The sequence below is a fragment of the Gigantopelta aegis genome, chromosome 15 (genome assembly GCF_016097555.1).
Source record: "Gigantopelta aegis isolate Gae_Host chromosome 15, Gae_host_genome, whole genome shotgun sequence".
NCBI classification, from domain to species: domain Eukaryota; kingdom Metazoa; phylum Mollusca; class Gastropoda; order Neomphalida; family Peltospiridae; genus Gigantopelta; species Gigantopelta aegis.
The window spans coordinates 26,858,524-26,996,264 of NC_054713.1; the positions used below are offsets into that span (position 1 = coordinate 26,858,524).

A 137,741-nucleotide genomic window follows, 5' to 3' on the forward strand; every position below is an offset into this window, starting at 1 on the left:
TCTCATCTTTAAATTCATTCATTCTCTCTTCCTTCTATATTTCTTTCTGTCTTTCCTTCCTTCTTTCTTTCTTTCTCTCCTTTAACTGTGCTAAATGTGCTACCGGGAACATGCCAAAACAATTAGGTATGGTAGATCAGCCCTTTGTTCTTTTTCACTACATTCACCCCACCAGGTACATATACCTGTACACTGTTATGTATATACTCTTTTCACCTACATATTAATTTCTTTTCTTTTTGTAAACGAAACAAAAGAATACATCGAAAACAAAGTTGAGTTGACCCCCTTTTTAGGTAGGGTCGTGTTTCTGAAAACACATACGTTCTGTTTTAGGTCTTATTTGTGTTATATACTGCGTATATTCATATAGCATTCACTTCTGTACAATATTCAGCCTGTAGCATGACTTTAGGGTGGCAATATCAGGGCCCAACCCTGACAATATAGGAACGGTGGAAGCAACTAGACATTGAGGAGCTAAGAACGAGGGCGCAAAGCAATGTTTCTAGGGGGTTCGGGAGGGGAGATAATTGTGAAACTAGATGTCCTGAAATGCAAGTAAAATTAATCTCTGCCTTCCGATTTACTACCAATAATATTTTTTATTCAGAATTATGATTCGATTCGTACAATCCCAGCGATCCTGCTCCGCTGTGCATGCAATACCACCCTTGTTTCTAGGGTCAATAAACTTTATTTTAAACAAAAAATAACAGAGAATATGAGGTTTTAAATAATGTTAAACAATTTTGCTTTTTAATGTCTAGTAAGAATCTAGTTTTTAATACTGCCGAAACCCTAGTTTTAATGTTAACACGTCGTCGAACACTTTTATTGTCTTAGCTTACTTGTGGTTATGCGTCCTTTGATTTTTTGGGTAATTTATTAATATTATTTATAATATAAATTTGATGATAAAAGTCTGAAACTCTTATGTATGTGTATCTTTACTTGTTATATATATATATATATATATATATATATATATATATATATATATATATACTGAACAAACAAAAAGAAACTTCCGATTTGTACATATAGTATTCGTTGTGTTAAATAATTCATTGTGTAATGAAATTATATAGGTAGTATTAGCCTTGAGCTGTATTATTAGGATTCATGAATTTTATCGATTATTTTTGCACTGTTAATCGTCGACAACGTGAAATTCAATTTGCACGTGCATACATGGTTCGACATGTCCCGTGTAGTATTCGGTCAATTTGTTTTACATTGTTGTCAAGTGAACGAAAACGCTTCAAAATTTGTAAAAACAATTAACGTTTTTTACATTGTAGCATTTTTAGTATGCCAAGAATACCCAATAATTTACGCGAACGGGCGATTGGCATGCTTGATGCTGGCATGTCGACAGAAGACATTGCAAAGCATGTTGGGAGTTCTAGTCGAGCGATACGAAATCTTCGCTTAAGATTTCGAACGACAGGAAGAACCAACGACTTGCCACGTCGTGGACGTCCGCGTGTTACAAAGCGTGGTCAAGACCGCTATATCATGAACACGCATTTGCGCAATCGATTCCAAACTGCCACTGCTACTGCTGCTAACACACCTGGGCTTCATAATAACCGAATCAGTGGGCAAACTGTTCGTAATCGTCTGCGGGAGAACGGTTTACATGCACGACGTCCTTACGTAGGATGCGTTTTAACGCAACGTCATCGTCTAAATCGTCTTAATTGGGCACGTGTACACACTCGTTGGATACGGCGACGTTGGAATACCGTTCTTTTTTCGGATGAATCCAGATTTTCTTTACAACGTGCTGATGGCAGGGTGCGCGTCTACCGTAGGAGAAATGAACGCTATGCTGGCTGTTGTGTTCTTGAACGAGATCCTTTCGGGGGTGGGGGATCTGTCATGGTCTGGGCAGCCATTGCCCATGGTTATCGTTCACCACTAGTCGTCATTGATGGCAATTTAAATGCTCAACGTTACCGCGATGACATTCTCGCTCATCACGTCATTCCTCTGTTCCATAACAACGCCAACATCTCGATTTTTCAGCATGATAATGCCACCTCTCATACAGCTAGAGACACTGTAAATTTTCTTAGGACAAATAACATTGATTTCATTGATGACTGGCCCGCTAAAAGTCCTGATCTCAACCCCATCGATCATGTCTGGGATAGTCTGGACAGACGATTGAGGCGTCGTCCCAACCCACCCGCTAACGTCAACGAACTTCGTCAAGCGCTCATTCAGGAATGGAACAATATTCCACAGGCAGAAATCAATACTTTAGTCAATTCTATGCGCTTGCGATGCATTGCAGTGGTCAATTCAAGAGGTGGTCATACCCGTTATTAAGTGGGTGGGGTTTTTTTTTAACCCCTACCACACTTGGTCAATATTTCTCCCAGTTTCTGTTAACCTATGGCCATGATTTTTGCACCAAACGATGCATCATGGAACATTCTTTAAACGCATATATAACAATTATTCCCCCGGTTTGTTTTCATCAAGTTATGTTCAAGCAAAGTTAGCGGAAGTTTCTTATTTCGTTCATTATATATATGAGAGATGGGGTGATTACTTGACAAAAGTAATCGATTACCATTACGATTACTTTAGAATGTCACAATTACGAGTACGATTACGATTACAAGATAATTGAAAGTAATCGATTACGATTGCGAATACATTGCCTAGCGGTCATGATTGCAATCATGATTACATTTCCACAAATCTACACAAATAATGAAATGATGTTACCACCATGAAGTTATGCACTTTATTTTACAACCACACCGATTTCATTCATTGAAAGACATAATGGATAATTTTGGATTATTTATTAAATTATTTCAAACATTTATAATTGTATGTATACTGCAGGGAGGGATTCAGTTTCCAAAACCAGATTTATTATTCTTAAATTTGGATTATTGACGAAAAGGTACCAATAACCATAGGTATAATTATTGTATCAATGTACAACATATATATTTTGTTATATTATTGAAATAAGCCATAATTAGTAATTGCAAACTGTCTGATCATTATTACTTGTTTTGTTTTTTTATTGTTTGTAGAACGTATACCATTTAATACACTCCACAAATTAAAATGAATAATTATTTTTTTAAATCTATAAATGAAGAAATAAAGAACGAAAGAAAAGAACAAACAAGTAAATAAATAATTAAATTGATATCTGCATACATATATATGTGCACAAGTTGCTCATTGCATTTAATTGTTGACATTCTAAAAATGACGATTATTAATGAATCGATTTGCAGTAATGCTTGCTTTGTGCCATATTATAAGGACCCAATTGTATCGGTGAAAATTACAAGTATCTTGGTCTGGGTGTGTTTATTTTGGTATCATTAGAAGCGCCGCGTATCGTAGAACATCTATTAAAATCAGCTTTCGGGAATATCTATCAGACGTATTAATATTTTAAGCTATTTTAAAGGAAAATAAACCAAGGTTTATCGTGATAGACTACTTTCAACTGGGTGTTTGCTTAATTAGTTACGTTATTTGTGGTTGTGTCTGCGACAGGGTGAGGATGACTGGCCATGGAATCAAGCTTGATACGACTGGCTGGCTGCCCGTCTGCAGTCGTAACCAGTAACAAAAGAAAAGAACGTTTGCCACGGTACCATTGGTGGACTTTCACACCTGTGACAAAACGAGATATTGTCAAGCGTTTCTTAGTTGAATTCAGACCCGTGATAACGCTGTATATACATTCAGAGGAACGCAAGTGTTTTATTATAAAAACAAATATATATATAAACTGACGATCAAAAGAAAGTATACCAATTATTTTTTCAAAGTATTAAAAACAACACAAAACACAAGTTGATGCAAATGTTATATTTTGAAAGTATAATAATTTGGCGATAAATAAACACGAGTATACTCAATAAAACCCATAAAATTATAATATCACAGTTCACAACAGTACTAGGGTGAAATGTGCGATTTCATACAAGACCACTCATAACGAAGGTGAATAAATTTGACCACAAAGAACATGTTTCAATAGCGTGTATGTCCACCATGTGCAAGTATGCAAGCATGGACCCAACATCGGACAGTTTTTCGTCAATGACAATAAGGTCTGTCCGCTGTTGGCCACAGATACCGCCCCAAACCATCACAGATTCACCACCAAACGGTTCAGTCTCCTAAACACAGCACGGAGCTGTTCTCTCTCCTGCACGTCGGTATATCCGAGTCCTGCCATCAGCTCTGAATAACTGGAACCTGCTTTCATCAGAAAAGAGTACACGTTGCCACTTCCGATGTTGCCAACGTTGAAACTGACGTGCCCAACGTAAACGTCGAAGTCGATGTTGCCTCGTCAATGTCATCCCTCTGAATGGTCGATAGGCCCTGATACCATGCTGTCGTAGTCGGCGACGTACAGTGTGACGACTGATGACATGTCCAAGGCCAGTCGCTGCAGATGACGTCATAGTGAGGAATCTGTTACGTAAGTGTAAGATGCGGAGATGGCGGTCCTCGTTGGCTGTTGTGACGCGGGGTCTTCCACTTCGTGGTCTGTCTGCAGTCCTGCCAGTCACCCTGTAACGCTGTATCAATCTGGTGATCGTCAGTTTTGTGCAATTCAGGATTCTTGCCACAAGGGCATAATTCGCACCCAACTGCACCATACCAATAGCTCTCTCTCTCTTTCTTCATCAGTTAGCCTTGCCATGTTCTCTGGTGTTTTACTGTTGACTGAGGCATGTGCTAAGCAATGACACCCTTTTTTATCCCCTTATGTGCATGAGTATCATGTTTCTCGTGCAGTATAAATTTGATGAATAAACTCATTTTGCATGTGCGGCATCGCCCAAATTCAGCAATGTACGACTATTCGTCATTGATTGCATTATAACGAACAATACTGGAAGCTATCTAACCTTCCATGAACGTGTATTGTGTTTATTTATAATAAAAATAATTGGTATACTTTCTTTTGATCGTCAGTTTATATATATATTATTCATTTTTTTACGGCAATGAATTAGGACAGAAAACTGGGGCATGGTGCAGCGCCCTTTTATATATTGCTAGCTAGAACACTGTATTCATTCAAGTGGTTTTATAGTAAACGTAAACACGATAGATACCATTATGTGAATGTGTGTAACATTCATTTGATAATCCAGACGTTATGATCCCCTGTTTCTCAAGGCAAATAATAGCTCTACTATGAGAGTAGTAGACAATGGGAGTTCAGTTCTACTGACTGACCAGTACTGCTTCTAACTATAGGCACTGTTACATGAAATTCTCAAACAATTACAATCGATTACGATTACTGATTACGATTACCCCATCTCTGATATATATATATATATATATTATATATATATATATATATATATATATATATATATATATATATATATATATATATATATATATATATGTGTGTATGTATGTATGTGTGTGTGTGTGTGTGTGTGTGTGTGTGTGTGTGTGTGTGTGCGTGTGTATACGTTCAATTTTATAGTTTTATCTATTGGTAGTCTCTCATAGTTATTGTAAAGAATGGCGTATGTACTTTTATACTGTATTTTAATTTGCATTTTACTATTGTGTAAATAAGGTGAGGCTTTAATAAAATATCTGTCTGTCTGTCTAAATAAACGTTTTCCATTCTGTATCAGAACAGCTGGCTTTTCATACAAATGCGGATAAGATACTTGGTAAGCCAGTAATTTGGTTTCATTTACTTCATTTATGGTAAGATCTTTATATATACATTTAATCTCTAATCCGTCCCAAAGGAAACGCCTTTTTCATGCTATCGAATTTACTATAAGTTATTTATTTCTGAGCCGATTGTTTTCTAAATTGGACACAAAAATACTATTTGTTGTTCTTTCCAAAACACTTTTACTTTTCTTCTTACGTCAAACAAAACTGAAATTATTTTATAAACACACAAAAAAAACCCACAACACACACACATTTTTGTAGGAGGATAGGACGTACTATAGTTTGTCAACTGTGGTTTGATTTACAGAAATGTTATTAATTATATTTGCAAAATGAACATAAGTTTGGTAAACAATATTTTCAACCTAGAATGATTCACTTCTCTGACAACACGCGATGAAGCTGGACGTATGTTCATGTGCTCTCGACTTGCCCCCCTCTGGGGGGCTGCTTGTTAGTTACGGGAAGCTGTTAGAGTACCGCGTCGCTTACACCGGATCACGGGCAACTTTGTCTTTGGTGTATGGCGATGAGATCACTCAGAAGAGGAAGGGAAGAGGGACGAGAAGGAGGAAACGTGCGCCAGGGGCGGCACAGGGGGGAACAAAGCTGTCGGCTCAACCGCCAGCGGCGGTCCCGTCTGCGTCGCCGCCCCCACCCCCACGACCCGACAGAACAGAACAGAACTTTATTTACTCTCAGGCCGTAAACCACGGCATATGAGGTACATAATACAATTATATATATATTTTGACAAGATGGCAAACGTATAAGTATTTCACATAAATAAATAAATAAATAAACAAATATATATATTTATATATACATACATACATACATACATACATAAAATACATATCCATATAGGTATTTCAGCCGGGGGACTTAAAGGTATTCATAATAAATTTACAGAAAATTGACAATTTACGAAAGACACCGGTTTTCTTGCTGTTGAAGATATTATAAAATTTATATGTATTAGGTTTTGATTGACAGTATTGTGGTAAGTAAATAAATCTGGGTTCTTTAAAAAATGGACATTTAAGTATATAATGGAACTCGTCTCCGATGTCGTTACTGTTGCAGAGGGGACATATTCTATCATGTAGTGGTATTCGTGTCCATCTACCTGTTTCAATGGGGAGATTATGGTTTGAGAGTCTAAAACGTAATAATGGACACCAATGTTTTTTCTCAAGTGATGTTAAATATGTCTTAAATGTAACACAATATTTTAACAATTTGTAATTTGAAGCTTTTCCGGAATTATCGATATGACTGTACCATGTTTGTAGGAATTGATCTTTAAGTCTTAAAGAAATAAATTCTTTAAAAAGTGTAGCACTTGCAATTCTACTACATTGTGACATCCATATATATGTACAACCAATGTTATCCAATATTGATTTTACAAAGTCTATCCATTTATGTTTGTAAATATTATTATTGTAGTCATTCAACAACAATCTATAAACAAATAATGATAACTTGGACTGCTTCCCTGTAATTAGTCTGAACCAAAAAGTAATCATCCTTAGCTTTACAGTTATAGTTACCGGGAAACGTCCAAGTTCTCCATACAACATGTACAACGGTGTAGAATTCCACACTGGTAACAGTAGTTTTAAAAATTTATTATACAGTTTATCTATGGAAGCTAAACTTTCGAAACCCCATGTTTCGCATACGTATAAAAGGACTGGTATAACCATGCAATCAAATAATTTAAGCTGACAGTGAATAGATGTATTACAGCGTTTTCCTTGTTTGAGAACGAAGTACATAGCTTTATGTGCTTGTTTGTACAAAAAAAATTTTGCATTAGTAAATTTATTTAATTTATGGAATACAACACCAAGGTATTTATAAGTATCTACTTTATCAAGTCTAGACTTTCCCAAATAAAACATTTTGTTGTAGTCCTTCTTGTTGCCACTAAAAATTAACGCAGACTGACCAGCTTGACGAGTCGACGCCAGTGTTGGACACCGCCATGTGCGAGACTCCACGGCCGGCGTCTTCCGTTCCAACCCCTCCGCTTGTGTCCGCGTCGGGACCCCCACCCCCAGGGGATTCCGCAGCGACCAAGCCAGATGTTGGTGTTGCGAAACGGAAGGCCGTCATTCCTCCGAGTGACCAGCCAGCCAAGGCCCGGCCTTCCGCCTCCGCCCGAGGTAGGGACTTCGCCGCCTGGAGTCTCGCAGTGTCGAAGATAAAGGGCCAGTACTCGAAGTACTTAGTCGGGGACACACCACACACGGCCTCACTGCCGGGAGGCGTCATCGAAGGATCCTTCAAGCGCTTCCTAGACGGCACTTAGGTCGGGATCCACGACATGGAGCTAGGGGACGGTCCGTTTGGACTTGTGGTGACGTCGCGCCGGGATGGACTCTACAGACAAGGAGTTCTCTTCAGAGAAATGGACAACAACACCGTCCATAGAGTCCTGGAGATCATCGCCGGCGCCCATTACGTCCAGCTAGCCAAGGCCTTGCTAGCCCACCGGTGGAGGAAACTGGTGCCGCAGTTCGACGCGAAGCACTTCATCTCGTCCCCGTAGTTGCCAACCGTTCCAAGGGCTTAGTCGGACTTTAAAATTTTTGGCCGGCATTAAAAATATTATTTCATTTTATTTTTTAATTTAATTTAATTTATTTATTTATTTATTTGTAAACAGTCCGACGCACTTTATTTTGGCAGCCCGTCTAAAATGCTCAAATCACCTTAAAACCCTTGAGGTCGAGCACTCGGATTTTATTATTATCTTTTTGTCCAAACATGAGTAGTATGAAAATTAGCTCATTTTGGCTTTAGGTCTTTGACCTAACAACTAAATTCATATTCCAAATTCTGCCCACCTTAAATTCACACACACACACACACACACACACACACACACACACACACACACACACACACACACACACCTGGCCTGGACCATATAGATTGGACTTTAAACTTTTAGACCTCCGTTCAAAATTTTGTCGAAATTACTTTCTTTTTCTTAATATTATTAAATAGTCCGATCCTCTCTTCTTTCTCTTATTTATTTTTGGACTGTCCTTCTAAAATGCTCCAAATTATATAAATATTCGGCCGAGCAGTCGATTCTTTTTATTTTTGGCTTGTAATTTTTTGTTTGTTTTTGTATTAACTTTTTTACTAATTATTATTTTCAAAATTCTGCCCATTTTCAACTCTATCCCCCCCCCCCCCCCCCCCCCCCCATCCCGAGTCAGGCCACCGATCTTATCGGAGGTCGGACCCTGGATGGGCGTGTTCGAAACCCTAGTGGTATATGGGCACGTTAAACGAGTTATCTATCTATCTAGAATGATCTTTTTGCTTTCTATACCGTTAGAAACCTTTCCGCAACTGATTGCTCTCGGTTCATTATACCGTGCATTATGTGGGTTTATATGACAATCAATCAGGCTCGACGTTGCCGATACTTCCAGTGACTTTGGTAAGCTCTTCTCTCAACACTAGTAAGTCACACTGTTGTGTTTGTTTTGTTTCGCCCACTATATAAAGGGAGCGGTAGTACCCCAGCAACGTTCCATAATGACCCGCCCCGGAAGTGGTCACTGGCGAAGTCAGAGGCTAGATCCGGGGCGGGCGTGCCTGAACCCTTGTGGATAGGGGCACGTTAACAGAGTTGCCCGTTGCCCGTTCCATAATGATGCAACGGAACCGCCCACTGGCGAAGTCGGAGGCCGAATCCGTGGTAGGCGTGCCTGAACCTTTTTGGATAGGGGCACGTAAATAGAGTTCCCATTCCCATTCCAAAATGCGCCTTTTATTTTACACTAGCCCGCTAGAAAACTACGCGCCTGCTAATTATTCTAAAATTCCATAATTTATAATTTAATTATAATTTATATAATTGGCGCTCCAAAATATTTTTAAATCCCTTTATTAATTATTTTATATATTTTTATTTATTTTTAGGATCATTCATTTCTAAATTTCTAAATTGTCCTCCTCATACTATTACCTCCCCTTCCCCTACCCCTTCCTGTCCCAGGCCCGTCCAATGCGCAATCAGAGCCTGGACCTGGGATAGGCGTGCCTGAAACTCTGTGGATATTGACACGTAAATAGAGTTCCCGCTTCCCGTTCCAAAATGCGCCCAATTCCTCCATAGAAACTGCGCAACCTTTACCTTTTGATTTAATTCTACGAGGCATTCAAAATTCCATAGCACCAAAACTAACACACACACACACACACACACACACACACACACACACGCCCGCTACCGACTCCGGTCGGGCTGCTGGTGCTCCCTTGCACCTGCCGAGGCCGTCACCTGTGTCCATGACAGGCGTGCGTTACAGCAGGTTGCTCTGAATGTGCACGTAAATGAAACCCTATGACCTGACCTGACCTCAGCAACACCCCGGCCTGCAACCGACTCTGGTCGGGCTGTTTATATTCTTTTCACATCCCCTCTCCCACCCACCCCAACCCCTTTCCTGTTATGGACTGAGGAGCCGGCGTAAATTGACACATACCGTGACATACGCCATCACAGGCGTGTGCTACAACAGCTTGCTCTGACCTGACCTGACCTGACCTGACCTCAGCACATGGGTGGTCGTTTGCCTCAGTGGTCTCGAGTTTGTCTCATTTCAGCTATTGCCCCACGACTCTCAGTTATATACTGAACAAAAAAAGAAACTTCCGATTTGTACATATAGTATTTGTTGTGTTAAAGAATTCATTGTGTAATGAAATTATATAGGTAGTATTAGCCTTGAACTGTATTATCAGGATTCATGAATATTATCGATTATTTTTGCACTGTTAATCGTCGACAACGTGAAATTCAATTTGCACGTGCATACATGGTTCGACATGTCCCGTGTAGTATTCGGTCAACTTGTTTTACTTGTCTTACTGACATTGTTGTCAAGTGAATGAAAACGCTTCAAAATTAAAAAAAAAAAAAAACGTTTTTTTACATTGTAGCAATTTTAGTATGCCAAGAATACCCAACAATTTACGCGAACGGGCGATTGGCATGCTTGATGCTGGCATGTCGACAGAAGACGTTGCAAGGCATGTCAGGAGTTCTAGTCGAGCGATACGAAATCTTCGTGTAAGATTTCGAACGACAGGAAGCACCAACGACTTGCCACGTCGTGGACGTCCGCGTGTTACAACGGGTGGTCAAGACCGCTATATCATGAATACGCATTTGCGCAATCGATTCCAAACTGCCACTGCTACTGCTGCTAACACACCTGGGCTTCATAATAACCGAATCAATGGGCAAACTGTTCGTGATCGTCTGCGGGAGAACGGTTTACATGCACGGCGTCCTTACGTCGGATGCGTTTTAGCGCAACGTCATCGTCTAAATTGTCTTAATTGGGCACGTGTACACACTCGTTGGATACGGCGACGCTGGAATACCGTTCTTTTTTCGGATGAATCCAGATTTTCTTTACAACGTAGTGATGGCAGGGTGCCCGTCTACCGTAGGAGAAATGAACGCTATGCTGACTGTTTTGTTCTTGAACGAGATAGTTTCGGGGGTGGGGGTTGTGTCATGGTCTGAGCAGCCATTGCCCATGGTTATTGTTCACCACTAGTCGTCATTGATGGCAATTTAAATGCTCAACGTTACCGCGATGACATTCTCGCTCATCACGTCATTCCTCTGTTCCATAACAACGCCAACATCTCGATTTTTCAGCATGATAATGCCACCTCTCATACAGCTAGAGACACTGTAAATTTTCCTAGGACAAATAACATTGATTTCATTGATGACTGACCCGCTAAAAGTCCTGATCTCAACCCCATCGTGCATGTCTGGGATAGTCTGGACAGACGATTGAGGCGTCGTCCCAACCCACCCGCTAACGTCAACGAACTTCGTCAAGCGCTCATTCAGGAATGGAACAATATTCCACAGGCAGAAATCAACGCTCAATTCTAGCTCAACGCTCGAAGGCGCAAAACAAAGTTTTTAGAAGGGTTCAGGGATATGCTTTCCGGTAATTTTTTGAAAACTAGATGTCCTGAAATGCAATTTCCTGCATTCTACAAATAAAGGGGGCAGGATTTAGCTCTGTTGGTTGAGTGCTCGCTTGAGGTGCTTGTGTCGCAGGATCGAACCGCCTCGGTGTATCCATTCAACTGATTGTTTTTTCTCGTTCCAACCAGTGTTCCACAACTGAACAAAGGCCGTGGTATGTTTTTCCTGCCTGTGGGAAAGTGCATATAAAATATCCCTTGCTACTTTAAGAAAAATGTAGCGGGTTTCCTCTGATGATTATTTGTTAGAATTACCAAATGTTTGACATCCTATAGCCGGTGGTTAATCAATCAATGTGCTCTTAACTGGTGCCGTTATACAAAACAAACTGTTTTCCTCTGATCACTTTGTGTCAAAATTACCAAATGTTTGACATCCAATAGCCGGTAATTAATTAATCAATGTGCTCCAGTGGTGTCGTTAAACTAAACAAACAAAATCTACAAGTAAAAATCTCTGCCTTAAGATTTACTATCAATAATATTTTTGATTCAGAATTATTGGGGGTGGGGGACTAGAGCTCCGAAGTGCCTGTAAATATGTGTTCAAAGTCGTTTGCGGGTACATATGATATGTGGAGATTCTCTGAAAACTAAATTAGTAAAAAGAAAACAATAACACGTACCCCGCCTCGATATTTCATCAGAAACTATCAGAAAGAAATGTTTTATTTAACGACGCACTCAACACATTTTATTTACGGTTACATGGCGTCAGACATATGGTTAAGCACCACACATATTTTGAAAGGAAACCCGCTGTCGCCACTATATGGGTTACTCTTCCGATTAGCAGCAAGGGATCTTTTATTTGCGCTTCCCACAGGCAGGATAGCACAAACCATGGCCTTTGTTGAACTAGCTATGGATCACTAGTCGGTGCAAAAAAAAAAAAAAAAATAAAAAAAAAAAAAAATAGTCGGTGCAAGTGGTTTACACCTACCCATTGAGCCTTGCGGAGCACTCACTCGGGGTTTGGAGTCGGTATCTGGATTAAAAATCCCATGTCTCGACTGGGATCCGAACCCAGTACCTACCAGCCTGTAGACCGATGGTCTACCACGACGCCAACGAGGCCGGTCCAGAAACTATCAGATATCTAATATGACACGAAACCTGCGCTGGCTCCATATTCCTTTTTTATTCTCTATCTTATTACAGGTTTTAATGAGTGTTTGGAAACCAGTTCCACTAAATATCACGTTTTTGACAATATTAAAATAAATGTCATTTTACTCTGTGTGGCGGAAAACGCCAATTAATTCCTGATGGACGTGGTGGATCGCTGATTCAGTAATCTCGTTAACGTGTACGTCTATCAAGACAATAATATCTCGTTAACGTGGACGTCTATCGAGACAATAATATAACAGGTTTTACAAACATGCGCCGATTTCGACTGCAGACTTCCAATAAATGTATTGATTAAAACAACTAATTATTTTAGGATCACAACTTATGGTTTGTTCTTTTCTTTCCCTATCATTAGACTACAATAAGAATTGTCTATATAAAACATCAAACAGATCCATTTTCACAATGCGATCTTTAAAAAATTACGTTTGTCTGTTGTCTCAATAATCGTTAGGTTTTGTGTTTGCTTCTAAAGTGATATTCCTGTAGAATGATCTGTTTAAAGGTCAGAGAAACACGACTCTTTGATATTTTGCTGTTTGTACCTTTTTGTGATTTTTTTAATGTAATAATGATTCATTAATCAAAGAAAGCAAACAGCAGCTAAATACGGCTTGACATTAATTTATTTCCCCATTACCTGACATTTTTAGCTGCTGTCAAAAGCGTGGGAGTAGAGAATGCGTCATTCATAGAAATGGAAACAGTTTGTTTTGTTTAAAGGCATCATTAGAGCACATTGATTTATTAATCATCGGCTATTGGATGTCAGATATTTGGTAATTTTAACATATAGTCTTAGAGAAGAAACCCGCTACATTTTTCAATTAGTAGCGATGGATCTTTTATATGCACCATCCAACAGACAGGACAACACATACTACGGCCTTTGATATAGCAGTCGTGGTGCACTTGCTGGAACGAGAAATAGCCCAATGGGTCAACCGACAGGAATCGATCCTAGACCGACCGCGCATCAGGCGGATCGCGTGATGTGCGGTCGGTATGAAATCGATCTCCGTTCCCGGTTGGTCTGGGATTGATCCTTGTCGGTTGGCCCATTGAGTGCACCACGACTGGTATATCAAAGGCCGTGGTATGTGCTATCCTATCTATAGGATGGTGCATATAAAAGATCCCTTGCTACTAATGAAAAATGGTAGTGTGGATTTTTTTTTCTATAAGACTTTTACCAAATGTTTGACATCCAATAGCCGATGATTAATAAATCAGTGTGCTCTAGACGTTAACTTGATTCTTTTCAACTCGTGAGGTGACTTAGTTAAGTTGTCTAAGCCAGTACAAACATATCTCTTCGTATTCGTGTGCCTTCTTCTTCAACATCATATGCGGCGGGACGTAGCTTAGTGGTACTGCGCGATCGATCTAGGATCGATCCCCGTCGGTGGGCCCACTGGGATATTTCTCGTTCCAGTCAGTGCTCCACAACTGGTGTAACAAAGGTCGTGGTATGTACTATCCTGTCTGTGGGATGGTGCATGTAAAAAATCCCTTGCTGTTAATCGGAAAGAGTAGCCCATGAAGTGGCGACAGCGGGTTTCCTATCTTAATATCTGTGTGGTCCTTAACCATATGTCTGACGCCATATAACCGTAAATAAAATGTTTTGAGTGCGTCGTTAAATAAAACATGTCCTTCCTTCTTCAACATCACTGTACAGTGGATCTGGAATTCACACTTTCTGTAAGACAGCGTTTTTAAAGACTTCAGCCAGACCGATCACACAACCGTTCATTAGACGGGGGCGAGACGTAGTCCAGTGGTACAGCGTTCGCTCGATGCGTGGTCGGTCTGGGATCGATCCTCGTCGGTGGGCCCATTGGACTATTTCTTGTTTCAGTCAGTGCACCACGACTGGCATATCAAAGACAGCGGGTTTTCTCTCTCAATATCTGTGTGGTCTGACACCATATAACCGTAAATAAAATGTGTTGAGTGCGTCGTTAAATAAAACATGTCCTTCCTTTCCTTCGTACATTAGACTGAACTCGGCTCTTCACGTTAAACCAAATGACCACACCACGTCGTCGCTCGCTGGTTCAACACCAGACAGGTGTGATACTGATTGGGTGGCATCTTAAAATATGCTAGACTCTATGGGAATTAACTCTTGGTTATAAACTGGAACTGTTTAGAGCAAGAGTTGCTGCTCTTTGTTAAAATAATTTTACTTCGAAATGAAACCATCAACAATTAAAATAAAGGAAGGAAGGAAATGTTTTATTTAACGATGCACTCAACACATTTTATTTATGGTTATATGGCGTCGGACATATGATTACGGATATTGAGAGAGAAAACCCGCTGTCGCCACTTCATGGGCTATACTCTTTTTCGATTAGCAGCAAGGGATCTTTTATATGCACCATCCCATAGACAGGATAGCACATACCACGGCCTTTGATGTACCAGTCGTGGTGCACTGGCTGGAGCGAGAAATAGCCCAATGGGCCCACCGACGGGGATCGATCCCAAACCGATCGCGCATCAAACGAGCGTTTTACTACTGGGCTACGTCTCGCCCCCCAATTAAAATAATGTCAACAATTTTAACAAATATGATTTGTTTTCTTATACACCCGTTGGTGAGAACGTTATTTTTGATAACACATAGTGTTAACACACATACGTGCGATAACATTTTAAAGACATAGGACAGGCTGCTCCTTCCTAGGTGATGATCAGATCACCAAAGCCATACTATCCAATGGATGTCCAAGTTAACCTGAAATTGACTTATTTGTGACGCACAAATTAACTATCAAGCTGTATCCTAACCGGCCGCGAGTGACGCGAACAATGCGAGCGATTATTTTAGAAATCATTGATTTCAATTGCAGTATCCTAACCGGAAGCGTGCGACGCGACTTCTGTCGCGTCGCACGCGTCCATTTATCATGCGGCAGTTGAAATCAATGATTTCTAAAATAATCGCTCGCATCCCTCGTGTCGCTCGCAACCGGTTAGGATACACCTTAAGTGCTAGGGTCGTACATAGGTTTTAGTTGAAAAGGGCGTTTAAATTTATTTTAAAACTGTCTTCTGAAGGTATGTAATAAATAGAATACTACATTCGTGTCCGTTAGAGGGGCGGGGCGTAGCCCAGTGGTTAAGCTCTCGATTCATGCACGGTCGGTTTGGGTTTGTTTCTCACAAACCACTAACAACTAACCAAACAGTTTATTTTGTTTAACGACACCACCAGAGCATATTGATTTATTAAGCAACGGCTATTGGATGTCAAACATTTTGTAATTCTGACATGTAGTCTTAGAGAGGAAACCCGCTACATTTTTCCATTAGTAGCAAGGGATCTTTTATGTCACCATCCCACAGACAGGCCACGGCCTTTGATATACCAGTCGTGATGCACTAGCTGGAATGAGAAATAACCCAATGGGCCCACTGACGGGGATCGATCCCAAACCGACCGCGCATCAAACGAGCGCTTTACCACGTGTCCGAGCCATTGAACCTCCGTGGAACCGCCACTGGTTTGGGACATATTCTTGTTGGCTTTACCGGCCTTGGTGGCGTCGTGTTTAGGCCATCGGTCTACAGGCTGGTAGGTACTAGGTTCGGATCCCAGTCGAGGCATGGTATTTTTAATCCAAACTCCAAACCCTGAGTGAGTGCTCCGCAAGGCTCAATGGGTAGGTGTAAACCACTTGCACCAACCAGTGATCCATAACTGGTTTAACAAAGGCCATGGTTTGTGATATCCTGTCTGTGGGAAGCGCAAATAAAAGATCCCTTTCTGCCTGTCGTAAAAGAGTAGCCTATGTGGCGACAGCGGAGTTCCTCTAAAAACCAGTGTCAGAATGACCATATGTTTAACGTCCAATAGCCGATGATACGATAAAAAAAAAATCAATGTGCTCTAGTGGCGTCGTTAAATAAAAAACAAAACTTTGTTGGCTTTCTTGTTCGAAAGCTTTGGGTTATATATATATATATACATATATAGATATAGATAGATAGATAGATAGATAGATAGATAGATAGATAGATTTTTTGTTTTTACATATAGGCCTATTATCCGAGGGATCATGGTTTTACCCCTCTAAAAAATTCGCATGCCCCAATCTGGACACGCCCCTGTTAAACAGCAATATACTAGTACCTGTCAGCAATAAATATGTAAACAAGTAACATTTATAATATATTCATTCAAAAGTATAAATAACAATAATATAACATGTAATATATTAAAGTTACATTATCTGGTTACCATATTATAACACCATGTACAAATGTGAAATACAAGCTCAAATGCACTTTTAAAAAAGTCGTGTGTGTTCGCTATGAACGGATATCGTCAAACGTATACGCTTGATTCGTCATCCTGTGCCGCCATAGCTCGGCAAAGCATAAACGACAGCCTGTTGTCAGTTTCAGTTAACACGTGCGTTTGCCGATTTCAAATTGTAGGGTTCGTCTCAAAAAATTAAAAGAGAAATCTTGCGCTGTACGAAGAACGTTCGGTTGAAGATACGGTACTAGTCTTTAGTTAAAACCGGTTTGATCTTGACAACGTATTATCGACAGTCGTACCTTCCTATTTCAGAATTGATATTTTATAATGTGTTAGTAGAACTTTCAAAGTTTAGTTTGTATACTAGTAACACATTAATCATGTATATATTTTTAAAATAAAATATATTAAAGTAGACAATGAACATTTTCACTTCTTAATTTTACGTGTTAAAAATTATCGACAAATTCAAATAAATATTATTTCGTTTGGAAAGGGTAAAGTTGGGGGTGGGGGGAGGGGTGTTTAACGACATCCAAGATAAAGCATATTGATTTAATAATCATCCGACCCAAACAACCGTAAATAAAATGTGTTGAGTGCGTCGTTAAATAAAACATATCCTATCCTTCCTTCCATCTGCTGTTGGATGTCTAACATTTGGTAATTTCGACATATAATCTTAGAGAGGAATCGGGTGCATGTGCAGGGGGAGGGTATTGGAGGTCGAAACCCTTATTTGCCCAAGCTTAAAAAAATTTAAATGTATTTTCTGGGGGAGCATGGCCCCATATAATCTTCGCTCAACACAGTCTATAACCCCAACCCACATGAAATCCCTGCACACGCGCCTTGGAAACCCGCTACATTTTTTTTTTTTAGCAAGGGATCGTTTATATGTACCATCCCACAGACAGGATATCACATACCATGGCCTTTTTGTATACCCGCCGATGAGGATCGATCCTAGACTGACCGCACATTTCCAAAAAACACCTTTTTAGGTCTAAGTAAGGATTAAAAAAACATATAATCTTGAAAAAAGTTACGTAAATCGAACACAGTACCCTCTTCCTCTACCCCTTGAGAGTTACGTAATTAGTAACACCCCCTTACATGTAACGCGTATGCCAACAGCTGGCCACTGTCAAAATTTCACGGCAAATCCCCCACTCACCGACCCCTGGAAATGCGTTGTACCATACCTCTATGGATATAAATATGTTTTGGAGATATGAGACGACCCCTCAATCAAGACAGTTAAATTTGTTCAAAAATTGCGAAATCTCACGTGATCTCTTGTTAAGGAATTCTATACTTGTGATAAGCCAATGAAAACCGAGATCGGTAGGAGCCCGTCAAAAGTGTCCCACTTTCGAAATACTGGCTTTGTTTTTCACCTGGATAAGCTAGCGTGGTGAAACCAATGCGGAGTGCGGCGTCATATATGCACCAAACGTAATTGGATTTTCTGTTCTATATGCTTAAATAATAAAAATATTCCAGGGAACGTAGTTTTAGGTTTGGTACAAAAAGGTTTGATACAAGAAGATATGTCTTCCAGAAATGACCTGTTTTGCACTCTCTGCTTCATGTATTCTCGAGTTTTATCTTCGAATAACATAATTATTAGTTTACTGCTAATGTATTTAAACTTCTTAGTGTTCGGTGTCGAATTTTCTGAGTATCCATAAGGTATTTTCAGAGTATTCTAAGTCTTGTTTTCATGGGATGACTTGTGCTGTCTTCAAGTGAAGTTATTCTGTGGACGATGTTTATGAGAAATGTTATCATTTTCTGAGTATCCACAAAGAAAAGTCATATATTCTAAGCCTTGTTTTCTTGGGACGACTGGTGCTGTCTTCAGGTAAAGTGGATAATGATGATGATGATGATGACGTTTGTGAGGTAATGTCTTGTGGTGTGTGTCCTGCTCACGTCACTGTTGTTTGAAATTCAGCGGCGGTTCGTAGCAGAAGCTGTCGAGGGGCTGCACCCCCGCGTCCACTAGCCACTGACAGTAGGCTCGGAGCAGGATGAGCATCAAAGAGGAGCACATTCGTTTTCGTCTCCCCACACCAGCCCAGTCTTGCCAGTTCAATGAGCAGCTCACTGCTCCCGTGTAGCGCAGCACTTCTGCAATTAAAATGAAAATTGTTTTATTTTATTTTCATTTTATTTTCTACATGATTTCTATATGATTTCTATATGATTTCTATTTTATTTTTGTATTTGTTTTTGTTTTTGAATTTGTATTTTATTTGAATTATGTTATATTATATTATATTATATTATATTATATTATATATTATATTATATTATATTATATTATGTTATGTTATATTATATTATATTATATTATAATATAATATATTAATTTTATTTTATTTTTGTATTTTATTTTATTTCGTTTCGTTTGATTTTGTTTTGTGTTGTTTTGGTTTCCTTCTTAACGGCGTCACTGGAGATCATTAGTTAATTAATCATCGGCTATTGAATGTGATAATAATTCTTGTTTTGTTTAACGCACATTGATTTATTAATCATCGGCTATTGGATGTCAAACATTTGGTAATATAGTCTAAGAAAGGAAACCCGCTACATTTTTTTAAATTACTAGCAAGGGATCTTTTATTATGCACCATCCCATAGACATAATAGCACATACCACGGTCTTTGATATACTAGTCGTGGCGCACTGGGATCGATCCCAGACCGATTATCTTCAAAGGAAACCTGTTACATTTTGTGTTTTACATTTAGCCACACGGGCTCTTTTACCTGCCTTTTCAATAGACAGAACAGCACACACCTTGGTCTTTCATATACCAGTCGTAGGACACTGGTTGGGGCGAGAGAAGCCTAAAGGTTCGGCTGAGGAGGTATTAGTCATATGGTCTAAGCACTTCAGGCGACCGTGGCCCAGTGGTCTACCGACTTAGTTCAATCTCGCCTTAGTTCTTTAATTAATCATCACTAAACAATCGAAACTTGAATGTTGACATAATACAGTCTGGGATGTTCTAATATTGTTCGACTATTAGTCAAAATTACCAAATGTTTGACATCCAATAGCCGATGATTAATAAATCAATGTGCTCTAGTGGTGTCGTTAAACAAAACAAAAAATAATATTGTTTAATCAGTGCAAGCAAGATCGTATCTACCCAACGTAGCATATCTCGCTAGGACGGTGCAGAAAGCGTGATACTGATCAGGGAACGGGCTTCTTTCCCAGCTCGACATAAAGGGCAACGCCCTCCTTGCTACCCCACGCTAGTTACGGTCCCGGCAAATATTGCGTCGATCTAGGTTAAATACTAGTAACAGACCCGTCGATCTATACGCTTGGTGTAAACCGTATTTTGGCAGGTCAGGAAGGGAATCTATTATAATGTTGTATATATTCGGGCGCATGTTGCAACAAAGTATTGTCCCTTAACCATCACAGACAAAAACGGAAAGGGATGTTTGAGAGAGAGAGAGAGAGAGAGAGAGAGAGAGAGAGAGAGAGAGAGAGAGAGAGAGAGAGAGAGAGAGGGGGGGGAGGGAGGGAGGGAGAGGGGGGGGACCTGCCGTCGCCACAATACACCCCAAACCACTTACGTAGGGGGGGGGGGGGGGGGCGTGTAAACTCCCAGATTGTCTTTTGTCTGGACAGTATGCCATTAACAAGATTTGAAAAATTAAAAATAGTCTGGCTGTTTTTTCTTGCTTTTTTTTTTGTCTGTAAAATTTTACAAAGTGAAGACACGGCATGTTGTCTTTCGGCGGGCGATAAATCATCTGCTGGTTGAAGACGACACAGAGTGCAGACAGCCATGCTAAGCTTATGAATAAAGACTTTGAAAATAAAACATCTATGGTTTATACAATCGAGTATTTCTGAATTCACAGGTCTTGCATGCAAATACGTCTGTGGTAAATTGAAAAGCCAGATTCTGACTGAAATGGTTGTTGTTGTTTTGTTGTTCTTCTTTTCTTGTTTGTTTGTGTTGTTTTTAGTGGGGTTGTGTGTGTGTGGGGGGGGGGGGGGGGGGGGGGGCGGGTTGGGGGGGATTTTTGCAGGGGAGTGTTTTGTTTTGTTTTTCTTTTTTCCTAACTATTTTCTGAGCTCTCCTTACTATTTTCCAATATCTATTACAATTTTAAAGATTTTCTTACTATTTTCTAATATCTATTTTCTATTTGATGTACAGACTATTACGCACCTGCCTGAAATCGTAATGTCCACTGGCGTTAACGGTCGCCATTAGTAAACCTGCCACGAGACAACGCCAGTTCGTGTCCAGTGAACTTTCGTCGCCAGAATACTTTCCAAATTGCGTTACAGTTTGTTTTGTTTAACGACACCACTAGAGAACATTGATTTATTAATCATCGGCTATTGCATGTCAAACATTTGTAATTTTTACATCTAGTCTTAGAGAGGAAACCCGCTACATTTTTCCATTTGTAGCAAGGGATCTTTTATATGCAATATCCCGCAGACAGGATAGCACATACCACATCCTTTGATATACCAGTCACGTTGCACTGGCTGGAACAAGAAATGGCCCAATGGTCCAAATGCGTTATGCTTATTGGTTGACTAAAAAATCATCTCGACACAGGATGTGTTCAAATCCATTAAAGAACACTACATCAAGATGAAGTTGCCAGTAATATATGTTCTTAATAAGCTTTTTACGGTTTCCCAAGATACTGGGGTTTGTGTTTTTTTAAAGATGCATCCACTATTTTCTAAGACATTCTGTTTTCGATATAATGCTTGCTAATTTCTAAGGTATGATACCTGTAATCTTATTGTTCAAGATGTACTTCCTATAGACACCACCACGACTGGTACATCAAAGGCCGTGGTATGTGCTATCCAGTCTATGGGATGGTGCATATAAAAGATCCCTTGCTGCTAATCGAAAAGAGTAGTCCATAAAGTGGGGACAGCGGGTTTCCTCCCTCAATATCTGTGTGGTCCTTAACCATATGTCCGACGCCATATAACCGTAAATAAAATGTGTTGAGTGCGTCGTTAAATAAAACATTTCCTTCCTTCCTATAGACACATTATTTTGTAAGACGTTAAAGTTTCTACGAAATACTATATTCTAGCATGCTGTTTTCTAACATGTACTGAATATTTTCTATACGAGATTGTATTATCAGAAAAATAAACTTTAAGATATATGTACTACTTTCTAAGATTTATCGTGGAACTTGAATAAACCGGATTCCTGTCAAAACCCGACCACATATGTCTTCCATGTATTGAACTGAATCTGTCAAGTTCGATTACTGGATTTATTTAATGCGCTGAACTCCTCTACTATTAAAGGGACCCCGGCCTCGGTGGCGTCGTGGTTAGGCCATCGGTCTACAGGCTGGTAGGTACTGGGTTCGGATCCCAGCCGAGGCATGGGATTTTTAATCCAGATACCCACTCCAAACCCTGAGTGAGTGCTCCGCAAGGCTCAATGGGTAGGTGTAAACCACTTGCACCGACCAGTGATCCATAACTGGTTCAACAAAGGCCATGGTTTGTGCTATCCTGCCTGTGGGAAGCGCAAATAAAAGATCCCTTGCTGCCTGTCGTAAAAAAGAGTAGCCTATGTGGCGACAGCGGGTTTCCTCTAAAAACAGTGTCAGAATGACCATATGTTTGACGTCCAATAGCCGATGATAAGATTAAAAATCAATGTGCTCTAGTGGCGTCGTTAAATAAAACAAACTTTTACTATTAAAGGGACATTCCTGAGTTTGCTACAATTTTTAAGATATTGTCGACTAACATTGACTTTTTAGCGATTGTAATTACATATCAAATATATTTTTCTCCATAAAATATTAGTGGCTGTATATTAAACGTGTTTCTGATCGTTCTAATATTTTTACTAGATTAAATTTAATTTTATTTTTCTAAAATATGTTTTTTCGTACATACGAAATTATTTGAAGACAGAATCCAGTTTGGGCTTCTCTTACAAATATTAAGACGACCAGAAACACGTTGAATATGTAGACACTGATATTCTAAACAAGAAAATAGATTTAATATGTAAGTTTAATCGTAGAACTATTTTATTAGTCGGAAACATCTTACAATGTAGCAAAGCAGCGTACTTACTGTTTGTGAACTTGAGGAATCCAATTCGTCGTTCTTGTTTCACTGCTTTGATATACATCGTCGGGTAGACTGCGCTGGGTACCTTCACAAGAGTGTTGACAGACACCGTCTTCCCATAAGACAACGTTGTCATGGTAACGAGGAGTACGATTACTGCAACTTTCAGCATGATGTTCTTTAGATTCCAAAGCCACCGCTAACTCGTGAGCTTCAAGAGATGTTATATGTTATATTCCTGGCTGGCTTTGATTACTTTTATATATACGACGACTGCAACAAAGCGGAACAAATCACCAGTTTCAATTGGGCTTCTCTCCACTTAGCGAATATCCCAATATAGAAAGGAGGGTAATATTTTGGAACCGTTGCCGGCGACGCTGGCTGTTGTCAAGGGAATGATCACGTCTGAACATCAATTCTGATAAATATTTTGAAGCAAACATTGGAATATTATTATGTGCCTTTCCGTAAAGTTCACACAAGTTATCAGCATGTAATGTTTATCCTCTATATAGTTTTTTGAGGCAAGACGTAGCCCAGTGGTACATGCTCGATGCGCGGTCGCTGTGGGATCGATCCCCGTCGGTGGGCCCATTGAGCTATTTCTCGTTCCAGCCAGTGCACCACGACTGGTATAGCAAAGGCCGTGGTATGTACTACCCTGTCTGTGGGATGGTGCATATAAAAGATCCCTTGCTGCTAATCGAAAAGAGTAGCCCATGAAGTGGTGACAGCGGGTTTCCTCTCTCAATATCTGTGTGGTTCTGTCTGACGCCATATAACCGTAAATACAATGTGTTGAGTGCGTCATTAAATAAAACATTTCTTTCTATAGTCGTTTTGGACTGGATTTTGCTCATTTGGTGGAGTGCTCGCTTGAGGTGATTGCGTCGCAGGTTCGAACTGCCACGGTGGATCCATTCAACTGATTGGTTTTTCTCTCGTTCCAACCAGAACCGGTTTAAGGATCCGCGGGGACTGTAGCACAAATAACGGCAGGGCCCTCTTCCCAGGATATATATTTTGCAACCCCCTCGGGAAGAGGGGGGAAAGGACCTGGGGAAAATAAATCACCACGGGGCCCCCTGAAAACAAACTGTAACGTATTTGGAAAGTCTTCTGGCGACGAAAGTTCACTGAACACGAACCGGCGTTGTCTCGTGGCAGGTTTACTAATGGCGGCCGTTAACGTCAGTGGACATTAAGATTTTAAACTTTAATAGTTTGTTTTATTTAACGACACCACTAGACCAAATTGATTGATTAATCATCGGCTATTGGATGTCAACTTTAGTACAATACAGACCAAGATTCAGGGTAAGAAAAGAAGAAAAAAAAGAAGAAATGTTTTATTGAACGACGCACTCAACACATTTTATTTACGGTTATATGGCGTCAGACATATGGTTAAGGACCACACAGATTTTGGGCTACTCTTCCGATTAGCAGCAAGGGATCTTTTATTTGCGCTTCCCACAGGCAGGATAGCACAAACCATCGCCTTTGTTGAACCAGTTATGGATCACTGGTCGGTGCAAGTGGTTTACACCTACCCATTGAGCCTTGCGGAGCACTCACTCTGGGTTTGGAGTCGGTATCTGGATTAAAAATCCCATGCCTCGACTGGGATCCGAACCCAGTACCTACCAGTCTGTAGACCGATGGCCTAACCACGACACCACCGAGGCCGGTTTTAGGGTAAGACGTAGTCCAGTCGTACAGCGCTCACCTGATGCGCGGTCGGTCTGGGAACGATTCCCGTCGGTGGGTCCACTGGGCTATTTCTCATTCCAGCCAATGCACCACGACTGGTATATCAAAGGCCGTGGTATATGCTATCCTGTCTGTGCGATATTGCATACAAAAGATCCGTTGCTACTAGTCGAAAAATGTAGCAGGTGTCCTCTTCAAGACTATATTTCAACATTACCAAATATTTGACATCCAATAGCCAATAATTGATAAATCAATGTGCTCTTGCAAAATTGTTGTTAATTTAAACAAACTAACATTTTAAAACGTTATATAGCTTGTTATATAGCCGATGATAAATAAATTAATGTGCTCTAGTGGTGTCGTTAAACATATTAAAACTTTAACTTTTGCAGATCCAGTTTCAATTATTTAAAATACTACTACGATGCCCATCCGCTAGGTACTGCCTTGTGACTGAACCTTAGTTGGGCAGTAGTAGCGAAATAAATATCAGAAAAAAAATATATTCTTCCAGAAATAATGTCACCACAAGGATTTTCCATCCTTATATCCCGTCGCCCCCCGCCCCCCCCCCCCCCCTATCTCTCTCTCTTTGTGTGTGTGTGTGTGTGTGTGTATATATATATATATATATATATATATATAATGTATATATATGTGTGTGTGTGTGTGTATATATATATATATATATATATATATATATATATATATATATATATATATATATATATATATATATATATATATATATATATATATATATCCCTCTCTCTCTCTCTCTCTCTCTCTCTCTCTCTCTCTCTCTCTCGCTCATAATGCTCGAAAAGTAGAACAGGCAAGTCAAATAAAAAAACACTTACTTTTTTAACCTTCATACAAATAATATTATTTTTCTTTAAAAAAAAGTATTTTTATTATTTTCCAGATTATCGTGTGCGTGCGTCCGTGCGTGACACCATACAAGTAATCTGTATTTATATGTTTGTATAAGGTATCTAAAAACCTTCAGTGGCCATAAATTATAAATATGTTTAGTAAGTAATACAGTCTCTTTGAAGATGTGAACAAACACAAGTTTTGAACAATAAAACAACAGCCACAAGCATACACTGAAAATAGTTTGTCTTCACTAGCAACTGTCCCCATGGAGTTCGCTCACCATGACATTTAAAGAGATGGAAACAATATTGTTGTTGGCGTGTTTATCCGTGTGTACGTCACGCGTGCCTACAGCGTCAACAAGAACGAAACCCAGCGGTTTCCAGTACGCTTGGCTGGCAACGCAACATGGATTTTAATAAAACTGTTCTCCCCAATAAATATAATTACTTCTCACGGGTATAAAAGCAACTCAAACCAGATTTCAATATAGTTTTTGCTGTAGAAATTAATACATATTTGGTTAACCGAATTACACGTACACGTGTACAGCAATACACACAATATATATATATATATATATACTACACGACAAGGAACAGTGTATCATCAGTACAACACAAACACAAACAAATATAACAGTAAATGTAAGCCTAACGGGTATGTTTACCGTGGTAACACGTCAACATCCCCCCATGACAAAACTGCTATGTACATTGATATATAATTAATTAAATGTTCCATGGCTAATTAAACTGAATCATTAATAAGAAGGATGGAAGGACACTATATGTATATTAACATACCATGTCTATATTAACTGAAGGTTCAGCCACGTTCATCATGAACACGACCGGGGACACAAGAAATTTGGAATAAATACATTACTTTAAATTATTTTAATATTTAAATTAATCGAAAATAAATGGTGTCCATTTAAAAACGTTACGTAGTAGCTGACAAGTAACAATGTAAAATGGAAATAGGAAGCTATGTGGGGGTTGGGGTGGGGATAGGGGTGGGGTTGTGTTTGACCTGGATATATTTTGACACACACACACACAACACATATACAGATACACACACAACATACAAATACACAAACACACACACACACACACACACGCGCGTATGTATACATGTGTATGTATGTATGCATGTATGCATGTATGTATGTATATTAAATACATTTTCTTGTGTCTGTATATTCATTGTTTGCTATCATGTGTTAATGTCTGTTCATTTTATTTCCTTTTCAAAATTATTAGAAGGTAAAATTAGCCTTAATCTATTACAAACATTAGGACAACAACCAACACCTTGTGTATACAGATAGTGATAAACTGACCCATATTCACAAAACATCGTAAGCCTAGTTTTACACGTAAACGTAAATCTACGCCTGAAGAGCTATTCACAAAACCACAAAAACGTAAGTTACGTGTTAAGTTGGACGTAAATATAAGAGTGCCTCCGGTTACTACTAACGCTGCACGTAAATCGTGTATATATAATAATTCAAGCACGATCGCCGTTATTTACTATTATTTACTTAAACTGGCAGCATTTCCAGTAATTGAAGCAGTTTGTGATGGCGAACGCCCACGGATTGAACATATTTTTGTTGGTGATCGAACGGATGTTTTCGACTCGGCCAATTTCTCCTGAGTTATCTTTTCCTTTTTAAGAAATGTCCTCAAGTTGGTACCAAAACGCGGATCCTCACCAATAGCAAAATGCCATGGTTCGCCGTTCGCGTTTTATTGTTAGCAGACGACAAACGAAATTGCATTTTGCGCATTTGTTATTTACCAGCCATCGTTTCTAATGGGTTTTTTTTTTTTTTTTTTTTTTTCCTCCGGTGAGAGTGTTAAATCGTAGATTTATGTCCAACTAAGTTACGGTTACATTTACGACCGTTTTTGAGAATAAGGTGCTTCTTGCACGTAAACGTAAATCTACGGCAGACGTAAGTGCTAGTCGTAGACGTAAATTTACACCAAAAGATCTGTTAGTCAGAAACATGTTACACTGGAAGCTAACTGAGAAAAGTTATCTTAAATTTGAAGGGCGGGACGTAGTGGTAAAGTTCTCGCCTGATGCGCGGTCGGTCTGGGATCAATTCCCGTCGGTGGACCCATTGGGTTATTTCTTGTTTCAGCCAGTGCACCGTGACTGGTATATCAAAGGCGATGGTATATGCTATCCTGTCTGTGGGACGGTGCATATAAAATATCCCTTGTTACTAATCGGGTTTTCTCATTAAGACTATATGTCAGAATTACCAAATGTTTAAAATCCAATAGCCGATGAATAATAAATCAATGTGCTCCAGTATCGTTAAACAAAAGCAAACAAAACCCTTTCGATGTCTGCCTTACTATAATCGTAGATGCACTCGTGTCGTGTGGCGTCACCCTTAGCATGTTTCCTGGGTGGTGGTTCCTGTAACACACACACAATGTCAAAGCTCACTGAATATATCACTCTTACCAGCCTCGGTGGCGTCGTGGTTAGGCTATCGGTCTACAGGCTGGTAGGTACTGGGTTCGGATCCCAGTCGAGGCATGGGATTTTTAATCTATATACCGAGTCCAAACCCTGAGTGAGTGCTCCGCAAGGCTGAATGGGTAGGTGTAAACCACTTGCACCGACCAATGATCCATAACTGGTTCAACAAAGGCCATGGTTTGTGCTATCCTGCCTGTGGGAAGCGCAAATAAAAGATCCCTTGCTGCTAATCGGAAAGAGTAGCCCATGTAGTGGCGACAGCGGGTTTTCCTCTCAAAATATGTGTGGTCCTCAACCATATGTCTGACGCCATTTAACTGTAAGTAAAATGTGTTGAGTGCGTCATTAAATAAAACATTTCATTCTTTCTTTCTTTCTTTGAGTATATCACTCGTGTCGTGTGTTTTCACCTTTAGCATATTTCCTGGGTGGTGGTTCCAGTAGCATACACACACCATCAGAGCTCACTGTGTATATCACTCGTGTCGTGTGGCGTTACCTTTAGCATGTTTCCTGGGTGGTGGTTCCAGTAACACACACACACACACACACACACACACACACACACACACACACACACACTGTCAGAGCTCTCTGTATAAATCACGCGAACTTACAGTTCTCGCGTCACTTCCTCACAGTACAGGCTTCATCGTAAACTTCACAGTGTATCTTGTCAACTTAAAACAGACGACAAAGATCGTGTCTCTGTCCTTTCCCACCCTCCGGTGAATGCGATGACTGTGATCAGACACATATTGTGTTTCTAGCTTAATAGTATAACACATCACATGTTCTGTAGAACGAACTACAGCTTGCATTTTAGCCACTTACTAACTTTCCAGATATTTAGCGATATACCCACCATCCACAAATATTAATAAATAAATTGTATTTAATACAAATACAAGAAAGAAAAAAAGAAAAAAAGAAATAAAGAAAGAAAGAAATGTTTTATTTAACGACGCACTCAACACATTTTATTTATGGTTATATGGCGTCAGACATATGGTTAAGGATACACAGATATTGATAGAGGAAACCCGCTGTCGCCACTACATGGGCTACTCTTCCGATTAGCAGCAAGGGATCTTTTATTTGCGCTTCCCACAGGCAGGATAGCACAAATCATGGCCTTTGTTGAACCAGTCGGTGTAAGTGGTTTACACCTACCCATTGAGCCTTGCGGAGCACTCACTCAGGGTTTGGAGTCGGTATCTGATTAAAAATCCCATGCCTCGACTGGGATTCGAAACCAGTACCTACCAGCCTGTAGACCGATGGCCTGCCACGACGCCACCGAGGCCGGTACAAATAAATGTATGTATATAGATAAAGCACTGCAGCGGAGTCATCAGACAGTATAATAATTATGGTGCTTTCAGTCCCTGTCCCCCTCCACCCAAACCCTTTTCCTGTCCTGGACGGAGGAGCCGGCCCAGGCCGACACCTGCGTCCATGACAGGCGTGCGCTACAACAGCTTGTTCTGAATGTGCACGTTAAACCCTTAGACCAGACCTGACCAGTTCCCATCCAATCCCGTGTAATCATTTTTAAATCGGCCCGTATTTTTGAAATGCTTTCTGGAGAGAGGACGGTCGTCTTTGGTGGAGGGTCAGTCGGGCACAGACCACAATTATTTACGCTATATTATTCTATATAGCGTTAGTGGCTATAGCATTTTTATTAACATCAGCAGGCACATGGGTTTTTTAAAATGTACCTTTGCCTGTCTGATGGCAACATACTCCGAAAAGAACAACTCTTGTAGTCTAGCTCTTTCTCCCAGGATATTGGTTTAAACAAACACACTCACTAAACTTGGCCGGAGTACACCCATTTTACACAAAAAGTACTATATTTGCATGGGCTAGAATTACCACCAAACAGTCTTCAATATCAACAAGTTACACATGTTTGCAAACTACACGCTGTCCCCTGTCACCTTCATTCTAATAGTTACCATTTCAAAGCTGTCTGCCATGAAATAATCACAGTCAAACAGCAGACTATTTCCGCATACATATTTTCGGTCAACCAAATGGGAAGATAACTGTGATCTGAGGCCAGTCATGATGTAGGGTTGCCTGCCTTCAAGCTAGGCCTGGTCACTGTCAGGGGATTCTAACAGGTGACAGGTTCAGGACTCGCCGTACCACGTGTTGATAACGACACTGGCTATCAGACCCTTCTCCGTGGACGACACCGCGAAACCGTGCTGTTCTTTACAGGTAACTGGATTCTCCCGGCGGAACGCCATCACGACCATGCAAAGTTCGACAAACCCACTAGCCCTTGGTCCCGGCTAGTGCATTTTTGGTCTGAACTAGTAAAACTTGTCAACCGAATTACTATTATACATAGGGCACTAGCTAAGGCTTATATGAGGGCTAGTGACCTTCTGAAACATTTGTCAAACACTGCTCATGCTCATCCTGGGGGAAAAATCCAGATACCGACTCCAAACCCTGAGTGAGTGCTCCGCAAGGCTCATTGGGTAGGTGTAAACCACTTGCACCGACCAGTGATCCATAACTGGTTCAACAAAGGCCATGGTATGTACTATCCTGCCTGTGGGAAGCGCAAATAAAAGATCCCTTGCTGCCAATCGGAAGAGTAGCCCATGTAGTGGCGACAGCGGGTTTCCTCTCAAAATCTGTGTGGTCCTGAACCATATGGCTGACGCCATATAACCGTAAATACAATGTGTTGAGTGCGTCGTTAAATAAAACACTTCTTTCTTTTTTTTGTAACAAAATTGGTAAAATCCAGGAATGCATCCGAGGTTTCACTGGAGACATGAATAGAATGGGTGAGGCGGTTATCCGGACTCGTGTCCATTGATAGTCTCGTTATAAACAGGCATATTGAGAAGATAACGATCAGTTTTAGCAACAATTGTCTAAAACGCCCTGCAGCACCATACTTAAGTCATGTAGGCCTACCAACTTTATCAATAATATTAATACATACAATAAAATGTTCTCCAATATTATTTACCACTTCCAAAAATGCCATATAGACAAAGAAAATAGCATGTGTTCTGGTTCCTATGCTATAGGTGTAAATACAATCGCACAGGTTTTCAAACCTTGTGGTCGCTTATCCTTTCTCCGGGTGGCTAGAACCTGAAGACGCTGACGAAGACCCACTGGTCGGATAACGCAGGTTATTGTTTGACAAAGGCTTCATACAAACACAACATACACGTCCAGGATCATTCGTTCCACAGTCGCCTTTGGCGGAGGATCAGTGATGACGCCGGGTGCGAAATATCCCAAGGTGGTCTGTATGACCTATTAAAGGCACTAAGTCACGGATTTAGTGGACCTTATTTCTCTAAATATGGATTATAAACAGAAATTACATTCATTTGGAATACCAAACCTCGTTATTGTATCATCCAAAACATTTTAATTGAACCACGATCGAGGGGGGATTCTATGACACGATTCATTTTTAAATTTTGGAACTCTTTTTGTGAAAAGTCATAAAACGTACGGCAAAACCGACTCGTAGTGATGAGACTACATAAACTATACGACAGCTGTGTAATGTACCTTTGAATGTTATATAAACGACCGCAGTATATAAAGACTTGGCAAATAAGGTCCGACTATATACATATGGCAAATAATGAAAAATATTTTATTTCATGACAAAATAACTGTAAATACGCTGAAAAAAATAATAAACAGTCAGAACATGAACTCACAATAAAGTATCCCTGCAAATGTCAAGTGATTTTATAATTAGACTTTTGGTGAACAAACAAGGGTAAATAACGAAGACCAGTCAAACTTCGTTATTTTGAATGAATGAATGACTGAACGAATGAATAAATGAATGAATGAATGAATGAACAAATGAATGAATGTTTAACGACACCCCAGCACGAAAAATGCATCAGCTATTTGGTGTCAAACTACGGTATTTGTCACTTTGATGTTGAAGGGATCGAATCATACAGCTCGAAATAAACATAGTGGGTACTGGTTGGAATGGGAAAACCCAATGGGTCTGTTAAAGACATACGATCCTACGACCCAAGCACCTGAGGGGAGTGTGTTACTGACTGGGCTAAATCGCGCTTCTTTTATAGAAGCGAAAGATGGAAAGAGAAATGAATGACAGGAAGTGACAGAACGCAGGCGGCAAAAATAAGATCGAAAACACACACGCACACAGAGAGAGAGAGAGAGAGAGAGAGAGAGAGAGAGAGAGAGAGAGAGAGAGAGAGAGAGAGAGAGTTTGTTTTGTTTAACAACACCACTAGAGCACACTGATTGATTAATTATCGGCTATTGGATGTCAAACATTTGGTAATTCTGACACAGTCATCAGAGGAAGCCCGCTATATTTTTTCTAATGCAGCAAGGGATCTTCTATATGCACTTTCCCCACAAACAGGATAACACATACCACGGCCTTTGATATACAAGTCGTGGTGCACTGGCTGGAACGAGAAATTACCCAATGGGCCCACCGACGGGGATCGATCCCAAACAAGCGCTTTACCACTGGGCTACCTCCCCCACCAACCCACCCCCACCCCTAGAGAGAGAGGGGGGATGGAGGGGAAAACATGGTGATGGGGTTCACTAACAGAGAAGATAGACATTGCAGCAGCCGACTTCATCACTTTATACAAAGAAGATTTAAACAATACAACTGTGTAATATTTTGTATCGGTCTCCTTGTCACCCATGACTACAGTTTACTAGTATTGCTCAAAACTTCACCTTTTATCAACAAAAAAAGGTTATCCCACCTGTGCTCGTTAATTAATTCAACAACACGAGTTGAGTAATTACTTTGTGCTGTATTAGTACTATTACGCTGATTTTCATTATTCTAGCGCAAAGTTAAAGGTGATAATTTCAATCAGCGGAAAGTGGGAAGTTTATTTTATACAATTTAATTATACCATTTCATCAGGAACAAGAAAGAAATGACATCAAATGAGAACGCGTTTACAACAATGACTGGTCACAGTTCGACATCAATGGATCCCGCTAGCTTTAGACACATACCACTGGAATTTGTCGTTTGGTTCGCCGTAATCCTGTCACACGGTCCCTGCACGCCGTCAAACAACGTCATTCTGCAGGTTGTTCACGTAATAAAGGCATCAATGAGAAAACATAGATCAAAGAAGTTCATTGGTAGAGAATTGGTGGTTACTGCAGTATTGAAACATGGTTGTTATGTCATTAAACAAAATACTGGTAGGCAATGGGTTCGCATCCGGGTACCGACTCCATCAAAATTACTTTTAACGACTCAATGGGCAATTGAAAGGCAACTATTTTATTTACACGAACTTCTGGGTGTGGGTAATGTTTGACATCTTTCCATCAGATAACTGTTCAAGCACGCCTGTCGTGGGCACAGCATCTGACTTCGCCAGAGAGTTCTGTCCAAGACAGGTACCGACTTCTCTCTCGTTAACCACTAACCACTAAGAACTAGCCACTAACCACTAGCCACTAACCAGTAGCCACTAACCACTAGCCACTAACCAGTAGCCACTAACCAGTAGCCACTAACCACTAACCACTAGCCACTAACCAGTAGCCACTAGCCACTAACCAGTAGTCACTAGCCACTAACCACTAGCCACTAACCAGTAGCCACTAACCACTAGCCAGTAGCCACTAAACACTAGCCACTAACCACTAGCCACTAACCACTAACCAGTAGCCACTAACCACTAGTCACTAACCACTAGCCACTAACCACTAACCACTAGTCACTAACCACTAGCTACTAGTCACTAACCACTAGCCACTAACCACTAGTCACTAACCACTAGTCATTAACCACTAGCCACTAACCACTAGTCACTAGCCACTAGTCACTAACCACTAGCCACTAACCAGTAGCCACTAACCAGTAGCCACTAGCCACTAACCAGTAGGCACTAGTCACTAACCACTAGCCACTAACCACTAGCTACTAGCCACTAACCAATAGCCACTAACCACTAGCTACTAGCCACTAACCAGTAGCCACTAGCCAGTAGCCACTAACCAGTAGCCACTAACCACTAGCCACTAACCATTAGCCACTAGCCATTACCCATTAGCCACTAGCTACTAGCCACTAGCCATTAGCCACTAACCATTAGCCACTAGCTACTAGCCATTAGCCACTAACCACTAGCTACTATCCACTAGCCATTAGCCACTAGCCACTAGCAATTAACCAGTAGCCACTAACCAGTAGCCACTAACCATTAGCCACTAACCTAACCACTAGCCACTAACCAGTAGCCACTAACCACTAGCTACTAGCCACTAACCACTAGCCACTAGCTACTAACCACTAGCTACTAGCCACTAACCAATAGCCACTAACCAATAGCCACTAACCACTAGCTACTAGCCATTAGCCACTAACCAATAGCCACTAACCACTATCCCGCTTTAAACAAACAGCCCAGATAGCTGAGGTGTGTGTGTTTGTGTCCGGAAGAGTGTGTTTGAACATCTATTGGACACACACACACACACACACACACACACACACACACACACACACACACACACACACACACAGATATATATATAACGATATAAAAACGATAGTGCGTATATTTTTGGGTTCATAATACAAGTTACGTTATTCGGAAAGCTTTTAAACAGAAATTCTGCCATTTGTTTAAAGCTAAAATAACTTCATTTTCTTTTCTGTGGGTGTGGGTAATTTTTGGCATGCTTCCATCAGAGAACTGTTCAAGCACGTCTGTCGTGGGCACACCCTCTGACTTCGCCAGAGAGTTCTGTCCAGGACATGGATTTCTTGTCCTCTCCTCTCCCAAATTAATTTTTTTAAAAGGACCACTCCTTATAAATAGTAACACTTAACGATTCCCCTAACTAGGGGCAACAGGTTGTTAAGCCCTCATTAGGTCCGCCATGCGTCCTGCCAATAGAAGCGACTTTAAAGAAACCCAGTGACAATGGATCTTTAATGATATTTTATGTCCGCGAATCTTGTGTTACAATACGCGTGCAGTTGCATCACGGTCCGTAACTTCTCGCAGCTGGACGCTGGGGTTTCTTTAAAAAGTTGAATCCATCAGTGGGACTGAGCCGGACAGTAGGAGAGGGAGACCAAGAACCAAGACTCGACACTTGGTTTTAAACTCACCATGGAGCAGTCGTACAATCTGGTAAGACTTTTAAATGTATTTGTGTTTTATATTCACAATGAAAAGTAATGAATATTTATTAAGCGATACCTCAGCACAATTTAAACTACAGTTTAACATTATAGTTATTTCGACACTTAGTCGAAAAGCCTACTGCTTACTGGGAAGCAGATAAATATATTTTATTTGTATTTTCTCAAATACAGGACAGTACATACCACAATATTTGATATACCATTTGTGCATCTGTTGACTATGTTTTAGAAAGAGTGTTCTGATTTTGCTGCCACTGCAATATGTTTTCGTTTGACAGAACAGCTAAATTGGCAGATTAAATACATTTTCTTGTGGGCTTGACGACAAGAATGTACAGGCGGTGTTTTTTCTGGGTTTTTTCCTGTTTTTGTTTTGTTTTGTTTTGGTTCTACTCTGTATAAATAAAGATTAAAATATAGTGTCTCTCTCTCTCTCTCTCTCTCTCTCTCTCTCTCTCTCTCTTGCTGTGGTGTCGTTAAACATTCATTCATTCATTCTCTCTATTCATTCATTCATTCATTCATTCACTCTCTCTCTCTCTCGCTCTCCCCCCCCCCCCCCCCCCCCACACACACACACACTAGAACCTATGCCCCTCTCCAGACATCATTGCTACGGGCTTGTAAAATGTCAATGCCTGTATACACAGTGTGTTACTTGGTATCTTAATGTTTGTAGTAGCCTAAACTTTATTTCACCTCCAAATAATGTCATACGTACGAAAAATTATATTAGAAAGTAAAACGAAATTCTAGCTACTACAAACATTAGGACGACCAGAAACACATTGGATAATCGGAAACTGATATTGTAAAATATAAACTATTCAAGGTGTAACTTTAGTTGTTAATAAGGATTTATTATTTGGAAGTGTGTTTTAAAATGTCTGTGAACTCAAAATAGTCATTTAACAGTTGTGGTAAAAACTATTATGTTGCATGATGCATGTTGTATGTTGTATAAGTATAATATCAAATAATTTTGAATATTAGCAGGTTTTGACATCTAACTTGTTTTGTGAAGTACTTTATAAAATGAAACTTATTTTGGCCAGCTGATCAAAGCTACATAATCTGATGAAAAAATAGTTTCTGTCCAAATATTTCGGAATTGTTTTAACATTAAAACTGTTTGGGGTTTTCTTCTTCTTCTTCTTTTTCTTCTTCTCCTTCTTTTTTTTCTTCTTCTCCTCCTCCTCCTCCTTCTCCTTCTTCTGAAAACTATGACTTTGACCATATATACAGGGCCGTACTCTCCGGGGGAACGGGGAGGGGGGGGGGCAGTTACCCCCCTGAGAATCTCTTCTTGTTTTACTCCAGAAAATAGCATACACATCTCAGTGTTTAATTTGTATAGTGTTTCATTTGTTTATAAAAAGTAGTGCCCCCCCCCCCCCTCCCCCAAGGATTTTGATCAAGGTACGGCCTTGATATAGCCCGTTCTGGTTACCATTCCTCGATATGGTGTGTTATGGAAAGCAGACCGTGTGATATAGCTTGTCTTCGAATATATAGAGACTATACACAAAGACAGGGTTTATAACGTAATGCGCACCTAGAACCTCCGTGGAAATACGTGTGTCTAATTACTTTGCATTATTTAGTGCTTTGTTGATTTCAGACTCGTAAACACGTGGCCGAGCGACGGAGACGAGCGAGAATTAATCAGTACTTGACGGAAATCGAGCGACTAGTCTTACCGCTGGAGGAACAGGTAAACAGCAACAGACAATACGCAACACACGCGTGCTTTAAAGGCATACTGTCACGGATTTAAGGACCTTATTTCTCTAAAAATGGATAATAAATAAAAATTACATTATTTGTTGGAAACCAAATCTAGCTATCGCATCACCTTAACTGAACCATGATGGAGTGAAATGCATGTCAACTCTCTCGACAATTTTAGTTTTTGAATTATGGACCATTGCCATAATTCAATTATGTTGACAAAATATCATTAATAAATGGAGTATGGTGGTTATGGAGATGGTTGAATAAAGTACATTTAGGGACAAATCAAATTATTTTTGTTCAGGTAATACTTTGTTAGACCATTAAATAGGTCAGTGGTCTGTGACAATATGCCTTTAATATCAGACTGTCTACTGCCAGAGTAAGTTGACCAATTCGACGGTTGCGTTGAGTTGTGAATGCGCTGAGACTAACAACTGGGCGTCGCGTTGAGTTGAGTGCGCGCTCACTCAACAACTTTCTTGTTTGAATCGGATACGATTTGTAAGAGCGCTCAGACTAGCAACTGGACCGACGTAGAAGTGACAGCAGAAAGTTGGCCAAGTTTCTGCTGGCAGTTGGTACTCTGAGTCTACCATTAAACTTATCTTTACTTCGTGTTTGGATAGTGATGGGAATCGGTTTCAATTTCAGACAGTTTTAATCGGTTTGCACCAACTGATCAACTTTCGATTACCCTGTCGGTAAGAATTATTTGAATATAAGAAAGATTTGAATTATAGGAACCATGCATCTGTTGCCATGTTCACCTGGATACACTGCAAATCTCTAACTTGACCTTTAATAAATAGTTAGTACCCGTTTTCGTGATGTACTGTAACACACGAAGACAGCCACCAACACCAATGTATGTATATTTACATTAAAGGGACAGATCCTAGTCTTTAAACACTAAGGCATATTTTTCACCTAGACCCTAGTTTCAACCTGTAAAAATGGACACTAAGTTTGGTTAATTTACAAACCTGTAACAAATTTGGATACAACAGAGTGAATCAAGAGTCTATGATGTTGAAATACCCTTAAAAGTAAACTAAAACACGACTCCATAACCGCTATTTCTAAGACGTACGTGCGTTTTTAAAAATGTGAAAAATGCATTTTGTGGTATTATAAACACCAAGATGACCAAAAACACTTCGGAGGTACAACAATGAACAATCTAAACAATAACATATATTAAAGTAATGTTTGATTTCAGTGGTCATAAACGGCTCTAATAGTGAAAAATATACCTTAGTGTTTGAAAAGTAGGGTCTGTCCCTTTAAATCCATCATGTGAACTGGGGGAACAATTATAGTTGACAATTTCCCACACAATCGATTATCGATTTTCATAATCGATCATCACGTCGGTAGAGTCAAACCGATCAATGTTCGATTATAACTGATCTTCGGAACATCTCTAATTTCGTTGTCGTTCAACAATATATTACGTAGCGATCGGGGGGGGGGGGGGGTAGGTGGTGTCGGAGGAGTATAAAGGAATGCTTAGCGGTGGAGGGTAGGTGGTGTTTGTCAACAGTTACGTAACGTTTTAAAAACAATTGTCTCAATTTACTTATAAAGCAAAACGTAGCCAGTCAGTGATTTGTTTTCTAACATATATATGGGTTTTTTTTTATCTAGTACTTATTACCATACCGAACATAAAAAATACCAAAAGAATATGTAATAATATTGGTCGAATTACGCTATTATCACAGTAAAAGCGAAGGACGAGCGGCACACAATTTTAGAGAGGAAATAGGTTTTAACAGAGTTACAAAACGTTATTTTACGTTATTTAAAAAAAAAAAAAAAAAAAAAAAAACACAACACATTTTGCGTTACGAAATTGTTGAACAGTCTCTTTGATATTTCTGTACTCGATATATAATAGATTTCCTGTGAGTGCCACAGGGTTTAGCTGAAGTAACTTTGAAGCTGTTTATTATTATTTTTTATTATTTATTTACTTGACATCTCTCATCAGTCATGGAGCAGTCATGTATATTTTTGTTTTCAATGCGTCAAAAGGCCGATATGCTCTAAATGAAATCCGTGGCTGATTAACACATTTGTGCCGAGAAGTAACGAAAAAGGCCGAGATGTTACTATTGTGAAACATGATGCCTGGTTCGAAATATTCCGAGATGGTCTGTTTGAAGTATTAATGTGTGTCGACAAATCATTACCCAGGCAAAATAGTCAGCCAAGATGGCGGTATACCTACAAAAAACACCATGCGATTTTCGAATTAGCATTTTGTTGAATAAATAAAGATAAATAATGAAATATATTCACTAAATTAACTTTTAACTCGCATTTGATGATTTGGCGAATGATAGTCTAAACCCTGGATACTGAGATATACATGTAGGTGTGTGGGTGGAATAATATAAAGATTTACATTTGAACAATAACAACTTCCAAAGTGACACCACAGCAATAATAAAACGTCGACTTGTCATGAGCAATGTAAAATTTGACACACTCAGCATATTTGTGTCTGTTGTGTTTTTTTCTTTTCCACGTGAAGGCTGACATTTGTGAGAGAACCACTGACACGTCAGACGTCACTCATGTCGTGGGTCTACGCGAAGACATCAGTCAAAGAGAACGCAATACTGATCGTTCTATAAGCGGTGACAGTCGCTGTAGGAGGCTCTCATGTTGAGTTAAAAGGTGTACGCACAACAAATAACTCGGGGTGCGTGATCACTGAAGTCTTATTTGGGAGAGATGTGGGCGTGGTGCTCTATATAACTTATAGAAAGGAATGTTTGTTTAATGAATCCTCGACTGTTTGGAAGGAAAGAAAAGGAATGTTTGTTTAATAACACATCAATACATTTTAAACTATGACTATTTGGTCGAGACGACTCTCTCTCTCTCTCTTTCTCTCTTGACCAGATATATATATATATATATAATCTCTCTCTCTTTCTCTCTTGACCAAATATATATATATATTTAATCTCTCTCTCTCTTGACCAAATATATATATATATATATATATATATAATCTCTCTCTCTCTCTCTCTCTCTCTCTCTCTCTCTCTCTCTCTCTCTTGACCAAATATATATATATATATATATATATATATATATATATATATATATATATATATAATCTCTCTCTCTCTCTCTCTTTCTCTCTTGACCAAATATATATATATATATATATATATATATATATATATATATATCTCTCTCTCTCTCTCTCTCTCTCTCTCTCTCTCTCTCTCTCTCTCTCTCTCTCTCTCTCTCTCTCTCTCCCAAATATATATATATATATATATATATCTCTCTCTCTCTTTTTCTCTTGACCAAATATATATATATATATATATCTCTCTCTCTCTCTCTCTCTCTCTCTCTCTCTCTCTCTCTCTCTCTCTCGACCAAATATATATATATAGTCTCTCTTTCTCTCTTGACCAAATATATATATATATAATCTCTCTCTCTCTCTTTCTTGACCAAATATATATATATAATCTCTCTCTCTCTCTCTCTCTTTCTCTCTTGACCAAATATATATATATATATATATAGAGAGAGAGAGAGAGAGAGAGAGAGAGAGAGAGAGAGAGAGAGAAGAGAGAGAGAGAGAGAGCGAGAGCGGGGGGGGGGGGGGGGGGGGGAGACAGACACATTGTCCTGCGTGCGGTCGGGCTAAAATAACATAATTTCACTCTAAAATGTGTTATCGTCACTGTAGAAAGTGTTATTTTCACTGTAAGAAAGCCTGAACTATTTTGCTGCTGGCATTTTAAAAATAAAGGTAAAGTGAAGTTTGCAAGCGCGACTCTTAAGATATGATTGCAAACTTCATTCGATGAGATATAAATCATATTTGACAAAAAAACATTAAATATCCTCTTTGTAGTACGACATTTACTGTATGATAACAAACTATATAATACACGATAATAACTTAATTATATCAAACACGTATATCCTTCTGGCCATAATTCCACACATATTTCTGTCAGAACTTCAAAGAGAAGGTGGGATAAAAAAAAGATTAGAAAGCAGCCTTTATTGTTTCCAAATAAATCAAACAATCAAACAATCGTTTGACACGTATTTGGGCTGACGGAAGATTCAATCACGCCTGTCTTGGACACACCCATAGAGTTGCAAGTGACATTTGTCCAAGCGAAGAATATTAGTCTTTCCTTTGCCACAAGGTTCGTTCGTTATCGGTGCATCTCAAAGGATCGGTCCGCAACGGCTCGGTGGCGTCGTGGTTAAGCCATCGGACATAAGGCTGGTAGGTACAGGGTTCGCATCCCGGTACCGGCTCCAACCCAAAGTGAGTTTTAACGACTCAATGGGTAGGTGTAAGACAATTGCACCCTCTTCTCTCTCACTAACCACTAACCAGTAACAACTAGCCCATTGTCCTGGACAGACAGCCCAGATAGTTGAGGTGTGTGCCCATGAAAGCGTGTTTGAACCTTAAATGGATATGAGCACAAAAATAAGTTGAAATGAATGAATGAATGATCGATCCTGTTTGGTGAACGATTGTTCTCCGCTCACCACGAACGGTATAATGGTATTTGCTGTCCTCTGTACAACACATATAAAGGATTTCTTGCTTTTCTTTGGTAGAAGTAGCTTACGCCGTCAGGTGTCGCAATAACATTTGTTTTGGGGCCAATTTCACAAAGCAACGCAAGTTTACGTCTGCGACTAGCAGTTATACCGGCCATACGTTTACACGTGTTTGTCATCTATTTTTACGCAGAAAATTACATCATTACGGAAGATGGAACATTATAAAGGCAAAATAAAATAAAATATGTGTACTTCTAACTGTATTTATTGTACTATAATAGTAATAAGAATTGTGGTTTAGTCGTAATGTTACGTTTACGTGCAAAACATCGCAAGTTTACGTCTGCTACTAGCAGTTATACCTGTCGTGCGTTTTCTCATCTATTTTACGCAGAAAATTACATCATTATGGCAGATGGAGCATTTTAAGAACTAGCGAAAATGAAATATGTACACTTCAATCTATATTAGTTATACTGTTAGTAGTAATAAGAATTGTGTAGTAGTCGTTGATTTACGTTTACGTGCAAAACTAGGCTTACGATGTTTTGTGAAATACGGTCCAGAAACACATTGCATATACAGTGATATTGTAAACAAGAAACGCCAAATAACCTACACTATTAGTAATTTAAACGGTTCTACTAGTCGGAGCCATGTTAACATGTCTCTAAGAAAAAACACCTGCCCTGAAGGAGATTTTACGTGTCGTATTCCAGGTGAGCGCAGTCAAGCTGGAGAAGGCGGAAGTTCTGGAGAGAACAGTGGCATATCTGAAAGAAAAGAGAACAGGTATTTGACACTTGATTGAAAACATAGTTTACTGCAAACAGAACAAAAAAAACGGGTACACGTTTGTCATGTTCCTAGGCCCTGTCCTATACATGTATATATATATATATACTCACACGAACACACTCCTGTATGCATGTAATGCACAAGGTAATTGCTCAAGGGCAGTGAAGGAAAACATAAAATCGTTTTTAAAACAATATTTATTGGTTTTATGTTAACTTTATGAGACGATTTTCAAAATTATGCGTCCAACACGAGTCACGTATTTCCACCATTAAAGTGACAAATCCTAGTTTTTACACACTATCGTGCATTTTTCACTATTAGAGCCGTTTTAATAATTAAAATGAGACATTACTTAGACTATATTGTTTAGATTATCCATGTCTTCCTGGTTGTAATTCTAATTCCACGAAATGCATTTTTCGTATATTTAAAAACACACGTGCATCTGAGAAATATATCCCGTGGAGACGAGCTCTGGTATATATTTAAAAGGATATTTCACCGTTTCAACGACATAGACTCTTGTTTAACTTTATTGTAACTTTATCCAAATGTGTTAGAGGTTTGTCGATTAACCATACTTGGTGTCCATTTTCATATATTAAAATTAGGGTCTGCCACTTTAACAATGTGTACAATTAATTTGAGACCGTTTTATTTCGTGCAAAGGAACCTTTTAATGCGAGTGTATAATAAATATAAGTGGCGACAATATTACATAATGTATATTAATAACTTCGTTTCAGTGATGAAAGTTAAGCCCATTATGCATGCCCTCTCGGATGTTTCTTACACACCCGTTGGTGAGAACACCTTGCGTTATTTTTGGTTACACATGGTTGTTAGCACATGTACGTGTGTTAACAATTTCAAGACATACGACTGGCTGCTTCTATGTGATGGCATACATCCAATGAAAAACTACACGATGGAAATCGATTAGACTGTAACGTATAGTTAACCTGAAATGCATGTGTCTGTGACGCGTAAGTCAGCTACAAGTGCAAGGGCTGTAAATAACATTTAGTAAAAAAAGATGTTAAAGTTTGCTTAAAACCTGGTTTTTGGGGATATGTAGGAAATAGAATAATAAAATCGTGTCCTTTAGATACCATTTATCTCACAATTTAAAAAAGTATCAAACTTGCTTTCGCTCGTTAGATACAACTAGTTGTAAGATAAATGGTATTTAACGGCCACTCATGTGTTATTCTCCATTTCTAAAATATAGCTTCATAGACATAGTTTATGTATAATGATTTTAAATATATATATATATAAATTTTGCCTTATCTAACTCCACATTTTGCGTTGTTGCCGTACGTTCACGGTTTTTTTTTGTTTGTTGGCCGCTATTTTGAAAGTAATAATCTTTACTTAATAATGTTTGCTAACATTCTAACACAAATGTCAATGTGGAGAAAACAACCCGTCCCACAAATGGGACACTATACATCAGTAGTGCAACCTTCCAACGAAATTTTAATGATGTAATAAAATTACGTTGTATTAGTAAAATTAAATTATAATCCGTCGCAGTCTTCACTAACGGTGCTGGCAAACGCGTGCGCAATTCTTTTGTTGTTTATGCAATGAAATATGTTTTCAATCAATCAATCAATCAACGGTGCTTTTGTAAATAAGTTTAGTTTGGCTTGAAGACAAAAAGAAAGAAGGAAAAGTGTTTTGGTAATAACAAACATGTTCGATTTTATGCGCAATTTGGGAGAGAAAAAAAACATTGGTCACAAATAAAACAAGAATACGTACCCACGGTAAAGAATATCGCTGCTCCACAAAGAATGAAATTTTAATTTCTCGCTTTGTTCAGGTTACAAATGCACACATCATACGAAACGCATCTATGAAAAGAACAGTCAAATACAGGGTAGAGTAGGGTACAATCAGCTAGGGCAGGATATATATATATATATATATATATATATATATATATATATATATATATATATATATATATATATATACACCTGAAAATTGCATTGTACTTAAGCGCCACCCAAATTGTATTGGAAGCAAAAAAAGAAGTTGTCTGTGCTGATGGGGGTTATACCAGCCCTACGTTCAGCAAGCAAACATTTCGCTAACATTCGCGAACTATTTGATTGGTTCCCGACGTGGCTATTTGGTTTACCGTGAAGCGCATAAATCAGTCTAGCGGACCTTTTTCTGCTCGATCTGGCTGAACGCAGCCCTGGTAATGACAATGTTTACATACTCTGTATCTACTGAGTATTCACCAAGATGACATGAATAACTGACCATTGACAACCACATTATTGTTATATCAACTCCATGGTTACCAAGATGACATGAATAATGAATAATTGACCATTGACAAGAACATAATTGTTATGTCAACTCCATGGTTACCAAGATGACATGAATAACTGACCATTGACAAGCACTTAATTGTTATGTCAACTCCATGGTTACCAAGATGACATGAATAACTGACCATTGGCAACCACATAATTGTTATGTGAACTCCATGGTTACCAAGATGACATGAATAACTTACTATTGACAACCACATAATTGTTATGTCAACTCCATGGTTACCAAGATGACATGAATAATTGACCATTGACAACCACATTATTGTTATGACAACTCCATAGTTAATATCTCTATATTTTCATACAACTTTACGGTTTCTATCAAATCCACTAGAATACATTAAATATTGATGCAATGTCAATGTTACTTGCTGTCTGTGTTTTTCAATATCCTCTTTATGCGCAAGAACATTAATGTTGGTGTTTTTGGTCCATGAAATGGTCATAATTACTTGCGAAGTACAAATAATATGGTCAAAACTAGGTGGTGCCTTATTGAATGTCCACTGTATAGAATATTTGATTTCTTCTTGCAGACGGCAATGACTCGAGGGCCTATACAGTAGGCTACGTCGCGTGTCTACAAAGTCTTCAGCAACTGGCAAAGAAACTCACCACCCAGAGTGACCTACATTCGCTGATAGGAAATATGTTAACAAACGTACAAAGAAAAGCGATACCCGAACTCACGAACCAGGTAGTTGGAGAAACGGTGAACACTCCGCAACATACGTCATGTTCCCTGTCGACATCGCCACCCACTCACGACAACGATTCACGCAGTCAATCGTCTTATAGCAGACGAAGAGCGGAACGTTTGAATCAAAACCAGTCAATGAAACTTTGTTCTGATGATGAAAACCTTCGAAAGTCTTACGCAGAATATCTTGTGAAAACCGTCACCAAGGAAGATTACCCAAAAGAAATTGTATATACTGATGAAGTGGAACTTCCTGCAAATCGACAGTCAAAAGACACGGGTTTTTGTCCAAGAACTGGCGAGATACATTCGTGCCACCAAACTGACAAACATATGGTCAGTGTCAATATGGAATGTCGTACATCGGAAAAGAGAAACGGGTACATTGCTGATATGGAAAATACTGAACAATGTTTGCGAAATAAATCACTGCTAATGAACACTGACAAGGCGCCATCTTCTCGTAACAATAATCAGTTATTGCCCGTGTGGCGACCATGGTCATGCTTTAAGTATTAACCGACAATGAAACGACACTATTGTCAGTTACCCGTTTCGATTAAATTAAACTATATGTTAATTCTACTGTAAACAAAATGGTATTAAAGTATGTTGTATGACATAAAAATCATTGGTTCTTTTCTATTAAATTGTGTATTTTATTTTACTGTTTGAATTTATAAACTACAGAACACCGTAGTTTGGGTTTTTTTTTTTTTTTTACATGTTTAACACATCTGGTTATATTAACGTCAAAATGTAATATGTGCATGATATAGAGACTGAAGACGTACACTAATTGCATTCAGATATATGTTTTAAAGTAATATTCCAAATAGAGGATGCATATCGCTCATGACTTGTGAAATAGCAGATAAAAGATGAAGATTGGCTGACAATGAATCTTGGCTGAATGAAATAGTATATACTATAGTATTTAGTATACAGTAATTTTATTGTTCCATTTTCTGCACACAATGGCGCGGTTCATTGAAACAATGGGTCGGATAAGCATTACTTTATATAAATGATTAACCAGAAATAGACGTAAAGTTGTTTCTTGGTGGTATATTGTTTTCAGCTTACTGATTGTTGTTTGACTCTTTCTGAAAGCATTACGCGACTGGGAGTCAAAAATGGATGACTAATACAATATAATATTAATAATTATTGTATATGTATCAGGTGATCGTGGGTAAGTCTTTACAAGCGAAATGATTATCAAATGAATATGTATCCGAATGTGAAGGGAAATCACACTAACAGGATTGGTAAAAAAAATTGTTTGTCACCCCGTTAAAGTATAAGTATTGGACCATATCAGTCATATAATATATATATATATATATATATATATATATATATATGTTACAGATACTGTATACAGAACAACAGAAATATTCCATCCAATGGAAGTCAGAGATTGGGGGGTGTACTTAAGAATTCGAACTATATCATCCACTTTTATTTTCTTTGTTACGCGCAAATCTTAGATTCTCTTTCTCGTGTTAAGAGTAGCCTTAGTTCATTCATTCATTCATTCATCCATCCATCTATCCATCCATCCTTTCATTTATCCATTCACTAAATATGTCATTAATTTATTCATTGCGTCAGCGTTTTATATTGCTGAAGTATCAAAAGAATATTGCAAACTATGTAATAAAAATACCCTTTAAGTAGACGTATCGTGATACATCATGTCGACACATCGTGTAAACTTCATTTATCATGTCAACACGACGTAATAATTAAACTGTCGTGTTGTTTGTCCTCTTATTTACGTCGTTATGTTCACTTGGTGTAACTAGACATGATGAGATACTATAAAACAACATCTCAGAATTTTTGTGTGGATGTATGTGTGTATATATATATATATATATATATATATATATATATATATATATATATATGTGTGTGTGTGTGTGTGTGTGTGTGTGTGTGTGTGTGTGTATGTATGTATATATATATATATATATATATATATATATATATATATATATATATATATATATGCATGCTATGCTACCGTATAATTCCTTAACTGTCGATATTAGAGTTAGCTATTCTCATATTTAGAAAACGAAAATGGTTGGGGGGCGGGGTAACAGAAGTCACGTCAATGGTTGTAAATAACTATTTTCCACATGTTGCTCGTGTTTATAAAAATGTATAAATCTGTATCACAAAAAAACCCAAACAAAAACAAAAACACACCATGCTGATGTAGATTATTTCATGAAACTCATAAATATAGACAACTGACGTAATACTGAAGCATACAAATACGTCATAGTTATACTACGTAAACACAAACTACACGAGTAGACCTACATACAGGTCGTATATCAGACCCGTGGGAACGATATCTGGAGTGGTGGCAGTCGAGCACGCTGACAGTAAGAAAGCAGGACGGACATTTACACAGTTATAATGCTCTCTCGCGTATTTAACGTCAAACATAGGATTATTGTTGTATTTAGGGCGAGAATCTTTGACCACCATGTGGTAGGCGCATATTTAATGATTTTGGTTTAGATTTGTCTCTGAAAGTAAGAGAGCATTATAACTGTCCAAATGTCCGTCTTGCTCTCTTTTACGGTAAGTTAAAAAAACGTTTGTTTGTTTTGATCAACGACACGACTGGAACACACTGGATGTCAAACATTTCGTAATTCTGACTCGTAGTCATCAGAGGAACCCCACTACATTTTTCCTAATGCAGAAAGAGATCTTTTATATGCACTTTCCCACAGATACGAAAGCACATACCACGGCCTTTGACCAGTTGTGGTGCACTGGTTGGTCTTAATAATAATAATAATAATAATAAGGGTGACAGGTTTAGCACAAGCTAATCTTCCACTAGGCCCTCAGCAATACATTGACACACTGGAAAAGAAAATGCATGTATACTCAGTACTATACTATTATAACAAATGCATACATACATACTGACTAGAGAAATCTTATATTTAACAGATATCTGTTAGTTGTGTAATATTGACACTAAAGTCTCAAAACATAATTATTATATAGAATTAAAACTAATCAGCCAAATAAACGTCCATGAAATATTGTTTCAGGCTGCATTTAAAGTTCGCAACTGACTTCTGGTGTCTAATATCAAGGAGTATTGTATTCCATATCTGAACACCTGAGTAACTGGAGGATTTTTTATATAGTTCAGTATGAGGCCTTGGTAGCTGAAGTTTGTTTTTGTTAGAGGATCTTAGGTTATAATTACAGGTTTCAGGTATTGGTGTAAGGAGAGATGTAATGTATTCTGGGTAGATGCCATTTAGTGCTTTATATACCATTATGCCGATGTGGTATTTTATTCTGTCAGGTAAAGGTAAACTATTTAGTTCGCTGAACATGTCTTTAGATAGAGTTATTAATGGTTTGTTTAAAATTATTCTCATTGCACGTTTTTGCATTTTTAGAATTTGAACCACTTGTTCCTTAGCACAGTGTCCCCAAACAGTAGCAGCAAAGTCGAGAATTGGAACAACGTATGCATTATAGAAAACTGTTTTGGCAGCTTGATTTCAGTATATATAAAGTCTCCTGAGTAAGAGTAAGAGTAGTCGGGCTAGAGTGGTGGAAGGGGTAGCACAATTTCTAGTAGAGGGGCCAGAGTCTCTAGTGAGGGGGCACAAGATAAATGTTTACCTTATTTATAGAATAGGACAAAACTTGTAAAGAAAAACGTTTGCTCTTCAAGTTGAGGTGGGGCACGTTTCGCCAAATGTAAAAACATTTACTTTTATTTTCGTATTTTTCAATATGAACTAGATTAAGACAGGTGGTGTGTGTTTTATTTTCCTTCACGCCTTTCTATAAACGACAATCACCTCAGGTCCAATTAAAACACCTTTGTACAAAAGCACAATGAATTAACCTCTTGATAATTCGATTAAAAGTCGATTTCACACCACCGGCGTAAAATGACCTCGGGCCGAAAACACAGTCCCTACAAACACGTAACATTATGAAAAACCAGTGCTTCCAATCGCTCGTGCAAGTCATGCGCACTAATGCGTTTTCATTGGATACAATAGCCACGAGGCGGGGTTAGCCTTGATCAGGTACATGACTTCCTATGACGTAACGCCGTCATCATAATCAGCGGTTACACAAAAAAGTGTCACGGAGAATAACAGCGGAAGGTAAATGGACCACAGCGGCAGGCTGCACGAGTAGGCACCCCACAGTGACGGTGATTCGGCGCACCCGTCCAATCAAAGCTTTCGTTACTTGCAGTTACCTAATTAAAGGAAGAATTTGGGAGTCGTAGAAGTTTTAGTCCTTGCCTCATAGTCATACTATAGTACTTAAAGATAGTTTAAGGGCGGGTCGTAGCCCAGTGGTAAAGCGTTCGCCTAATGCGCGGTCAGTCTAGGATCGATACCCACTGGGCTATATCTCGTTGTTTATATTATATGTTGGTTTCGAAACCAGCAGGGCTAGAGGACACTCGAGCTATGTCTGTGTGATGGTGCATAATAAAATATCTCTTGCTACTAATGATAAAATGTAGCAGGTTTCCGAATTACAAAATATTTGACATACAATGACCGTTAAAACAAAAACAAAAATTAACTTTTAACGTTCACACCCTTAGGTGTCAGGTCCATTGATTTGTGGATCTTTTATACGTGCGGGAGGGGGGGGGGGGGGGGGGGCAATGCATGTAGAACGGTGATTTGTATGGGTTTTTTTTTTCAATTATTGCTATGTTTCCATGTACAGTGAATCCCCCGAACCCGGGCATCCAAGGGACCAAGTAAAATGTCCGGTTTTCAGAAGAGTACGGTTTTCTGGGGTTCCCACTGATGCAAAAGCTTTTGTTGTACTCTGCCGTTTGTATTCGCTAGCGTTCTGTTCGTAATCGTATGTGACAGCCCGAATCGTTTAATAGCTTAAAGTTTATCTTTACTTTTGTTTACTCTTTATTTTGCTAAATAAACGTTTCACATTCGTAACTAATACAAATACCTCGGCCAACCCTTATCTCAGACTGCTGTATATCAAGTGACTTTAAAACAAAGCTCCAAGTAAACACAGTGGCATGCATATAGTGTATGTGTACAATACTTTAAACAATCAAAGCTGGCTCTTTGTTTACTTGTTATTTGCCGACCTTACCCAATCACAACGTTTAATATTGCACTTCTAATGGCTAACCCTAGCATGCATATGCCTTAGTGCTGGAGCGAAACCTCAAATTCGGACAAAAATGATACAGATATTCGGAAAATATGCTAACCTGAGACATTTTTCCTATGCATTTCCATCATTCTACCCTCAAAATTAGTTGTATTCCATGTAAAAATCCGTAGTGATTCGCTTGCTACCTTATATAAATTTAGTTGTTTGGCAGTAATGCTCAACTTTCTTTTTTTTTCTTTTTTTTTTGCCAAAAAATATACATTTTGTAGGCATACATACATATTTATATATAAAATAATATAATGTGCACACTGCGGGGAATGGTATGTAGCATTGGGTTACATTCGATAAAATTCTATTGTTAATTGGTAGTGCATGCATAGCAATAATATACAATAATAACATATGTCATGTATCAATGTTGTCTGTTCTATGCGTGGTAGCAGTTTTCAAATATTTACACAATTTAATTAGCTGTTTTGAATTGTCGCTGGACAGTAGTTGCGTTAATTTAAAATGTTGATGGTTTATTGTAATAAAAGGGTTTAATATATTTATCTCTTATGTTACTGAAGAAAGGACACACTAGAACAAAGTGATATTCGTCTTCTACTACATTCATATTGCACAGACGACAAATTCTATTATTCCTGTCAATATTGTGGTATCTGCCCGTTTTTATAAAGAGATTATGGGAAGATAATCTATATTTACTCAAAATATGTTTGTATTTCAAGGCAATAGGTTTCTGCAGATAAGGTTGTAAGCAATAATTATTAACAACGAATTTGTATAACAGACATGCTAACATCAATAAATGTTGTTATCCAGATTCGGACATTTTCGTTCAATTCCGGCAAAAGCCAGCCTACTCCCTTACAAAAAATAGGAGCCCGTACGTCTATAGATGAGCTGAGTTAGCAGTCGGGTAATTGTCAGCGAAGTAATAATATATGACGCAATTAACGACGCCATAAACGTTGATTCGCGTTCTTTATGTATTATCTAAATTTGAAAACATCTTTAAATTCCAGTGAAGAAAAAAATCCCATAAATTTGGTCGTACTGACTCATATAGTGTCGCATTCATTCACTTTCAAGTCATACCCACATGCCAGTTAATACATTTGAAAATACATTTTATCGACTAGTTGTCATATCTACACACCGCAAACTATAGATATGACTGTCATATTTGTGTTTGTGCGACAGAGGGGGCGCCTACTGCCTGCAAGTAGCGAGTGCCAGACCATGAATCACCCAGTGGCATGCTCGCAGATTTGATGTATCACCTTTTTTCTTGGACAGCCTTTCCGCTACCACTGCGTCACGCTCCGACAAGTGTGACAAATATTATGATGTAGAGACTGTCACAATAGTTTCATTGGTTAGGGCAAAGTGAGGGCCGCTGACAGTTAATTAGTCTCTAAAAAGCTTTTAAGAAATATATGTAACGGGCGGTTTTGATACCAGTGTCCCACACTTGGATTTCAACTATGTTACGCCTGTGTGTGTTACTGATTGTCATTTGTGACTCGCTGGGACAAGTACCAGAGGATTTCTGTGCCGAAGCTCCCCCAGTTTTGAGAGGGAATCATTTTGTTATAGAAACGAATGAAACATGGTTTAGTTTTCAGAGAGGACTCGATGGTAAGAAATAACCAGGCGCCTTTAAAATCGTGTGTATAGCCATCTTGAATTATGTTTGTATATAGTCTACGAAGAGTTCCTGGTATTATCTTGTCGTAAATATCCATTGAACAAGAATTCCTCATATGCTGTCGTTTGATGGCCTGACTGTATCGTAATAAAATTTCAAGTTTCAACCATAAGTAACGCAGTCAATTTGATTGTCGTCAACATGATTTGTTTTATAGGGGTTCGTATAGGGGCTAATATTTAATGTTTTAAAGGAACAGACCCTAGTTTTTAAACACTAAGGCATATTTTTCACTATTAGAGACGTTTATGATCACTGAAATCAAACTTTACTTTTATTTTATTGTATAGATTACCCATTTCCGTACAACCGAAGTTTTTCTGGTCATCCTGGTGTTTCTAATACCACAAAACGCCTTTTTATATTTAAAAAACCGCACATGCGTCTGAGAAGTAACAGTTATGGAGTCGAGTTTTAGTCTATTTTTAACGGTATTCCACCGTTTCAACTTCACAGACTCTTGTTTCACTCTCTTGTAACATGTTTGTAACTTAACCAAACTTAGTGTCTATTTTTACAGGTTGAAATTACGTTCTGCGTCTTTAAAGCAACAAACTGCAAAGCAAAAAAAAAGAAAGAAATGTTTTATTTAACGACGCACTCAACACCGTTTATGTACGGTTATATGGCGTCAGACATATGGTTAAGGACTACACAGATTTTGAGAGGAAACCCGCTGTCGCCACTACATGGGCTACTCTTCCGATTAGCAGCAAGGGATCTTTTATTTGCGCTTCCCACAGGCAGGATAGCACAAACCATGGCCTTTGTTGAACCAGTTATGGATCACTGGTCGGTGCAAATAAAAGATCCCTTGCTGCCTGTCATAAAAGAGTGGCCTATGTGGCGACAGCGGGTTTCCTCTAAAAACAGTGTTAGAATGACCATATGTTTGACGTCCATAGGCCGATAATAAGATAAAAATCAATGTGCTCTAGTGGCGTCGTTAAATAAAACAAACTTTACTTTTTTCCTCTTTAAGATTATATGTCAAAATTACCAAATATTTGACACCCAATAGCCGATGATGAATAATTCAAACTATGCTCTAGTGGAGTCGCTGAACAAAACAAACTTTGACTTTTTTTAAATTGTGATAACAACATAAATTTCATTTATCTTTCTTGTATTTCCCGTGCACCGAGGCGGGATCTAGCTCAGTCGGTAGAGCTCTCGCCTAAGGTGATTGCATCGTAGGATCGAACCACCTCTGTGGACCCATTCTCTGATTGGACTTTTCCCCATCCCAACCAAAGTGAATATATATAAAATTATCCATTGCTGCTATTGGAAAAAGGCAGCGGGTTTCCTCTAAGTCCATACGTTAAAATTATCAAACGTACGACATCCAATAGCCGATGCTTAATATATCAATGTGCTCTAGTGGTGTCGTTAAACAAAACAAAATTGACTTTTACAGATTTTAAGTTGATTGTTTTGGGGTTTTTTTGCTTAAGAAACTACTACTACTACTACCACCACCACCATTATCATGATTGTTATTACATAAATATGTTAAACATGTTAATGGATTAGGCATATGTAACGACATGGAACATCACCCCCACCCTCATCGCCACCCCAATGAAGTTCGGTACTGTATAACTTATTCCCAAGATAGGGAAGAGGGCAAGCCCAAGGTGCTAATTAAGAAAACACACCATTTGTCATGTTGTTACTGGCAGCGCTATACCAAATAACAGCCGGTCGGGTAAAAGTTCGAGATGCACCCACTTTTGACAGACAAGGCCAGGTCAAAGTTCGAGATGCACCCACTTTTGACAGACAAGGCCAGGTCAAAGTTCGAGATGCACCCACTTTTGACAGAAAAGGCCGGGTCAAAGTTAAAGAGACACACCCTAGTTACGGCTAGTTGTTAACCATTACGGCGTTGTTTTTCGCTATTAAACCCATTTTTTCCACAAATAAAATTGCACTTATTTACCGTTTATTATTTAGAATATACATTTCCATTCACCTGAAGTTTTTTTTGGTAATCCTGGTAATCTTGGTGTTAGTAATACCACAAAATAATTTTTTCGTATTTCTTAAAAACGGACGCACGTTTGAGAAAAAACCGTTGAGCAGACAAGGTCTAATCTATTTTTAGAGGGGATATTTCCATTTCTATGTCACAGACGTTGGTATACCACGTGACCGTTATCATTTTGGTTCGGTTTGTTTTCTCGTGCACGGTTCGCGCAATCAACATCCGATTTGTTGTTGTTCATTTGTGAGATTTTTCTTCACAGTTCGTGAACATTTTCAGTAACAATAAAGTTCAGACAAGTAAGTGTCTCAATACAAAACGTTACAAACCCTTAAAACCAATAATTTTGCTAAGTCTTACGATATCTGGAGAGGGGATACAACCAGGACAGAACAGTTGGAACATGTCCAGGAGAGGTGAAAGAAACGCACCCCAAGTCTGTGAAATTTGTCGTGACGTAGGCATTGTTATGCTTAGAGCGACATCTACCGGTGACATCAAAATACTAACTTTCAAAATTATTTCAAGCAATTGGGACATGGGGATTCCCATGGTATTTATCGATATAAAACCTTCTTTTTCACTCCATTTGATAAAAATGTGATCTAAGTGTGTTACAGGTTTGTAGATTAACCAAATTACAATTTATTTTCGCTGGATGGAACTAGGGTGTGCGGCTTTTAATACCACCAGTTCTGCCATTGGTAATAAATGCCACAGTGCTTGTCAATTATGATTTTTTTTCGGTGCAATAAATGTATGCAATTTTATTTCATCTAGTACTACTATGTCAAGTAGTCTTGTGCTTCAAACATGTATGGGGTAGTACCTGTATATTAATCCAAGTACTACAATTTTGTGCAAGACAAGTAGCGTTTGTAAAACACCAATAGTTTTGCACAACATGAGCTATGAAAGGCTATGAAAGGTTTAATTTTCTCCATTTCATACTTTGTGGAAGGGGTCGGAGTATTCATAGTTATGGCTAATATTTTGTGGTTAATATACTCTTAAAAAAAGTAGGGGAACTCTAATAAGAATTTACAATTGATAAAAGTGTAAGGTATATTAGCTGTGGGAAATGGTTATATGATAATAGTGAATTAATTGGGCAAATATTACAACCGGTAGTTCAGTAGTACAGTAGGTTTTATGACCACCAAAGATCTTGAAGGACGATTGGGGTCGGAAGTGAAATTTGAAAGTTGACGTTTTTTTATCAGTAAATAAAAAGATTGACAGAAATAATGTTCCTCACAGTGATTAATGGACCTTCCTAGAAATTGTCAAAATTGAGAATGACACCCCACGCACGTATACGGGGTAACTGCGTGATGCATGTGCAAACTATGGAATGTGTTTCGGTGTGTTGATAAGCAGACAGTTTTAATATTTCAGGTTCCCCTACTTTTTTGAAGAGTATATATTGCATATAGTGTTTTTAACCACATACGACAACATTGTCGCCTGTTGGTTTTATTTGGTATAGATTATACTAGTACAACCGACTTGTTGTAAGAATAAGTTCCTCATTAAAAATTTCAAATTCTGAAATGCTTTGTGAAATATTTCAAGTAGGTTGACATCTGTTGTATTTATATAACCCATTGGTTTGAAATTACTTCTAAAAATTTAATACTAACTTAAAGGGACACACCCTAGTTACGGCTAGTTGTTAACCATTACGGCGTTGTTTTTCGCTATTAAACCAATTTTTTCACAAATAAAATTGCACTTTACTTACCGTTTATTATTTAGAATATACATTTCCATTCACCTGAAGTGTTTTTTGGTAATCCTGGTAATCCTGGTTTTTGTAATACCACAAAATGCATTTTTCGTATTTCATAAAATGGCACGGGCCTCTGAGAAAAAACCGTTGAGCAGACAAGGTCTAATCTATTTTTAGAGGGGATATTTCCATTTCAATGACACAGACGTTGGTATACCACGTGACCATTATCATTTTGGTTCGGTTTGTTTTCTCGTGCACGGTTCGCGCAATCAACATCCGATTTGTTGTTGTTCATTTGTGAGATTTTTCTTCACAGTTCGTGAACTTTTCAGTAACAATAAAGTTCAGACAAATAAGTGCCTCAATACAAAACGTTACAAACCCTTAAAACCAATAATTTTGCTAAGTTATATGATATCTGGAGAGGGGATACAACCAGGACAGAACAGTTGGAACATGTCCAGGAGAGGTGAAAGAAACGCACCCCAAGTCTGTGAAATTTGTCGTGACGTAGGCATTGTTGTGCTTCGAGCGACATCTACCGGTGACATCAGAATACTAACTTTCAAAATTATTTCAAGCAATTGGGACATGGGGATTCCCATGGTATTTATCGATATAAAACCTGCTTTTTCACTCCATTTGATAAAAACGTGATCTAAGTGTGTTACATTGTAATTTATTTTCGCTGGATGGAACTAGGGTGGGCGGCTTTAATAACAACTGTGCCACTTGTATAACAGCAACATGAGGTGGTGACCCGGCATAATGGTGGCTAACTGAAAATTGTGTTAGTCAACCTATGTGATTCTTTGCAAGGTAGTTGTCAAGGGAGTGTATTCATTAAAACTAGCACTCGCGTTCGATATCGTTGTGTTTTTCACAGAATATATTCTCACACAGAACTTGTATTGAACTGCATGGAGTAATTAATAGTGGTATGCAACCTCGACTAACAGTTCTCGTTCCTTGCAGTGACAGTGAAGCCCAAGAATTACAACAGCTCCATCAGCGAGGTGGCCGACGTGTTCCTCTACGTGCCCGCCACTGACGCCCACCCGGGAATCATGGACTCGCCCACGTCGGGCCACTGGACTGGAAAACAGAACATATCGTCTCAAGTGTTCTGTCCAAGCAGTGTCTGGATCTTCAGTAGTGGCGCCAAGTCGGCCGACCCAGATTACCCACAACCCAACATAACCGCTACGTGGTATGCGGCCAACGATGGACGCAATTACGTATATTTTGTGTAAGTCTTCGTCAGTTGGTAAAGTATATTCTGTCACCATCATTTCAACTGTCTTCAGCCCAATGTTCCGGTGAAAGTAAAAATAAATAAGAGAAGCTGGGGTATTTTATGCGAGGTAAAATGCGACAGGTTGCTTAATTATGCATATCTTTTGAGTGGCAATTCTTTAGGGACGGTCCATAAATATCGATGTGCTTCACAATCCGAACAATGTTTGGAAGGGGGGGGGGGGGGGGGGGGGGGGGGGTAAAAGCCATGTTCGGATTGCTTTTCAGGTAAAACATCGGTCCATCGAAGGACAATGTTTCGTACACATTATATCAATGTTTTTATGTTAGGATTGGGGGGGGGGGGGGGGGGGGGGGGGGGGGGGGGGGTCAAACCCAATCCTAACATTGTTAGGATTATGAAAACCATTGACATTTATGGGCCGTCCCTTACACCTGTAATTAATTAGGGTCCACCTAATTTCGACTGTGTAGCTTACACTTCGCAAGTAATTGTGAACATTTCGAGGAGAGTTTTTTTTCTTGCACGGGTATCGAGTCCTGTGAACGGACTCTAGTCTTGCTGGACGCGGCCCGTGCCCAAGTACTCGAGTACTCATGGAGACCCTATTTATCACTAGAGAAAGGAGAGACATAAGACACATTTGAAAAAGGGCATTCCTGCAATTGAAAAATAATGCCCTTATTTTCTCTAAATGCCATATTTAATTTCAACTTATTTTCGTGTTTATATCCGGTTACGGTTCAAACACGCTGTCCTGGGCACACACCTCAGCTATCTGGGCTGTCTGTCCAGGACGGTGGGTTAGTTGTTAGTGGGAGAGAAGAGGGTGTAGTAATCTTACACCTACCCACTGAGTCGTTAAAACTCTCTCTAGGTGGGAGCCGGTACCGGGCTGCGAACCCTGTACCTAGCAGCCTTATGTCCGATGACTTAACCACAACACCACCGAGGCCGGTTAAATGCCATAACACGGTATATGTAGGGATGACGGAGATAACATTGAAATAGTGGATCACTGAGCTCACAAAATCCAAAATGACAAGCCGATCTACAAATATTTAATCAACCATTGTGTGATCGACACCAAAGTGGAAGTTCTACACAACGAAGAATGTAGAAGGTTATATTGTTATTGGAAAAAATGTGGATACACAGGGCTTCAGGAAATTTTATAAAATCCACTAGCCATGGGGTCAATGATTTTAAAAATTTACTAGCCACGATTAAAAAATCACTAGCCCTACTTTACTACAGATACGTCACCTAAAGAGGGAGATAGAGTTTAAAAACACTAACATTAGGAGTTTGGGGTGAGGGCAGGATATTCATATTTACAAAATAAACTTAACTGTAACATTTGACGGAAACACATTTCACTAGCTGTCGGGCATGGCAGTAGTAGTTATTTACTGGCCCAACATTAAATATCACTAGTCATGGAGTGGGGCTATACCATAATCTAGAAGCCCTGATACATATGCTATGCTACGGACTACGGAATGTTACAAGCGGTCACCCATGTTAGTTTTTTAAATTTTATTATTATAACCCTTACTGGTCGCAGATAGCCAGCATGGCATAGCATATCTTTTGTGTCTTTTCAAAATTGCAATGTCTTGTTTTGTTCCAATATGCTGCTGTTTTCGGTTAACTTCTCAGTGTTGGTAGGGTCAGAAGGTATGTGCTGAATCAGTCAAACTGACGGTTCCAGTGTGTATTATGTTTCATCTGGCATACATGTTCTATAGTTTAGGTCACTGCATACTGTACTCTATCCAAGATTAGTGGTTAGTCATGTTTTTCATAACCTTTTGACAAAAAAAAGTCCGAGATACCAAAGAAAGAAATGTTTTATTTAACGACGCACTCAACACATTTTATTTACGGTTATATTGCATCAGACATATGGTTACGGACCACACAGATTTTGAGAGGAAACCCGCTGTCGCCACTACATGGGCTACTCTTTTCGATTAGCAGCAAGGGATCTTTTATTTGCGCTTCCCACATGCAGGATGGCACAAACCATGGCCTTTGTTGAACCAGTTATGGATCACTGGTCGGTGCAAGTGGTTTACACCTACCCATTGAGCCTTGCGGAGCACTCACTCAGGGTTTGGAGTCGGTATCTGGATTAAAAATCCCATGCCTCGACTGGGATCCGAACCCAGTACCTACCAGCCTGTTGACCGATGGCCTAACCACGACGCCATCGAGGCCGGTCCACTACACAACGAAGGATGTAGAAGGTTATATTGTTATTGGAGAAAACGTGGATACATACTATGCTATGGACTACGGAATGTTACAAGCGGTCATCCATGCTAGTTTTTTATATTATTATTATGACCCTTACTGGTCGCAAATAGCCAGCATGACATGGCATATGACGATTTGCTATGATTTTGAAAAGGTGCCTTTTCAAAATTGCAATGTCTTGTGTTGTTCCCATATGCTGCTGTTTACATGAACCATATAGGTCAGTATTTAGTGTTTTCAGTTAACTTCTCAGTGTTGGTAGGGTCAGAAGGTATGTGCTGAATCAGTCAAACTGACGGTTCCAGTGTGTATTATGTTTCATCTGGCATACATGTTCTATAGTTTGGGTTATTGCATACTGTACTCTAGCCAAGATTAGTGTGTAGTCACGTTTTTCATAACCTTTTGACAAAAAAAGGCCGAGATACCAAAGAAAGAAATGTTTTATTTAACGACGCACTCAACACATTTTATTTATGGTTATATAGCGTCAGACATATGGTTAAGGACCACACAGATTTTGAGAGGAAACCCGCTGTCGCCACTACATGGGCTACTCTTTCCGATTAGCAGCAAGGGATCTTTTATTTCCCACAGGCAGGATGGCATAAACCATGGCCTTTGTTGAACCAGTTATGGATCACTGGTCGGTGCAAGTGGTTTACACCTACCCATTGAGCCTTGCGGAGCACTCACTCAGGGTTTGGAGTCGGTATCTGGATTAAAAATCCCATGCCTCGACTGGGATCCGAACCCAGTACCTATCAGCCTGTAGACTGATGGCCTAACCACGACGCCACCAAGGCCGGTAGGCCGAGATACCAATTACTGGGTATATCATTACTCGTATTCATTGAATACTCGTTGTTTACATTAATCATTAAGTTATGCAGAGACATATTTTAAGTGAGTGAGAACTCTTTATACGTGCCCCTATACCACGAAGGTTTCAGCTTCACCCATCACGGGCCTAATCTCTGGCATCGCCAGTGACTAAGTCCGGGACGGGAGGGGGAGGGTAAGTTTGAGGTGGGCGCAATTTGGAATAAGAATTTAGTAGTTAGGTCTAAGACCTAAAGCTAAAAATAGAGAACTGATCAGTTTACTCAAGTCTGGAACAAAAAGGTTAAATCTAAAAATAAACTGAATGCTCGACCGAAGAGGTTGAAGATGATTTGAGAAATTTTGACGGGCGCTAAAAATTAAGTGCGTCAGACTATTTACACAAAAATAAACATAAGTTCTTCAACAGAAGCCGAAAAATGTAAAGTCCGACTAAGCCCTTACCCGGAGGCAAAGGTTCGGAAAAGGCGGCGGTTCTGGTTGGTCAATGGAGACGTTATAGTCGACAGCGTCCTGAAGTGCGGTAACTTCTTCGCAAGATCTCCCGAGAGCGGGGTCATGCACTGGCAGTCCACCGTAAAAGACATCTTCAGGAGTCGATGAATGATGTTGCGATCCGGGCCGTGTCTGGTGTTAATACTGTCTGGGTGTAAATAGAGCCACGCCGACCTGTTAGCAGGATGACGACCCCGGGGTGGAACTCCGTCCCCGTCACTGGGGTGAAGTCGTACTCCCATTTCTGCTGTTTGAGAGGGAAGGAGCGACGGGTCCCGAACGGCTTGAGTAATTTGGCCGTGTTGGTAATTTCTTGGTGAAAACTTTTAGAAAAAGGAAAAAAGTTTGTTTTGTTTAACGACACCACCAAAGCACATTGATTAATTAATCATCGGCTACTGGATGTTAAACATTTGACAACTCTTGACATTTTTCCTTCATAGACAGGAAAGCACATGCCGCGGCCTTTGACCAGTTGTGGTGCACTGGTTGGAACTAGAAAAAAACCCAATCAGTTGATTGGATCCACCGAAGTGGTTCGATCCTGCAACACAAGCGCCTCCTCAGGCGAGTACTCAACCGACTGAGATAGATCCTGACCCTTTTAAAACAAAGTTAATGCTTGTATACAACCTCGAATATACGAACAAACTGAAAATTTTATAATATTCTAAACTTATATCCGAATACAGTATAATGTCAGTGCTGTAGGTTCGATTGTGTCGTTGTCATTTTCCAACATAGATGATAGAAATAGTTCTACCGTTAACGACAGAAAGACCACGAGAGTACAGTCAGAGTTCAAAGTTACAATGGCTATACTGTAGTGGTCTAACAGGTATTGTGTTCTTAAAGTTTGCCTCGGCAGAGGCATGCGGACGAACCCCCACCCCCACCCACTGTGACACACACAAACTAAGGATAAAACTATTTTTACTGTGCAATATATGGATAAGTATTCAAATACGTGTCCTGTGAAAACGTACACAAAAGGGTCCGCTAGGTTCATATTCGACCCCACCCCGATCCAAATCACGCTACGCTACGTGTCCTAGCAACTAAAAAACAATGGACTAATCTGGTTACTATTCTAATTGCACTAAACAGCTAGATTACATGGAATTCTTTTGACATAAACTGATTGAATAAAAAGTTGGTCTTACAAATTTCAACAATATTTCTTTTTTTATTTTACTTCTTGTGTTGAATATTGCAGAGCGTATGTAACACCCGACCACAAAGATCCCAATAAAAGATGGCCACCTAAGAGGAGGAGACGATGGTACTACACATACTCCAAGCGGGTGTACAACCTGAACTGGGTCAGATGTACGTATTTAACCTATATTATAAGATGGTACCACACATACTTCAAGCGAGTGTACAACTTGAACTGGGTCAGGTGTACGTATTTAACCTATATTATAAGATGGTACCACACATACTGCAAGCGAGTGTACAACTTGAACTGGGTCAGGTGTACGTATTTAACCTATATTATAAGATGGTACCACACATACTCCAAGCGAATGTACAACTTGAACTGGGTCAGATGTACGTATTTAACCTATAATACAGTAGATTATAAGATGGTACCACACATACTCCAAGCGAGTGTACAACTTGAACTGGGTCAGATGTACGTATTTGACCTATATTATAAGATAGTACCACACATACTCCAAGCGAGTGTACAACTTGAACTGGGTCAGATGTACGTATTTGACCTATAATACAGTAGATTATAAGATGGTACCACACATACTCCAAGCGAGTGTACAACTTGAACTGGGTCAGATGTACGTATTTAACCTATATTATAAGATAATACCACACATACTCCAAGCGAATGTACAACTTGAACTGGGTCAGATGTACGTATTTAACCTATATTATAAGATAATACCACACATACTCCAAGCGAGTGTACAACTTGAACTGGGTCAGATGTACGTATTTGACCTATATTATAAGATAATACCACACATACTCCAAGCGAATGTACAACTTGAACTGGGTCAGATGTACGTATTTGACCTATATTATAAGATAATACCACACATACTCCAAGCGAGTGTACAACTTGAACTGGGTCAAATGTACGTATTTAACCTATATTATAAGATAATACCACACATACTCCAAGCGAGTGTACAACTTGAACTGGGTCAGATGTACGTATTTGACCTATATTATAAGATAATACCACACATACTCCAAGCGAATGTACAACTTGAACTGGGTCAGATGTACGTATTTAACCTATAATACAGTAGATTATAAGATGGTACTACACATACTTCAAGCGAGTGTACAACCTGAACTGGAAAGAGAAAGGGGAGCTACTGCTTAATTTGGAATTAGATTGCTGAAAGGTGTAGTAAGGTGCGGTTTTTATAATAAATATCACAACGATGCCACGCGGTAATGTCATCAATATGTTCTCCTGCAATTCACTGTCTTACTTTGGGCAACGGTTTTTGTTGTTTGTTTTTGTAGCCCAGTGTTCAACTTCATACGTCGTCTTCAACGGAGACAATGGCCCATGCTTATAAAACAAGAGTCCTGACTCAATCTTTAATGATTTCACACGCATACAATTTGTATGGCGTTGTCATGACATTAAAATCCCAGACTCTTATTAGAGCACAAGGCCTGGTAATGCACCGTTTTTCAAATATGTATCACATTTCTATCAACACATATCCAGTGCTTATGTATAGGATATCATCCCAAATCTGACGAGCACAACGAAGTGTGAGGTTGAAACGTTGAACTCTCTTTTACATGCCCACAACCCTTCAATGCTCGTGCATGTACACCCTGGCATGGCCTGTGGTTTCGTCCAGGACGGATGCGAGATTGAGGGCTTATGCTACTTAAAACAAAGCACCCTCACAAATGTCTCCTATGAAACCGCATTGGCTCAGTACAATAATGTGTAATGAACTAGCTAGTTACTATAACTGTCTAATGAACTAGCTGGTCTAGTTAAGAATAACAATGTCATGGACTAGTGTGTTCAGATTTTATGACATAATAAGATATATTATATATAAATGACTGCACAATATATTATTTTTCTTTTCTTTAGGGCGCACCTTGATAGCAAAGTACGTCCGGAATAATCCATTTTTGAGGAACATGGAGTTGTGAAGTGGACTGGGAGAGAATTTTGGTGTGGTAGAGTTAGGTTTCTGCCTGGACGCAGTAGACTGTATTTACAAACTCATCACCACTCGTGTAAATAAAGGATATAGAAAACACAAGGAAAGAACTTGGTGGTCTTTAAATAAATGAAGATGTGGTGTGTGATGGTTAGTATCTGACGAAAGAAATGTTTTTGTTGACAATGATTTCACACACTGTTCCAGCTCAACTGTTGACGTCAGCTGTAAGATTCCCATCAGAAACAATAACTCTGACAGTGTGCTATATTTATATGATAAAGAGAATATTAACTAACATAAATAGATTTAATTCATTAAAATGTCACATTGGTATTCAATAAAGCTAAAACAAACAAGTATTAGCATGTAATAGTATTTTAATCACATCGGTTATAACAACTACAACAAATACACAAGACATTCAACCCAGTGATAATAACCAGCACTGAACTGAAAGCTGCAGATCAAGGATAGTCTAGTTATATGACAGGCCACGTCCATAGATTCAGGTTCTCCCCACACAACTGGTATACTGAAGGCCATGGTAGTTTGGTAAAGTGCATATAAAAGATCTCTTAATACTCCTCTGTTAACTTTTCCATCTACGAGCCAGATGACACCTACTTTTTTCTTTTTTTTTATATCGAGGTATGAAATGTTTTAGTTGCGACCAAATCCGTCTCATATGCAACCAAACCTGTCTCATTTGACCACACTGGTCGTAATGTAGAGGGCTGCTTAATGTTTCTCTGTAAAGACCATTGATAAACTAATTCCAAAATTTTTTGACATTTGTAGATTTATGCTTTCGATGGCCATTCTAGAAAAAATATGCTGGCGCCAGCAGTGGCGTAAAAAGGTGGGTTGCCAGCGCCCGGGAAAAGGCAAGTATTGCACCTCCTAACCAGTGGACCGTTAGCACTCCAAGAGTCCCTTCCCACAAGTCCAGAATTTTGCATCCAGGGCAACCGCACCAGTGCCCCCCCCCCCCCCCCCCCCACGCCACTGGGCGACAGACGTATTTTTAAAGAGCCGCCACTGACTGCTGTTGAGTACATCTGCACTGCAAACTTACAGTAATGCAACCTTTTGTCTCATAGCATCTCATCCATAACACAGATCTGTTCATAGCTATTTTCTCCGGACTCTGCGCTTTTCTATTCTTGAACATATGTGTTGAACTGAAAACAAAATAAAAATAATAAAAATAGTAGTCTGAATGATCTACTTTTAAGCAGACTTGTTGCATTCCAAGTAGAAACCCTCCATCAATTACAGATACAAAGGTCTGTAAGATATTTTTGAAGAGGATTTTTTTTTCCCGCCTTGACTAAAAAAATCTAAAAAAAATAATTCCCCCACATATACTGAAGATAAGAAAAAAATAGATATTGATCAGTCTTTAAAAACAGTATTGTGTTTCAAAAGTATAATCATTTGGTGATGTATGAATATTGTATACACAATAATTACCATAAAATATGTACATCAGAGTTCAAAAAACAACACTAGGGGTAAAATGTGCGATTTCATATAAAAATGTTTCGGTTTAATTTCTTTTGATCCATAAATGACAGGACTTTTAGAAATGAAATGAAAAAAGCAAGAAGTTTGTTTTGTTTAACGACACCGCTAGACCACATTGATATATTAATCATCAGCTACTGGTTGTCAAACATTTGGTAAATTTTGAGTCTCAGAGAGAAAACCTACTACATTTTTCATTAACTCTTTCACCACGACAGGCCGGTATACCGGCTAGCGATATCCAGTGCGTCTCAGCACGACAGGCCGGTTTAGCGGCTTGTAACACCTGTTCATATTTGGCGCCGAGTGACGCGTCAATTTTATAATTAGACAAAATCTCGCGCGACCAAAGCTGCCATGTTCTAGCGAATTTTAAATGAGTTTTTCCAAGTTTATACTGATATTCTGACTGTAATTAAACATGAACCGAGGTGACGAAATTTTGTCTGTTGAAAACAATGGTTGCGATTCAGATGACAGGTTTTCCGATGATGAAATGTGGGATAATATGGACTTTGGTGCATTTGATTTAATCGAGATTGGCGATTGTGAACGAAATGTCATTCAACATGGCAATTTAGAAGAAAATGATACCAATGACGAGTTACAAGATGACTTGCCAATGTTTTACCACGCGCCTGAGTTTACCTGGACACATGAGCCATATTCGGTTACCTGCAGATCAACGTTTACTAAAAATCTGGGGCCCGTAAAAGTGTTTGACGTCAACACAAACGCCATAAAGTACTTTTCACTATTTTATATTATAATTGTGTAATTTATCAACATGAATGCCAAAAAAAAAGCGTGATACAGATCCTGCTAACAACAAAGGTGTGTGGTATCATGTTTCTGTTGATGAAATGAAAGCTTATTATGGCTTGTTAATTTTGCAAAAGCATTGTAAATATATTTTTTAAATTATAACTGGAATGTTAATTAATTAATTATCCAACAAGAAAAACATTTGTACTGTTGTTTTTTTAAATTACCAGTCCTACCTACTCAAATAGGTGAGTAATATGCATAGTTTACCTGTAATTACCAGATTTATACCTGTTGAATCTAACATTTTTAAAGTATTATTTTTTTATCTAGACAGCCGTCCATTCACCTTTCTGGAAATGTATAGCCTATAACTAAAATTAATGATAAAACAAGTAGTTTTATCCTTTAACAAACATGATCATAAATCTGCTATTTAAACTCAGTGTGCAGGGAAGGTCAAAGGCTGTAAAACTTAGTGGTGAAAGAGTTAATGGCAAGGGATCTTTAATATGTACCATCCCACAGACAGGACAGCATATACCATGGCCTTTGATACACTAGTCGTAACACATTGGCTGGAATGAGAAGTAACCCAGTGGGCCCACCGATGGGGATCGATCCCAAACCGACCACATATCAAGCGAGCACTTTACTATTGAGCTACGTCCCACCCCATGAAATGAAATATAACTTGCAGAAGAAGAAGGAAATGTTTTATTTAACGACACACTCAACACATTTTATTTATGGGTATATGGCATTAGACATATGGTTAAGGACCATACAGGTACTGAGAGAGGAAACCCGCTGTCGCCACTTCATGGGCTACTCTTTTCGATTAGCAGCAAGGGATCTTTTGTTACACCAGTTGTGGAGCATTGGCTGGAACGAGAAATAGCCTGATAATGTCCACCAACGGGGATTGATCCTAGACCGACCATGCATCAAGCGAACGCTTTACCACTGGGCTACGTCCTGCCCCTATATATAACTTACAGTCTTCCCGTGGTATTTTCCCACCATACAGCCTGCTCTGTCTGAACTCTGCAGCGGACTGGGCCAAGGTTTTGTGCTTTGGTTTGTCATGTCGAAGAGATACAACTTCAATCCCTTGTAACCTGAAAAATATACAACATACTAACATTTCTTTTGCACCTGCTAGTGATTTGTTGTAGCACACAGTGACCTGGATTTAAAAACATCTCATTAGCTATTCCATGGTCATGGTCCAGATGCCAAAGCTACACTGACCAATGAAAGGAACATTAATTGCTCTGTGATACACTTTAATGAGCATTCATTAATTTCCTTTCAACTTATTTTTGTGCTTATATCCAATTAAGGTTCAAGCATGCTGTGTACATGTAATTGTGAACATTACGATGAGTGTTTTTTCTTGCACGGATACTCGAGTCCTGTGAACGGACTCTAGTCTTGTTGGACGCGGCCCATACTCGAGTACTCATGGAGACCCTATTTATTACTAGAGAAAGGAGTCATAAAACACATTTGAAAAAAGGGCATTCCTACAATTGAAAATATAGACTGCATCATTAAAAATGTATAATGTCCTTATTTTCTCGAAATGCCATATTTAATTTCAATTTATTTTCGTACTTATATTCAGTTAAGGTTCAAACACGCTGTCCTGGGCACACACACCTCAACTATCTGGGCTGTGTGTCCAGGACAGTGGGTTAGTTGTTAGTGGTTAGATAGAGAAGAGAGTGTAGTGGTCTTGCACCTACCCACTGAGTCGTTAAAACTCGCTCTGGTTGGGAGCCGGTACCGGGCTGCGAACCCTGTACCTACCAGCCGTATGTCTGATGCCTTGATCACGACACCACCGAGGCAGGTTTAATAAGCAATGACAAATGCACTGTAAATTAACTACAATTGGAAAATACATTTAATTTATTTTAAACCTGGCTTTTGAGGATCATGCAAAACACAGAATACTACATTCATGTCCATTACATTGTGTTGTTTAACAAGAGGACCGTCAAAAGTAGGTCGTGGTGACCTACGTATGGTATGTGACACATCACCATCCTAAGTTGTACTTGCTAACAAGGTTTGATGATCCTATAAGAACTGATAAGTTATGCTCCAGAAACGAAGCATTTATGGACAGTGTCAAACCATAATACAACCATTCAAAGACGGAAGTATACAAATGTGTTCAACTCGCGTAGACTCATTAGATACGTTTTCAAACCACTGTTGTAAGATACATGTAAATGGTACATGTATCTACTGACCATACATATAGTATTCTTTTTATATCACAAATTGTTATTTCAATCGGACCAACAGTCAATCTTTAACACAACTAAAATTTGCTAATTTGCTTAACGTACCACTTTTACGAACATTTTCCATGACAAGTTGTGTAAAAGCTTTAACATATGCTTTCTATGTAAGCATTTCCCTTTAGAAGTACACTGGTATGACTGATATGTTATTTATATTACCTTTCCAATGATACACTGGTTCACAGTATCTATCTAGTGACACACTACAAGTATAACTCCGGGTCAGAAGAAAATTTTGCCAATTTTTTTTATATTAAACTTCAAAATTTTACAGATACCCAGTCAGGATTTCCACCAGACTTTGACAAAGGGTAAAATTACATACCCTAAAATATTGGAAATTAATGGATACATTTTTTGTTAAAAGTTAGACTATAAGAAGAGAACTGCTATTTTGTTTTTGTCAAAGTATATGAATGCAATGTCCAATTTCAAAAGATTTCAGACCAACAACCAACTAGTAGGGTCACTTATGATCCGTTTTGTTTTTATTACATACCTTCAAATTATTTTCTGGCAGAAAGCCAGCCATTTATTTTCTAACAAAATATTAATTAATACATGAAATGTGTTCACTAAATTAAAATAAAATTTTCCAATTCGTAATTGGTGAATTTGGTGATTGCAAGAGACCTGTATCATTTGTTTAAAATACCTTTCCAATGGAATGAAATCTTCATTGTGTTGAACATCCTCAGTTTCTGAGTCGGTAACATCAGACTCTTTATCTAGAAACACAAAACAATACACAGTCAGACCTCACTCATTCCTCGTTACCTTGGTCGTTATAGCAAATTCGCCATTGTAGCAAATCTGTCATGAGTTATCTCCCTTGCCAAAAAGATGTGAGGGAAAATGCTGCTTAATATTATAGGTATTATATCGTAAGTATAACAGGAATATGATTTAAATAATTAAATGCATTATGCACTACAATTTATATTATTAAAAACAACAAATACATGTACATGCAATAAAATGTGTTTTAAAAAAGCATTATTATTCTTAAAGGGACAGACCCTAGCTTTTAAACACTACGGCATATTTCTCACTATTAGAGCTGTTTATGATTACTGAAATCAAACTTTACTTATATTGAGTTGATTAGATTATTCATTTCCGTAGAACCGAAGTGTTTCTGGTCATCCTGCTGTTTCTAATACTACAAAAATGCATGTGGGTCCGAGAAGTAGCAGTTATTGATTCGAGTTCTAGTAAATTTTTAAGGATATTTCCCGGTTTTAACATCACAGATTCGTCTTTCACTCTGTTGTAACTTTATCCAAATGTGTTACAGGTTTGTAAATTAACTAAACTTAGTGTCCATTTTCATGAGTTGAAACTAGGGTCTGTACCTTTAAAACTGTTAATCAATGGCACTACATCAGGGTACATTTACTGTGCAGTCATCCACTGGCTAAAGACACCTCTGACTGGTACTTGCTTCGGTCCTGCACTTTTACAAATTACCAGAAAACACAATTTCACATGCGACATTTCACTTATCAGGGTACTGAACAAAATGGTCACTGAACATGTTGGCAAAAATGATAATTCACACAATACACTCACTGGATATATGATACATATCCGGGTGATCTATTCTAAATGTATACATATAAAAGTATTCTAGAAGACTGCAGCTTTAAATAACTTTGATTTTTACTTTTCTTTATGTACATTGAAAAGTGTACATACATAAAACTTCATTGACATGTATGGTTTTGTAAAAAGTGCTCTTCGATTATTGAGCAAACTTTCTGATCTACACAGCATACCTAATTCACGAGGAGCAGCCTTCTCATCTTTTTTTAATTTCTCCTCCAATACACTCGGTAATGAATCTAAGAAGTCATCAGGCAGCTTTTGCGCAACAAAATTTTCTAATTTCTTTTTCTGAAAAAAAAAGAATATAATATTATGAATACAAGGCTACCTCTGGGTGATCAGAAAATGTTGCCAGATTATCTAAAAAATGTAATACATAGAGGTATTTTCCAACAAAATATCAATTAATACACAAATACTTTTTACCAACCACTCTTAACATTTGCAACTAATCAATTTGGCAAGTGGCAGAGCTAGCTCTAGAATATATAATGGCCAATTAAAAACGTTTGTGAATTTTTTGGCTACTGCGATTCAGTGGAAGCCCTGCTGAGAGATATATATATATATATAGATCTCTAAGGAGGATACTTGACAAAAATTAAAATCTTGCCATCAGGAAATCATAAAATATCACCTTTTGCTGTTTGAAAATCATATCTTGTTGTTTGCGCTTGGTTTTCTTCTGAGAGTTGTCGTTTCGAATCTGCTGCATCACTCTGTTGATCTGTGTGAGTGCCGACTCGCGACTCTGGGAGAAGGTGATCTCATCGGGGACATCGTCGCTCTCCTCACCCGTCTCAATGTCAGGCAGCCGGTCAGCATCCTCCTCGTCCACAGCTTCGTCACACTGACCTGAAACACACATAACAACAACTGAATTCTCAACCACTACAACATCACACCATACCGGCGTCAAGAACATTTCCCCAGGACCTTTTAGTTTTTCCTCAAGACATATTTCTTGGATGTCCACAGAAGTGTTAAAACAATTAATTTTTTTTAAACTTTATTACCCCAGATCACTGGGAATGTCAAGGTTGGGGTGTCGTGAATCAACTCGAAAATGATCAATGTAAAGGTATTTGACGTCAAACATAGAATTGTTGTGGTATTTAAAGTCGATGACAGTCACTTTTTGCACCCAGAGCTTCTAGAATTTTTACAAAATCCACTAGCCATATGGGATCGGTGATTTTTAAAATTTACTAGCCACGATTAAAAATTCACTAGCCCTACTTTACCTAATACAATTTTACTAATAGTAATAATCAGATATGATACCTAAAGAGGGAGACTGATTAAAAACACTAAGATTTGGAGGTGTGGTTTCGGGCAGGATATTCATGTTTACAAACTAGACTTAATTTAAATGCAGCATTTGATAACTTTTAATTTTTTCACTAGCCGTCAGGCATGTTAATAGTAGTTATTTACTAGCCCAACATTGAATATCACTAGCCATGGGAGTGAGGCTACCATAATCTAGAAAGAATATCCCCATGTCTACCATAATCTAGAAGCCCTGTCTGGCAGGTAGTTATTTACTAGCCCAACATGTCACTAGGCAATAGTAGTAGTTATTTACTAGCCCAACATTGAATATCACTAGCCATGGGAGTGAGGCTACCATAATCTAGAAGCCCTGTCTGGCGTGGCAATAGTAGTTATTTACTAGCCCAACATTGAATATCACTAGCCATGGGAGTGGGGCTACCATAATCTAGAAGCCCTGTCTGGCACGGCAATAGTAGTTATTTACTAGCCCAACATTGAATATCACTAGCCATGGGAGTGAGGCTACCATAATCTAGAAGCCCTGTCTGGCACGGCAATAGTAGTTATTTACTAGCCCAACATTGAATATCACTAGCCATGGGAGTGAGGCTACCATAATCTAGAAGCACTGTCTGGCACGGCAATAGTAGTTATTTACTAGCCCAACATTGAATATCACTAGCCATGGGAGTGGAGGCTACCATAATCTAGAAGCACTGTCTGGCACGGCAATAGTAGTTATTTACTAGCCCAACATTGAATATCACTAGCCATGGGAGTGGAGGCTACCATAATCTAGAAGCCCTGTCTGGCACGGCAATAGTAGTTATTTACTAGCCCAACATTGAATATCACTAGCCATGGGAGTGAGGCTACCATAATCTAGAAGCCCTGTCTGGCACGGCAATAGTAGTTATTTACTAGCCCAACATTGAATATCAACATTGAATAATCAGAAGCCCTGTCTGGCAGGGGAGTACTAGCCCAACATTGAATATCACTATAATCTAGAACCATAATCTAGAAGCCCTGTCTGGCATGGCAATAGTAGTTATTTACTAGCCCAACATTGAATATCACTAGCCATGGGAGTGGAGGCTACCATAATCTAGAAGCCCTGTCTGTCTGGCAGTGGCAGCCCAACATATTAGTTATTTACTAGCCCAACATTGAATATCACTAGCCAGGGGAGTGGAGGCTACCATAATCTAGAAGCACTGTCTGGCGTGGCAATAGTAGTTATTTACTAGCCCAACATTGAATATCACTAGCCATGGGAGTGGAGGCTACCATAATCTAGAAGCACTGTCTGGCGTGGCAGTAGTAGTTATTTACTAGCCCAACATTGAATATCACTAGCCAGGGGAGTGGAGGCTACCATAATCTAGAAGCACTGTCTGGCATGGCAATATTAGTTATTTACTAGCCCAACATTGAATATCACTAGCCAGGGGAGTGGAGGCTACCATAATCTAGAAGCACTGTCTGGCGTGGCAATATTAGTTATTTACTAGCCCAACATTGAATATCACTAGCCATGGGAGTGGGGCTACCATAATCTAGAAGCCCTGTCTGGCGTGGCAATATTAGTTATTTACTAGCCCAACATTGAATATCACTAGCCATGGGAGTGGAGGCTACCATAATCTAGAAGCCCTGTCTGGCGTGGCAATAGTAGTTATTTACTAGCCCAACATTGAATATCACTAGCCATGGGAGTGAGGCTACCATAATCTAGAAGCCCTGTCTGGCACGGCAATAGTAGTTATTTACTAGCCCAACATTGAATATCACTAGCCATGGGAGTGAGGCTACCATAATCTAGAAGCCCTGTCTGGCACGGCAATAGTAGTTATTTACTAGCCCAACATTGAATATCACTAGCCATGGGAGTGAGGCTACCATAATCTAGAAGCCCTGTCTGGCACGGCAATAGTAGTTATTTACTAGCCCAACATTGAATATCACTAGCCATGGGAGTGGAGGCTACCATAATCTAGAAGCCCTGTCTGGCACGGCAATAGTAGTTATTTACTAGCCCAACATTGAATATCACTAGCCATGGGAGTGGAGGCTACCATAATCTAGAAGCCCTGTCTGGCACGGCAATAGTAGTTATTTACTAGCCCAACATTGAATATCACTAGCCATGGGAGTGAGGCTACCATAATCTAGAAGCCCTGTCTGGCACGGCAATAGTAGTTATTTACTAGCCCAACATTGAATATCACTAGCCATGGGAGTGAGGCTACCATAATCTAGAAGCCCTGTCTGGCACGGCAATAGTAGTTATTTACTAGCCCAACATTGAATATCACTAGCCATGGGAGTGAGAGGCTACCATAATCTAGAAGCCCTGTCTGGCACGGCAATAGTAGTTATTTACTAGCCCAACATTGAATATCACTAGCCATGGGAGTGAGGCTACCATAATCTAGAAGCCCTGTCTGGCACGGCAATAGTAGTTATTTACTAGCCCAACATTGAATATCACTAGCCATGGGAGTGAGGCTACCATAATCTAGAAGCCCTGTCTGGCACGGCAATAGTAGTTATTTACTAGCCCAACATTGAATATCACTAGCCATGGGAGTGAGGCTACCATAATCTAGAAGCCTTGTCTGGCACGGCAATAGTATTTATTTACTAGCCCAACATTGAATATCACTAGCCATGGGAGTGGAGGCTACCATAATCTAGAAGCCCTGTCTGGCACGGTAGTAGTAGTTACTTACTAGCCCAACATTGAATATCACTAGCCATGGGAGTGAGGCTACCATAATCTAGAAGCCCTGTCTGGCATGGCAGTAGTAGTTACTTACTAGCCCAACATTGAATATCACTAGCCATGGGAGTGGGGCTACCATAATCTAGAAGCCCTGTCTGGCATGGCAGTAGTAGTTACTTACTAGCCCAACATTGAATATCACTAGCCATGGGAGTGGGGCTACCATAATCTAGAAGCCCTGTCTGGCATGGCAGTAGTAGTTACTTACTAGCCCAACATTGAATATCACTAGCCATGGGAGTGAGGCTACCATAATCTAGAAGCCCTGTCTGGCATGGCAGTAGTAGTTACTTACTAGCCCAACATTGAATATCACTAGCCATGGGAGTGAGGCTACCATAATCTAGAAGCCCTGTCTGGCATGGCAGTAGTAGTTACTTACTAGCCCAACATTGAATATCACTAGCCATGGGAGTGGGGCTACCATAATCTAGAAGCCCTGTCTGGCATGGCAATAGTAGTTATTTACTAGCCCAACATTGAATATCACTAGCCATGGGAGTGGAGGCTACCATAATCTAGAAGCCCTGTCTGGCATGGCAATAGTAGTTATTTACTAGCCCAACATTGAATATCACTAGCCATGGGAGTGGGGCTACCATAATCTAGAAGCCCTGTCTGGCGTGGCAATAGTATTTATTTACTAGCCCAACATTGAATATCACTAGCCATGGGAGTGGAGGCTACCATAATCTAGAAGCCCTGTCTGGCATGGCAGTAGTAGTTACTTACTAGCCCAACATTGAATATCACTAGCCATGGGAGTGAGGCTACCATAATCTAGAAGCCCTGTCTGGCATGGCAGTAGTAGTTACTTACTAGCCCAACATTGAATATCACTAGCCATGGGAGTGGGGCTACCATAATCTAGAAGCCCTGTCTGGCATGGCAGTAGTAGTTACTTACTAGCCCAACATTGAATATCACTAGCCATGGGAGTGGGGCTACCATAATCTAGAAGCCCTGTCTGGCATGGCAGTAGTAGTTACTTACTAGCCCAACATTGAATATCACTAGCCATGGGAGTGAGGCTACCATAATCTAGAAGCCCTGTCTGGCATGGCAGTAGTAGTTACTTACTAGCCCAACATTGAATATCACTAGCCATGGGAGTGAGGCTACCATAATCTAGAAGCCCTGTCTGGCATGGCAGTAGTAGTTACTTACTAGCCCAACATTGAATATCACTAGCCATGGGAGTGGGCTACCATAATCTAGAAGCCCTGTCTGGCATGGCAATAGTAGTTATTTACTAGCCCAACAATGAATATCACTAGCCATAGGAGTGGGGCTACCATAATCTAGAAGCCCTGTCTGGCATGGCAATAGTAGTTATTTACTAGCCCAACATTGAATATCACTAGCCATGGGAGTGGGGCTGCCATAATCTAGAAGCCCTGTCAGGCATGTTAATAGTAGTTATTTACTAGCCCAACACTGAATATCACTAGTCATGGGAGTGGGGCTACCATAATCTAGAAGCCCTTGCACCCTTGTTTTGGCTTTGTACACAATATACCTGCGGGATGTAGCCCAGTGGTAAAGTGCTCACTGGATGTGTGGTCGGTTTAGGATCGATCCCCGTCAGTGGGCCCATTAAGCTATTTCTCGTTCCAGCCAGTGCACCACCACAACTGGTGTAACAAAGGCTGTGGTACCATATGTCTGTGGGATGGTGCATATAAAAGATCCCTTGCTACTAAGTGAAAATGTAGCAGGTTTCATCTCTATGACTGTGTCAAAATGACCATATGTCTGACATCCAATGTGCTCCAGTGGTGTCGTTAAACAAAAACAAAAGTTTTTTCTTTTTTTTTGGTACACAATTACAATATAGCATATTTTACCATAATTTTACTTGAAATCCATATTTCATAAAAAGTAAAAAAAATTAATAAGATTTTTTTCAAACACATTCAGGTGCATAAGTAATGTTCAATCAAAAGATTTTCAATAGCAATTTTGCATAGGAATTTTTGCAGCATTCTTAAAACGGAAACGTCATTTACCCAGTTTATGGCTATTGTAAGGAGGTGCAGTGACGTCACTGGAATACTGACCTCATTCAAATACAAAATTAGCTATATTATTACAGTGCTTTGCCACATTAAAATAAAAACTGGTCTACTAACCTTGACCCCTGTCAAATTTCTATAACAAGCAGACAATTAAAGCTCTTTACAGGTTGGTATTTTTTTTTTTTTTCATAATTCTGGACAAAATATGAATTTTAAGTTTTAAAAGATGAAAGAAAAAAAAAGTACTTTTTTTGTCAAATATATCATGTCACAAAATCACTGTTGAAGATGTTTTATTTATAATTAAAAATTTATTGTGTACAAAGCCAAAACAAGGGTGCAAAAAGTAACTGTCGTCAGCCTTAGAGCGGAAATCTTTGACTACTCTTTGGTGGGCAGCGATTGCAAAAAAATTAATGACTGTAATGAGAGCGTACATCCTTCCAAATGTCCGTCTAGCTCTCTTACAGTCGGAGTACTCGGGCTAGGTCATATAGGTTGCGGTATAATATCCCCCATTTATTATTTTTAGTTAGGGTTAGGGTGAGGGGTTAGGGTTAGGGGAGATGGGGTTTGTTCAGTGCTATACTCCACCTTGCACGACCGTCTAAGTGGAAAAACGGACATCGATTGTGTTAAGTCAGGACCAGACCCATTGTTGTCTCAAGAAGAGGAGCAAACTATAGTGACACATGTTGAGTTTATGTCATCTGTGGGCTTTGGGTATACCCGCACTGAAGTCCTTAATATTGCCACAGACCTTGCTTTTCATCTTGGCAAAAGAGAAAAGGGTGAAAAACCATTTTCCCTGCGATGGTTTTATGGGTTTATGAAGCGATGGCCCGAGCTTAGAGTTAAAAAACCACGATCACTTGAAATCATGCGTGCCAAAGCAACATTTAAAGATACCATCAACAAATACTTTGATAGCCTGGAAAAGATTTGAGACAAGTATGATTTACGAAATTCTGATATTTTTCAAAAGTATCTTAAAGAACATTTTTCAAAGTATGTTCCAGCAGCATCTTCTGACAAGCCTGTCTTAATTCTTTATGATGGTCACACGTCACACATAAATGTTTCCCTGATCCAGTGGGCACGAGAGAGGCACATAATATGATTTGTATTACCTGCTCACACATCGCATGTTCTTCAGCCAATGGATGTGGGATGTTTCGGCCCGTTCGAACACATTTACAATGGCATGAGACATACCTACATGTACATACGCGAACATGCAACATCGGGTATTGACAGACATTCCCTTTGTGAGACTGCCTGCAAAGCTTACTGTGCAGCACTCACACCCGCCAACCTGCAGTCATCGTTCAGAAAGACCGGGATTTATCCATTTGATAGAGACGTCATACAGCCTTCAACATTCCTGCCTTCAGCTGTTTTAAGCAACAACATGGAGTCAGAAAATGAATCACAAACCAGGGCAACTGTCAACTGTGAAAACAATTCATCAAAATGCAAGACGTTTTTCACAACTGCAGAAGAAGTGATCACAAGAAAACCAAAACCTACTAAGAAGAGGAAAGTACTCAGTGCTGTGGTCAGTGGTAAAGCCATCACGGAAGATTTGGTTTTGGAAGATATCAGGGAACATCAAAAGAACAAACAAAACAAGGAAGGATTGCAGAAAAGAAAATGTACAAAATCAAAGCAAACTGAAGATTCACCAAAACCAAGTACGTCAGGAATTTTTCTCCCACCCAGTGCTAACACAAAACAGCAGCTTGAAGACGAAACATCGGAGGAATCTGACAACCCTAGCGATCTTTGCTGCAAGTGCAAGAAGAGCCAACCAGCGAATACAAACACTGTGTTTCACTTTGCTTCGTTTCGTTGGCACAATGCATCTATCCGGCATATCAGCATTGGGTACATTTAAAATTTTGCACTCCAGTTAGGGTTGTACGGAGACATTCCGAATTTTGGTGTCCTTGCCATAATGAAATGGAAGAGTAATAATCACTGGAGTAAAAAAACTGAAAAAAATTATGTAAAATATGTTAAACGTTTAGCCTAATTTTTTCTTTATTCTTAAAGTTAAGTAACATTGATTGAAAGTCACAAACATTTTTAAATCAGTTATATAACGTGGAATTAAGTGTAAAATATGACATCAATAGTGCTCCATACAACGCAACAGCGACCGAGAAAATAGCCGACCAACTAAACGATCGAAAACATGTGACGTTACTAAAATACTGAGAAAATTCCTTTACGACAAAGCAAGACGTTTTCTCCAAGGATATTATGGAATTCATTGCGGATTACTGGTGTTTTATGTGGTAAACTATTGTGGCAACAGGTAGGTAAATTATTAAATACTTAAAAAAATTTATTTATATTTTATTCATATATTTCGCTTAAATGATTGAAAACATGTGACACCAGGATACATACAGGAGATAGTCAGGAGCTGACATCACTTCACCCCAAGCTAGCTGTCCCGGATGCCTCGAAAAGAAAAGAAAATGGTTGCCCCCAGTTTGCAGGAATAATCACGGGTTTTTTATTAACACTAAAGTTACCCGTTTTTCATTTGGTAAAGTGTCAGTATGTGTTGGTGGTCCGGGTAGAATGCCAGACAACTCGGCCCGGAGGACAACTCGGCCCACGTCGAGACAGCTCGGCCCAGAGTTCTGAGACAACCCGGCCCACCGCAAGACAACTCGGCCCGGAGTCCAGAGACAACTCCGCACATGGACAATCTTGTTTATTGTTGAACAATATTGTTGAACAAGTGTTGTTTTTTAAATTAAAGTATTCTCACAGAAATAAAAGAATTTGTTTTTTGTTAAATTGATAAATTGCTGATCCATTTATCTTTGAAGATAGTTTCCGCTGTTCGAATAATTTGTTTTTGTTCTACAGTCGGTGACCTAAACATTGGAGATGATCCCAGAAAAAACATGCAAAAGTTATTTATCGTTGTAACAACACTGACTTTTATCTTTTGTTGGACGTTTTATTTCTATGTACTTTTGGTGATTGGTGTTTTATTTCTTTATTATAACTATTTATGTATATGTGTTCTGTTGGGTTTTTTTGCGTACATACATGTGTATGTGCGTATGTATTTAATGTAATAAATGTGGGAATTTGGCAAATGATGTCTTATGCGTTATTTCTATAGTACAATACTTCTAGAAACCCTACGACATACACAATTGTCATTCTTAATGGTGACCATATAGTTAGCGGTATCTATCAGTATAATGCATTATTATTACGGAGTCCGGCGATTTCGCCACCGGTCGATCTCGCCACGGGCGAGATAGCCGTAAATTCCATATACTGCTGGGCGAAATCACCGTACTCTATATACATATAAGCAGACGGGAATGTCACTGTTTATTACAATAAATTGGTTATTATAATAATATTTAATTAATGTTTTGGGTTTGATACTGTTCTTTATTCCCAAGCTTTTGTTTTTTCTGTCATTGCTTTTGTTCAGTTTACTCCATATATCAGCAAGGTTGGGCGAGATCGCCGACGTTTTGTGTACCATTTCATTGTACACTTACTTATTGTTTGAGAACATATTAATGTAACAAATTCATAAAATTCAAACTGAAACTCCATCTGTCTGTTTTCTGTCTTCCATACTGTTTACAACAAAGTTGGCCCGACTGACAGTACTTTAAGCTTATTATTATTCAGTGCATGTTTTGGGTTTGATATTGGTTTCTCAAAAAGTTGGGCGAGGTCGCCGACATGTTTGTGTGTTCCATTTCATAGTACACTTCTATATTACAAATTAATAAAATGTCAAACTAAAAGCTTGTGTATGTTTTCTTTTTTCGATATGTTCTTTACATCTACGGTTTTATAGAACTGATCACATTAAATTACCAGTAACAGAAAACTAACAAGATAAGATACAAGGACAGATATAAAGATATATTGCTTATTAGTATTTCACGATTTCAGTTTCATTACAGGGAAATTATAATTCATTATAACAGTTTATGTCTATATGTTGATTAGAGTTCACTATTATTAGTGTTAATCGTCTTTAAAACGGTATGCACAGTGGTCACTGCGAGAAAACTATACTCACAAGAAACACTTTAACAGGCAAAGACAGAAAAAAAGGACACATCACATTTGATTTGAACATTGTTCGTATCATTTCATGCAGTAAATGATAGTAATATAAACATTTTAAATAATAAAATTCCTCTTTAGTTAGATATATATAGTACGGCGATTTCACCCAGCAGTATATGGAATTTACGGCGATCTCGCCCTACTTCATTATTACTAGTCTATAGTACAATACTTCGACACGGCCAACTATCATACTTAACACGCATATAATGTGTCACAGCATGCCCCGTCTATCAGTCTAATAACTCGGCCATGGGGCCGAGTTGTCCGAGACACACGGCCCTGTGGCCGAGATGTCTGGGCCGAGTTGTCCCCCGGGCCGAGTTGTCCCCCGGGCCGAGTTGTCTGGTCCCCGTCCGGGTATGCATCTTTCCAACAAATAAGGCTCATGTTTTAGTTTACTATCCCTTTAAGGCTGAATGAACTGAATGCTGGAACGATCGGAAGTCTTGCCTATAGTCAAGCTTTATCTTTATAATTAACAAAAACACGTGTTTAACGGTGTTACACTGTTACTAGTGTTAGGCTAATTGAAAACAAGTGACATAATTTAACGGTCACCCGAAATATGCCAAAAACCTGGTTTTTGGCATATTTACAATCAAAAAACCTTTTCCGCAATCAAAAAACCTCACAAAAACCATAATTATGCCAAAATCGTATCCAACAAGGGTTTTTTTATATACTTTATTGACAGTTTATCATTATATGATTTACAATTTACATGAAGCACAAATATTGTTGTCAGACCTAAACATATGCATACGTCCGTTTCCGCCTTGTTTGTAAAATGCGGAACAGGACTGATTTTAGGGTCGGACTATTTACCCCCAAGATACCCCCAAGACACGTATTGGATGAGCAGCTTTCGGGATTGTACTATACGAAATAATGAACAGGTGTGTTTCGAACAATAGCTATTGCTTTAGTGACGTTTTTTTGCATTATCAATTCGACTGTTCAATAGTCAATGTTACACACACGTTTTTTAACATATTAGGCTAGTAATAAAATCGTCATGTACAACGTGTAGCGAATGATGTTTCATTATCGTCTTAGCATAGAGAAACGTTTATACTTAATTACATTCATTTATACTGGGTCCAATTATTTATGAGTAAACATTATTTATATGTTAACTGACAAAGAGTTATTGGACGATTTGTATACAGACACACAGTTATGTACAATGTAATTTGGGTTTTATTAATAAATGTGGGCATATATTACGAAATTTCCTAAAGAAGCCCTTCCCCTGCAAGTGCTGAACCTCACCGCGGTGCAGGGGTGTAACAGCTTTTTTATTTGTTGAATACTATTATATTCAAGAGAAAAAAAAGATGGCCAATACAGCACCTTTTTTTTTCATTATTATTGTTAATGTAGATGTGAAATAATAACTAGCCAATCATTTATTTCACACATCACAAGTTTTGCCTTTGTAATTACAAATGTAATTATTTCTTCAAATGGCCAAATGAACTTTGTAATATAATAGGCCAACGGTCATTCCAAAGGTATTCATTTATATAAAGGTTTATATTTATATTCTGTTAACGTTTACTAATAAAACTAATATAAACAGCATATCAATACACCCAGGGAGTACACCAATACAAAAACGTGTGGTGTCTTGGTGTATTTTTGGGTATCTTGGGAGTAAATAGTCGGACCCTAAAATCAGTCCTGTTCCACATTTTACAAACAAGGCGGAAACGGACGTATGCATATGTTTAGGACTGACAACAATATTTGTGCTTCATATAAATTGTAAATCATATAATATTGATAAACTGTCAATAAAGTATATAAAAAAAACCTCATTGGATACGATTTTGGCATAATTATGGTTTTTGTGAGGTTTTTTGATTGCGAAAAGGTTTTTTGATTGTAAATATGCCAAAAACCGCATTTTATAAACAAGGCAGAAACGGACGTATGCATGTTTAGGACTGACAACAACATTTGTGCTTCATATAAATTGTAAATCATATAATATTGATAAACTGCCAATAAAGTATATAAAAAACCCTTATTGGATACGATTTTGGCATAATTATGGTTTTTGTGAGGTTTTTTGATTGCGAAAAGGTTTTTTGATTGTAAATATGCCAAAAACCGGGGTTTTGGCATATTTCGGGTGACCCTAATTTAAGGAAATAACCTACGAGACAAGTTATCTTCACTCTCCTCATCGCTGTTTTCAGGTGAGACTCGTGTGTCGCATTTTTGAGTATTTCTAAACACGGGAGTTTCGAAATCGTCATCGTCTGAATCAAATTTCAGTCTCGTATTTGTCAATCTCTTTTTCGATGCACGTGTAACACCCATGGCTGATTACTTCGTTGGAATTCCCTCCATTTACTTGGGAGCACCGTATAAACATCTTGTTTTGTTCTCTGTACTTTCCTTCACATTCATGTCCTATGGTTACACATACAGATAATAAAAATAATAAACCTAGGCTTCACTTTGGATAGTAAAATAACTGTGAATTTCTATTATTAGCCATAATAAAAAAAATACTTTAGCCAAAAGTAATTTAAGTGTTTCTATCAATATAAAAACTGCCGAAATAACTGCACGACGTTATAAAATATATACCCTCCCCACAAGTTAAATAACTACAAATATGAATAAAATAAATTAAACTTATTTATATTTATTAAGATTGCGTCAAATCTAAATTTATAGCAACATTAGATTTCCCCCTGCATATCCAAGAATATTTATAAATATGTTAGCCTGCTGATCCAAAATGTTTAATCCAAGTCTATAAACAAATAATTCACACACACACACACACACACACACACACACACACACACACACACACACACACACACACACACACACACACACACACACACACACACACACAAACACAACGCACCTATGGGGGGGGAGAGAGAGAGAGAGAGAGAGAGAGAGAGAGAGAGAGAGAGAGAGAGAGAGAGAGAGAGAGAGAGAGAGAGAGAGAGACAGACAGACAGACAGACAGACAGACAGATATATGTAGGCAGATAGGTAGACAAAGAGTGTATTCAGGAGTGGATGTAGGATTTCGCTTTGTTTGTTAGGGAGGGGGTGCGACGTTCAAAAAAGGATACAGTTTTTGAATTGGAAAATATAATTTTAACGTAGGCCTACACGTACAGAGCAAGCTGTGTAGCGCATGCCTGTCTTGGGCGCACATTCTGGCGTGGGTCAGTTTTTTTGTTTAAGATAGAAGGACGCCCTATAGTATCCAAAAGTACACTAATATATATATATATATACTAAAAGGCTAAAGTTATTGTGACATGGATTGTTTGGAGTAATACATTTGTGAATGGATTTATGGATGTAGTAAAACTTATCATCAATTATCTTTGTCTTTTGTGTGTCACAATAACGTTTGCCTTTTAATATATATATATCCAGCACCCTTCCAATTCATCCGCTAATTGTTAGCTGATGGTTTTCAGCCCAGTTACCATAGTTATTTGGTTTATAAGCAGATTGCCGTCCTACGTTGTTTACTATTGTGTTCGGCGGAACGTATGTGGCTGGAACCCGAGGACACGGATGAAGATGCGAGCTGACGGATTTGTAAGATATTCCGCTATTAATCATGCCTATTACAGGGCTTCTAGATTATGGTAGCCCCACTCCCATGGCTAGTAATATTCAATGTTGGGCTAGTAAATAACTATCATTGCCATGCCCAATGGCTAGTGAAAAAAAGGTTGTCAAATGCATTTAAATATATTTTGTAAATGTGAATATCCTGCCCTCACCCCATCCCCCAATCTTAATGTTTTTAAGCTCTATCTCCCTCTTTAGGTGACATTATTACTATTAGTAAAATTGTATTGACTTAAAGTAAAGTAGGGCTAGTGAATTTTTAATCGTGGCTAGTAAATATTCAAAATCACTGATCCCACGGCTAGTGGATTTTATAAAAATTCTAGAAGCCATGGTATCTCCTGTGCGTCATTTTGAATCTCTTACACACCATGTGAGAAATCGCCCGTTGTATATATCATTTTTATCTCCAATATACGCGGGAGATCGTTTTTGGTATTTGTGACTGGTTGTTCCACAGTGACGCATAAGTAATTAGCTTTAAGCACAAGCGTCATAAATATGTTTTAGTTAGAAAAGTTGTTTAAATTTATTTAAAACCTGATTTTAGAGAATATACAGGTATATAAGAAATACAATACTACATACTTCTTCCGTTATATATCTTTTAACTTGCAACTCGTTTAAAAATACTCGGGGAGAGAGAGAGAGAGAGAGAGAGAGAGAGAGAGAGAGAGAGAGAGAGAGAGAGAGAGAGAGAGAGAGAGAGAGAGAGAGAGAGAGAGAGAGAACAAAAGGCATGACGTCATGCATTTGTATTGGTGACATAACAACGTTAACAATGGAGATACAAAAAAATAATTTTATTACGAATGTGCCTGGATGGGATGAACCAAAGTATTCGCCAAATGTTTTAGTTGGAAACTGGGTGGAAGATAGAAGCAAAGTAGGTCTTTTTTTAATATGAGGTACACGATACATACATGTACTTTTACGAACACTGCTTATCTATTTATCTGTCTGTCTATATATCTATCTGTCTGTCTGTCTGTCTGTCTATCTGTCTGTCTCTCTCTCTGTCTCTATCTCTATCTGTCTGTATGTCTGTCTATATATCTATATATCTATCTGTCTGTCTGTCTGTCTATCTGTCTGTCTCTCTCTCTGTCTCTATCTCTATCTGTCTGTATGTCTGTCTATATATCTATATCTCTATCTATCTATCTATGTATCTATGTATCTATCTATCTATCATTGAATATACCTATTGATCTATCTACTTAGCTACCTATATTTCTGTCAGTCTATATATTTATTTATCTGTTTATCTGTTTGTTTGTCTGTCTTTCAGCCTGCAGTATAGACATAGGCGTGCGGGCTCCCATTTTTGTAGAGGGTGGAGGGTGGGGCAGTTTGGCTTTTGCCCGAATTAAAAGAATATGCCCGAATCTGGATAACAACGTTTATACTATATTCATATTAGCATTACTACCAAACAGCTGTATAGGGTTGTGTGGGAGGGATTTAGCCCAGTCGGTTTAGTGCTCGCTTGAAATGCTTGCGTCGCAGGATCGAACCAGCTTGGTATATCCATCCAGCTGATTGTTGTTTTCTCGTTCCAACCAGTGCACTACAACTGGTCAAAGGCCGTGGTATGAGCTTTCTGTCTGTGGGAAAGTGCATAATAAAAGATTCCTTGCTGTATTAGGAAAAATGTAGCGGGTTTCCTCTGATGACTACGAGTCAGAATCACCATATGTTTGACATCCAATAAATCAATTTGCTCTAGTAGTGTTGTTAAACAAAACAAACAAACATATAGGGTTGTAAACGAATCACTACACATTTGTACATGGAATACAACTAATTTTGTCGATAAAATGATGGAAATACATGGTAAAAAGGTCTCAGAGTATGTAGCACATTTCCTCCGAATATCTGTATAATGTTTGCCCGAATTTGATGTTTTGCTTCAGCACTGGGGAGGGGGGGGGGGGGGGTGTGTGTGTGTGTCTCCCTCGCCCCCTGTCTCGTACGCTTACGAAAAAGAAAGAAATGTTTTATTTAACGACGCACTCAACACATTTTATTTACGGTTATATGGCGTCAGACATATGGTTAAGGACCACACAGATTTTGAGAAGAAACCCGCTGTCGCCACTACATGGGCTACTCTTTCCGATTAGCAGCAAGGGATCTTTTATTTGCGCTTCCCACAGGCAGGATAGCACAAACCATGGCCTTTGTTGAACCAGTTATGGATCACTGGTCGGTGCAAGTGGTTTACACCTACCCATTGAGCCTTGCGGAGCACTCACTCAGGGTTTGGAGTCGGTATCTGGATTAAAAATCCCATGCCTCGACTGGGATCCGAACCCAGTACCAACCAGCCTGTAGACCGATGGCCTAACCACGACGCCACCGAGGCCGGTCGTACGCTTACGAAGATAGTCCTTTAATTTAAGGGTACCATAAAATACATACATATATTTTTAAAATCGGTTTTATTCTTGTGAAAATGTTGAAACTTGTGAACTAAATTGAGTTCTATGTTCATTTGTTGTTGTTAATGCTAGGATATATGAAAGTTAATTATTATTATTATGTTTATTATTATGTTTTTTTTTTTATTTATTTATTTATTTATTTAATATTTCTGGACACATTTGCAGTATTCCGGCAAAAAGTATAAGCACGAGAGTACCTACAAACAAGATTACACCTACTCCGAATACCGCAAACCCGACACAATCTTGAGGCGCTCTGTAGCGTTGAGGAACAATGGGCTAGGTCTACGGTTCCTTCTACATCACCATGATGGAAACAAGCTTACCAGCAACTTGGTGACCAATTACGATGAGGTTTACAACGGCAGGTGGAAGGAGAATACGCAGGTGCCGAAACTGAGAAAATGGGATAGTCACAAACTGAAGTTCCTGCCAGAGAGGTCGGATTTCCCGTTACTTCGTGAGTGATTTTAAAACATTAATTTAAGTCTTTGTTGAAAGTAAAGGAATGTTTGTTTAATGGCATTTCAGCACATTTTAAAATATATTTAGTGTTTAATATGTGGCTATTTCGACATTTCGTCGCAGAATAGAGAGGAGGGTATAGAGAGAGAAAGAGACACAGAGACACAGAGAGAGAGGCAGAGACAGAGACACAGATACATATAGACAGAGAGAGAGAGAGAGAGAGAGAGAGAGAGAGAGAGAGAGAGAGGGGGGGGAGGGGGAGAGAGAGAGAGAGAGAGAGAGAGAGAGAGAGAGATGGGATAGACAGAGATATAAACAGACAAATATGAATACAAGCAATTAATTATATTGGATACTAATAGTTAAGAACTGTTTGAATGGTTGCGAAGAACTGTATGAATGGTCAATGAGAACTGTTTGAATGGTTTTGAAGAACTGTTTGAATGGTCAAGGAGAACTGTTTGACTGGTCAAGGAGAACTGTTTGACTGGTTCAGGAGAACTGTTTGAATGGTTGCGAAGAAATTTTTAACTGGTTCAGGAGAACTGTTTGAATGGTTGCGAAGAACTGTTTGACTGGTCAAGGAGAACCGTTTGACTGGTCAAGGAGAACTGTTTGAATGGTCAAGGAGAACTGTTTATCAGGTGGAACATTTAGTGAACGAGGTAAAATTATATTGAATTAGTCATTTTATGGTTGTTTTTGTTTTGTTGTTGTTTTATTTGTTTATTGTTGTTTTGTTGTTATTGTTATTTTAAAACTAATAAATTTCTTGCAGATGGGCCAACAAACTTTGGATTGTTGCCTCAAATGAAGATAAGATGGGAAAAGCAAATTGCAGCAGAAAAAGCTGGAGATTATACATCGACATATGCATTTTTTTACAAGCCATACAAAATCATACCCAAAATGCGGTGTGCCAACCCAAAGGACGGATCATCAACACTTCACCACTACAACAACACATACTATAATCTGAGAAACGCCACAACGATGAAGTTGCCAGAATCCAGCATGACAGATATCACGGATTGATTGTGGCTCGAAAATATGTTAATAAGTAGAACATGGAAGAACAAAACGAGTGAAAACTTTATACTGTCTGAACTTGAACTTGAACTGTGTACATGCCCCTGGTATACCACTAGGGTTTCAGGGTGTCTATATGCCCCTTGTATACCACTAGGGTTGATTGATTGAAACATATTTTATTGCTTTTTAAAGAACAAATGGATTAGGCACTAGGGTTTCAGGCATGTCCGGTCTCTGGCAAGGCCAAGGTTCTGATCCGGGACAATATTATTTTGAAATATAAAATATAATAAAACATATCTATGTATATTACGTGAAATGCTTTAATTATCCAAATATGGTTTCAAAAATTCCACACCACTTGTTGGTAATGTAAGTAATAACAGATATTTAGCCAATAATTGTGTCTATTAGTAGTACAACGTCTCGTTAAATTTATCTTTGTTAGTTGAAAACAAATAATTGTGACCATGAATATAGAATTATATACTTGTTGTTAATGTAAGTAACAGGGGATATTTAGCCAGTGATGTAAGCCTATATTAGTGGTACAAAGTCTCGTACAATTTACGTCATTTGAAAACAAATAATTGTAGACTATGAATGTTCACCTTCTACAAATTAACATATTGATAATGATTAATACATAATAAGGAAAGCGATAAAATTTACGTTATTCCACTTGCTTTGTTGTTGTTTTTTCTCATGCATATACCTTATCCCTTCCCTGGAAACAGTGGTCATAATACTGATGATAAGACAATTTAAAGAAATATTCTTGACCTTACAGTCCGTCTCTAAAGCCCCGGCCACACGGCCGGATCCACGACGGATAAAAACCTCACGGATGACCCCGGATAGTGGTCTATCCGCGATCCCCTACGGATGCATAACGGTTTAATTACGGTTTTCGACGGATAAACAAAGGATTATTAAGGATAGGGGTTAGTTGACAACAGGGAGCGCTACGGATCGCTACAGTTTAGTACGGACCACAACGGTTAGTTACGAATGATGCCGGATCGTATCCGTGGCTAACCCGACGTCCCGATCCTTGACAGTGTGACCGGGGCTTTAAATGAACACTCTAACCTTATTTTTAAAGTATTTATTGTTTTGCTAAATTCGATTCAATATGCGTATTTTATTCTACTTTTTATTGTATTCTGATCATCCGTTGCGTAGCCTACATTGTACCATATTACTTGAAACACATGCTGCTCTAGATCAATTTCAGTCCATTTGCACTTAAAGAACGCCATCCTGAGTAACAAAAGTAAAGTTTGTTTTATTTAACGACGCCACTAGAGCACATTGATTTTTTATCTTATCATCGGCTACTGGACGTCAAACATATGGTCATTCTGACACTGGTTTTTTTTATAGAGGAAACCCGCTGTCGCCACATAGGCTACTCTTTTACGACAGGCAGCAAGGGATCTTTTATTTGCGCTTCCCACAGGCAGGATAGCACAAACCATGGCCTTTGTTGAAACCAGTTATGGATCACTGGTCGGTGCAAGTGGTTTACACCTACCCATTGACCCTTGCGGAGCACTCAGTCAGGGTTTGGAGTCGGTATCTGGATTAAAAATCCCATGCCTCGACTGGGATCCGAACCCAGTGCCTAACAGCCTGTAGACTGATGGCCTAACCACCGAGGCCGGTAAGCTGAGAGAGAACAAGACAGCAGAGAAAATCCACTCGTATTATTTGCCGATGTGTAAGATGACGGCTGAGATGGCAGATCTGATCAAGAAGAAGAAGAAATGTTTTATTTAACGACGCACTCAACACATTTTATTTACGGTTAAATGGCGTCAGACATATGGTTAAGGACCACACAGATTTTGAGAGGAAACCCGCTGTCGCCATTACATGGGCTACTCTTCCGATTGGCAGCAAGGGATCTTTTATTTGCGCTCCCCACAGGCAGGATAGCACAAACCATGGCCTTTGTTGAACCAGTTATGGATCACTGGTAGGTGCAAGTGGTTTACACCTACCCATTGAGCCTTGCGGAGCACTCACTCAGGGTTTGGAGTCGGTATCTGGATTAAAAATCCCATGCCTCGACTGGGATCCAAACCCAGTACCTGCCATGACGCCACCGAGGCCGGTAGATCTGATCAAGTGCTTGGTGGTATATGGACCAAATTATTATAACAACAATTAGGTTACTGCGCACCTCATGGACTTAAAAACAAATAGCAGATACTAACGCAAAAACGTACCACAGTAAAACGATTTGGGGCGTTTTTATTATATAAATGTGATGATTTTAGACACTAAATACGTATTAAAACAAATCACTTATTATAACATGTACACATGAATGTATGGTAATTAACACAAACAAGTGTTGATTCTGTCGACTGTACAATTCAAGTTATAGTGCACCTTATGTTAACTCTCTGTAGCCAACCTGTGAGAACGCAACACAGCCACACAGATTTAACGCAAATAAGACGATTTTTAACCCAGATGTTCCCATAGTGTTGTATAGAGAACACTTCTTTATTTGTTCTATTCATTCCTTTTTTCTGCATAAACAAATTAGAACTTTATAAAGATATTCCCAAGTTCCTGCAACGTCCCACCCCCCAAAAAAAATCCCCACCCTAAAACAAACAAAAAGCCAGTAGTAAAGCACATGCCTGATCTAGGATCGATCCCCATCAGTGGGCCCATTGGGCTATTTCTCGTTCTAGACAGTGTACCATGACTGGATGGTGCAAATAAAAGATCCCTTGCTACTAATGGAAAAATGTAGCAGGTTTCCTCTCTATGACTGTGTCAAAATTACCATATTATGTTTGACATCAAATAACCGATGATTAATAAATCATTGTGCTCTAGTGGTGGCTCAGATGACCAAAAACACATTAAAAAAAAAACGTTTGCCACACAATAACAAACTAGGAATACATTTCACAAATATTTATTATAAAAATGTATAAAGGTACCTGTACCGGGTATATACTGTTAAAGATATATATATTTCACATACCACTATACAAAACATAGAAGTCACATGAATAACTAAATAAGTACTGTGCTTATTGTTGTTTTAAAATGTATCTAATGAGCGTAAGTGAGTTTGATATGTTTTTAACAATGAGTTGTAAGATAAATGGTATCTAACGGACACAAATGTATTATTCTATTTCTTACATATCCTCAAAAACCAGGTTTAAAACAAATTTTAACATCTTTTTTTACTAAATGTTATTTATACAGCCCTTGCACTTGTCACAGACAAATGATTTTGAGGTTAACTATACATCATAGTGTAATAGATTTTGATTGTGCTGTTTTTTCATTGGACGTATGGCATTGGTGACCTGGTAATCACATAGGAGCAGCCAGTCATATGTCTTGAAATTGTTAACACACATGTGTAAACGCGATAACGGATGTGTAAGAAATACCATTTATACAAACAACATGGTCAAAGTCTTCTGTTTCTTTGAAATTCACAAAACATTTTGTAATTGTATAAATGAATTATCTATCTTTGTATTAATAGAAATGACAAATGAGCAATTTAGTTTATCTTCAAACTGTACATTAAATCTCACATTGAAAATAGGATACAATCAGTATAATTATTGTAGATCAAATTGTTTTGCTCAGTGATACAGAATGGGTCATGTCCTTTTGTTGATGTGTTCTAATGTGACCAGGATATAACAAAAATGACCAGTATATGAACACTGTCAAAAGACACAGACAACTGGAGAGACTGGGTCCTGTACCAAGAAAGCAATCTTAGCACTAAGATCACCTTAAGTGCACAACAACTGTATGCACTTAGCACAAAGATCGCTATGTGGAAAGGGGCCCAGCTATGTATCATCTGCTTTTCAAAAGGGGAGGGGGAGATGGAAGCAATACATAATCTTCAGTTGCCTCCTCCCACTTACATGTATGAATCTATGCAATAGACTAATTTGAGGGGTTAAAATGTAATTGTTGTGGGGCTAGCATGTTAAGTTTTGCCTTAGTTAATAAGAGAAATGAGGGCACCAAGGCATGTTGGGATGGGCATCAAGGCAAACCTTTTCTTCAAAAGAGGGTCATGAAGGCAACTTACTTTCTGTCAATTTCTCAGACAAAAATGATTTCTCCCAGCTGCCTTGATTCTAGCCTGTGCAGTTTGTTGGATAAGGATGCTTTTATTGTATTATTATAATTTTACTATCTTACATATTCAACATGGAATGTATGGGAAGCATGGTAGCAAACGAAGAAGGGCATGACAGCAATTTTCAGTGTTAGGGTTGTACACTCGGGGGGGGGGGGGGGGGGGGGGGAGAGAGAGGATTGCGCAGCTGCTCCCCCCACCCCCACCCCCCCCAAGAATCTTACTTTTTTTTAACTCCAGAAAATAGCATACACATCTCACGGTTTAATTTGTATAGTGTTTCATTTGTTTATAAAAAGCAGTTCCCCACCCCCCCCCAGGATTTTGATCTGGGTATGGCCCTGAATGTCCAATTTTATTTAGCACCATGGCAACTTAGTAAGGAGGGCAACTGCAGCATTTGCAGTTCTACTTCTCAGTGTTTCAAGTGATGTGGATTAGTGAGTGTAGCCAAATGATATTGAAAAATGGCGTGAGATGATATGAAAATGAATGTAAATCATATGATTTATTTTAAAAGGTAAAACTAATAAAATACACTTGAGACTTCAGATTTAAAGTAAAACATAAAATACACTTGAGACTTCAGATTTAAAGTAAAACATTATTTAGTAAAAAAAACTAAACACCTGTCTTATTAATGATAAAAAATACTTTCAATGAGGATGGGGACAGCTGAGATGGTGGACGGGTTTGTGATGAATGTTTAAAGATTGTCTGCTTTTCTCTTCTTACTGGGATCATTCTCCACATATGGGCTGACTTGTCTCGCCTTGTGGTATAGCCGTAACAAGTCAATAGCCTCTGTTGTCTGTGTGCGTTCATCCAGGTGGCGCTGACACGAGTCTTGCAGAGCCCTAGCGTAGCTCTCCGTGTCTTGCAGCAGAGCCGACAGACTCTCAGTGGGAACATCAACTATTTGCTGCAGAAAACAAAAAAACATGCTCTGTATTAGAAGTGAAGGAAGGAAGAAAATGTTTTATTTAATGACACACTCAACACATTTTATTTACGGTTATATGGCATCAGACATATGGTTAAGGACCACAGAGATATTGAGGGAGGAAACCCGCTGTCGCCACTTCATGAACTACTCATTTTGATTAGCAGCAAGGGATCTTTTATATGTCATCCCACGGATAGGATAGTACATATCACGGTCTTTGTTACACCAGTTGTGGAGCACTGGCTGAAACGAGAATTAGCTCAATGGGGCCACTGATGGTGACTGATCCTAGTCCGATCTCGCATCAAGCGAACACTTAACACTGGGCTATGTCCCGCCCCTGTATTAGAAGTGAATGCAAAAATTATGACAATGAGACTGTTTATCAGGTCAGTTTCAGGACATTGGAGTATACGACACTGTGGCAATTTGCTGCATGGCCATATCTCAGTGTAGTTACTCATAAGCACGGTTGTAAAACCCAATTAAAAAACTTTAAAAAACTGAAAATTATATTCCAGACTTAAAGTTAAACAAGCATTCTGAAAGTACTGCTAAAGCAATACATGTCCCCTTCTGGGCCCAACACATTTTTGTATCTCCTAACTTCAAGGGCCATAACTGTAAAACAAAGGTAAATCACCATGAAAGTTAAACATGATCTGTAACAGTACATGACAAAGCTATAAACAAAAGTTCATCTCAGTATCTTCAAGCATTTCAAAAACAAAAGTCTGGAAAACTAATTTTCTTATATGATAATGTGATGTATACAAACATGTAGATCATCGTTGTGAGAATGTGATACTGTGAGTCTATGTTTACAAACATGTAGATCATCGTTGTGAGAATGTGATACTGTGAGTCTATGTATACAAACATGTAGATCATCGTTGTGAGAATGTGATACTGTGAGTCTATGTTTACAAACATGTAGATCATCGTTGTGAGAATGTGATACTGTGAGTCTATGTTTACAAACATGTAGATCATCGTTGTGAGAATGTGATACTGTGAGTCTATGTTACAAACATGTAGATCATCGTTGTGAGAATGTGATACTGTGAGTCTATGTTTACAAACATGTAGATCATCGTTGTGAGAATGTGATACTGTGAGTCTATGTTTACAAACATGTAGATCATCGTTGTGAGAATGTGATACTGTGAATCTATGTATACAAACATGTAGATCATCGTTGTGAGAATGTGATACTGTGAATCTATGTTTACAAACATGTAGATCATCGTTGTGAGAATGTGATACTGTGAATCTATGTTTACAAACATGTAGATCATCGTTGTGAGAATGTGATACTGTGAGTCTATGTTTACAAACATGTAGATCATCGTTGTGAGAATGTGATACTGTGAGTCTATGTTTACAAACATGTAGATCATCGTTGTGAGAATGTGATACTGTGAGTCTATGTTTACAAACATGTAGATCATCGTTGTGAGAATGTGATACTGTGAGTCTATGTTTACAAACATGTAGATCATCGTTGTGAGAATGTGATACTGTGAGTCTATGTTTACAAACATGTAGATCATCGTTGTGAGAATGTGATACTGTGAATCTATGTTTACAAACATGTAGATCATCGTTGTGAGAATGTGATACTGTGAATCTATGTTTACAAACATGTAGATCATTGTTGGAGAATGTGATACTGTGAATCTATGTTTACAAACATGTAGATCATTGTTGGAGAATGTGATACTGTGAGTCTATGTTTACAAACATGTAGATCATCGTTGTGAGAATGTGATACTGTGAATCTATGTTTACAAACATGTAGATCATCGTTGTGAGAATGTGATACTGTGAGTCTATGTTTACAAACATGTAGATCATTGTTGGAGAATGTGATGTGTACAAACCTGTAGATTATCATTAAGGAATGTGATGATTTGATGTATACTAACCTGTAGATCATCGTTGGAGAATGTGATGATGTGATGTATACCAAACTGTAGATCATTGTTGGAGAATGTGATGATGTGATGTATGCCAACCTGTAGATCGTCGTTGGAGAATGTGATGATGTGATGTATACCAACCTGTAGATCGTCGTTGGAGAATGCGATGATGCGATGTATACAAACCTGTAGATTATTATTAAAGAATGTGATGATTTGATGTATACTAACCTGTAGATCATCGTTGAGAATGTGATGATGTGATGTATACAAACCTGTAGATCGTCGTTGGAGAATGTGATGTATACCAACCTGTAGATCGTCGTTGGAGAATGTGATGATGTGATGTATACCAACCTGTAGATTGTCGTTGGAGAATGTGATGATGTGTTGTATACCAACCTGTAGATCGGCGTTGGAGAATGTGATGATGTGATGTATACCAACCTGTAGATCATCGTTGGAGAATGTGATGATGTGAGACACGTCTTTCTGCAGACTCAACACGAGCTGCTTGACTCGCTCTGACAGAACACCTTCCATCGCCATGAAGTCGGGCTCATCTCGAGCAAAGTCTTCTGTCAACAAGAAAATAAACACCATGACCTGACTGGCTAATCCCAGACACATGGCAACATTTGTACATGACTGTGAACAAGCAGGTCTTAATAATTGCATGTATTAGTGACACTCAAATGTAAAGTTTTTTTTAACAGACAATACTGATTTAAGATATGTATTTTTGAGTTGTATAAGAAATGAACAATTTATTAATTATTAGCTATTGCAGTATTGGACGTCAAACATTTGGTAAATTTGACATATAGTCTTTGAGAGGAAACCTGCAACATTTTCCCATTATAGACATCAAACATTTGGTAAATTTGACATATAGTCTTTGAGAGGAAACCTGCAACATTTTCCCATTATAGACATCAAACATTTGGTAAATTTGACATATAGTCTTTGAGAGGAAACCTGCAACATTTTCTCATTACAGACATCAAACATTTGGTAAATTTGACATATAGTCTTTGAGAGGAAACCTGCAACATTTCCCCCTTAGTATCAAGAGATCCAGGGCTAGCTCTGGCACTCGCCAAATTGGCCAATTGCGAATTTTAAAAACAATTAACGAATTTTATTTTAATTTGGTGAACATTTTTCAAGTAATCATTGATATCTTGTCTGAAAAAATTGTAATTTCTGCCATTTTTAAACTTTAATAGACAATTTGGCGAAATTGTCTACTCACCCAGAGCTAGACCTGAGATCGTTTATATGCACCATCTAACAGACAGGATAGCACATACCACAGCTTTCGATTTACCAGTCGTGGGAAACTGGCTGGGATGGAGAGAAAAAACAGTAAGAGGATGGGTCTTCTGATGAGGTTCATTAATTCTGTGACCAGATTACCTCAGGCAAGCACTCATTGTTACATGTAGATTGATCCCACCCCAACGTCTCCTAGATAGAGGGGGCAGGATGTAGCTCAGTGGTACAGTGCTCGCCTGATGTGCGATCGATCTAGGATCGATTCCCATCTGTTGGCCCATTGGACTATTTCTCGTTCCAGTCAGTGCTCCACAACTGGTGTAACAAAGGCTGTGGTATGTACTATCCTGTCTGTGGGATGGTGCATATAAAAAAATCCCTTGCTGCTGATCGAAAAGAGTAGTCCATGAAGTGGCGACAGCGGTTTTCCTCTCTTAATATCTGTGTGGTTCTTAACCAACTGTCCGACACCATATAACAGTAAATAAAAATGTGTTGAGTGCCTCGTTAAATAAAACATTTCCTTCTTTCCTAGACAGACTAACTATCCCACTAACAGATCTTGCAGAACTACCTGATCCTTGGGGACGCCATTTTTCTGATGGCCTCAGCATCAAGAGAGTTGAATTGTGGGGCAGAAATGTGAAATAGTCTTCCTCGTCCACTTCTGTCCCATCTTCATCCAAAACCAGACGTACATTTTCAGTGTCAGGCAAACCAAGCTTTAGTTTGCCTAAAAAAACACCCAAAAAACAAATGTTTACTATTTTTTGTTTAATAACAAAGTCATGATGCTGAAAAAGAACATGACCCTTTTACACTATTTTTATAACATTCCTGGCATAAGAAAAGGGAATGTACATGTATGGTGCAATGGATGACACAAGAAATAAGAAAACATTTACACATACACATATACAGGTATGTAATTGTATATGGTTCACATAAGAAATAAGGAAATATTTAAATACGTAGTTACATGTATGGAATGATGGTTGACACAAGAAATAAGAACCTAACTGTGGAACAATGGTTGACAGCAGACTGAGGAAATATTTTATATTTAACTGTAGAACAATGGCTGACATGAAGAAAGTTTCACTTTATTTTAACTGTAGAACAATGGTCGATATGATTGAAATATTCACCAATTATAAACAGTACCTTTTTTAACTAATTCTTCCAGAGATGATGCTGTCACTGACTTCTTGTTGTTACGATCACTGCTCCAAACTTTAAATGGCCGTGGATTATTCATTGCAAAGCTCTATAAAAGAGAAGAAAGATCTGGTGAATAGGCTGTTACACGCAGGTGCTCTATGTGAAAATTATCACATTTAGTCTAGAGAATAACTAACTGTCTTATGTATTATTATTTTAAAAAATATTTATATTATACTTTTTATTTTCACTTGTATAAAGTGAAAAGGCAAAATATTACATTTCCAGCAGCAGCGATGGTATCAACTTTTGGATTTACAAGAAGCAATTATCAAGTTATCAACTGATTAACATTTAATTCTTATGTAGTGTCCTTGACCTGTTAGTTCAAGCTGCAAGTATCAACATGACAACATGATTGTCTACTTTTGTTATCATCAGTTGTGAGTGACCCAGGTGTGAAATATTATTAGACTCGATCATCTGCTCTCAAACAGGCCTAGCTCTGCCACTTGTGAATTTTAACCACAACAAACAAATTTTATTTTCAGAAAAAAAATAGTACCATACTACTAAAGGAATAAATATCATATTCAATATGGTAATTATACTACCTTATTCTGTTCACCATAATTTAATGTAGGTAAGTAATTAATCACTCCCTTTAATTAATATTCTTCAAGGTGAGGTCTGTTTATAACTTAATGGTTCATGGGTATACAATTTTGTCAGGACATGTCCAAAGTAAAATGGCTAGAATTTGGAGGAGTGTAATTACGATGACTATGACACCAAATGACCTAGCTTGAGTCACCTCCAGCCCTCCTCTTATTGATATTGATATGTAGGGGAAGGCTAGAGGAAACTCAGTGTAATGCTTCGGCAATCGTTGACAACCAAATGGTCACAAGCTACTGTGTTTAAAATACACAGTTTTTGCTAAATCTGATGCCACAGAGCTTTTAAGTTTCGATTATTCTCGAGTCCATATATATTGTTAACCAGTACCAACGTGTTACGTGGGCACACACTTTGCTCTATGTCATCACAAGAAAGTACAGGTTTGTTTCACATAGGGGTGTCAGGTTTCTTTATGACTGTGCACATTACATTATTTTTCATAAAAATATTTTAGTATGAAATGACCTGGCACTATGTTTGGTATGCAACGACCCCAAACCAATTGTAGTACAGGATGAAATATGGGCATCATTTGCTGAAGAAAAGTGGGGAGGACCGTTTATGACAAATATTTTTGTTGCCATTCACCCAGAACTAACAGATGTCTTTGGTGCATTCCAAGGCCATAGCTAGCAGGGTGGGGTGGGGGTGGAGCATAGTAAGGAGGGCAGTTGCTCCCCCTAAAAATAAAATCTGGTAAAAATAATACAAACTTAAAGAAAATCCTCTTCTTGGTTTTAAGTATATGCAACCTCCCTAAAATGGCTGCAAAATGGTATTTTAGAGCCGGTAGATTTTAAAATGTCCAGGGGGAGGGGGGAGGGGGTCCATGCTCGTTCATTCCAAGAATTCATCTGCCCCCCACTTAAAACAAAAATAAAATAAAAATCCTAGCTACGGCCCTGCATTCTAGTCGCATTACATTACAGCATGATAGTGTGTTATTTATGCTAAAATACATTGTAAACTACTGAAAATTAACATTTAACTTATTTTTATAATTTGCACAGATTTATGTATACGACTTAAATGTAGCATTTAATGTATACTATTACAATTGTGACACAAACAATGTTTCATTTGTAACGACTAACTGATATTTTTAATACATGTGCTCAATATCTGTTTTCAAGTAAAGCATATATATATCATTTGTATAGATTACAGTGGTTAAAAGCCTACGGCTGAAGAAAGCCATATAAATAAAATAAACAACAACATAATTACAATAATGGCTATCATGCCATCAGTTTATTTGTAATTGTAATTAGACCAACTCGTGTTGTAAGCATATATGAGCCTAAAGAACATAATGTATAGTTTCCAAAAAGTGGGGGGAGGGGCATATGCTCCCCCCCCCCCACCAAGTGACACCCATGATCATCGGCTATATTGGATGTCAAACATAATGTGATCATTACAGTTTAATTTCCAGTTTTTAACATTATTAAAGAATTATAATGTCAGTCTGTATAACAACTTGGAAAATGGCAAACACATGCACTTGTGAAACTTTATTTCAACACAACAGTTTGACTTTGTTCAGTCTTGTCATAAACTATTTCAATGATGTTAAATTACGAGGTGTGGGGTGTGATTTTAATATTTAACTACAGGGCATAGACATATATAGACCTATTTAGGACACAAATTGAAAAATTGTTGGGTGTGGTGTGGGGGGGGGGGGGGGGGGGGGAGAGGGGGGACATGTCCCGCCAAATGACGCCCATGCCAATATACACTAAACACCTGAATTGACCGGTTTTGTCTTCCAGCGCTTTTCAGTTGCCACCAGCGAGTGTCATAGGCCTACCCTCGATAAAGAATTGCTGGCGAAGTCAATGACCATTTTTAACACTTGCAGAAACAGGAGCAAATAATTTGCACACATCCAAAATAACTGCTTAACAAGTCTGAGAATTAAAATTAAATAAATCTTCCAACATTATAGCTGCGTGCATTCAGCGTGAAGAGAGATCTGTAAACTGAATCCCAAACCACTTCTAACGTGTGGGTGGTTTCTAGTCACAATAATAATTAATGTGAACTCAATGTTTTGTTTATTGTTTTCTTGTCAACACAGAAAACATAAAACAAAGCATCTAGACGGTATAGTCTATAGACCATGTTATTGTTAACATTGGTTGGTAACTTGGTATGAGTATAGGCTATATACTTATTATTATATAGTACTACTATTCAGCCTATAGGAGAAGCCACAGTGACGTCACATGTTTTGATCACGTGGTACTGCGTGAGCGATGGTAGGCAAGAAACCAGTTGACAATACTGGCATTAGTAGTAATGAACAATCGAATGTTTTTCCGTCAATTAAATCAGTGTAGACTAGTTTTGATGAATGGTATTTTGTCATGGTAATTTCATACGTTGTTGTTAGATGCACAAGTCACTGTAGTAAGGATTATGAAATTAGTTTCATCAAATACACTGGAAGCGAAACGTTGAACAGTTAAAGCTGACAACAATCAACTTTGCCCATCCCACAACAGGAGATCGTCATTTTATACAAGGTTTGTTGTATGTTATTCATTCGTAATATTAATACACGTCAGTATTTATTGAAATGAAAAATTGAAAAGATAATAAAATAAAAAATTAAAATAATAAAAGACCCCACCAAACTGTGACATGGAAACAAAGATACCCAGTGAACAGTAGGCCTACCCAGTCAATCGACAAACAACGTTTTATGTAACTTTTTGTTTGTATTGACAGATCCATTATAATGGGTAAAACAAAAATCTGAATATATTTTATACTCTATTATGCCATAAAATATGTAGGTGGCTGGAGTATTTATATTTTTAATTAAATAACGGAGCTGTGTGTGTGTGTGTGTGTGTGTGTGTGTGTGTGTGTGTATGTGCAATCAAGCATATATATATTGTTTCATATGAAAATGGTTCTGAAATATTTCCATTTATTAATTATATTATATGTTAATTATAATGTTTTACTTTTTTTATTGAAGAAGTGATCAACAGGTGTATTTGTAATGTGTAAGTTGATTTTTTAATAATAAAATAAAAGGTATAAACATTTCAGGGTGGGATATCAGATGTATTAAATCATTTGTTTGGGATTAAAAATAAATTAATAATAATAATAATAATAAAACTGGATATTAATCCACAAGTTGATGATAGCCACCATATTTTATTAAAAACATAAATTATGTTACATGCATTTATTATATAAGTTATCTGAATTTGTTTGCAGCAAATAAAGAAAGAAAAGGGGAGCTGATTGTATTTATAAGTATTATTGTCATCAGTGACAGATGTCAATATGTCTTCACAAATACATTTATGTCTATTCAAATATTTCAATAATATTCAATATATATGTCCTTGACCAACATCTTGGGCTTACATGATACAGTCAAAAAATGCTATAGTTACTAGTACTAATATGTACACAATATAAAACTTTCATACTTACGTATCATAGAAATTTACCAATTTTCATATTTTTTTCTAGGTATCAGTAATCCCTGTTTATGGACAAAAAGAGAACCGGCAACTCTTGGATGAAAAATGGGCCTTTCACAATGAATTAAGGGCATTTAAGTTTTAGGGTAAATTAAGGGATGCTAAGGAGAACACTGGTATCAGATTCAGTGATTCTTTTCTACAGTATCTCACGTTTCTCCGCATAAGAAGAATACCAGAACTTTTTTCACCGACTTTCCAAACTATGCAACATTATTGGTGCTATTCAGTATGTGATGATGACATTGATAACACTTGGATTTAATCTTTTTTTACCACAAACTCTATTTTCTAATAAAAACAGACTTTACAAAATCAATAAAATTATATCGAGAAACAATAAACAACACATATTTATTATTTTCTTTTTCTATTATCATTATAAACCAATGATCAAATGATATTTGCATTGTGTTAATGTGTGTCTTAAATTAAAACACTGTATTGTTACCATTTACAGTAATTTGTTGTTTTAACTGGGTTATTAATCAGGTTGAAAGTGATAGCCTTTGAAACTGCCTCTTGGCAAAGGTAACTGACACTGTTTTAGATTTGAAAGGAAGGAATCTTTTATTTAACAATGCACTCAAGTCATTTTAATTACGGATATATGGAGTCGGACATGTTTAGGGATCACACAGATAATATTAGGGAGGAAACCTGCTGCTGTCACACAATGGATTACTCTTTCCGATTAACAATAAGGGATCTTTTATATGCATCAGCCCACAGACAGGATAATAAATAGTGTAGCCTTTGTTACACCAGTTGTGGAGCACTGGCTGGAATGAGAAATAGCCCTATAGGACCACCAACAGGAATCAATCCTAGATCGACTGCGTATTAAACTATGTCCTGGCCTGCATGGGATTAGGCGATTAAAATATTAATGGCAATTTTTATGTATATATATATAAAAAAATAATGCTACAAAATGTTCTGAAGATGGAACCGCAAAGGTGAGGGACCAAGTAAATTTGAGATGTATCCAGTTTAAAAGGCTAAGTTCTGTACTAATATTTAAAAAGGGACGCTGTAGCTAGAGGGAGCAATGTACACATGTATGTGTGGTCATGGAACATGTAAGGAAACTAAATTTAGGTTCCTCCATGTTAATACAATGTGTTAATATGTATCCGATATCAGCAAGTTTAAGGAATAAAAAAGGACGATAAAATTAATAGTTTAAAGTTTTTGTAAAGTTTTCTAATAAGATACTTGCTTAAATTTATTGTTGATGAAAAGCCTTACAAATGAACCAGTAGACAAGTCTGATGTGTTATATATATATATATATATATATAACTACTGTCTATATATTGTCTACTGGTTGTAACAAATTTGTAACAATATATGTTCATATATATGTATGTATATATATATATATATATATATATATATATATATATATATATTATATATATATATGGGTTATTTAAAATTGTTTAAAGAAATAATTTCCTTTAACAAAGTGTAGGCCAATTATTTCTTTTAAACAGTTTAAAAAAAAATATATAGGCCTACTTGTTTTATTTTATAATTTTTATTTGTGTGTGCGCGCGCTCGTTTGTAATGCTTTACTTGAAATATGGACCAGATGCTTTAAAAATACATGGACTAAAAATATTTATTCAGGTGAAAAGAAAAAGAAAAAAAAGGATGTTTGCTATAGTTTTGAACTCGGTCAATCGTAAAATTTTATGGGTGGAAAGACTACATGTATCTCCTCCATACAGGAGCTATGTAGAATAGCGTTCCCATGCTACAAGCGGTAATTTAAGCACGTTTTGGCCATTCTTTGCTATTCACGCTACGCTAGTTCGCTTTGTTACTAATGGCCATTATCATAGACTTCTGCCTACCAGATGCGCGCGCATGCTGATATGTGACGTCACTTCCCTAAACACATGGCTTCTCCTATACTCGTGGTTGTCTTATAGAAATGTTACAAATAATATTTAATGCAATGACGTTTTATATCTAATAAAATAAACCTACTTTCGTGGATTGTTTTCCATCGTAAAACGTGTGTGTGTTAGGGGGTGGGGTGGGGGTTGGACATTTGCAAGTTGGTGCCCCCACTCCAAAAAGTCACCGTCCCCCAACAAGTGACATCCATCCAATGAAAAAAAAGAAGAGGTGTGGTACAGGTGATGCACCAGTTCCGGATCACTGGCGCATTACCCGTATGAAGTGGATAACATACGATTTATTAGCCTACTTATACCATACTGCCATAGCATAAGACTAAGTTATGGGACAATGGTACAAAATGGTAAAATCGGGTATGAAATAAATAAAAATGAAACAAAATAAGTATAATTCTTACCAATATTTCGTTTTACATACACTTGCAAACTATTATATCTGGCATGCAAATCGTGAAATCAATTTGCTGCATATAGACCAAACATAATAAACAAGACCCATATAATCACAAACTTGCTGCCGCTTGTACGATTTGGGATTACCGATGCAGTACCACCAAAGGAATATTTTGATTGGTTAAAATAATACACCAATAAGCATGTGGATTACTTGAACATTGGACCGAAGGGATTCCCCCGACATCAACATGGCAGACGAGATTGAGAAGGTATTCGATAGCAACATTGCAGTGCACGTTTGCTGCCTTTCTGTTTGTTACGTTTGAAATATATTGTTAACAGTGTAAATTAACGTGTAGTTTTTACAACTCCAGCCTGCTATTTTGCCAAATAACAGGTTAAATGCAAACACATGAACGCACCGAACCAAGTGTTTCCAGAGTTATTGTTTAACTTTAACGACACCACTAGAGCACATTGATTTATTAACCATCGGCTATTGGATGTCAAACATTTGGTAAATTTGATATTTTTCCATTGGTAGCAAAGGATCTTTTATATATGCACCATCCTACAGACAGGATAGCACATACCATGGCCTTTTGGTAAATTTGATATTTTTCCATTGGTAGCAAAGGATCTTTTATATATGCACCATCCTACAGACAGGATAGCACATACCATGGCCTTTGATTTACCAGTTGTGAACGAAAAATAGCCCAGTTACTTGAATTAGCCCACCAAGTGTGATCGATCCGAGACCGAGGACGCATCAAGCGAGCACATTACCACTGGACTATGTCCTATCCCTTTCGAGAGCTATAGTCTGTCCTATCGTCTACATGTTTTTTGTAAATATTTCAGTTTGGTTTGACGTATTACGGTAAGAAGCAGAGTAAATATGCTTTGGAAACAACAAAACAAAAAACCCCCACTATTTTTGTGTGCAAATTACAAAACAGTTGGGTTAGAAATAAATAACGTGTAGTAAAATCTATAGAATAAAAATAGGCATTTCCTGTGGGAAGGCCCATAGAAGGACATTTTGGACGGCTATCATCGCTCTCTCAACCAGAAATAACTGTATAGCAAAAACACAGAATGGGTGCCTACCACCGGGTAGGTAAAGATTCCCACTCTAATACAACAATAACCCTATGTTTGACGTCAACTACCATTACATTGATCATTTTCGAGTTAGCTGATAAAACATTTTTGACATTAATCACTAATACACACACTACACCAAGAAACCCGTCAGCACCTACATATATAACCAGAACATTATTGAAAGGGGGTGCTGTCGTGTTTCTTCCTGTTGTGTGTGTATTAGTGGTTAATTCTTCGTTTACCAGATTTCTGCACATGTGCCTGAGCTACTTTGTTTTGAACAGTGAACTTAAATTCAGGAGCAGATTCAGAATTTTGTAAGGGAGGGGGGGGGGGGTCCCAAAATTGTAAAAAAGGTACCATTAAGTTTGCCGAAGGGATCGAGATCTGTAGGGGGATCTCGGGGCATGCTTCTTTGAAATTTAAAAAAATATATCGATACTCCGAGACATGTTTTCAAGGCAATTTAGTTTTTGCTAGTTGTTCTGTTTGGAAAATGTGTGAATTTATCTATTATATAATATGGTTTAATGGGGAGCTGAAAGCAAGCAACAGCCAAAAAACAACTCTTGTAATGTTGTCAGTCACGCTGTATGGAGTGGTCAGTTAAGAAGAATGTTGACAAGTTGCATGCACTGAAAAATTAATCTAACATTTTACAATGCTAAGTGTGTCTTTTTTCAGTTCTTCCTTCCGCTCTGACATTCGCTAGCACCGGCGTGGCATGTTTTTAATTTTAAGCGGGAAAAACTGTTTCTGAATGAGTAACTGTAACAGTTGTTGGCAATTGCGATATAAAGCGAAGTGTTCCGATATGAAAAATTATATATCGTCCTAAATCTTACCCTTTTCTTTCTTTAGAGGATTATGAATTTAAAAACAAAAAGACATTTAAAAAGGGCACATCAAAGGACGTGGGGGCGAGTGGGGTACAGGAATCTGTGACCACCACCCCCCTGGATCCGCCAATGAACTTTGTTTAGTGGATGATAAATTAAAAAAACAATAAAAAGACATTTACAAATGGCACATCAAAGGATGGGGGCTGTATGTCACGGGACCCCTGAACTTCAGTTTACAATTATTTTATTTTTTCTTCCCCTACTTCTGAAGATAATGAACACCCTGGTAATATTTAAATTTGACATTTTAAAAATATATTTCAGACTCATGAAGTTACTAAGGAAGTTCTTGCACCTTCTGATGGCCCAAGAGAAAATTTGGTTTGTATGCCTACATGTAAATGTAAATGTAAAGTACATGTAGGTTAGTGTGAACTACAGTAGATACAAAATTAAGGGGTTAGACCAAAAATGAAATTGCATAATCTATTTTGGTTCACTTAACTTTGATTTTTTTGTTTCAAATATTTTGTTTTTCTTCTGAACAGTATTGTGGCATTGGGAAGTAAAAAGCATATACATACAAGCCTTGACATATAAAATTAACTAATTAGTAAAGTTCTATGGTATTTGCAACTGAAGTATAAGGTTTATTAAATATTAAGGGTATTTTTGTTTTAAGAAAGTCACTCTGGTTACCTAAGGTATATACAGCAAAAACAAAGTTGTAATTCAGAACAAATACAAAATTTTATATATTTTAACCCCCAAATTTTTTAATTGACAAAACATATTGTAAGTATTTCTTTGATATGTTATTAAAAAGCCCAAGATCTAGGGTGTATGGTGAGAAATTAATAAGATTTAGCTTTAACTGACAATATTCGGAAGGCACACATGAAAAGAGCATGTTTTGTTTATACTGTATATATGATTGTTCAATTTTAAGTTCAAGAAAAAAAAAATTAAGTGTCTGTATCATGTGATAAATGTATATATTTTACTTTTATAGATTTTAACTGCTGTCAAGTTTCTGCAGAATCCAAAAGTGATACAAAGTCCATTATATCAGAAAAGGGCCTTTTTGGAAAGAAAAGGTAAATTAATGGAAATATTTGTACATGTAACATGTGACTAACACCATAGAACAGGTCTGAATGTAGGGCAGTATAGAATATGTTCCTAATATCTTTAATAGCTAGAAATAATTAGGTATGTGATTAAAACAAGTGCTTTGTTCTTTTAATATAACACTTTAAACTTGACCTGTATGGTAGCAAGCAGCGCTTGCACTGTTGGTAGCCAAATAAGATATTGGCTAATTCAAAAACAAAAAGGCTAATAAATTTTGCAAGTGGCTAAACCATTTTCTATCTTCGGATGTGAACAAACTGTTACATAATCTAAAATTGTTAGGGTGGGGAATTTATGAGTTATTTAAAAAAAAAAAAAAAAGTTTAAAAAAAAGCAGCTTGAAACAACATAAAGATTGCCATTTTAAAGAAATACATGTATACTGAACAAAAAAAGAAACTTCCGATTTGTACATATAGTATTTGTTGTGTTAAAGAATTCATTGTGTAATGAAATTATATAGGTAGTATTAGCCTTGAGCTGTATTATCAGGATTCATGAATTTTATCGATTATTTTTGCACTGTTAATCGTCGACACCGTGAAATTCATTTTGCACGTGTGTGCATGGTTCGACATGTGTCGTGTAGTATTCGGTCAATTTGTTTTACTTGTCTTACTGACATTGTTGTCAAGTGAATGAAAACGCTTCAAAATTAAAAAAAAAAAAACCCATTTTTTTTACATTGTAGCAATTTTAGTATGCCAAGAATACCCAATAATTTACGCGAACGGGCGATTGGCATGCTTGATGCTGGCATGTCGACAGAAGACGTTGCAAGGCATGTTGGGAGTTCTAGTCGAGAGATACGAAATCTTCGCGTAAGATTTCGAACAACAGGAAGCACCAACGACTTGCCACGATGTGGACGTCCACGTGTTACAACGCGTGGTCAAGACCGCTATATCATGAACACGCATTTGCACAATCGATTCCAAAGAGCCACTGCTACTGCTGCTAACACACCTGGGCTTCATAATAACCGAATCAGTGGGCAAACTGTTCGTAATCGTCTGCGGGAGAACGGTTTACATGCACGACGTCCTTACGTCGGATGCGTTTTAACGCAACGTCGTCATCTAAATCGTCTTAATTGGGCACGTGTACACACTCGTTGGATACGGCGACACTGGAATACCGTTCTTTTTTCGGATGAATCAAGATTTTCTTTACAGCGTGGTGATGGCAGGGTGCGCGTCTACTGTAGGAGAAATGAACGCTATGCTGACTGTTGTGTTCTTGAACGATATCATTTCGGGGGTGGGGGGGGTTGTGTCATGGTCTGGGCAGCCATTGCCCATGGTTATCGTTCACCACTAGTCATCATTGATGGCAATTTAAATGCGCAATGTTACCGCGATGACATTCTCGCTCATCACGTCATTCCTCTGTTCCATAACAACGCCAACATCTCGATTTTTCAGCATGATAATGCCACCTCTCATACAGCTAGAGACACTGTAAATTTTCTTAGGACAAATAACATTGATTTCATTGATGACTGGCCTGGTAAAAGTCCTGATCTCAACCCCATCGAGCATGTCTGGGATAGTCTGGACAGACGATTGAAGTGTCGTCCCAACCCACCCGCTAACGTCAACGAACTTCGTCAAGCACTCATTCAGGAATGGAACAATATTCCACAGGCAGAAATCAACACTTTAGTCAATTCTATGCGCCTGTGATGCACTACAGTGGTCAATTCAAGAGGTGGTCATACCCGTTATTAAGTGGGTTTTTTTTTTTTAACCCCTACCACACTTGGTCAAAATTTCTCCCAGTTTCTGTTAACCTATGGCCATGATTTTTGCACCAAACGATGCATCATGGAACACTCTTTAAATGCATATATAACAATTATTCCCCCGGTTTGTTTTCATCAAGTTATGTTAAAGCGAAGTTAGCGGAAGTTTCTTATTTTGTTCAGTATATAATGAGCTCTATTTAAAAAAAAGGCAGTATTGGCTCTCAAATTTGTATTTGGAAAAAAAGAAGAAATAGAAGAAAATAAATGCTCACCCCCATATTTCTGTATGGTTTTTTTTTAATTTAATGTCATGGGCCTTAAAAGTGGGGATGGGTGGTTGCAGGAGGCACGTTTGTTATCTCTATATGTACTGTCCTAGTTTTCCAGGCTGCTGTTTTTTGTAGGACTGACTAAAGAGGAGGTTGACATAGCAATGCAGAGAGCTGGTGTAGTGGAGGATGCGTCGACTACACAGCAGGTGAATCCGGCACCTTATGCACAGCACCAGAACCACCTTGCACTGGTTCAGCAACTCCATCATCCAGGTTGGTTCTCTGCTTTATTATGGGGTGAGACAGGACTCACCCTGGAACAAAGTTTGGTTCAGCCAATTTTGAGATATGTTGCATTTTTCCTTCAAAATTTAAGGAATATTTTATTAGCCAAAGACTAAATGTGGTAGCCATTTTGTATAAAAATTATCAGTTGGCTAATTCGGCCATGTTTAGGGTGAGTCCTGGTGAGATCCAGCTTAGTAGACTGCTTGGCCTGAGGTGCTCATGTCTTAGGATTGAAACCCCTTAGAAGAAAAACCTTCAGGTCCCAGCCAGCGCTCTGTCCTGACTGGAAAAGTGCAGATAAAAGATTTCTTGCTGCTATTGTAACAAATGTAGTGGGTTTTGTCTAATAGTCGGGGCGGAACGCAGCCCAGTGGTAAAGTGCCAGCCTGAAGTGCAGTTGGTCTAGGATCAATTCCCATCGGTTGGCATATTGAGCTATTTTTCGTTCCAGCCGGTGCACCATGACTGGAATATCAAAGACTGTGGTATGTGCTACCCTGTCTGTGGGATGATGCATAGAAAAGATCCCTTGCTACTAATGGAAAAATATAGCAGCTTTTCTTTCTAAGACTGTGTCTTAATTACCAAATGTTTGACATCCAATAGCCGATCATTAATAAATCAATGTGCTCTAGTGGTGTTGTTAAACAAAACAGACTAACATTTTTGTCTAATAGTCAGTCAGCTTACAGCACAATACAAATTTCATTTCAAGAGATCATCCACTGAACCCAAAATATACTGAGATTTCCTTTTCTTTACGACTTTGTCACTCCTAGCTGAGTGCACAAATAAATGTGGTCTCAACTATGGCATATGGCAGCTGTAGGTTGGATTTAGCTCAGTCAGTTGAGTCCTCACCTGAGGTGTTTGCATCGCAGAATCGAACCACCTTATTGAGGGAACTGCATTAATGGTGAAGTCTTCAACACAGTTTGATGCAGGAAGGAAGGAAAGGTTTTATTTAACGATGCACTCAACACATTTTGTTTATGGCTATATGGTTAAAGATCACACAGATATTGAGAGAGGAAACCCATTATCGCAACTTCATAGGCTATTCTTTTCGATTAGCAACAAGGGATCTTTTATATGGACCATCCCACAGACAGGATAACACATACCGCGGCCTTTGATATACCAGTCGTGTTGCACTGGCTGGAACGAGAAATAGCCTAATGGGCCCACCAACGCGGATCGATCCCAGACGGACCATGTATCAAGCGAACGCTTTACCACTGGGCTGCATTTAGTGTTGCAGTATGCTCATTCTGTAAGGAGTTTCATGTTATTTTGTGTGATAATTATTTTAGTTTATATTATACATCTACATGTAATTACAGTTCCAGTCACACTGTGGTCAAGGACAAGAGATTTCACCACAACAGCAGTTATCATTGCCAGTGTGTCGTATGCAGTGTATAGAATGTATCAGGCAAGTAGCATAAATCTTCTATTTTGCACACCAAAAAAAGGTGTCAAAATGTGCCATTTTCATCCGTCAAAAACACAAAAACAAAAACTTTAGTCCTTCCCACAGGGAACGCCTTTTTTCATACTTTAGAATTTACTACACGTTATTTATTTCTGAACTGATTGTTTTGTAAATTGCACACAAAAATAGTGTTGTGTTTTTTCTTTTTACAAAACGCTTTTACTTTTCTTCTTAAATTAAACCAAACTGAAATTATTTCCAAAAGATTTTTTGTAGGAGGATAAGATGGACTGTACAATGTAATAATAAAATGCACCCACCCCCACCCACCCCGCCATTTTTTAAAGTGACTGTCCTGAGTTTATACTGCCATTACATTACGATTCCAGCTAATGGAGCTTGCTTATTTAGAACACCAGTGGCTGTATATTCAGTGTTTAATGTCATCCTAGTACTCCAACTGGATTTAACCTCACTTTAATATCAGGAAATAAAATTAATTTTGGGATATAAACATTGGGTTGACCAGAAACTCTTTATATATAAAAATACCAATATTGTAAGAAGAAAATGTACAATTATCATGTATTTAATAATATGTAATTTTGATCGTTAAAAGACTATGAGTCGGTAACATCTTAAAGGGACATGCCCTAGTTGTTAACCATTACGCCATTGTTTTTTCACTATTAAACCCATTTTTCACAAATAAAATTACACTTACTTACATTTTTTAGAATATACATTTCCATTCTCCTGAAGTGTTTTTTGGTAATCCTGGTAATCCTGATGTTTGTAATACCACGAAATGCATTTTTTATATTTCTTAAAAACGCGCGCGCCACTGAGAAAAAACCGTTGAGCAGATGAGGTCCAATCTATTTTTAGAGGGGATCTTCCCATTTCAACGTCACAGATGTTGGTATACCACGTGACCGTTATCACTTTGGTTCAGTTTGTTTTCTCGTGCACGGTTCACACAATTTGTTGTCGTTTGCTTGTCGTTCATTTGTGAGGTTTTTCTTCACAGTTCGTGCACATTTTCATTAACAATAAAGTTCAGACAAGTAAGTATCTCAATACAAAACGTTACAAACCCTTAAAACCAATAGGTCTTATGATATCTGGAGAGGACAGAACAGTTGGAACATGCCCAGGAGCAGTGAAAGAATTGCACCCCCAAGTCTGTCGGCACTCTGGGAAATTTGTCGTGACATAGGCATTTCTGTGCTTCGAGCAACATCTACCGGTGACATCAGAATACTAACTTTCAAAATTATTTCAAGTAATTGAGTCACGGGGATTCCCATGGTATTTATCAGTATAAAACCTTCTTTTTTACTCCATTTTATAAAAACGTGATCTAAGTGTGTTACAGGTTTGTAGATTAACCAGAATTGTAATTAATTTTCGCGGGCTGAAACTAGGGTGTGCGACTTTAACAGTAGCCACAAATTCAAGACAGCTTTTGTTTTGTATTTATCTTGTCAGCTTTATATAAAACCCTGACTTACTATAATTTCTATTTTTCAGTTCTATATAAAATCCTGACATTTCTTTTTTTCAGCTTTATATAAAACCCTGGCTCATTGGTAAGTCAGAAGATGAAGAATCACGTACGAGACGGCTGGAAGAGTATATCACTGAACAGATGAAGACGACTGCACAAGTGCAACAGATACTGAAGACTATTCAGGAATCCATGACTGCTCAACAAACATCGATAGCCAACTTACAACAACATGTCATTAACAGAAAGGTGCTTTTACCATTGTTGAGAATCAGATACAGTTTTGTGATTCGTTCTAAGATGTTTCTGACTAACAGAGCTTTTTGACAACCAAAGCGACATTAAATATATTTTCTTTTTTCAGAGTACATGTATCTATGTTTGCATCTAGAATCTGTGGGAAAGTGCATGTAAAAGATACTTTGCTGCATTAGCAAAAATGTAGTGTGTTTCCTTTGATGACTACAAGTCAGAATAACCAAATGTTTGACATCCAATAGCCAATGATTAATTGATGTGCTTTAGTGGTGTCGTTAAACAAAACAAACTTTTGTTTCTAGAATTAAAAAAAAAAATCTACTAGCCCTACATTTCTGCTGGGGATTGAGGATATTTTTAAGTTTCTTTTTTCAATTAAAAACAAATGTTTTACTCACCGTCGGGCATGATGGAATAAACGTTTTACTAGCCCTACTAAGCAAACCACTCACCACGGGCGTCGGGCTACCATATTCTAGAAACCCTGCTTATATACAATGTGTTTTTGGTCATCCTAATTTTTATAGTTGCCCATACTTGATTTTACCTCCCATTAATTTCCCATGTATGAAGAAAAGCTTTGAGCTGCTAGAAAACAGTAAAATGACAGAAACACATTGCCGGTACAGACACTTATATTTTTGAAAAAAAGGGATTTAATATGTAACTGTTTATATCTATCAAAGGAACAAATACAAAATGTATCCTGTCATAGAATTACAAAATCATGAATAGATACATGTATATAAGACACAAAGTTCCAAAGTGGGTCAACCAAACAAATGCCACAAATGTACTCCCTAACAATATTTTCGTCACCACCAGATACTGTTTTGGTTTCATTGACATGGCTTGCTAGCTTTTTCATGTTATTTGTTTTGGTGAAAAAATGAAAATATCTGTATCTCAAATAAACATAATAGTTCAACAATTTAAAAGAATTTTAACTGGGTGAGGATCTAAATTGTGGGAAGCGAAGTTTATAGAACTGTTGGATCGAATCATACTCCCCCAAAAAATCATTTGCTTGATCATATGGGTGAGTTAATATAGCATTGTTCAAATGAGTATTTGACTAACGGAGTACAAGTTTCATGAACCAGTACAGCAGAGTACATTACAGAGTTATTACCCTTCTAATGGTGTGATCCTTGTGGACATGAAGAAATAAATACTGTATTTCCTCTAATAAGGAAAGGAAAGGAAATGTTTTATTTAACGACGCACTCAACACATTTTATTTACGGTTATATGGCGTAGGACATATGGTTAAGGACCACACAGATATTGAGAGGAAACCTGCTGTCGCCACTTCATTGGCTACTCTTTTCGATTAGCAGCAATGGATCTTTTATATGCACCATCCCACAGACAGGAGAGCACATACCCTAGCCTTTGATATACCAGTCGTAGTGCACTGGCTGGAACGAAAAATAGCCCAATGGGCCCACTGATGGGGATCGATCCCAGACTGACCGCGCATCAAGTGAACATTTTACAACTGGGCTACGTCCCGCCCCCTTCAGTGCTTATTGGAGACCCAGCCTTTATTTTTTTTTAGACAGGAAGTGACAAAAAGGGACCCGTTATTTGTAATATTTTTTTTTTTTTTTTTTTTTTAATTATGTCAAGGATTAATCAGTTTTTGGCCATCTTACCTGGCATTTATTGACAGCCCGATGCTCATTAGAGGCCCAGCGTTTATTTTGTTGCAAAGTGTTACAGACCAGGTGCTTATTGGAGGCGAGCGATTATTAGAGGAAATACGGTATTATTATTTTGCTGTGAAAAGAATCCTCTTAGTATGGAAAAGTGTGAGTTAGATTATGACATTTTAGTATGATATGCTTTCTTTTTCAGAATTTAGAGAAATTTGAACAAAGTACAGAGTCGCACCTAATAGCTGAAATCAAATCAGAAGTCACTTCTTTGAAAGGTCTTTTGCTCAGCAGGTTTGAGATAAAACATGTATTTTATTTTAGAAAACATTCCATTACTGAAGTTGTAATTTTTTAATCTATAATTTAAACTTACATTATTGTTTGTAAACTTGAACGTTTTTACATTTGATTAGAAATCTGCAGTTTTGACACTATCAGCACATACATGTAGGCTGTTCCTACAAATATGCAAGAAGCGATCATGTGTTTGATACATAGTGGGTCACTGGTTGGTATGGGAACAAAAAATCCCAATGGATCTGCTGAAGGGGTTTGATCCTGTTACTTGGGCGCCTTAGGCCAGCAATCCCAATCTCATTTTATAATAAATACATAACAGTAATCCCATGGATATTGAAACAGTGCATACAATAATTCCAAACGAGAGATGAAAATCAGGCTCTATGAATTGACTGTCTACACCTGAAATCATGGATATAAAATCTATTTTCATTACATTTATACAGATTAAGTTAAAGTTGCTGCATAAACTTACGAGTGGTATGCATAGTTGGTCACATGCACACTTTCGATGTTTTGATTGACAGCGGATAGTTGTAAAGTTTATGCAGCAACTGGTTTGTACCACACCCCTAAAAGATGATGGATGCATGATGCTATAAGGAAGTTTGATTCAGTGAGAGATGGGATTAAAAAAGTCTGCGGTTATACAGATTTATTGCATTCTTCTGTTAATGGGAAAGCAACCTAAATGTGGTAGTAGTTACAGCACCAAATAGCCATAGGCATACAGGCTTCCATTTTTGTAAGTGGGGGGGGGGGGGGGGGGGAGAGGGTGCAGGCTGATTTTTACCCGAATTATATGAAAATGCCTGAATCTGGTAACAACATTTGTTCATATTAGCATTAATGTCAACAGCTACTTGGGGTTAGAAATGAATCGCTACACATTTTTACATAGATTACGACTAGTATTGTGAGTAGAGTGATGGAAATTTATGGTTACAAGGTTTCAAACCAGCTCATTTTGCACGAATATCTCTATCGATTTTGACCAAATTTGAGTATTTTTTCCAGCACTGAGGAGGGAGGGAGAGAGAGAGGGAGGGAGGGAGGGAGAGAGAGAGGGATGGAGGGAGGGAGGGAGGGAGGTGTGTCCCGTCCCCAACCCCCACTCAAGCCTCATATGCTTATGTAAATAGCCATAATTTAAAATGTGTATGGTAAACATTCACATTACTTTGTTTTCCTGTTTTCAGACGTCAGTTCCCACCCACCCCTCAGACCGGACCTGTGATACCGACGTGGCAGCTCGATAGTTCACCCTCCGCGTCTGTTAGTGGGAGTAGTAGTCTCACCTATGAGATGGTCAAAGCAAATTCTTTTGTAGATGTTTCAGAGATGACGGCATTGGTCAGTTCACCTGGTGCTGATCCATCACAAGTCAACTTAAATTTGTCTGACAGTTCGCAGGATGTCGTGCCAGCACATGATAATTCCAGTGAAACAATCGGAGAAACTGTTGAAGCTATGGTAAGTTGTCCTACATCCTGGATCAGCTTAACATTATTGATAACAGGGTTCTTACACATCCTGGAAATCCTGGAATGTCCTTGAATTTTGTGATTTTAAAATCCAGGCCTGCAATGTCCTGGGAAAAGCATTAAATTTTATTGTGTCCTGGAAATTAAGGCAAAAAATTCAGTGGTTTATTTTGTTCGCATCTTTACTTTTGTTGTCCTCATAACCTGTCTAAATTCAGACAACAGTTTGTTATAAAAACATTCATTGATTGAACATTTTTTTAAATGTTCTGGAAAAATCTGCAAATTTTATGTTTTTTTCACGTGCAAGAACCCTGGATAAGTGTAAGCTGCAACACAGTCAGCCCTATGACCATCATTTAATGCACGATGTGCGATATAGTGCAGTGATGTGTGACAAGTTGTATAATTGATGCTCTCAATACTTTTTTCTTCCCCTGACAACTATAGGCACTTGATGACAAAATCATTTAATTTCCTCCAATATTTGGCTACTGCATATTTAACCACTTCAGATGGTTTTTCCCACGGACACAATGTATTGTTGTTTTCATAATGTACCTCCAAATCCAAAACAATTGATATCAAAGTCCCTTCCACCTCGAGATAAATAGGTTTTGACTGTATGCTTCAGCCATAATTGAATAAATCTTATGTATTCATGTTGTACATTTCTTGTTATTTTAGTGTTTAATAACCATTTTTTGTAGAATCGTTTTAATATGGATTCAAAATAGTGGTGTGACAATACATTGAACTGCATGTATCGATATGTTGTGATAGTCAGTGCCTTGATAGCAATGAATTGATAGTTAATTCAATTATCGATAACTATCGCAATTGTTTGCTCAGCTATCAATAATTTTGATAGTATGCATAGTGAAATATGGTCTACGACCAACGCATGATTTCACTGTCTAGTGACATTATAACAAATGACCAAGTACAAACACAGACATACACGCAGACAAACACACAGACAAACACACACATACATACATACATACCTGCATACATACATACATATTGGTAAATAGTTTTGCGAAATATCTAATCATATTGCTGTTATCAAGCGGTTTAAGAATTCACAATACTATTGCAATAGTACTATCACTATTGCAATACTATCACAGTTATAGTATTATAGTAAAACTGCCTGCAATAGTCACCCCTAGTTCAAGAGTGAGTAATGATCAACCCCTTAAACATAAATTATGACAATATTATACTTTCCAGACCAAAGTTGAGCAAGTTGCAGCAACAGAAAACACCAGTGAGCTGTCTAACACAAGTATGGAGAAGGAAGATTCTAGATTGAAACCAGTTGCAGGAAAAACTGATTCTGATATAGACACTTTTAAAGTGAACGGTATTCAGGAAAATGATACTGAAACATCTTCATGAATGATAAATTTCAGATTTATGAGTTTGTTACAAATTACCAGGTGTTTTTAATACAGTTTTCAAAGACTATCTAGAGTTGAGATTCGTCAATCCCCCAAAGTGTCTCAATCTGATAAGAAAGTTGTTTAGTAACGGTGAATTGTATATTCTGAATGTTAAATTGGTCATAAGTCAGGGATATAGCTCTGGCATTTGCCAATTACAAAATTTAAAAACCGTTGGCAAATTTTATTTTAATTTGGTGAAATAACAAAATAACTGGGTTTATTCAGTTTTTTAAGTTTAAAAGATAATTTAGTGATATTGTCATCTCCCTCAGATCTAGCCTTGTCAGTACAAAAATGTAAACCCACCGACGGGTGCTATTTGAATTATGAAAACTCAAACTTATTTCATCATCCCCTTCAATTTTGAGTTATCGAAGTTTAACTGTCAATGAAAATATATGTCATCTACATGTGCATGTATATAGTCTTGCTGTATTGACAATTGGAAATGATCATAATCGTGTAATGTTATTGGGAGTTGTTACGATATAACAACTTCGAAATTTAAACACTTGCCATGAATATATATATTTCAAATCTCAGCTTGAAATTGTCCTAATTTGACTTTATAATTAAAATATTTATTCACAGACCCCGAGTTTATGTTTGTATCTGTCTCAGCCGCAATTCCCGTCGGCGGAGATCAATTCCCGTCGGTGGACCCATGCATTGTGCTATTTCTTGTTCCAGCCAGTGCACCACGACTGGCATATCAAAGGCCTTGGTATGTACTACCCTGTCTGTGGGATGGTGCATATAAAAGATCCCTTGCTGCTAATAAAAAAAAAGTAGTCCATGGAGTGGCGACAGCGGGTTTCCTCTCTCAATATGTGTGTTCCTTAACCATACAGGTATGTCTGATGCAATACAACCGTAAATAAAATGTGTTGAGTGTGTCATTAAATAAAACATTCCTTCCTGTCTCAGCCACATGCATGCAGGAAGTGACAGATTTGTTATAGATGTGATAAATTACACTTGAATGTCTTACAGTTCATTCATTACACCTGCAATCTCACCTGTGATAAATTACACTTGAATATCTTGCAGTTCATTCATTACACCTGCAATCTCACCTGTGATAAATTACACTTGAATGTCTTACAGTTCATTATTTACAACTGCAAGGCCAGGACGTAGCCAAGTGGTAAAGCGTACGCTTGATGCGCGGTCGGTCTGGGTTCGATTTCAGTCGGTGGGCCCATTGGGCTGTTTCTCGCTCCAGCCAGTATACTGGTATATCAAAGGCCGTGATGTTATCCTGCCTGTATGGCACATATAAAAGATCCCTTGCTGCTAATCGAAGAGTAGCCCATGAAGTGGCGACAGTGGGTTTCTCTCTCAAATGTGTGAACAGTTTTGGTACCCGACGAGCGAAAGCGAGTCAAATACCAACACTGTTCACAAGTTTCATGAAAATGGTAAGCTACATGTACTTTAGTATTTTATTTATTACAAACCAACTGCAAACAAGCCGCAACACAAAAGTAAGCAGATGTCAAGACCTACTACACATTATTTTTATACGAATTGGGTCAGCAAATGATCTACACATACATCACGCCAATATTACACTATAGTTAGATATTGAGTGATGTAACATGAGCAATATCTTTCACTGGTGTGTAATAAATCAAAATTACCAAATGTTTGACATCCAATAGCCAATGATTAATAATCAATGTGCTCTAGTAGTGTCGTTAAACAGAAACAAACTTTAACTATTGATTTTCCTGTTTTCCCTCTTCTACTTGTAAATGAAATTATGGTGTTGCAATTTTATACGGGCATGTAGCTTAAGATATACTTTTTATATTTTCAAACAATAAATATTGAATACGTTTTGTTGGAAGCCACATGTCATGCAAATATGATATTAAGTGCATTTAAAAGCACTAATGTTAAATTAAATTAATCTCTAACCCAATGCTCCAAAAGTAAAAGTAAAGTTTTGTTTTATTTAACGACACCACTAGAGCACACTGATTTTTTTAATTTTATCATCGGCTATTGGACGTCAAACATATGGTCATTCTGAAACTGTTTTTTTTAGGAAACCCGCTGTCGCCACACAGGCTACTCTTTTATGACAGGCAGCAAAGGATCTTTTATTTGCGCTTCCCACAGGCAGGATAGCACAAACCATGGCCTTTGTTGAACCAGTTATGGATCACTGGTTGGTGCAAGTGGTTTACACCTACCCAATGAGCCTTGCGGAGCATTCACTCAGGGTTTGGAGTCGGTATCTGGATTATAAATCCCATGCCACGACTGGGATCCGAACCCAGTACCTACCAGCGTAGACCGATGACCTAATCACGACGCCACCGAGGCCGATGATTTTTAAAAGTCACTACAATAATTTGAATAAACAAAATCATGGACTCCGTTTGTTTCAATGTTTGATCTCACCGAGCAGCATGGTCTAATCGTGTGTGTGTGTGTGTGTGGGGGGGGGGGGGGATGTGATCAGATGACGTCACACTGTTGCAGAATGCCACCTATGTACATAACAATCGGTTGAATTTGTCAAGCATGCAAATCGGGCAGGGCCGTAGCTAGTGGTGGGGGGGTGGGGACGGCACAGAAAAAATCTGGAATTTTTTTATAGAAACTTAAAGAACATTCTCTTCTTAACCATTTAGGGAGTTTCAAACTATTAACTATTCAGTTGCCCCTCCCTGCCCCCCTCCAACAAAAAAATCCTAGCTACGGCCCTGTCGGGCCAGTTGTTCAAAAATTAATCACAGTGTAACCAGTAACCATTAATGCAAAGAAAAAATATTAGGCTACCCCAACAGTGGCGTAGGAAGCTGCCAAAAAGTGCCCCCCCCCCCCCCCCCCCCCCCCCCCCCCCCCCCACCCCCCCCTCCCCCCCCCCCCCCCCCCCCCCCCCCCCCCCCCCACACTCCCACAAACCATCGCTGCTACTACTGGATCATTCATGTAGCATGCACTTCATTTTTCTGTCATCAATATTAAAACAGAAGTACCAGGTTTATGTGCGATGTCGATTGGGGTGGGTGGGGGAACAGTTGCTTGTCCGACCAAAAACATACTATATCACATTTTACTGGCTTTATCCTTCGCCCCACCAACCCCTAACCCCCTCCACCACCACCCACCCATCCAAAAATAAAAAATAAAATAAACAACCATCTCAGACTCAAAACATATATATTGATATATAGTCTTAGCAAGGGATTTTTTATATGCATCATCCCAGACAGGATAGCCATACAACAGCCTTTGATATACCAGTCGTGGTACACTGGCTGGAACGAGAGAAATAGCCACTGGGCCCACCGACGGAGATAGATCCCAGTCCGACCGCGCAACAAGCGAGCTCTTTACCACTGAGCCCGGCTACCACCACCACCCCACCCCCCGGCGTCTGGAATGCACGGATCATCAAATGGGAGAAACAGTCATCACACTGGTGGTCAGTGTGTATTCTGTTCCAAGGTTCGTGTAATTCACTATAATACCGTTCTACATTTATAGGGTTATTCCAAAAATGGCCATACTGGGGGTGAAGGCATGGCAACTGTAGTACTCGTTCCGATGATAAGAATAGACGTACCCTTATACCAAGGTCAGAAAAAGGGGCAGAGGAAAGGGGGGAGGGCAGTATCAGTTGTGGGTAGCATAACGGTAAATAATTATTAAAATTATTGGGTGTTTTTTTGTTGTTGTTTTTTCGGAGTGAGGGTAGGAATAGAACATGTAACTCATTTTGGTAAACAAATCCCCTCCTCCGATTACATGCCACATTGAATGAATGAATGTTTAACGACACCCAAGCACGAAAAATGCATTGGCTATTGGGTGTCAAACTATGGTAATGGGAAAAATAAAGTGATGATCAACATCAATATAAAAATTCAAGGACTGAGTAAAAATACAAATATCACAGATACAAATTTATCACAGATAGATATAATGCTTAAAAAAATTGGCGCACAGTCAGAGTACAACAGTGCTCAGAGGTATCACGTAAAAATTGTAAATTACAGCCATTCCAGGACAAGTGTTACAATTTGACTGGATGGGAAATTATGGGATAGGTAAGAAAGCACTATTTTCAGTAAGGACTATCAATGTAGAACCCAATTCTTGAAAATTACACACCTAATAGTCATAGTTTACGAAATAACTTGTTTTGACTATGACATATACCTTATCACGTTACGGACGTTAATAAAAAGTGAATAACAATGCCATTTTTATTCAAATAAAGTTATGAAAATATTGAAGTTGGATTTCCCTTTACTGGATGCCATACTTTTAAGAAACCATAAACTCTGTATGGTATATTTATCCATGTTTTAATAGAAACGAGATAGGATACATTATGTTTTCATTTGTATAAAGTGTAATATTTTACTTCTCTTTCGTTTTGAAAATAAGAAATAATGGGTCCTTTCAAACAACAAAGCATATTTGTTCGCTGATTTCAGTGTGTGATGTGTCATGTGGATTGTTATAACATGAATTTGTCTTTACCAAAATATTTATACAATCCATTTGAAGTGAAACACATTTCGTTACGGACGTTAAAGAAAAGTTCATTTTATTACGGACGTCAGTAAAATTATATAATAAATAAAAACCTACAACATGAAACCGGTATTATAGTAATGCAGACACAAATTATATATTGTTCTACATTTTATTTCAAAACAAACAATATCCATTGTGTATAATGGGCTGTTACGTATGTTATCGTCGAAATGTATTATTCCGTTTACTTGTGTAACCAGTAACTTGTCAAAACAGTACATACGTGTATTCCAATAAATAGTAATTGCAAACATTTTAAAACAAATGTAACAAACAGATTTAACAAAGAACCTGATAAAATAGTTAACATTGTCATTGTAGATAATAAACAAATCATCATTTTCTTTTTAGGTCTGTCTACAAGCTAAATAAACGATCAATCCTCTCAATCTCCTGCATTTCGAGTTTAAAACATCTCTTAGTTTTCCCGAGAGCACTGGGTGGTTGTTCCAGCTGTAGCAGGATTTTATCATTGGCTACCCATATCTGGTCTGTAATTGGAGGCCATTTAAAAAGGTTTTCGTACTTCCCACATCTTGTCATGAATTCTATTAAACACGTGGAGTCATTTTCGTCAGTTTCAGTTATTACTCCAATGTACCAGCTTCCATCGTAAACAGCAGCAACCCATTGATCAACTGTATGTGTTATAGCTTCTTCGACAACCGACGCATTTGACTGTTCATCAGCTGTATGTGTTATGGTCTCTTCGACAACTGACGTATTTGATTGTTTGTCTTTTTCTTTTGAGTCCTGGATTGATGCTTTTGTCTGTTTTGTCTTTAACTGATGAACTGTCCATCCCTCACAAGGTGTAGAGGTTGGGTCTCTAATGCACGACTGACAATTGCAAGAGAGCTCTCGAACGCACAGCGATGTGTTTGATACAGGTACCACTGCGTGTAGCTTCAGTGTACCATGAATTACCATTGGCCTCTTCTCCATAGCTTTTGCTGCTGCGTCATATTCATCATGTGAGTAAAGGAAATATTTCACCTTGCTTCCGTTTTCCTCATTTGACAGACCCCATGCATAAAAATCTTGGGCTCCTTGAATGCTACATTTTCCTTGCTTTACAGCCATATCTGCTGATCGTTTCACACTGCCACCCAACCCGTCACATGGCCCTTTGCCATGACCAGATTCTAAATAATTCCATCTTGCTTCCAATCCGAACTCAAGAAAATGGTATTGTAGGATCTGGAAAATAAATTTGTTTCTATACTGACTTGTTGGTGAATCTGTTAGATAATGTACAGTTGCGATTTGCGGGTACTCTTTCTTCAGAATAGGTAATAATTTTCTTAGAACTGCATACACTGCTGTCGAGTTATGGTGCATCAGATCTGAAAGTGCAACAAAGCTTTGCAATTTCTTGCTATGGTCATCTGGAAAGTAGACTACAATAGTATGTAGCGTGACCATTGTGCTGTTCCAGTATGCTGACTGAATTTCCTCTACTGACGAACAAAGAAAATTCTCCGCAAAATCCATCCATACAAGTGCATGTCCTGCTTGAAGATTCATTCGTAATCGTTTCATCTCTGCATACTGTATTTGTACACGTTTTACGTGCTGTCTAAATGTTGATAATTCTGACATAAATGTTTCTTTGAATTTCGTTTTTGGTACTGTTTCTTCTACCTCTTTCCATCTCAGCTTTTCTCCATCTTTTACTTTCTTCCAATTTATAAACTTGACGGATTCTGAACATTTCGCATCAATTTCACACGCGATATGTTCGTCATCATTGAATACATCTGGGTTTTTTGAAGACTGAATCCCAGATTGCCTCAAACTCCGTAATTTCAGAGCCATGTTCTGGTGACGAGGGCACAGACATGTTCTTCTTGCTGAAAAGTTAGCATGTAGTATATATACTCTTCAAAAGAAGAAACGCAAAACCACATGGTCGTAACATTTGGAGAATTGATTTAATTATTGAATGGTGAGTCCGATAATTACCAAATGTTGCAGGATTGTTCACAATTCACTCTAGTCCATTGTGAGTAAGTGATAGGACACACCACCAAGGTCAAGGTCATCTGGAGTCAATACCGGGTGTGGCCTCCGCGTGTGTTGACAACTGCCTGGCACCGCCTGCCCATTGAAGCAACCAGAGTACGGATGACGTCCCGGGGGATGGTGGCCCACTCGGCCTGCAAGGCTGCTGCCAGCTCGGGCAGGGTCTGGGGCTGTGGTTGTCGCTGTCGGAGGCGTCGGTCCAACTCGTCCCATAGATGCTCAATTGGGTTCAAATCCGGTGATGTCGATGGCCAAGGAAGGACATTAATGTTGTTGTTCTGTAGGAAAGCCGTTGTGAGACGTGCTGTGTGAGGCCTGGCGTTGTCATGTTGGAACACTGCGTTGGCGTTGGCCATAACTGGAACGATGTGTGGCCGGAGGATCTGGTCAATGTAGCCCTGTGCATTCAGGTTGCCCTGCACGTGGACCAGGTCAGTTCTGCCAGTGTGTGAGATGGCTGCCCACACCATGACACTACCCCCGCCGAATCTGTCCACTTCCTGCACGCAGTTTGCCGCATAACGTTCACCACGACACCTATACACGCGACATCTTCCATCATGACGTCGGAGCAGAAATCGGGACTCGTCACTGAACCACACCTGTCTCCATCGCAGTTGAGGCCATTGTCGATGAATCTGGCACCACTGCAGTCGGAGTCGACGGTGTTGTGGTGTTAAGATGACACCTCGAACTGGACGTCTGGCACGAATTCCTACCTCACGTAGGCGGTTCCGTACGGTCTGGTCGGATATCCTGCGCAAACCTGGTATTGCTGCGGCTGTGGAGGTGGCAGTAGTCAATCGTTCCCGAAGGTGGCGTACCCGGATGTAGCGGTCCTGCCCGGGGGTAGTGACCCGTGGTCGACCGGATCTAGGGAGGTCACGTGTTGATCCATGTTGCTGGTAACGGTCCCACAGTCTGGAGATGGTGCTTGGGGACACATGGAATGCCCTGGCAACGGCCGTTCTGGATTCGCCTGCGTCTAGTCGGCCGATGGCATTGTTTCTCTGCGGTTCACTGAGACGTGGCATGTCCTGGATTGTCAACTGTCGGCCAGATACAGAGGCCAGGCAAGCGAACACCCTGCACTTTTATACTGTCGGTGTTCATGTTGCACGTGCAGACAACGCACGTGCAGTGGTGACATGGTTTGCACGTGGCTGCGTTTTTGCGAATATTCACATTTTGGAACTTTATTGTACAGTAGCTGCGTTTTATCGAATGTAACCGTGGGAATGTGTTTGGGACATGCAATAACCTTATATTCACAAAGCATGAACCGGTAGGAAACATACAATCGGAGTTATAACCCATTTGTACCCTTTTGCGTTTCTTTTTTTGAAGAGTATATTATTAAATAGTCCGATCCTCTCTTCTTTCTCTTATTTAATTTTGGACTGTCCTTCTAAAATGCTCCAAATTATATAAATATTCGGCCGAGCAGTCAATTCTTTTTTACTTTTGGCTTGTAACCTTTTTTAATTTTTTATTGATTCTATTAACTTTTTTACTAATTGCTATTTTCAAAATTCTGCCCATTTTCAACCCCCCCCCTACTCCATCCCGAGTCAGGCCACCGATCTTATCGGAGTCGGATTCGGGATGGGCGTGTTCGAAACCCTAGTGGTATATGGGCACGTTAAACTAGTTATCATCATCATCATGTAATAGTGGAGCTAATTTTAATTAGATTGGTCTCGGGCCCGATCTCTGGATAGCCAGTGAGACGTCAATGTTGTATGCATCTCTGATAAGACTATTGTCATGTTATCGATGGAACACGCACATGCGATACAGAACATTGAAAAACGCAAATATTATAAGAAATAACTTTTCATTATTGATGATACTCACAAACTTCCATTTAAGGTTACAAAGAAAACAAACAAAACTGAGATTACGTAACAATTGACTTGCACCCAAATGTGGGTCATTTGGATCAAATCTATATGACCAGGCAGGTTTTTCAAAATCACGTGACCTTGCGGACCTCTGACTGCTTGATTCTGATATGGGTTGGGCGTGTAGAGAGAAGACTATATATTATAACGTAAATAATAATATACCAAATCGGAAATAAGTTCGCGCGTAATTAAATTCGCGGTGCTAACAACGTGTTCGCGATTTTCGCGGTATATTGTATTCGCGAAAATATTTGCGTATACGGTAGTTGGAAAGTAGCAGCAAAGTATTGGACGGCTGGGGGGAGGGAGGTAAATACCCTCATTACACCCTTCCCGCTCTTAAACTGAGTGTCAATTTAAAAACCACGTGACAGTGACGTCGCTTGAGCGCCGTTAGTTACGTAGTCGGTTGCTCGGATAAACAATAGTGATGACGTTCAATAGCGTTATTGTTCTGTTCTGGTAATAATAAAAATGGAGAAATTCAGAAGATTCATAAGACACATATTTAAACCCGCGAGGTATGGACATAAATAACGCCGAACTTAGAAAACATATATTAATTTATATTATATTTATTAAAAAAATCATCATAACAAACTAAGAAACAAAAGTGAACTAAATAATAATAATAATAATAATAATAATAATAATTTGATAAAATAATAATTATAAATAGTAATAAAATAAAATTCAAAGATCGATTGTGGTTTTTTGGTTTACATATATATATTGTATTATTATTATTTTTTAATTAATTTATTTATCATTATTTTTTATTTTAAAATTATTTTAGTTTTCTTGTCGGTTTTATTTCAGGTTTATTTGTGTAATTATTTAGTTATTATTATTGTTATTTTTTAATTATTATTTTGTTTTTAAAATTATTATTACCAGGCCAGTACACAGGATGTATGCCCCCCACCCCCCAAAAAAAAATTTTAATAATAATAAAAATATGTCCAGCATCAGATATTGGGGGGTATTTTTCATTCAAGCCAGCGCACCACGATTGGTATGTCAAAGGCCGTGGTGTGTGCTATCCTGTCTGGCGACAGCGGGTTTCCTCTCAATATCTATATGCTTCTTAACCATGTGTGACGCCATATAACCGTAAATAAATGTGTTGAGTGCGTCGTTAAATAAAACATCTTTCTAAATATTGGGGGGAAGCACTCGCCCCTACCTCCCCCTTCCCTAATTTTTCCGCGCCTATCAGTAGTTGGCGAAAATTATCACTTACTTCGCTCATTTTAATCTTCCGCTTTTAGGTGGCGCGACAGTTCACCTCCATGTTCTCCCGTACAGCTTACGTCCAGTGTTGAAATGTAGTCCTGTATTCTTTATCTTCACAATCCATTAACAGTCTGTAAAAAGCTGCACTGCATATTTCACATCTTGTTTTTATTTCTATGTGCGCGTGATGCGTAGTGAGTAGTGCGTACTGCGTTTTGACCGTTTCCATGTATGTGTATATATTCATATGCGTGAAGCTTGTTTGTCCTTTTGGAAGATTACAAACAGGATTCTAAGTTATTATCTACTCTTTTAAACATTACACATAAGATAAATGTAAAATACTTGGAATTATAATTACGTAACATAAAACATGTAATATATCTGTGGTATTTGCGTGATTTTTCTAGGGTGAGGGGATGTAACTTTTAAAAAGGACACCTACAGTATTCCAAAGTATACTAAACTGCATGATACATAATCAATCCAAACACATTTATATTTTAGTTGGATGTTATTGGTTTTTGTCTGTAATATACTCTCCGAAATAGGAAACGCATAGGTGATAGTTTTTAGGAATATCAATTATTTTGAAGTTACTCGTTGAAATAGTATTTAATCTTTAACATGTTACTGTTATTTGGTTTGAGAATACAATCTACTGCCAAAACGCACAATTTGAATAATTATGAAGTGTTCAGCACATTGAGTTTCATAACATTTGCTTGCAAATTGCGTATGGAAAGTGTGCAAGCAACACGCACGTGGAAATTGAGGAAATCATCAGCGATGTTATTGGGTATTGGTGAAACATTTAAAGTTGGTTGCTATCTGAGCACATTTCGATATGCCAAGACTGGACCAAGAATCTCAAAACATTGCCATTGGACGTTTGGAGTCTGATGAGTCTCGGTCAGCAGTTGCGCGTCATTTTCACGTCGATGGGAAAGGTATCAACAACAACGATCGACCACAGTCTGGTAGACGACGTATCGCTGCTACAGGTCAGGATAGGCACATCCGAGTTTTCCATCTACGTCATCGGACTGTCAAAGCAACAGAAACTGCTGCCAATGTGCCTGGTTTACGTAGGGTATCCGCGCAAAGAATACACAACCGACTCCGTGAGTTCGGACTACGAGCAAGAAAGCCATATATTCGTGCTGTATTGAAACGTCAACATCGACGTTTACGTGTTCAGTGCTGTGTAAATCTCCAGAACTGGAATTTGAGAAACTGGCAGAGGATCTGGTATAGCGACGAGTCGCGTTTTTTGTTGCACAGAAAAGATGGAAGAATTGCGTATTCATAGACGTAGAAATGAGCGATTCACCCCTAGTTGCGTTGTGGAACAATCTAATTAAAATTAGCTCCATTATTACATGTGGATCTAACAGCAGCCCGTTGGAGCTCATGTCCAGTTGACCTTTCATTCGACCAATCAAAACCTTACTTACAAAATCATGCCAGTGATTTGAAAAGAATTTGAAAACATTCGGGTTTATGCCGAAAATATACGAAATGATTCGGGTGAATTACGAAGTATGCCGGAAACTAATTTCAATATAAAATTTTATATAAAATTCGTTTCAAGACAAAAAAAAAAAAACCCGTGATGGTGTAGCCATAACATCTGTTTATACTAGTATACAATACAGAGTTTATTATTGCACTTTTCCCGAGTTTTTTTCAATGTTGAAATAGACCAACAAGTTCGCCTCTTGCATAAATAGTCTCGACCGATAGTTTTAGAATGTGTATGTCCCGAATAACGTTATAAAAGGTGAAGTGTAATTGGTCGATATTTAAATTGTTATGTATAGATGAAATGTCACCTGGACATGGGAGTCCACGCAATGCTGTTAGATCTACTGGCGAGACCAGTAGAGATAATTTTAATCAGATTGGTTGTGGAAGTAGACAGATTTGGTGGGGGCAGTGTCATAGTCAGCGTGAGTGATATCCTACGCCCGTAGAAACAGTTTTGGTGCACATCGAAGGAAATCTTACCGCCATACGCTACCGAGATGAAACCCTTCAGCGTCACCTTCTTTCTGTTATTGACGTACACAGAGAAATGTTCCAGCAGGATAATGCCAGGCTTCATACAGCACGTGTCACCATGGATGAACATAAATTTGCTACCATGGCCATCGAGATCGCTAGATTTAAACCTGATTGAGCATCTTTAGGATGACCTTGATCGACCAGTGCGACGACGTCACAACCACCATCTCAAACGCTTCAACAACTTTAGGATGGATTGCAAGACAAATGGGCAAGAATACCACAGGTTCGAATACAGACACTTATACAGTCAACTTACACAGGCGGTGCAGAGCAGTTATTCAGGCCCGTGGCGGTCATAACAGATACTGACTTCAACGACACGGTGCCCAGTAATGTTATCGCTAAGTATCATACCTATAACAATCACCATATGAAATTTAGAGTTCGTAAAGGTCTTAAATCGAAGAAATGGTTGTAAAATAAAGATGTATAAGAAAATTGTCTTTTTTGGGCGAGTATATTTTTCCTTTTTGCAATGAAGTCCTGCCTGATTTCACTACTTCCTGTGTCCGTATTGTTTGCGTGATCACCGAGGAGTTCAGGAATAAACGCATTACGCAACACGCATCACGCATTGCGTACACATGGACGCGCTTCAATTGATTTCTGTACAAACTGTTGTTTACGCACCACGCACCACGCATTACGTACACATGGATTTCCAGCATTTTATAAAAGTGAGTTGATGGTGTTACTATTCAAACTGAAATCGTCTTCTTTTTTCTCTTTTTTTTTTTCTTCCAAAAATGTTAATAATAAGTCAATTAGCTTGTTTTCTACATTTTTATTATCGAAAGTTGCTAGACGTTTGAAATTAAATGCCAATATTTTTTTAACATTTTAGAATAGTTCCAAGCCGGCAGCTTACCAAGGTACGTATTTTCTTATACTGAATCCATGCAGGTCCCAGAGAACTTAAAATATGTATAACCAATGTATTGGCTACACACACACATTTTGAGGTATGGTCTTATTACACAGATGTCATCTACTATCGAAATCCATGTTAAATTGACCAACTTTAAATGAAAATTGGCAATAGAACGGGTTCTCGTTGGCACTAACAACATAAACATTTGCGAACAGACATTATATAAGCATTTATTTTTCACTCCAAAATTGAGAACATTTCAGTCTCCATCTTTAGCTATATGACCACATCTGGCTGTAGTACCGGTCCGAACAGCTTGTTCAGGAATCCATTAACAACCACCGGCTCTTATACTATACACCCATGTCGCAAAAAGTCAATGCACAATATTACAACATAACATGGGCGAAATCTAATAAGAAGGCTTATAACTGAAAAAAACCAATTGTTTTAATTCTTCCCCAATTACTAGAAGTGAATATGTGAACAACAACCAATGTCACAGTTAGGAACTATAGTGGATGTCAACTGTGTAGAGAGTCCTAACCTTTACGACGAGCATATGTCCTGCCCCTTCAGCACTTTAATATGTCATTTGTTTCTGTTGTGTGTCCATCATCATTTTCCTAACCATAAACTCTGGAAGGTATTAACGCGAAATAGCCTAATGGGTTTATACAACCAAATGAAATCCCATAGATGACAATAGTAACATATGTGGCTAAAACTCGTATATGCTGCGTATTAATCGACATATACACCACGGATATAAATAGTACCATCCCTCACCATTAAAGTGAATCAGAAAAAATGGGGTGGGGGTGAAGCTGCTATTTTCAGATATGTACAGGTACCGTCTACGACTACCCCAGTGCAAGTTCTTTTTTTACAGGTACCCCATACATGTTTCAAGCACAAGGTTACTTGACACAGTGGTACTAGATGAAATAAAATTGAATAAATTTATTACCAATCCCAGGACTTGTGGTATTAACTGCTCTATTAAAAGGTCGCTGCACCTCCAACTTTGACCCAGCCGGAAGTTATTTAGTTTAATACTAGCTAATGGGCCCACGGGTTGGGATTGATCCTAGACCGACTGTGCATCAGTCTAATGTTCTACCACTGGGTTATGTCCAGCCCCTTCAACACTTAAGGTCTCACTACACAGATGTCATTTGCCATTGAAACCAACGTTAAATTGTCCAACTTCAAACGAAGATTGCAAATAGAACGGGTTCTCGTTGGCACTAACGACATACACCATTGCGAACCAACATATATTAGCATTTATTTTCACTCCAAAATTGAGAAAATTTCTGTTACGTTTCTTATTATGGATGACCCGGATTTAACCACAAACGACAACAAACACGAGATTCGACTCACAACTTGTATTCCCCGGAAACCGGATGTAAAGCATAACAACCAATTCACAATCACCTGAACAGACCACCAATTCGGGCCGTAACACAATACCGATTCGAACTGTGCAATACACTACATTCCTCCCTTTGTTCGAAATAAAAGTATATAGTAGTTAATTATTCTTATCCCACTTTTTCAATTTCACAGAATGTTAATGTTCGTTATGTTCTTATAATTATAAACGAAATAACACTTCCATCCTAATTTTCTTGTATTAACAGTAGTTGCACTTCAAAATTGAATAGTAACGCAAAAATAAACACCAACTCAAATACTATTGTCTTACTACTAATGAAACCCTAATGAGGTTTGGGAAGACTACCCAAATACCTCTCTGGTGAGACAGGGATTATTCTGCCCTTCACACGTCTCCCCGTTATTCAGCTAACTTATAATCTTTCAAATAACTTGGCATTTTCTTCTTTCGTTGTGGTCTAGGTGATCTCACATCAACTGAATTGTCTTTCCCATTTGGCTCGTTAATCGAAACATCATTTCCCTCATCACTGTATCCTGGAATGTAAACCTCGGGCTGCTCCTCCTGTTGAGCGAAATTGGGATCTCCACAATATTTGTGAACATGTGAAACATTGCGTTTGTACTGTACTCCTCCTGGTGACCGTACAGTGATCTGGTTACCACATTTATCAATTACCTTGAAAGGAATATTTGCAAATCGTGTTGAAAGTTTGTTTTCCCATTTCTGTTTAATCCAAACGATATCTCCTGGCGAGATTTCACTGTTACGAGCTCCTCTTCTAGTATCCAAATAATCTTTCCTGTTCTGTTTATTTTCCCGATCACGATCTTCTACCTGTAAATCAACATTTGAATAGTTCAACTTCAGTTGTGGCATTTTAGTACGAATATTTCTTCCATACATCAACTCTGATGGACTTACTCCTGTTGTACTGTGAGGAGTTGATCCGTATGCTAGTAAGAATTGATGAAGTTTTAGTTTCCAATTTTTTTCTCTCAGCTTGTGCAATCTGCATGACTTTCAGCAAAGTACGATTTTGTCTTTCCACTTCTCCGTTGGCTTGAGGCCACAATGGAGTCGTTCTTTTATGCTCAATATCATGATCAGACAAATATGCTTCAAATTCTTTGGACACGAAATGTTCACCATTATCAGTTTTCAGCGTTTCCGGATACCCATGTGTGCAAAACACCCGTTCCATGCTTTCTATCAGTTTTTCTGAAGTAGTTGTTTTCAAAATGTCTATCTCGAAATAACGACTATAGTAATCCACTACCACAAATATGTAACTCCCATCTGGTAATGGTCCCAGTAAGTCTGCTGCTAATGCCTGCCATGGTTCTGACGGCAATTTTGTTGACTCGATAGGTTCCGGATGTTCTGGTTGACTAACTAACTGACATCCGTGACATGATCTGCACTTGTATTCCATATCACGATCTGCTCCTGGCCGAAGCTTCAGGTTCCATTAGACCAAATCAATTGCTATTGCCGATAATGTTAACGTTTACTAATAAAACTGATATAAGCAGCGTTTCAACACACCCAGGAAGTACAGCAATAGAAAGTGTGGCACCTCACATCTAATCTAGCTGCAAGAAAATGGGGGTTCACGTATCATTTAAGAGATTTAATTTATGTTTTTAATAGCAACCGTAATTTTTGCTGAAAATTGCAGTTCCATTTTTGGGGGTACCCCGCATTAGTTTCAACCTCTGGTATATACTGCATAACAACTGTATAACAAATAAAAGTGTATTTATTTATTGTCAATGGATAATAGTATTTGCACAAATAATCAATGTCACATATTACTACCAATCACACCCACAGCTTTTTTTACTCCGTAAATATTTGACGGTGCACGTCGAACCTCGACACGGTACTCTCTTCTTTGGTACTATGCAACCTATAATTTCTGCCTAGATGTACTACTATGTTCCTGTTTTCTTGATTTGGTTTTGCATACTTTCTCAAAATGTCCCATTCTGTGACATTTTCTGCATTCTTTATTACTGATACTGATATGACAAACCCTACCACATCGATAACACGTAACTTCTGGCTTGATATCCTCAATACCTTTCCTCCCTTGAACTTCGGGTTTCTGATGACTCATCTTTCTCACTTGAATTCTATTAACTTCTGTTTTCATACCTTCAATACTTTGGGCTTGTTCTTCTGACAATTCCGTTGCCCTGCCAATCTCACACAGTTGCTCCAGATTAAGTGTTCTTCCCTTTTCCAGTAACTTCCTTCTCAAATTATGAGACCGGCCTTTTTCGATAACTTGGTCAACTATTTAATGATTTAATTTGTCTCCAAATTCACGTTGCTGCTTGTTGTCTTAGTCTAGTAATAAATTGTTCTACTGTTTCTGAGTCTTTTTGTGACATACTTCGAAAAATGGGTCTTCCATACGTACTGTTAACCTGCAGAATGAAATGTTGATCCAACGCCGACATTGCTTTTGCATACACATTTTGTCCCTCGCCTTCGTCAAGCATATAAAATATGTCCTGAACATCCATCCCAGCACAGTGTAACAAAAGAGCCTTTTTCTGAGCATTATTTGTCACTCCTTTTCCCTCTACATACAGTTCGAAAGCTCGTTTCCATCGTTTCCAACGTGGTCCTATTTTCGACGCTTCGCCGTTACACTCGAATGGAGCAATTCCTCCCAAATCGGTATGTCGATAAGACATCCTCGTCGCCATTTGTTACGTTTCTTATTATGGATGACCTGGATTTAACCACAAACGACAACAAACACGAGATTCAACTGGCCTCAGATTACAGTTATCTTCCCGGAAATTTGACCGCGCAAGTAGTCTGCTGTTTGACTGTGATTATTTCATGGCAGACAGCTAAGAAGTGGGAACTATTTGACTGAAGTGACAAGGGAGATCATGTACTTTGTAAACATGTGTAACTTGTTGACATTGAAGACTTGTTTGTGGTAATTCTGGCCCATGCAAAAGTAGTGTTTTTTGTGTAAAATGGGAGTACTTTAGTTACGGTATTGTAACGGAAACTTTCGCCTACGTCTCGGTTACAGAAGACCGTGTCGATGTCAGCGCTACGTTATCGTATCTAGGAGTACTCCGGCCTGGTTTAGAGGATGTGTTTGTTTAAACCAATATACTGGTGTTGTCCTTTTCAGGGTATGTGTCCCCCAGGCAGGCAAAGTTACATACAAAAATCCACGGGCCTGCTGATATTAATAAAAATGTTATAGCCACTAAGGCTATATAGAAACTAGCCCGAGTACTCTGACTGTAAGAGAGCTAGACGGACATTTGGACAGTTATACGCTCTCATTACAGTCGGAGACCAACCTATGTATTTTTTTGGCATATTCCTGACAACCAAAAAGTTGGCAAAGATTCCCTCTCTAATACCACACCAATCCTATGTTTGACGTCAAATACCTTTACATCGATCATTTTCGAGTTAACTGATAAACAAAAAAAATCCACATATTAATCACTAATACACATACTACAGAAAGAAATCCGACAGCACCCAAATTCAGCTACGCTTCGTGACACTCCGTCGCCATAATTACAAAGCTCGGCGATCTATTTCGAGACGTAGATTCCGCCTTGTGCAGCAGTTACAGGGGCCGTCTCATACCAAGCGACGTTACAACATGGATTAGTTTCGTTTTGTGTTTCTGCGATGGAATGTGCATGCTGTAAAGAACGTTTCGAGGATAAAAGTGGACGGTTGCGTAGAACAGGAATGTGTACACAATTCAAAGGTGGGCCCAGTGCTGCACAGACATTAAGTGATGTTTTTGATGTAACTGTCACTCCCGAAAAATGACAGGTGGTTCATTAACCAATTCACTCCGGCTGTCTCTTGCGCTGTACACTCATGTCCCAAAAGGTCGATGCACAATATTACAAAATAACATGGCTAAAATACAGTTACTGCTTCGCTATTCGTTTTCACATATCACTCATTGACATAAGTCTCATTCCCCCCCCCCCCCCCCCCCAAAAAAAACACACAAAAAAAACACACAAAAAAACAAAAAAACAAAACAACAAAAACAAACAAACAAAAACAACAAAACAAAAACAACAACAACAACAACAAAAAAACCCAAAACAAAACAAAAAAGCACCAAAAGTAAAAAATAACATAAAAACGTTCAGGTCTCTTGTAAAGACGAACCTTTTAATAAAAGTAATATTTTAACATAATATACAGACCTAATCTTTGTCATTCACTTGTAGTGAAATAAATCAATTATCAGTAATGTATTTGTTTTCATGTACATGTATTTGTATTAATCAAAACAATGTAAGATTTAAAACGGAACAGTTTTAAATGTAGGCCCATTTTTCACGATGTATAATGTTTGTATTCATATATATATACATTGAACACTGGCTTAGGAAGCGTGGAAGGGGTGTGGCGTGGACTGGGAATGTGCCTCCCCCCTCCCACTTTTATTTATCCAGTAGCAGGAGCGATTGTGTGTGTATATACACACACACACACACACACACACACACCATTTGACAGGCTGGTTACGGGCTTGCTAATCCTGATTTAGGCAAAAATTAACCGTGTATAGTTTGCAACCTTTTTTCTTCTTCGTATTAAAGCACCTTTCCACAGGTGCACCAGTTACTGCGTCCTCGTAAATACAGTAAACAGTTTGTGAGAAATGCGAATAAACTTCGGAGTGTAGATTGTGACGTCACTAGAAACGGACACAGTTTGCTTCCCGCTCTTTATGATTAAAAGGTCTGATACACGTAAATGGTCATTATTACCCCAGCAGGCACTCATAACGGGGAAAATAGAAATCATAATTTCTCATGCATTGGTCTAACGAACAATACTATTGGAGAATTTGACGCTTACAAACCAATGACCTTGTCGGTACTAAATATGACGTCATCACGATTTGGCAAACGCACACAATGACGTCATGTAGTTTAAAGAGTTTGCATTTACGGCTGTCTGATTTTGGTGTTAAATTTATAACAAAATGTCATTTTAATGCAATTCATTATAGATTTTGTACCAGAATAAAGAGAACTTTTGTTTTTGAAAATTATCTATGAACGTGATTCAATTACAAAGTTATAGAAATACTCAGAACAGTGCGTAAAGTGGCGTACATATCGTTTCTATACATGTATGTGCATGTGTGTGTCGAAAATAAAGGCTTTTAGAGAAAAAATAGCTCTGGTAATAAATAGAATAACAAACTCGGCACCAGTTATTATCAAATTTATGTTCCTCATGAAATAATTTTAATTTGTCACTCGCTAAAGCTCGTGACAACTGAAAATTATTTCACTCGGGACATAAATTTGATAATAACTGGTAACTTGTTTATTATTCTCTATTTATTACTCACTAATCGTCCCGATCTGCGAAACTAGCAAAATTATTAGTACTAGCTGTTACCGATATGATTAGCTATCAGCTATTGGTATCCGTAACAGTAATAGTGTTGTTGCGAAACCTTAGTACTGTGTGTTAGATGTATCTTGGCGCATATATTGCGGGACGTAGTCCAGTGGTAAAGCGCTCGCTTGATGCGCAGTCATTCAGGGATCGATCCCTGTCGGTGGGCCCATTGGGCTATTACTCGCTCTAGCTAGTGCGGCACAACCGGTATACCAAAAGCCATGGTGGAAGCTATCCTGTCTGTGGGATGGTGCATATAAAAGATCCCTTGCTTATAATGGAAAACATGTAACGGGTTTCCTCTCTAATATATCAGAATTACCAATTAATGTTTGATAT

The 137,741-nt window shown here is 38.4% G+C and overlaps 8 protein-coding genes across 8 annotated transcripts; 4 read left to right on the forward strand and 4 right to left on the reverse strand.

Moving 5' to 3' along the window:
* Positions 1–18,507: 18,507 nt before the first annotated feature.
* On the reverse strand, positions 18,508–23,509 carry LOC121389894. The gene is made up of 2 exons (XM_041521553.1): positions 23,304–23,509; positions 18,508–19,315 (listed from the first exon to the last, which is right to left on the reverse strand). The coding sequence occupies exons 1-2, from the start codon at positions 23,470–23,472 to the stop codon at positions 19,119–19,121; spliced, it is 366 nt and encodes a 121-aa protein (XP_041377487.1). The 5' UTR covers positions 23,473–23,509; the 3' UTR covers positions 18,508–19,118.
* A 12,057-nt stretch (positions 23,510–35,566) lies between these two features.
* LOC121389737 (enhancer of split m7 protein-like) lies at positions 35,567–46,983 on the forward strand. The gene is made up of 5 exons (XM_041521388.1): positions 35,567–35,587; positions 37,223–37,315; positions 42,627–42,699; positions 45,602–46,101; positions 46,951–46,983. The coding sequence occupies exons 1-5, from the start codon at positions 35,567–35,569 to the stop codon at positions 46,981–46,983; spliced, it is 720 nt and encodes a 239-aa protein (XP_041377322.1).
* A 5,346-nt stretch (positions 46,984–52,329) lies between these two features.
* LOC121390132 lies at positions 52,330–64,773 on the forward strand. Its single transcript, XM_041521871.1, has 4 exons — positions 52,330–52,593; positions 57,364–57,637; positions 62,463–62,575; positions 64,341–64,773. Exons 1-4 carry the CDS (start codon positions 52,440–52,442, stop codon positions 64,400–64,402), a joined length of 603 nt encoding a protein of 200 aa, XP_041377805.1. The 5' UTR covers positions 52,330–52,439; the 3' UTR covers positions 64,403–64,773.
* Positions 64,774–64,775: 2 nt separating this feature from the next.
* LOC121390131 (bud site selection protein 21-like) lies at positions 64,776–83,209 on the reverse strand. The gene is made up of 6 exons (XM_041521870.1): positions 83,015–83,209; positions 71,272–71,489; positions 70,805–70,922; positions 69,682–69,754; positions 67,708–67,829; positions 64,776–65,597 (listed from the first exon to the last, which is right to left on the reverse strand). The coding sequence occupies exons 1-6, from the start codon at positions 83,175–83,177 to the stop codon at positions 65,548–65,550; spliced, it is 744 nt and encodes a 247-aa protein (XP_041377804.1). The 5' UTR covers positions 83,178–83,209; the 3' UTR covers positions 64,776–65,547.
* A 1,999-nt stretch (positions 83,210–85,208) lies between these two features.
* LOC121390213 (uncharacterized protein C1orf158 homolog) lies at positions 85,209–89,101 on the forward strand. The gene is made up of 3 exons (XM_041521983.1): positions 85,209–85,359; positions 87,086–87,380; positions 88,167–89,101. Exons 1-3 carry the CDS (start codon positions 85,213–85,215, stop codon positions 88,421–88,423), a joined length of 699 nt encoding a protein of 232 aa, XP_041377917.1. The 5' UTR covers positions 85,209–85,212; the 3' UTR covers positions 88,424–89,101.
* Positions 89,102–92,775: 3,674 nt separating this feature from the next.
* On the reverse strand, positions 92,776–104,533 carry LOC121390390 (DNA fragmentation factor subunit alpha-like). The gene is made up of 5 exons (XM_041522190.1): positions 104,397–104,533; positions 97,878–97,980; positions 97,288–97,446; positions 95,883–96,013; positions 92,776–93,489 (listed from the first exon to the last, which is right to left on the reverse strand). Exons 2-5 carry the CDS (start codon positions 97,969–97,971, stop codon positions 93,274–93,276), a joined length of 600 nt encoding a protein of 199 aa, XP_041378124.1. The 5' UTR covers positions 97,972–97,980; positions 104,397–104,533; the 3' UTR covers positions 92,776–93,273.
* Positions 104,534–104,630: 97 nt separating this feature from the next.
* LOC121390176 (peroxisomal membrane protein PEX14-like) lies at positions 104,631–118,182 on the forward strand. The gene is made up of 9 exons (XM_041521927.1): positions 104,631–104,663; positions 106,671–106,727; positions 107,359–107,443; positions 109,632–109,772; positions 111,131–111,222; positions 112,790–112,981; positions 114,851–114,942; positions 116,151–116,424; positions 117,672–118,182. Exons 1-9 carry the CDS (start codon positions 104,643–104,645, stop codon positions 117,837–117,839), a joined length of 1,122 nt encoding a protein of 373 aa, XP_041377861.1. The 5' UTR covers positions 104,631–104,642; the 3' UTR covers positions 117,840–118,182.
* Positions 118,183–132,843: 14,661 nt separating this feature from the next.
* LOC121389738 (uncharacterized protein K02A2.6-like) lies at positions 132,844–133,398 on the reverse strand. Its single transcript, XM_041521389.1, has one exon. The coding sequence runs from the start codon at positions 133,396–133,398 to the stop codon at positions 132,844–132,846; it is 555 nt and encodes a 184-aa protein (XP_041377323.1).
* Between the last annotated feature and the right edge of the window lie 4,343 nt (positions 133,399–137,741).

Coding starts and splice junctions, on each gene's coding strand:
- LOC121389894 (XM_041521553.1), bottom strand. CDS start 23,472: ATGCTGAAAGTTGCAGTAATCGTACTCCTCGTTACCATGACAACGTTG. Junction 19,316..23,303: donor ATTCCTCAAGTTCACAAACA/GTAAGTACGCTG, acceptor TTTTAATTGCAG/AAGTGCTGCGCTACACGGGA.
- LOC121389737 (XM_041521388.1), top strand. CDS start 35,567: ATGGAGCAGTCGTACAATCTG. Junction 37,316..42,626: donor TCTTACCGCTGGAGGAACAG/GTAAACAGCAAC, acceptor GTCGTATTCCAG/GTGAGCGCAGTCAAGCTGGA. Junction 42,700..45,601: donor TCTGAAAGAAAAGAGAACAG/GTATTTGACACT, acceptor TTCTTCTTGCAG/ACGGCAATGACTCGAGGGCC.
- LOC121390132 (XM_041521871.1), top strand. CDS start 52,440: ATGTTACGCCTGTGTGTGTTACTGATTGTCATTTGTGACTCGCTGGGA. Junction 57,638..62,462: donor CGCAATTACGTATATTTTGT/GTAAGTCTTCGT, acceptor TGAATATTGCAG/AGCGTATGTAACACCCGACC. Junction 62,576..64,340: donor CAACCTGAACTGGGTCAGAT/GTACGTATTTAA, acceptor TCTTTTCTTTAG/GGCGCACCTTGATAGCAAAG.
- LOC121390131 (XM_041521870.1), bottom strand. CDS start 83,177: ATGGGTGTTACACGTGCATCGAAAAAGAGATTGACAAATACGAGACTG. Junction 71,490..83,014: donor GAGTGAAGATAACTTGTCTC/GTAGGTTATTTC, acceptor TGTGTGTTTCAG/GTCAGTGTGACGAAGCTGTG. Junction 70,923..71,271: donor TGATTTTCAAACAGCAAAAG/GTGATATTTTAT, acceptor TTTTTTTTTCAG/AAAAAGAAATTAGAAAATTT.
- LOC121390213 (XM_041521983.1), top strand. CDS start 85,213: ATGACGTCATGCATTTGTATTGGTGACATAACAACGTTAACAATGGAG. Junction 85,360..87,085: donor GGGTGGAAGATAGAAGCAAA/GTAGGTCTTTTT, acceptor ACACATTTGCAG/TATTCCGGCAAAAAGTATAA. Junction 87,381..88,166: donor GTCGGATTTCCCGTTACTTC/GTGAGTGATTTT, acceptor AATTTCTTGCAG/ATGGGCCAACAAACTTTGGA.
- LOC121390390 (XM_041522190.1), bottom strand. CDS start 97,971: ATGAATAATCCACGGCCATTTAAAGTTTGGAGCAGTGATCGTAACAAC. Junction 96,014..97,287: donor ATGGCGTCCCCAAGGATCAG/GTAGTTCTGCAA, acceptor TCTTGTTGACAG/AAGACTTTGCTCGAGATGAG. Junction 93,490..95,882: donor TCTCCAACGATGATCTACAG/GTTGGTATACAT, acceptor TGTTTTCTGCAG/CAAATAGTTGATGTTCCCAC.
- LOC121390176 (XM_041521927.1), top strand. CDS start 104,643: ATGGCAGACGAGATTGAGAAG. Junction 106,728..107,358: donor ATGGCCCAAGAGAAAATTTG/GTTTGTATGCCT, acceptor TTACTTTTATAG/ATTTTAACTGCTGTCAAGTT. Junction 111,223..112,789: donor CAGTGTATAGAATGTATCAG/GCAAGTAGCATA, acceptor TCTTTTTTTCAG/CTTTATATAAAACCCTGGCT.
- LOC121389738 (XM_041521389.1), bottom strand. CDS start 133,398: ATGGAATACAAGTGCAGATCATGTCACGGATGTCAGTTAGTTAGTCAA.